Raw genomic sequence first — 144,179 nt, forward strand, 5'->3', positions numbered from 1 at the left:
ACTTAAAACAACAAACAAGGTTAATTGACCCAGAAGTTGGGTAACCAGAGAGGAGCCGAAAGGACTTCTTGATAAAGCCTGTTGTCGGAAGAAAGCAGAATATCATGACTGAGCGGTGACCGGCCGGCGGGGAAGCTGTGTTTGTCTGATTGTTATGGAAACACGTTTAAGTTGGTCATTAAACGGTCAGGGGACTGCGACTCACATTTTGAAAAATTGAGAAACAATGACAGGACAGGATTTTATTTTCATCCTGTGTGAGTGTGAGTGTGTGTATGAGCGCGTGCGCGCACTGCGTGGCAATGAAAAATGTACTTAATTCTGTAGTTTTCCGTGTGAAAAATATGAAAGCGGTTTTCAGCACTTCAGCCAAATCCTGGGAACCCAGACTCTGCACCCCTGGCGTGTCTTGCACCCCTGGCATGTCTTGCACGCCCCTTGGTCTGCGGGCTGGTCACACTGGACAGATGTAGCGAAAAATCATCCAGCCCCTGTCCAAGCCTCAGTCCTTACAAACGTTTTTATCTTCCAGGAGTGGCCGGAGGAGGGTGGGGGGGCGGCTGTTACTGAGTCCAAGCTCGCACTGCTCATCACCCAGCAGGCCAGTAAATCCAGGGATGAGCTGTGGGGATAAGGAATATCGACTTTATTCGGAAAGCCCACAGATCGAGAAGATGGTGACCTAGCGTCCCAAAGAACCATCTTCCCTGAGTTAGAATTCAGGCTTCTTTTATACTAAGACGGGGGTGGGGGGAATAAAGTCAGACACTCCCCGGTTCTGATCAGCCCCCCAAGGGGATGTGTTCATTTCCTCCTTCCTGCAGCCGTTCCCAGGTGGACCTGGTCAGGACGTTTCCTGTGAGCTAAACAAAGGTAATTTAGCTTAACGCTCATTACCTGGGAGGCGGGGTTCCCAGAGGTGAAGCATGATGTATAATTTAAGCTTATAGGCATCATTTCATAGCAAAAACAATAGAATACAGAGGTTAAAGCAAAGGAAACAGATCCAATATGGAGTCAGATTTGTTCTTCCCTGTAACACAAGGTCTAATTTTCCCTTCCCATATAAAGAATCAATCTCTCGCTCTCTCTCTCGGAGGACTAGAGTTCAGTTTTCTCAAGGCAAATGGCAGGATCCCTTAGAAGATACCTGGGTTTCAGAAGGGAGGGGAGATGGATACACATAGAGTTTCCACCCATCAGGGGTCCCACAAGATTCCATCTGGGTTGTGTGGCTTCCAGCAGTTCTGGTCCAATGTCCTGCAGCTTTCAAAGCCAGGGTCACTCCCCCATCACTCATTCCAGAAGCTGCAGACTTAGCTATAGATCAGTCTCTACTCTCAGAAGGACACCAGGGAGGAATTTTCCACTTAAATTTCCAGACACAACCCTGGATAAATCAATCAAACAAGCGTGTGCTGGAGGAAAGTTTATAAATACAGGAAAGGTCAACTGCAGGAAAGAGGTGCGGCAGGAAGTCCTCTGAGTCTCTGCAGGGGGCCTGGTGGGGGGCAGAAGGCGCTGAGGGATGGAGGCCCCCACTGCCCACTCCCCGCGTTGGCCAGACAGCTCCTCGCATGCCACGGAGGGCGCCAAGTGCGTTCACGGGTCTGTCTTCATCTCAGGCGACCTTTTGGGAAAAGAGCAGCCGTCCCCGGAACCTTCATTAGCTGTGACTCAGCCTTCACTTTCTCACGGACAGACTCACAGCGTCACGTGGGTTTTGTCGCCAGCTCAGTCTTCACAGGAAGGTGAGCCAAAAGGTAACAGGAGGACTCAACACCTGTATTTCACCTTCACGGACCATTCACCTCTCACCCTTACCTCCAAGCCACTCCCCACCCCCTCGGTTTCGTCCTGGAGATCCGGGGCCATCCCCAAGGACTAGGGACAAGGCTTCTGTCTAAGCCAAGCTGCTGAAACACGAGCAAAGTAGCAATGACCTTCAGCTCTCCTATAACCTGCCTTTGTCCACTTCCATCGGCACCGACACCTTCTTTCTTCTGCAGATTTGGACACGAGCCCATCGCCAGCTGACATGAGAATTTTGAGTCCTTACCTGCCAGCCTGCATTTCAGCCGCAAAGCCGGGTTAACACAGTCATTTGTATTTTTACCTTTTTCCATCCCTATTATTTCATTAAAAACTAGTGAAAATTAAAAATGAAAGTGCTGAAACTACTAATAACAAAATTGAGAATGAGATGGGAATCGCTGGGTTTTCAAAATGGCAAATAGTTCGCTGAGGTTTATTTACACGTCTTTATCTTTAGCAGCTTAGCTATGCGTTCAGTTGCTGAGATAAAATATTAAAGAATGTGTACAAACTAGTGGAAATGCACACTTTAGGACTGCATTGAGGGCCTGTGTATGTGGTCATTCATTTATAAGTGTTAGTCGCCAAGGAATCCTGCAGAATCCTTTTTCTGAAATTCACATGCACACCGGGCCCCCTTTGAGAGGACACATCCCAGGGTCTTGCCCTCTGTCCTGACACTGGGGCTTCTCTGTCTCTCTTTACCCTCTGGAGGGAATATTCCCAAATCAGAATGGATGGGATTCCCAAAATTTTCACCAAGCCGCAAGCCAGAGACCACCCACTCACTGTGGTCCAGATTTTACTGCCTGGAGGGCAGTCAAATGGCCAGAGATAGTGCCACCTGCTCTCGGGGGCTCGAATGCTAAGCCTCCATGCTCAGTGGGTGTTCAGGAGTGTTCAGAGCCAGTAAGTTCATGAGAGCCTTGCAAAGAGGTGATGCCCTCAAGAAGCAGCTGTGATCAGAATGAGCAAACAGACACAGGTCTTCTCACAGGTACACAACAGCAAGCTTTGAGCGAACGGCCCCTGCAATGCATCCTGGTTTAACTGTGAGCTGCCCCAGGACCACCAGCTCTCCGTCATGGGGTGAGGACCCCTACGCTGGCCTCCCTGCTGCTGGCCGTGAGGTCACAGGGTGTGTGCTGCAGCAGCTGGACTGGAGGAGAGGGTGGCCACCTTCTGGGTGGCATGCGATATCTGACTTTTTTCCAGAACTTGGTCTTGGCACACTGGGACTGCTCTGTGAAGTCCCCGCTCCACTGGACGGCCCCATGCTTCTGCCTGATGTACTGAATTGACTCCGGCAAGGCTGTGTAGTCCTCGACCTTCTCCAGCTCAATCAGGATGACCTTTATCCCGTCCTGGATGAGAGCATTGTAGACGGTGATCTGTTCTTCTGACATGTTCCTTAGCAGGTCAAAGCTCAGGGCTTCAGGAACTATGATGACAATCAGTCTTCTGCACAACTTAATGTTCTCATCAATGACACTGACCACAGCTGGAAACACAGAGAGAAGACTCAGAGCATCTCATGATTAAAACAGCCACAGACCAAGAACTGCTCAGAATAAGAATTTTATCACGCCTGACTGTATCTCCAAACTTAGCTAAAGGTCTGGTATATATTATATGATAAATTACATATCATATTATAAATTATATGATAAATACTTTTATTTTTTAAAATATTATTTGGTTTTTAAATATTAAAAATGTTTTTATTTTAAAAATGAAAGTTTTTATCTCTTTGAATACGTATGTGGCCCATTCATTTGAATATTACATATTCAAAGCAATAGATTCACATTATATGATAAACACTTTTATTTTTAAATAAATGGAATTTTAAAGGCTAGGACACATGTCGTTAGCTCAAATGTTGTACTAATCTTCATTAGTAACATATCCTAATGATTTCTTGGGAAAGAGAAGGGAGAATTCTTGAGATATCCAACTATGGATAAAACTTGGTCTTTTTTAGAAATAAAGATCAAGTTTTACATCCTCCTTATTCTTAGGATATAAGAAGAGACTGTCACCTCCCCAAGAGTATGTCCTTCTTCTATTTGGTTTATTTTAATATTGTCACTGCCTGGAACATTACCTGGCACACAGCAGGTGCTCAACAACCATTTGTTGACTAAGTGAATGAGTGAATGTTGACATGCTTCTGAAATGAGAGCTCGTCCACATGTTTCCAACAATCACTGGATCGAATGTTCATTTTCTCAGGGAGGATGATTTCATAGCTTAAAAAGATGTGGACTGAAGTAGGCTTGCAGTCTCCCCATGTGCACGAGCATTCTACAGATGCAAACTACTTAGAAATCTTTTTAAATGATCCAGAGCAGGCCACTAAGTAGGAATCCTGGCTTCCTAGTGATCAGAAAAGGATATTTATTTCAAATACCAGCTATTCCCCACATAGCTCTCTACAAAAGAGAAGGACGTTAAGAGGGAACTTTTTATCTATCGAGTGTCCAGTATGTACTAAGCTCCACACTGGTCCCTGCCCAGGTTTTACCTGATTCAATTCTCTCGACTAAGTCAGTGAAACATTCTTACCCCCATTTGACAGGTGAGACAACTGAGGTTCAAAGGTGTTAACTGCAATGTCCAAAACCACACTTGTAATAAGTGGGGAAGTAAATAAATAACTTCTGTTTTATTTAGGTAGGGGAGGATTGGAGGAGGCTGAGGTTTATAAAACCAGCTTTAAACATGAGCTTATTTACATATGCAAAGAGACAGAAAACACTCAGCAGATAGTCTCAAGGATGGGACAGGAAATGGCCAGTTGTCTCCTTTCAGTCTCTTGGCCACGGCTGTGTGTATGTCATTGACCAGCTGTTCATGCAAATGGGTCAACCACATCCTTACTCGAAGTGAAAGTCACATAATTTCAACCAGGAATCCCAGGCATCCTGTGTAGGAGTGAGCCTGATGAGACAAGAGAACTTGGTCCTGACCTCCTCGGCTCAGAGGTTGTGGGGTGGGAGGCGTGATTCTGTGGGGAAGGCGAACAGAGTCCCCACCATTTGTAAAATGAAGGAAGAGAGAGGATCCTTTCCATTTTGTTCATTTGTTGTTTTTAGACCTCACTGAAAACATACCTTGTCCAGGAAATTCATCCCTGCCAAATATAAACAACTTGTATCCACACTGCCTCTCCAGCACCTCGGGCAGAATCTTCAGCACCAGTGTGTCCACGTCATGGCTCTGGCTTTCTCTTTGAGGCTTGGGGTATAAGACGTATGCATCATACAGCTTCCCATCTGAAAAGGAAATGGGACAAGCTCGTGAAATTATCCCCATGAAATTATCTTACGTTAATAAAGTGAAACCTAAGTTGCTACCGTGATGTCCTTTTTGCTCGAGTTCAGTGACTTCAGAGTGCCCAGTTGGCTGACTTGGTGCCAAGCACTGCATCTCATTCTTTCAACACTAAATTTTCACTCCACTTTCTTCTTGGTTTTTGAGAAGTTGAATGTTATTCACATCATTAGTGTTTCAAATATTTCTGTTCCTCCTTTCTTCTCCTACTGGTATGCCCATGACACGTATGTTACCCGCTTTGTAGTTTTCTCATGCTCGTTGGATATTTTGCACTTCTTTTTTCAGTCTTTGTTCTCTCTGCTTTTCAGTTTGGGAGGTTTCTACTGACATATCCCCAAGCTCAGAGATCCTTTTCTTAGCCATGTCCAGTCTATTAATAAGCCTATCAGAAGCATTCTTCATTTTTGTTAGTTTTTTCTTTTTTTTTAATAATCACTAGCATTTCTTTTTGGTTATTTCTTAGGATTTTCATCCTCTGATTATATTGCCCATCTGTTCTTGCAAGCAAAATATTTGAAACACTAATGATGAAGAATGTCTCCAAATTAATGTCAGACACCAAACCACAGATCCAGGAAGCTCAAATAACACCAGTTAGGATAAATACCGAATAAAACCAACAAAGGAAACTACACCTAAGCATACTGTTTTCAAACTACAAAATAAAAGGTAAGGAAAAAAAATCCCGAGAGAAGCCAGAGGAAAAATAGACACTTCACCTACAGGAAAACAAAGATGTGAATAACATTCAACTCTCCCTTGCATGAGTTTTTGGCGTTTTCATCCTAACATGCATTGAAGACACTAGGAGAAAAGCCACATGAAACCTGCTTTTCTATTTACCGTGAGAACATTGTTGCAGACTAGGTTCATGACATCATACCCTTTAAAGAGGTCTCCCTATTAAAAAACTTTCCTCGGAGATTGCCCCAGAAAAAGCCACGTGCTTTCACGAGCGATTGAAAGGTTTGTATGAACAGCACCATGAACCTTGTCATGGCTTTGTCTTCACTTCTAAAGCCAGGGCATCTTTAAAAACTATCCAAGGTGGGTTTAACGACTCTCCCCTCAGCTTCTTTTACCAATCTACCCTTGGGTCACTGGACCTATTTTTTTGTTTTTAATTGTCTGTTCTATACGTACATTCCCCACAAATAAGGTGAGGCATATACAGATCTCTTCACTAGATTTGTCAACCAATCCTTGTATCTGTGTACACACATACACTCCTGGAAGAAGAATTTTTAAAGCACCTCCTGTGATTTAATAGACAATATACAGAACTCGTGGACTTTTGCCAGGCCTGTCCATAGCGCTTAATAAGACAGATGATTGGATTAAAGAAGTTGTGGTATATACATGCAATGGAATACTACTCAGCCATAAAAAGGAATGCTATGATGCCATTTGTAGCAACATGGATGGGCCTAGAGATGATCACACTAAGTGAAGTAAGTCAGGCAAAGACAAATATTACATATTATCACTTATATGTAGAATCTAAAAAAAAATGATTCAAATGAACTTATTTCCAAAACAGAAACAGACTCACAGACGTAGAAAACAAACTTATGGTTATCAATGTAGGAAGGAGGGAAGATAGAATTAGGAATTTGGGATTAGTAGATGCAAATTACTATATGTAAAATAGATAAACAACAAGGTCCTAATGAATAGCACAGGGAACCACATTCAGTACCTTATAATAACCTATAATGAAAAAGAATTTTATAAAAAAAAAAAAAAAAAATATATATATATATATATATAACTAAATCACTCGCTGTACACCAGAAGCTAGCACAACATTGTAAATCAACTAAACTTCAATAAGAAAAAAATTTTTAAAAAAAAACTGAATTATACACACCTTACTATTAATCTTATATGGGGCTGGACTAATCTGGTTAGAACTGACAGCTGATCATGAGGACACAATTCCTCTCTCTTCCTCATTTGTCTTTGCCATCCATTACTCCACATGTTCCCGTATAACCAGAAAATCTCCTCAAGGGACACAAAGCTGGAAACAGCATATGACCCATCTCAGAGTCTCATCACTCACTGCCCAAGTCACACTCAAACGGAAATCGGAGGCCAGTTCTCAGAGACTGAGTTGTAGCAAATTTAATCACAAAGGACGCATGTGCTTTTCTGACTTGGGGGAAAAAAAAAAAAGAAGACGGCTGGCTGGCTGTAGGTTCCCATCCCCAAGGCCTCAGCCCACTGGTTCCGAGAATTTGAGCAGCAGCCCTGTGTGAGCAGAGGGTGGGGCTCCCCAAGTCACTCATCCGCCTGGCTTCCCCTGCCCGGTCAGGCCCGATTCCTTTTTTCTCTTCCTGCTACACGTGACCTCACTAACAGGGAGCGTCACCAGGCAGTCAGCACCCACGATCCTGGGATCCCAGTGAGTCAGGGCCAGAGTTCCAGAAGCACCCCCAGGCCCAAGCAGTCCCCTGTCAGTCAACAGCCAGAGCAGCGCTGAGTCAGAAAAGACAGGCTGCCCTGACGTCTCTCTCAAGCAGATGATGGAGGAGCGCGGGCGGGGGGCGGGGGGTGCTTCCGCGGAACAGCCAGACAGGAACCCCGCAGCCCAGCCCACCGCCCGCAGCACCAGCAGAGCTTCCAGCTGCATCCCATATGCAAAGCTGACTTTTTCCACCAGGGAGTTTTGCCATCAAAAAAGAATTCATTGCTTTCCAGGCCTAAGAGCCCCCAATTCTGAATTCTGCAATTTAACTTAAACTCCAGGTTCAGACACCTATGCTTTATCAAACATGTGAACAAACACGTGGTTTTTATATGCAAAGCAGGCACGTTGTGTAAATAACGTTCTTCTGGGAAATAAGGATTCATAAGACGTGTGTGGACACCCACTTCCCTGAGTTCCTGTGAGCATCGCAAGTCTCTGGGCTTGAAAGGGAGACCTCTGTGCATCTCCGTGCAGGAGAGCTGCACAGACCTCTCTCAGGCGTGTCTTAATTTCTCCATCCAATTAGAGGACATTAAACAGATGTATTACTTTTTCAAGGCCTTGATAGATCACATCCACTCAGAGACAAAAAGAAAATAGCACGGAGTTCAAGGCAGAATGTCAGATTCGGGATCACACTGGGACACATCTTTAGTGACCAGAGCCGGCAGGACGTGGCTCGCAGACCAAGGTGAAGCCCCGGACACCCCGGCAGGGGCAGCTTGCTTGGACCTTCAGACAACAAGGGACCCTCAATGCTTTCCTGAATTTCGACTCAGCTACTCCTGCAGGACTGTATGAGGCAGACTCAGATCACTGTCCCTTCTCCTCTGCCCACCTTCCTTCCTCCCTTCTATAGCCAAGAAACAGAAGAGAATTTCCTGTCTAAGTTCACACAGGGAGTAAGTGGAGAACTCAGGTTCAAACTCAGCTGTCTCTCTCCAAACTTGAGAGTTGGAGGCTTAAACTTTGTCACGTGCCAAATCTGAGCCCTGAGGAGCTGTGAACACAGGCAGCCCCTCACCCTCTGGAATGTAACTTCTGTGCCCACATCCACTGTGTTTGATAAGAGCTCACAGATGGAGCACACTGGGCTCCAGGAGAGAGTCTCTTCTTTTGCAAACACCAGTGGATGTGAGAACTTTTCTAAAACGGTTGCAGTGGGAGCCAAAAGATGATCTGCTCCTGCCACTTGATCACTCCTAACCTGAAAGCCTTATGTAACTAAACAATGCTGATGGCTATGGGCAAATCACTTCTCTGAAGTCTGACAGGTTCCAGGGAGGTTGTTTCCTCTAAATGTGCGAACAGCAGGAAAGGCAAGCTAGTAAACACGATCAAGTATATTTACAACGGTTATACGGACAAGCGGACACCTTCACAAAGCATGTTTCAGTAATTACCCGCACTCACCTTCCACAGTCCCTGGAGAACGGAAGGCACTTCGATACCAAAGTACGATGTCGATCTTAAAAATGTTGTAGACACACACAGCAGACACTGCCGCGCCTGTCAGGGCGAGAAGTCCTCCTATCAGGTAAGCTCGGAAATCTGGAACTACAGGTGACAACCAAAAAAACCCGAAATAAATAATAAAATAATAATATTACTACAAGGAGTCAGTTACACACTTTACTTATACAGCCCATTACAAATGCCAAGTGAAACTGTATTTACATGTCAGTGAGGACACTACCGAAATAGTTCTTTACAGTTTAGGAATAGGTACTGTCGGGGAGGGTACAGCTCCGTGGTAGAGCGCGTGCTTAGCATGCACAAGGTCCTTGGTTCAATCCCCAGTCCCTCCATTAAAAAAAAAAAAAAGAAAGAAAGAAAAGACTAGATATGGGGAATAGTATAATCTGGTCTGCACCAAGGATTTTAGGAAGAACATGTGCTCTTGGGACCCTGGGGAGGGAAATTCTGCAGACCCCAAGCTCCTGATGCTGGATGCGGTGCGGTTCTGACTCCATGGAGACTGCTTTCAGAGCACACCTGGCCAGGCCCTCCTGAGTCAGCATCACACTCCCCAGGGGAGGAGCCTGAGCACGTTTGTTGGGAAAGTTCCCCCAAGTGGTTCTGCTGCCCATTTTGATGATCGTACTGTTCTAACCGCCTTCCCAGTTACTCAAAATTGAGCAGCAGGACTCCCATCATATATAGTCATCAGTTGCCTCCCCTGGAAGCCACCTCCACTGGCTCCAAAAGACTGGCCGGGAGCCAGACTCCCACCCCATCCTCTCTGGGCCAGCAGAGCCCGGGCCGGGCACCTGCCTGCAAGACAGTCTCAGGAAGGGCGTTAACACCCTGCTCTGCTTGGTGAGCACATTGCCGCGCAATTAAGGCAAAAGCAGTGGGCAGGAGATAACCAAGGAGCAGAACCAGTCCCACTGGATCTCCAAGCCCCAGAAAACATGCCCCTACACATCCAAGAAGAGGGACGGCACAGCCTTCCCCCTCACCACAGCCCAACGTGTCACCAAAGGAGGCTCGAGGAAGGAGAGAGTTAGAAAAGAGGAAGAGGGAGAGGGAAGAGAAATCCTCCCCATTCTTAGAACCCACCACACATCCACCGCTTCCTTCATCCACCCTCCCTTCCTCATCCTCTGGTCCCCACTGGAAAGTGTGTGGGACTTGGGGGGTGGGGCAGGGCGGAGGAAGCTTACCAAACAGACAATCACAACCCTCCCTGGGCCACAGCATGTTGCAGACATTTTGCAAAGAAATCCCCATGCACGCTTGCATGTCCTTAAATCCATGGCACAATAACGCACAATAACTAAAAACACATTCTGCGGCCCCCAAAATATCGATCCATTGGTTAAGTCCCAACACAGCCAAGTGGATCTGCTCTGCACGCTGGTGTCCAGTTGGTCCTGACCACTTGTTTGAACCTCTAGCTTCTATCTGATGGATTCTCCTCCTTGCCACCCCCCACTTCTCTTTGCCTTTTACCAGCTCTTGGAGCAATAGTGCCACCTCTCCCTTTGGGAGAATCTGTGTCTGGGGACCTTTACTGTACGCTTCAGGGACATTGGTATTATAACCAGTCATGATAAGAAGATCGTGCTCACAACATTTATGAGACACAAAAAGTCCCCAGTAAGTAGACAGGAGTGCTGGCCTGAGACTCTGGAGGTCATCGTCCACTGCATTCAGGAGTGTCGATACCCTCTGTTCTGTACATGAGCTAAAAGACGCTGAAATTTGCAACAGGAAATTAATGAGTAAGTTCAAAGGGAGTGTGGGCTTTGAGACTGAAATGCGTGGAAAACTATCATTGAGACACCAGGTGCCTTGTTGAAGGCTCTGCTGAAGGCTCTATTTAAGGCAGTAACTCGCCATTTAGGTCCATACCGCCAGCCTCAAACTGAGACGGTTGCTGCGAACAAGTGTTTAAAACAAACTCAGAGATGGGCAACACCCACTCCCTGCTTCACACAAATCGGACAAGATTCACATCTGGGAGCGTCTTTAACAAAAATCAGGAAGTCAAATGGAGAAGCGGTCACCTCACCTCTGGTCTCAATACACCAGCAAGAGGTTTGGATTTGAGAGGGTTTGTTCCTCGGAATTTAGGGAAAACAAAACAAAAGGCATTATGTCCAAAAATACACTGCATGTGAGGCATGAAGTAAGTGTTGATAGGAACAAAGATGAGTGTGGTAAATATAGTCTTCTTAACCGACCTAAAACAAAGGAGACAAATGACCCTTCCTTTCTTCTGTACCATCAGCAGGTGTTAAAAAGCTGGTAAAAGCATCCGTGGCTCTGAGCCTGGACTCTTCCTCAGAATCCTTCTGAACACAATGCTTCCACATGGTCAATATTGACCCAGCAACATACACTGGTCATCCTCATTCTAGGTTGAAGCAGATTTCAGTTATAAGCACTTTGGGTCTCAAGTGATTTCTAAGGCTTCCCACAGCCAGCCAGCCCTCTTTTCTCTGGGGTGAACCCTGAGGTAGTCTTCCCAGCAATTTTACTCCTAATGAGGTACCACAGAGGAATGCGTCTACCTGAGCACCAGGACTGACATCCAGAAACTTCCACAGCAGTGTGACTGGTTAACAGTCCCAAACTGCCAACAACTCCCATGACCACGTACTGATAGCAGAATGGATGCACGGCTACCTAGTTACTCAATGGAAGGGGCTCCAGCAAGGAAGATGAACACCCTGCAGCTACACACTACATCACAGACGTATCAACGAAACCAAACCTAAGAACAGAAGCAACACATGAAAGAAAACCCTACTATATAATTAATCTCTTTCTGTAAACTTCAAAATTAGTCCAGTAAGCAGTTGGAAATGCAGGGCTGCCACCTGGGAAGGGAGAATACTGTTGGAGATGCGGAATTTGTCGCACCTGCACAAGGATGACCTTTGAAGCCATGAGAATAAGGGAATAACCTATCGGAGAGGAGGATGCAGAGAGAGCAGCTCTGACGCTCGGGAATCACCCAGATGGGTCGCAGAGAGACAGGACGCACAGACTGATGGGGGAAGTGATCCCTACTGACTTTCAACAAGGAAAAGCCATTGAGAAGAGGAGAAATGGACAGTGATAGTGGACGAGCCAAGGATCCATCTACCCAAGGCACCCACGAGGGCTCCCCCAGTCCAGAGTTGGGAGAGGAGGTGCTGTGTGCTCACTCGCAGGAAAGGCAGCTGAGGACAGCATGACCTTGGCCTCCTGTCACTGAATCGAGGGAGAGAAAGAACACACTCAGGACCACAGGCTGCTGTGGACAGACACCTGCTGATCACCATTCGAAGAGAGAGATGGACACTCATGGGGGCAGGAACTTGGCACATTAGCTGGTTCCACACAGCAACCGCAGAACCAATGTTTTCTGTTAATTTCCAGAAAAGTATTTCTAGTAGGACTTTAGCTAGATGCATGCAAACATGGGTTTAACTGATCATTAAAGGATCCTGGCAAATTCAAGCCCTCCCTCTTGGGTGTAGCTAGCCAAAAAAGTAGAAAAGAAAAAGTTGATATTAATAGAATTTTTAAAAGCAGTCTCAGGAAACCACACACCATCCTCTTACAAGGCACTTCAGACACTTCCCCTGATCTGTTAAGAATTTAAATTTGTTCTCAAGATGATTTCATCCTTCCCTGTTTTCCCTGGTTCCATCACCTCCAATGGATGATCAACACACTCCACAGCGTTAAGTGCATAATCTGCGTACACACCTGCAGTCTGAAGCCTTCCTGCTCAAACAGCAGAATTCAGCCTCTATGGATCAGTTTACAAAGCGACATGATTAAAATGATTTTACAAAGTGACGTGATCAAAATGCACATTGGCATTTTATTTTTTTTTATCAAATGATTTATAACTAACAGCCTAAAAGCTGAAAATCACTAGCATATGGTTAGAAAAGTTAAGCAAGCAGGTTTGGTAAAGGAAAATTTCAGTGCGTAAAATCTCAGTGTATATGAACACGGCACTTTCTAACAAGGCACTGAGGTCACAGCCTGACTCCAAGAATGTCAGCAGACACGTGTCAGCTTTTCCCAAGATTTCATAGTGTGTTTCCCTATTTAATACCACGCTGCTGCCTCACGCCAAGCATTTAATGTCACTCTGCTTTCACAGGCGTGTCCTTGCCATCACTTGAACGTCCGAGTAGCAGGCACCGCACGGGACCACTACCTGGGGGCTTTAATATGAAGTAAGCGGCAGACACTCCGGCGTGGCAGGTGAAGGGGCGGCCGTAGTCTTCCATTTTCACTTCTAAGAACGTTATGTTCACTGTGTAAAAAATATGTTCTTGGAAAACAGTGTAGTCTCTATAAAAGAAAAAAGCCAGTCATTAACTCACATGGGAGTCCTATTTACCCGACATATTTTATATGCTTTTGTCTGGAGAATCACATTCTCTCCTGGGGGACGCTTGGAGCCATCCTTTTACCCTAAGAACACCGCCAGCCAGTGGCGCCAGGAGGTGCGTGGACTGGGTCGCTCCAAATTTGCCTTTTCTTCTGGACAGTGACACGGAAGTGCGGTCCTGTTAATTAGAGACCCCAGCCTCAGCCCCAGGGGGTCCTCCCCTGTCCCCCCTCCACTCATCCTGACTTATCCACACTGCAAGGCCCAGCGCAGGTTCTTCCACCCTCTGACTTCATGAGTCTTGTTTTCTACCACTCAACTTCAACCACCATAAGGTGGGTTTGCACCACTGGATCGGTTAGTGGCGACGCACCGTCTCCCCCAAGACTCCCATGTTGCTGCCTCGTTCTGCTACTTAAGCCTTGAAGGCCTGTGGCTCATGACATAACCAAACAGGAGCGAGACTGGTTTTCAGTAAGGAGCTGAGAAGATCAATCTGCGGCTTTGAAGCCATACTTTATGTTTTGCCTTCTCTCTTGAAGATGCAAGCAGGACTCGTAACATGACCATCTTCTTTGAGCCAGATGCTCGGCCGCACAGCACTGAGAAGGTCTTTGAAAGCTAAAACCAAAAGGAGTGACGAGGAGGCAGCGAGAGCCACCTCTGAAGAGCAGGACCAGCGCCCAAATCATTTAGCTGGAGAAATGCTTGCTAGCCTTTAAGGAAGCCAGAAAAACAAAACGCCTACTCAATTCCTTCCTGAATTCGTTTGGACTCGTTGTAGTAATGGTCGACCAAGGTGTCATTGACCCTCCAGCAGCGGGCGTTTGTGTTGTCCCGTGTGTCTGTGATATTGCAGTCCACGATGAGGGCGGAGCCTGCCGAATCACAGGGACAAACAGTCAGTGAAAACCCTACCCACGTGGCCTGCTTAACCAGGGCACCTTGCTTCTGAGCCCTGAATAGCCTTCAGTTGTCGAAAATACCCCCCTGAGGTCAATGTCCATCTACTTCATTCTCTCCTTGGACAGAGTGACCTTCCAGGATGTCTATGGTACGGGACATGCTGCCAAATGTCACCAACTTCAGGCCAGTGTTTCCCACGATATCAGGGGACACAAATGCTATTTCTTCTCTTAGTAAACTTAGCAAAGAACTTTACAGTTTGCAAAGCATTTCGCACACACGTTCACCTTCAGTCTGCCCATCCTCACAGCCCTCCTGCGAGGCACAAAGGGGGCAGTACTATTACCCCCATCTTCCAGATGAGAACATGGAGGTTCAGATGGATCGAGCGACTTTCCCAAGGTCACACACTGGAGGAAGAAACGAACTCTGATTTTCTAATTCCAAATCCAGCGATTTTTCTGCTTCACCCTTTGTGACCCCTACTCTCCCCTCTCTTTCCCTTAACCTGACCTCACACATGTTCACAAATTATATTTAATACATTTATATTTTCCCTTTCTTTTGCCCCAAAAGTCTAGTAAATTCCATCTATTTACTACATGTAAAAAAATTATTATACTTCTAAACAGTCTTTTAAGTTTCTTTAATCTAGGCGGTATTAAGTTTTTCCATTTTTGAGTGTGTGAAATATAACACACGCAGAATAAAAATGTATCAACTATAAATGTGAAGTTACTGAGTTATTAGCAAGCAGATGTCCACCTCATGGAGGACACGGCACAGGGCCGGAACCCCAAGGCTGCCCACGTGCCCCTTCCCAGTTTTGCACCTGTCACTTCCTGTTCACCCCTGAGCTCCAGCTTCTCCCAACCAGCGTTTCGTCCACGATGCTCACCCACGCTGTCGCGTGTACCCAACTCCATTCAGACAGCGAGACACACTAGGACTTTTTCATTTCTTCTGCTGTTGCTGTACATGCGTCGGCGTGGTTTCCAGTGTCCGCCTCGCCTGCCTGAGGCTGCCGCGGCCTCCCTTCTCTCCTGCTCATCTCCCGGGTCCCATGGGTACATAGCTCACATCCCCACACCCGCACCCATGGTGGGTTTATGGACCTATCTACCAGTAAAGTTGGTCGATCATAGATCACACATACTTTCAACCATAACAGCCGTGCCAAACTGCTTTCTAAGAGTTGTTCCCACTGACACTTCCACCAGCAGCGGAACTTTACAGACCCTGCCACGCCTGGGACTGTCAGTTTATTTCAACCACCTCGATGTGCCTGTCATGGCCTCATGTCGTGGATTTAACTCGCATTTCCCTAGATTGCACATAGTCGAGCACCTTTTAATCCTTCCTTTGGCCATGTTGACAGCCTCTGTTTGAACTGTCTGTCCACGTGGTTTGTCTGCCCTCCCACCAGGTGGCCTTCCCCTCACCACTTCGGAGGAGTTCTGCTTACATCCTGGATAGGAGACCTTCACTCACTTATTACAAGCATCTTCTTCCACTGTGTGGCTTGTCTTTTCAATCTTTTAACATCTTTTAACAAAAGGAAGCTCTTATTTTTAATGTCATCCCACTTACCAGTTTTTTCCTTCAAGACCAGTAACTTCTACGTTCTCAAATTTTTTTTAATCTGCCTTTACTCCAAATCATGAAGGTGTTTCTCTAGAAATTTACTGTTTTGACTTTCACATCTAGGTCTATCATTCATTGACATTATTATATAAATGGTTGTAAGAAAGGGATCAACTTCCCTTTTATTCTCTAATACATCCCATTGTCCAGGACCGTTTACTGCAAACAGTGCTGTCTCCCTACTCCTCTGCAGCATCAGCTTTGTCAAAATCAGCTGCTGGGCGCATGTGGGTCTATTCCAGGCCACCCATTCTGTTCCACAGTCTATCCTTGTACCATGACTGGAGTGTCCAAATCACTGTCACTTTTTAATAAATCTTGAAATCTGGTGTCACTCGGCCTCCCATCTAGTTTTTCTTCATTAAAAGTGTCTTGACTATTATTCAATCTTTGCATTTTCATACCAGTGTCATAATCAACATATCAAATTCTACAAAAGCCAAAATCTGTTGAGCTTTTGACTGTCTTCTCCCTCAAAACAAGGAAAAAGTGCTCAATAGTTCAGTCCTGAGTGTGTTGTTTCTATAATTTCTAAAACTAGACTTTAAATTCAGATGAAGGACCTTCCCTTCCATTCCTAATTTGAAAAGAGTTGTTCCTTTTCTATTTTCCTTTATTTTTTTGCACATATCTTTTTTTTTATATATTGAAGTATAGTCATTTGTAGTGTGTGAATTTCTGGTGTACAGCACAGTGTACAAATACCTATATTTGTTTTCATATTCTTTTTCATTAAAGGTTGTTACAAGATACTGAGTATAGTTCCCTGTGCTATACAGAAGACATTTGTTTTTTATCTATTTTTATACATAGTGGTTAACATTTGCAAACCTCAAACTCCCAAATTTATCCCTTCCCACCTTCTTCCCCCTGTAACCATAAGATTGTTTCCTATGTCCGCGAGTCTGTTTCTGTTTTGTAGGTGAGTTCATTAGTGTCCTCTTTTTTTCTCTTTTTAGATTCCACATATAAGTGATGTTATATGGTATTTTTCTTTCCTGGCTTACTTCACTCAAAATGATAATCTCCGGGTCCATGTATGTTGCTGCAAATGGCATTATTTTATTCTTTTTTATGGCTGAGTGGTATTCCATTGTATAAATATACCACAATTTCTTTATCCAGTCATTAGTTGATGCTCATTTAGGTTGTTTCCATGTCTTGGCTATTGTAAATAGCCCTGCTATGAGTATTGGGGTGCATGTCTCTTTTCAAATTAGAGTTTCCTCCAGATAACATGCCCAGGAGTGGGATTGCTGGATCATAGGGTAAGTCTATTTTTAGTTTTTTGAGGAATCTCCACACTGTTTTCCATAGTGGCTGCACCAAACTACATTCCTACCAACAGTGTAAGAGGGTTCCCTTTTCTCCATACCCTCTCCAGCATTTGTCATTTGTGGAGTTTTTACTCTTACCTTTGTTATTTCCTTCTATGGAGTTATTCAGTTGCTCTTTTTTAGAGACTTCAATGGTGAGTTTATGGATTTTAATGTTTTCTACACTTATTATTAATAATAATATTTAAAGACACTAGCTTGTTTAGAAAGTACTACAAAGGGTGACATGTTCTCACTGCCATTTTTTTTCTGTACCTAAGGCTTTGGCTTTACTCTAGACAAGAAAGTAAATAATTAGGAAGATGAATCTGTTTTTGCTTAACTTTTTTAATTAATGGATTTTATTACTGTTGGGTTTATCACTGTTTTGACTTTAGCTGTAAATTTCTAGACCAACTGAATTGTGATTATACCATCCGGTCTGTATAATTTCCTCTTTGGGGACTCTGAGAGGTTTTCACAGATGTTTAAAAGCATGATCTATTAAATATATTACTAGAATATTTTAGATCCTTATTTGACCAGCAAATTTGTCAAAGCCAGAGTATGCTAAAATCTCCCGCTGTAATTGAAACAATTGTATTGTCCTTGTATCTTTGTATATTTGACACATAGAAATTTTTATTTGGGGGAGGTATGTTTTTATTTGTATAAAATGATTCAATTTGTCATTTACCTTTTTTGCATCAGATGCTATATTAGTAGATTGAAAGATTAATATTGCAAATCTGATTTCTTTGTATTGCTTCTTGTGTGCAATGCTTAGGCATATCTCACTCATGCACAGATTTTGAATCTTCTAGAATATGTACTTTTCGATCCGTGTCTTTTAAGAAGAGCATGTAATTGGATTTTAATATTTGACTCAACCTGAACACCTGTCTTTTAATAAGGATTTTGTTTAATTCACTTTTTTTTTCTCTAGAAGGTACTCAACGTATTTTTATTTTACTAGTGATTGCCTTTAAATTTAAAAAAATAATTTGAGTCCCTTTTTATTTACTTGGATCACAAACTAAGGCAATGTTCATTGATCTCTTCTTAATGAAGAATATAACATGATAACTTCCCCTACTGTCTTCATACACTTCCTAGTAATACATGAGATGCTATAACCCAAGCCACTTGCTGGACCTTACTTCATAGTAGTTTGATGTTGTGTATCATCTCTCTCAGGAAATGTCTGTCTTTGCATAAACAGATTTACAAGTCATCATTTAGACCCAGAGTGATCACTGCTGGACCTTTTATATCACAACTTCCCCAGCTTTCAGCTCCGTGATTTTTTTATTTTGATGCCTCTTCTGATGAGCTCAGTTACACCCAAAACTGGAAACTGGATGTGTATGGGGTCTGTCTTCCTTTTTGAAACTCAAAAGATTCATGCACCTACACAGACATGCTGATTTCTGCCCTCAGTGATTTCAATGACTTCAGTAACTTTACTCACCAAGTCGCACTTCAATTGAATTGTTTTTTGGATAAATGATCTTAGGGATGCGTCCTCCGTTTTGCACTTTTTCTGCTAAGAAATCATACCCACACGAAATTGTATTAGAAACATTCCCAACTACTTCAGTGCAATACAAACATAAGGAAAACACAGCACAGAGCAGACCTTCAGTCAACGTTGGTCAAGAAAGAAACAAAACTCATGGTGTGACTAAATATCACTCCATCAATTTTTAAACCAGAAATAACTGAATTGCCAAGGAAAAAAATCTAAAAGCTGGGCTGCCAAGAGAGTTCCTCTTCCATTACAGATCTGACGTAAACTGGTAAGACTGTGTCATAAAGTCTCGTTGCCAGTCATCTTAAGCAGTGGCCGTAAGCAAAGCTCTGGCCTGGGTCCTACCAGAGAGGAGTACAGGTCCTAGTGGTCTGTCCTCAGCTCTACTCCATCCTCCAGCCCTGCTCGGCCCTCTTCTTCACAGCCTTTCCTCTCTTGTTGCTCTTCTGCACTTTCATTCCTCTCCCCAACTTTATAACGGTCTTCCTTGCACCAACTCCCACCCTTCTGTCTTTCTCCATGTCGTCCCTTCCCCGTTTGTTTACCAATATTCAGCAATCACCCTCTGCATCCCACATCCTTCCTCTCTAAAGGGGTGGGATGTGGAAAGTTCTAAGAGGGAAGCTCCGAAATTGCAAAAACACATGTCCTTTACGATGGCAACTATATTTGCACGTTCTACAAACTATGCAAATTCTGTTTGTCCCAAACAGAAGTCGTCACCAGCCAGTTAATCACACACATGGGAAGTCTAGAAGTCATTCTAAACAGCAGCTTATCTCCCACTCTCTTCAAATCACCATCACCAAACCCAACTAATTTTACCTCTGAACATTTCTCAGTCCAGGCCTCGTTCTTCACTCCAAAACCCTATTTTCTACACTCTGCTCTTTCCCTAAACACGCTCATTCACATCCGCCTCTTCAGTTACCAGCTAAAGGACCGTGACCTTGCAAGGTGTATCTCTAAGCTCCAGACACAGATAAGCCATGGCCTACTTGACATCTCATGTCACCAAGGACTCAACTTACCCACGACCAAACTCATGATCTCACTCCTAAACCCAGCTTCCCTCCAGAAGCATCTCATTTCCTTGAATAGTATCACCATCCAAAAGCCACCTTGGCCTTGACACATCCCTCACCCCGTGTTCAATCCAACAGTGAGGCCTGTGGATTTTACCTCCTATAATGCTTAAAAACCCAAGAGCACAAAAATAATAACACTTAATACAATTAATTTTCTTGATTAAGGGTGGCCCCAGGTGGGCCACACCATCGAGAAATTGCTATGCATCCCTCAGTATGATGAAGTCTGATGGAAATGAGTGACAAACATGAAGGTTCACGTCAAAGAAATAGTCAGCCTCCGGGCCCTTCCATTTAGGTGAGTAAATCAGAAAACAGCTCTCTGCTGAGAGGAGAGCAGAGGCCACGCAGAAAGAAGTCCTTGTTGAGTGTGTTTAGAAGAAAAAAATGTTTGTCTGGCCCAGAAAGCCTGGGTCCTGGCCCTGCTGCTGTCACTAACCAGCTTTGTAAGTGTCCCTAAGTCACTCCTCTCCTGGCCTCTATAAAATTAATGGCTTCAGCTAAATTATTTGTAAGGTTTCTTCTACTCCTAAGATTCTGCTGTCAAATCCCCAGGTCACATATGCAAGAAAATTCTGGGCTGAGAACTGAAACCCCGTAAGTATTAGACATCCTGGAACCAAGTCCAGAGACCTTGACCTCTGCTGCACCTGAGGAATGGAATGGTCCCTGACAGTCACACCAGCGAAGGCGGAGGGAGAGAAGGGTGATTGTGATGGCATCTGCCAGCTGACTGAGTGCGCGTACTTTGCTGGCACCCCAAGAGCTGTTCCTGTACATGATCTCATGTAATTTTCATGACTAAACCAAGAGGTTTTTTTTTTTTTAATTTTCTGTCTTTTCAGATAAGAAAAACTAACCTGCCCCTGCCCTGTCACCCTACTCTTCCTACCCTATGATTCTAATGATGTTGAGCGTAAGAGCCTGCTCACCTTCAGGAAAGTCAAGATCCAGACTCACTTCTGGCCAAAGCCGGCCAGCTCCCGCAAAGCCAAGAGGCAGTCAAGGTGACGACAGGAGCGCACTTACCAATATTCACCGTGATGCTGTTTAAAACCGTGTGCTGTTTCCCTGCGTGCGTGAGTCTGGCTTGACAGGCATATTTCCCTCCATCCTCTGCCGAGACATTCTTCACTAAAAGCCTTTTTTCCCGAGAAATAAACCTCTCTCCTTCAATCTCTTTACAGTCCTAAATACAAAAAAAAAAAAAAAAAATCTTTTCAATTCAAGAGTATTTTGAGTTATCAGTTACATTTCTACTTAGCACTTTTCTATGAACCATGGACAGACAAGAAACCTGTGTGATCTCTAGACCTTAGGTAATTTACAGTCTAACTGAAGAATATAAAATATGTACATATATATTTTATTTATAGCAGAAATTTGTTTGAAGAAATACTACAACATATAAAAACCATATAAAGTTTAATTTCCACTCATACAGTGGTAAATTTGATATAATGCATAATAAAAAACTTTTAAAATCCAGAATGCACAAAGTACTGTACAGTTAGATCACTAAGTCAAATCTAGATTTTATATATATATAAAGACTATTTTATGGGCTGCAGTGAGTGTTATAAATATGAAGTCCACTAGGAGCTGAGAGGGGAGAGGCTAGAAGGAAGACCTTATGGAGAAGAACTGGGATGATCAATAAAGGAGTTTGGTAGGAGGATGTGAACAGGCAGGAATGTCCTCCATCGACAGGAGTCCACATCTCCCAATGGACCACCACGTAGTGATACCAGGCTCCTTTGCAAGGCTGCGAGCACAGGTGAGTAAGGACCGCTTCCACTGTGTTATGCAGCCAATTACACCTTCTCCACCTGTCAGGGTTGACCTTACACAGGTCCAAACTAACCCTTCACCAACATTCTATTTGGAGGCCTGAGCAATAGTCAAAGTACGTGGCAGGGCTCCTGGGGAGCAGATGTCACAGCACTTCTTAAGTCACCCATGCTGCCACCGCATCAACAAAACCAACCTGGAGACGAGTCAGTCTCAGGAAGGCCCTCCTCACTTGTCATCCTCAGTAACCACCCAGAGGGCGAGACTCACCGCGCACCCGGCCTGTCGTAAGCTCTCGTTCTCGTGGTAACCTCTTCTTCCATCTCAGACCCACTTCTGAACTCTTTCTCAAACCTTTTCCTCCTTCTCCAGGAAGTACCACTTCACAGAACAACATCTTGGAGGACTGAGTCCATTGGTTTGGCGTTTTCTACTAACTTTGACCGTATTTCCTGTGACCTAACCATTTCACTCTTAAGTAAATGTCCCACTGAAACGCATGTGCGTGTGAATCAAAAGATATATACAAGAATGTTCCTGGCAGCTTTATTCCTAGTGGCCAAGCATTGGGAAACCTTAAAAAGCCTGATGACAATAACGCAACGCTACACAGCAATGGAATGAATGGCCAAGAGCGATCTGCAGCAGCATGGATTACCCTCACAAGTCTCCATCAGCCAGAAGCAAAATGCCACAGGGAAGCCAGACACAAGATCCTACATACAATACGAGGCAACTTCAGGAAGGTTCATAAACTGGCAAAAAACTAATCTATTATCAGTCAAGAGAGTGGTTCTTTTTGAAGATCAAGGAGACATGGTTTTTGGAAGATGGCAGAAGCGGGGCTTCTGAGGTGCTGGTGATGCTGAGTTCTTGACCTTGGTGGAAGGCTTAATTGGAAGGTGTGCTTCCTTTCTGGTAGTCTGTCAAGCTTGTCCACTTCTGACTCATGCATTTTCTTGATGGATGCTACACTTTAGTGAAAAATTTTTAATGTGTTTCAAACATTGGCAACTAGGATCTATAAATATATAAAATCTTCTCCAAGTCAGTAAGAAAATGGTAAGAAAAATGAAAAAAGAAATATGGTAAAAGAGAGGCGTTAAGCAGAGTTCTGAAGAGGATATAGAAATGGCCAATAATCATACGAAACAATTGATCAATCTCACTAATAATTAAGGAAAAGTAAACTAAAACAACAGTAAGGGAACTTTTTATACCCATCAAAATAATATAAAAAAAAGCTTTCAAGTCTTACAAGACAAAGTCCTACACAAGGTTTTAGGAAATCCAGGACACTGCTGGTGAGAGTAGGGCACACGGACCCACTGTGTAGCCCAGGGAACTGTATTCAGTACCTTGTAATAACTAACAGTGGAAAAGAATCTGGAAAGGAATGTATATATGTGTGTGTGTATATATGTAGATAGATAGATAGACAGACAGACATACATAACTGAATCTCTTTGCTGTGCACCTGAGACTAACACAACATTGCAAATCAACTATACGTCAATTCAAAAAGTGTTGCAGAGCAATTTGGCAACATCAATAAAGTGGAATATGTTTTTCATATGCGTATCCTACAAACGAGCAATGCTAAGGCTAGTCATCACATGCTCTAAGAAAAACTCACACACCGTCAAATGTGCATAAATGCATTTAAAAGGGACAAGGACATTTATTGCCACATTCCTTGTGAGAGAAGAAAAGAGAAACAAGCTAAATGAATGTGAAATGTGTAACAGAGAGGATCAACCAAGGCAGAAACTGATTTTTAAAAGGAGGGACAGAGCTAGCAAATCTCCTATGAGACCAACCAAGTGAGAGAGACTGTGTGTGTGTTTGTGTGTGTGTGTGTGTGTGTGAGAGAGAGAGACAGAGACAGAGAGAAACATGCTGTAACAGGAATTAAAAGATGAAGCTTACTGCAGAAGCAGACATTAAGAACAGAGAGATGATAAATGATTTCATGTCAGAGTATTTGAAAGGTTTAATGAAATGAACAATTTCCTAGGAAGCAAAATCTTACCAAAACTCTTTTGAGAATCAATAAGAAATTCATATAATCCTATCATCATTAAAGAAACAAAATCAGTAGATTAAAACCTTCCCACAGAGAAAACTTCAGACCCAGATGATTGTACAGGCAGGTGCCAACAAGCAGAGCTGGGGGAAAAGTAGTTCAAATGCTCAACAGCTAGCCTGTGCTCCTCCCAGCCAAGGGTTAAACTTTGTAGGATGTCATCTGCCCTTAAGGTCAGACAAAGAGAATGTTTGAAGCTGTAAACACACAAGGTACAGAAAGGTGAGTGCAGGATGCCCTGCTTGCACAAAAGAGGAAGGGCTGGGACACAGATTTTTATTTGCCTGTGTGGCTGGTGTGACACAAAGACAATGCAAAGACTGCCAGGAACTAATTACAGCAGTCACGGTCAGGGAAGGTGGGATGAGCCCAGGGGAACCTGCCTGAGGATGGGGGAGGTTTTCCAGGGCGTGACTTCTACCACTTTGTGATTCCTGAATCATGTGCACATAGTACCCATTCAAACAAACCAACTACTTAATCTTAATTTAAAAGAATAACTAAGGATGGTCTGAAAAGTAAGAATAATGGGAGGAAGGGTGGATACAAACAATAAACTATTACAAAACTCTAATAGCCATAAATTTAAAAATAAGTAATTAGGGTAAAATTGTCAACTAACAAATCTGTCTTAGGTATACAGATCTCTTTACCAGTTCTGCTTTAAAACATACAACTTAAACCTTAAAAAAGACAAGTGGGTTTTAAAGAAGAGGAAGGAAAATATCAATAGGAAATTTTTTTTTACCTTATACCACTTCACTGAATCCAAAACAAAACTGTTTGGGAAGTTCAGATGACATATAAGACTGTCATCTTTTCCAACATATAAGATCTGTTTGAAGTCATCTGATACATTCAGTTGACTGTGCCCAGAAACACACCAGTGTTTGTTAAACACAGTTAGGTTTACTTGTATTCTGTGACAGATGTTTGTATCACTGTAAAAAAAAAAAAAAGCAGATTCAAACCTCATAAACTCAAACAATCACAAAAACAAATGATTCTGTTCATCTCCAAATATTTCCAAATCCTCTTCCAGGTACTGTGCAAACTCTCTGCCTCAAACAAGACACCACGCATCTCACAAGTCATTAATTAGAAAAGGGGGGAAAAGTATTTGGATGGTGGAAACACAGGAACAAAGCTTAATCAAATGATCAAAATGAACGTCACCTAGGAGGGGCACAGGGACACCAGGCACCCCCTGAGGGTGCCGTCGTAAAACAATGCAAACCACTCACACAGTATTCCAGCCAAGAAGGCTCTGTCTGAACCCACTCACAAAGGAGTATGTGGCCAACGGAATGTGAGAGATACAGTATGGAATAACTGCCTGTACTCTTTAAAAATGTCAGTATCACCCCCCACACACACACACACACACACAGAAAGCAGACTAAGGAACTGTTCCAAATGAAGAGGGATTAAAAATACATGACAACCACAGGCAATGCATGACCTCAGGTTGGATCCTCTGCAGGAAAAAAAAGAAAAATATTTATAAAGTCCTCATTGAGCAGACGGAGGAAGCAGCATATGAATTGGGGATTAGATAAAAGTATCGTGTGATGGTTACATTTCCTGAATGGGACAACTATTCGGTGGTGATGCAAGAGAATATTCTTATTGACAGGAAATACACATTGCAGTATTAGAGGGGAAAGGGACATGGGGCGTACAACTCCGAAGATCTAGAAAAAAATGGTTTAGAAAAAAATATTGTGTGCAATGGATGTATATACAGTGGGGGACGATGACATAAATGTAGGAAAATGTAAATATTAGAGAATCTAGGTAAAAGGTGTGTAATAGAAAAGAACAAACCAGACTGTATTAGATCTGTTCCTTTCACTTCAGCCCATGCCCTGTTTTCTAGGCTTAGTCTTGCTAGCTCTGCACTCACATGAAGATAACAAAGTTGCAGAATAGAGAATAACATTTGTTTTGCTGGAGCTTTTGCAGGAGCACCGGGAGCTCGCCCAGGCGGACAGCTGCAGGAACAAAGAATTCCTACAGCAAGAAGTTTGCAACAACCAACCACACTCCCTCACGTTTTTGGGTTTGTTTTTGTTTGTTTGTTTGTTTGTTTGTTTGTTTGTATAAAAGGAGCCTGTATTCCGACTGGAGCAGGACGGTTCTCCAAGACAGTAGTCTTGCATCCTCTCGGTCTGCTGGCTTTCCGAATAGTCTCTATTCCTTGCCCCAGCACCTCGTCTCCTGATTTACTGGCGTGTCGTGCGGCGAGCAGAATGAGTTTGGACTCGGTAACAGGTGGATGGGAGCGCTTTATACTATTTTTGCAAATGTAACATGAATTTGAATTACTTAAAATTAAAAATACATCGTTTTTTACTAAATATACATCATATCTGTGTGTTAAAGCTTGATGAGAATTCATGTTTATTTTTTCCATGTCAGTGTCCTCTGTCTACCACCTACGAACGATGTTTTTGCTGCATTTCATAACTCCCAGATCCAAATATTTGAAATCCAGCCGGGACATCCAGCTGGATTTGTGTGACATGTGATCTCCAACTCTGGTTAATGAATGACCTACAGCAAAATGGGAGAGCAGACCCCCACAAGGCTCAGCAGTTGTCCCCACTGTGAGTGAGACTGCGGGAAGGGGGTCGTTGGCAATTGCACGTGTGTGCCGCTAAGTAGCCGTGCACCCCGAGTCCATCACGTGGAAGTGAGGAATCTGAATCAGAGAGGGATGTGGCCATCCTGAAACAGAGAGAAGGGCTGGCAAACGCCAAGGAACCACAGCAGGGAGGGAATGTGGCTACACTTCAGAAGTACCTGCTTCGCACATGATCTCAGGTCATTTTCGCTTCAACCGTATCGGGCTTCCACTTTACAAGTAAGAAAGCCAAGGCTCACGGAGGTCAAATAATTAAGGTCATGCGTGTTAGCAAGGGAGGGTGACAAAACTGGGGCTCTGAGGCAAAATTTGGTCCATAGATGTGTTCTCATTAAGCTACACACACAAAGCGTATTAAAAAGTTAACCACACACACATTCTGATTTCCAGGTTACCTTGAAAAGTTGGAAAATGGGCTTGAACTGAATAGGCTGCCGTCTCTGGTGAGGCACACAGTTTCCCGATCACCACAGACGGCGCCAGGAGCAATTATCCCCCCAGCAGACCTGTGGCCCTCGCTCACGTTACTTCCTAGACTAGGGCGTAGCACGGGGTCGGGAACACTGCTGGTGCTTGGTCACTGTTCAGTTCCTTAGCAGATTCCCTTCCAAAACAGGTGCTCGAAGGAGGCTTATACCCCTCTGGACGTGCTGCCTGTCAACAAAAACTGCTGGCATTCCAAGAAAGAAGGCAGCAATAGCATTGGGACTACTGTAAACAGGCTTTGGAAGCCGGTCTCGCCTTTGGCATCATTTCGGTGGAAAAAGATGCATGTCATGTTCCAGCAACTGGTTTACAAATCTATCCTCTTTAAAAGTCTGGTCCCTGAAAACATCTTGTAATGATACAAAACTATTATTCTTCTCATTGAGTTTTCTACATTTATTAAGAGTTTATCAAGAATTTTCCTAAAAGATTTAAATGTATGTTATCATATATTTTATATATTCTCTTTATATATTTATTATATTTTTAAATATTGTATGTGGGAGTCTAAAGATGCCTGACAGTATCCTGGTCCATGGCCCCTCAGGGGTCCAGGGACTGCCCTTTGATGACAACAAGGAACATTCCTTCCCCAGTATGTACCTGCCTTAGATGAACCAACTACCCAGATGATAATCAACAACCTTTCATTGCCCAGAAGTCTGACCACCAGAAACGGTCACAGCCCCCAGCCAGAGTCACGCAACCCTACCTTTCTCGACCCCCTCCCTTCCCTATTACCTCAACATCAGCCAACCAGAAACTTGTGCACAAGCTGATCACACACCCTGCGACCCCCCTGTGTCTGATGTCATGTCAGCACAAGCAGTAAAGGGTCACCCTCCTTACAAAAGTCCTCAACAACCAGCTCTCGGAGGGCAGACACCCCTAGTCTGTGGCCCGCTGGTGCCCACAGCAGCGTAGCTAATAAACGCCTCTCTTATTTCCATCCTTTGTCTTTGGTAAATGATTTTACTACCCTCGTGTCAGCCTGCTAAATCTTACAACATTACATGCTATATTATATTATATTATATTATATTATATTATATTATATTATATTATATCATATCATATCATATCATATCATATCGTTTATATAATATATATATATAAGATACTTCTCTTTTAAATGAGGAACTTACTTTATATCACATTCGTAGATCCCAGAGTCCTCCCCTTTCAAGGGGAGAAACAAAATCCAGTTTTGCTCCTGGTGAATCCTAGACCGTATGTTTTTGGATATTGGGATTTTGCTAGGAAATTTATACCACGTCACATTCACTTTCCCAGACATTGGCAAAGGGTATATGCAATTAAAAGCTGTAGGCTGGCCTACTGAAGCCATCTCATCCTGCACACTCACGTCCTTGCAAGCATCTAGGGAAGGAAAGGAAAAAAATAAACATGACAGCGAGCGCCGGTGTTACTTGTATTCATTTTAACAAGTGCCTCTTTAACTTTCTAGCCGGTTTGAAATTTCACGTGAGAGTTTCTCAGTGTGGGAGTTTCCTAAAGACAGTCTGTGAATGTGAAACTAGAAGTCCTTCACACGTGTCCTAAGAAAGCCTTTGCTGTCTCCCCCCTACAAGTCATCTTCCGAATTTGGAATGAGTCCCCTCTTACCCTTCCATCCTAAGGCCCTTAATTCCTCCATCTCCTCCTTCAGAGTAAAAGCTCCTCTTCTGAGCTCCGCTTGTCCTGTTTTCTTTCTGCCCTGCCACCCTGTTAATTCACTGTGTCCCCAGTAAAAGGTATAAGAATCTCATCTCGAAAAGGGTTGTTAAACAGTCCACTCACTTCACAGTTCATTTCTATAAAATCGCTTAGTTTTTCTTGGAAGCAATTGGTTCTGCTAGTGATGTGTTTGCTTTTACCCTGGGACATAAAGTGTCTCTGTCACATAAAACAGACTGTAGTGTCCCCCCTTGGGTACTTTAACTCGTCTTGCCTTGCATTTGCCTAACTTGCCCCCTGTCCAGAGTCACTTCAAAGCTCAAAGGTGGCGTTTCGGGCCGAGCATCAGACACTTGGGGCTGAAACCTGGCGTTCCGGCGTCCCGCGGGATCCCCCCTGGCCCACTGGGGAAAGTGTAATCGGCGAGGCTCGGGGCTCGCGCGATCCCCGAGGGGGTCCACACAGGGGACGCCCAGAGCCGCAGCGAGGCGTGCGGGGGGTGGGGAGGTGGCCTCTGAGACACCAAACTCACCTGCTCTGATAATGCGTGGAAGAGCGATGGACACGACGCAGAGCAGCAAGGACAGCATTCCCCTATGGTGCTGCGGGGAAGAAGGAGGGTGGTATGGGAAGGGGTGCAGCGGGACGGAGCGCGCCCTCCCCCGGGCACCAAGCCTGGCTTCCGCGACGTCCGAATCTGAGACCCCAGCCAGGCCACTGACCTTCCCTTCTCCAAAGGGAGCCCTCCAAGGTTGGCCCCACACTTACCCAGACGTACCCCCCCCAAAGCCTGCTCCCTCCCCTGCCCAGTTCTTGCTCAACCCCCACCCCCGGGATCCGGGTGCAGAGCATCAGCGGGAGCCCCCCCGCCCCGGGAGGCGAGGCGGGGCGTCGGGGGGTGCGGATCCCCTCCCCTCTGCTGCGCTGTCACCCGCTCTGGGGGCGCGGTGGCCTCCCTTTCTGCCATCTGGCGTCTGCGCCCAGTGGGAGGCCCGCCGCCCAGCCCGCAGCCCCCGGTCCCCGCGGTGGTGCCCGGTCCCCACCTGTGCGTCGCGCATAGCCTCCCCTGGGGGTGCGTGGCCTCAGGATCCGCTGGGCCCCGCCGTTTAGACGGAAACCCCAAACACCGGCTCACTCGGGAGAAGCCAGCTTAGGCCTACCTGGCAAAAGCCGGCAGGAAAAGAGGGAGGAAGACGGACCGGCAGGTGGACGCGGGCTCCACACCTTGGCCCAGAGACGGAGTCTGCTCCCCCAAGGTCGCCCAGCCGGTCGGGGGCCGCGCGGGAGTCCCGATCGCCGGCCCCCGACTCGCGCACATTTTTGCCACCGCCTCCCCTGCACACCTTTCCGGCGGTCGGTGCCCCACCCACCGAGCTCAAACGCGGGCTCCCAGCGCGGTGTGGACCTGCCGGACCGGACTGGAGCGCGCAGGCTCTCCTGTAGAGCCGAGAGGCTGAGCCCTGCCGCGGTATTTCCAGACCAGGCTAGTTCCTCAGCACCGTGGGCGGGGCTGACCTACCTTCCCAGGGGGAGCCCAGGAAGGAAGATGCCATCACACTCGGAAGTGGGTTTGAAGGCTGTTTGCCAGATTCTCTGGCAACTCAGAAGTCCTCCATCACCAGTAATAGCCGCCTAAATCTATTCCAAATTGTCCCTCCAAATGAATTATTCATTCCTTTCCAAACTCGGTTTGAGCAGTTATTGTATGCCCATATAGAACGCCCCCACAGGGGAAGCCCTTTCAAATGGCTTTTAAGGAATATCATTCATCTGCCTGTCATGTTGGTTAACTTCTGTAAAGCAGATATCCCATAGTGATCCTCAAATACCCGGAGCAGGAAGACTGCTCCGATCTGAAACTCCCAAATGAGATGGTATCAGGCAAGCCCTGACCATCTGGAGACACCCAGAGACATCCTTGAGGGCACTGAGACTTGGAAAAAAATATAAAATGTAATCTCCACTCAGCAGATTTCTGGCCAAGCTATTTCTGGTGGTCCTTGTGGAAGTGCAGACAGTGAGAAAGTAGCAACCACAGCAGCCAGGGGAGGGAAGTCCGCAAAGCTTTCTGTGATGGGCTGGGAGACGCTGGTTTGCAAGTTTCTGCACTCAGAAATTATCAAGGATTCCAAAGTGCTTTTGTCTGTGTGGGTTACGTCTGTCAATACATACTACATTCAAAATTAAAATGGAGACTATTTTAAATTTTTATTTTCTTATTTATTTTCAATAATGACAATAAACCTTCTACATGGTAATATAAATATCATATATTTTATGAAAAAATAAGTATACTTTCCCAAAAAACAGACTTACTGAGGCACAGAGATACCACAGTGTTCTCTCCCTGACAAGGAGGTCGAACCCCAGCAGCACCCTTGTCTAGAAAACAGCGATGATTAGATCCACTTTTCAGAGGCACCCTTTGTAAACGGCGGGGCGCCTGACAATAATAGATACTTGATGAGTCCTGAGTTTTTGGGGGGTTTTTTTAACCATCATCCTACCATTAACCCTTCCTTGCCACAGTCTTTAAAATTGCAGACATTTTTGCAGTGGGAATATTCTAAGAAGTTGATGCCATTAGTCACAAGCCATGGGTAATGGACCCTTTCAATTTTTTTTTTTTTTATATGAGCTGAAACAATTTCTCTACCGATTCATTCCCTCCTCCTGAGAGCAGGTGTGAAGCAATGTTCTGTGTGCGGTGGAGGCATTTGCTGAGTTCGGGTTGGTTGATTTTACCTTCAATTGGTTTGATCTTCGGACAAGGACGTGATGCACATTCAGAGGAGGGGCGGGGCAATGATTTTTATTAAAGATTTCATAGACGAATGTGTATTTCATGCAGTGCAGAGTCACGTGTTTGTTCTGGCTACACAGCTGATGATTTCCCACTAAACATAACCTGCAGATATTTCCCCAGTGAGAATGAAGCAGAAATGTGCCCCCAGGTCATGGTCGAATGCTCCACATCCCAGTGTCAGGCTGCAGAGGGGCTGGGGGTGGGGCCCTACCAAGATCTTTATACCTTTAAGGCTCTTAAATTCCCACGTTTTTCCTCTCGGGGAGGCTTGAGGATGCCCAGCCGCAGTCCTGTGGTTGCTTTTGTTGCTGGAATGAAATGGACCTGTGGAGGTGGGAGAAGCTGCAGGGGTGGCGGGAGGGTGAGTTTCCTGGGTCCTCAGACCCTCGCATCAGTTCATTCATTCACCCTATCCAGTCCCCGCTGTGCCAGGTGACATTCCGAGTGCTGGGAACAGCTGGAGAGAAGCTGAGAGACCCTCTTAGAGCTCACAGTCTGGTGTCTAGTGTGTGGAGGGGCTGAAGGGAACGAGAAACATAGGGGAAAAACCCTGAATAAGAACACTGAAAGAGATGATTTCTGGCTGGTGAGAACCATGAGGATGTGGTGAAGAGACAGAGACGGTGTTGGGAGAGGCTTCACTGCAGAAGTGATGACATGGCTGAGGCCTGAGGAGTGACCAGGAGCCCGCCAGACAGACACCTGGGAACAGAGTTCTCCCTGCAGCTGGCACAAAGTGTCTAGAGGGTGGAAATTTCTAAATAACAGAAATGAAGCCAGTGTGACCAGACTACAGCAAACACACAGGAGCGTCGGGTCAGTGAAGTCAGAGTAGCCGGGGCTGGACCGTGCAGGGGCCTGTGGGCGATAGAAAGAAGGTTGGGTTTGATTCGAGGTAAAATTGAAAGCTATTAGAAGATTTAATAGAGTCTTTTTTTTTTCTTTTTTTTTTTTTTTTGGTGGGAGGAGGGAGGTAATTAGGTTTATTTATTTAATTTTAGAGGAGGTACTGGGGATTGAACCCAGGACCTTGTGCATGCTTCATTTCAATCTATCTGAAATCAAATTCAGAGAATCAGGACATCACAGGGTTGGAATAGAATCTAAGGGTTCTCTAGCTCTTGGGTCCGTCCTTAGCACCCTCCTACCCAGGGGACACCGCGTGGTGTGACAATCAACACTTTAGTAATGTGGGCAAATATTTTCACAACATTAAAACAGTTAGGGTATTAAACTCCATGTATTATATGATCTCAATTATATCCACAGAAAGACAATAAAATATTCCTAATTGTCTTTAAGTTGTGAGGTTTTGGATGATTTTTTTCTTCCTTAGTTTTTTAAGAAATTTCTGTGTTCTCTCAAACCAGTATTGGTTCTATAATACGAAAAGAGTTTTGGGTTTTTTTTTTTAATTTAAGAACAATGTTCCTAATACGTTGTCAACTCACAGAGGGATTACTGTATCAATAGCCTCCCTCTGACCCTTCACTCCCTCCGAATCGTCTGTGTGACGGTGCCCGCCCCTCCGCCAACACTTTCTTTATGCCTCCGTGTTCTCCATTCAGAAACCTCCAAGCGCTCCCATAGACCAGCTCCAAACGGTAAAGCCCAAATATCTGAGTCAGGGGTCTAAGACCCTCTATCATGTGAGTTCATTCCTTGAACTACTTTCTCTCCACCAAACTCTCTTTGACGAGATTGTTTCTCTTTGACGAGATTGTTTCTCTTTGACTTTGTAGTTTTCTCAGGGTCTCATATAATGTGAGGCACAAGGTTAGCACTTTTAAAACAATCCAGAAGTAAACTTGAGAGCAAAAATATTCCCCTATGTTTTGGAATTGGAGGGAGGACTTGGGGTCCAGTTTTAGGAAACACAAGAATTCAGAAGCGATTAAGTCCAGCCTGGCAGGCAGGATTGTGGACTGTCATCTAAGACTGAAGTGTTTAAACACACGGCCAGTGTCCGCAGCTACTGAGGCAGATGAGAAGCAGGAGTGTCTTGGGCTGAGCAGGGTAAGGGAGGTAAGGTGAGGGAGGCAGGGAGAAGGAACAGGAGCCTGGCAGGATTCACCACGTGGGCAAAAGCAGAAACGGGTTCACACCAGGGCTGTTGATCATGCAATACCCTCTCACTGAAGGCGTCTGGGGAACCTCGTTCCAGGATGTGTTTAATGAAAGGAAACCCGGGGAGCACTGTGGACGGCTATCAGTGCAGCGCATCCTGGTCCCAGAATCACAAACTAAGGGATTCCTGGGGTCCCTTCCAGGTCAAAGACTCTGAGTAAAACAAGCTTCCTTGACTTTCACTCTGAGTAAATCAACCTCCCACCGGTGGAGCCCAGAGCAGGACAAGTCAGCAGGTTCCTGTGAGTCTGGACTCAGGTGTACAGGCTCAACCGGTCTGACAGCTGCAAATTTGAGTGGCTGCGATGCTAAGGTTTGGGCCCCAGATCTAAGGTAAACATACAGGATGCACTGAATGAGCCAAACCTTCCTTGGAAGAAATCTCAGCCTGTGTGTTAAGGTGAGGATGCTTTTGGTTTAAAAGATTAATAGTCATTTTAAATCTTCCCATCTATTTCCTGTAGCTCTTCCTTGCCCTAAAGCTAATAAACACACACACACATACACACACACACACACTCTCTTTGGTTGTAAAATTAATGTTAGTACACCAAAAAACAAAAACAAAAAACCAAAAATCCCTCCCACCTGTCTCACCATGTACATTTTTTCACATGTTGCCTTTTTTTCCCCCTATTTTTTGACTTCTTCATGATTCACTTGTGCATTTTATTTTAGTAAAAATAAAAAAAGGGACTTTCCACTTCCACACCGAGATCATTCTCTTTCCCACCTGCTACTTCCTCGGTTGCCCCCACATTAAACCAAATTCACCACTGTCGCCAATTCTTGCCTCAAAGGGGAAAGATTTTCTTCTGACAAATGAGCTTGTGGAAGTCTCTGATTTTTCTGTTGGCAATTTGTAGTTAGTCCTTCAGTTAATGTTTGGGAAACCCACTGTGTCAAAAACACCAAGTCAGACCCCGACTTGCTAAGGCTGGATTAAGTAGACGCTGTTATCATTTTCAGAAGTTCACACACCCTCCTGTCCCTCCACACCCAAAACCCCAGAATCTGAAAAAGCTTCATTCTGGATAAATGCATTTGTTGTTTTATGTGTACTGTTCAAGAGGTAAAATTAAGAAAATATATTTTGAGATTGTAACTCAGATACTGGACAGACTTTCCACGTATTAAAACCTTGAGATACAGGAAGTCCCATTTCACAGGGGAGAAAACAGCGGTTCAAAACAGCCACGTGCTGTGTGTGAGTTTCAAACCTGTGACAGGGCAGACACTTAAACTCAGGTCTCTTTCCACAGATGGCACCTCTATTGAGAAATACTTCCAGAGACCCTCCCCAAAAGAAGTCTATTCAGTGGGAAAAGTTAACCTGGTAAAGAGAGGAATAAAAATTCTCATGACAAAAAAAAAAAAAAAAAAAAAGACTTCACGGCTATTAGCACTGATTTTTCTTCTGTTTGCTAAAAACATTAACTGGCAAAATAACCAAAATATGGTGAAATCTCTCTGAATTCTTCCAGTGAGATAGTTTGTGTAGGTAAGTCTTCTGGATAGCTGACTCCTCAATTTTCCAAAGTTCTTGCATTTTTCATTTTTATTGAAAAATCCCTCAGGAATGCATTAAACAAAGCCCCTTTTTTCTTCCAGACTACTACACATCCTTTAAAGTCTGGGGCTGGCAGAGGGTCAGTGGGGACAGTCATGGGCCCTCAGTGACCTGGAAACGTCTGGGCTGCCGGGGTGAGGTGAGCAGGGCTCCTGGTCTCCACCCATCACCACTTAACCTGCCTGTCTTGTAGTCGGTCCTAATTTTTACGTTGCTTTTCTTCCTCCCTTGGTGTCAACTGCCACTTCTGCGCTCTATCCATTCCTTTTTTTTTTTTTTTTTTTTTTGCAGATTCCAATGTGACTTGAGAAAACCAAGTTACGACAGACAAAGCTATCATTTTCTGAAGTCCTCCTACTTGGCTGCGTGGACTCCAAGGCGACCTGCCACCTGCATCCTTCTCCGCAGGACGAGAGCCACCTGCTTGTTAGAACAGCTACGAGGTAGGAAGAAAGGGGCACTGACCAGCTCTGAGGGCACCCTGATCTGTGAGCATCAGGGCTGGCATTTCGGACACCAAATCTGTCGCTTTTGATCACCTCCTGGGTCAAAGGAGAAAATAAATACAACCTTTTGTAAAACGTAAAAGTCTATACAAATGTCGCCTTGATCAGTTTTTGGACCGGTAAAGGGTTAATAATAAGAAGATTCACATTTTAATCATTTTCAAAACAAGCAAACAGGGGGCGCACAGCTGAGGTTCCTGGGGGGAGTTAGCCCCTCACCGGTGGGCTGAGGAGCCCTGGCCCCCCTCCCCAGGCAGAAGGGGCCCTGACCCTCCATCCGCAGGTGAACCCAGGAGGGGGCTGGCTAAGAAGCGGACCTGAAGGAGAACACTCAGTACCAGGTTCTGACAATTTTATTGGAAAATGATTACAGTCCATGGACACGTGCTGCACATGAATCCGGTGTTTTACGATATAAAAATATTTGGTATCTGCTGCAGAATTATACAAACAAGTTAAAAAAAAAAACCCTTCATCATTACCCAGTACAAATAGAATTTATCAAAAACGTCATTGAGAAAAAAATGGCTCAATACCCTTCCTTTTACTGCAAATAAAACAGAGGCAGAAGAAGGAAGCTATCAATCTCACTAAGTCAGTTTTAACAACTGGAAATGAAACACTTTGGCGCATTTGCAAACTTAAACACTTAGGCTGACCAAAAAAAAAAAAAAAATTACCATCGGATACTGCAGTGAAATATAATTAACAGGGAAAGCCTGAAAGGAAGCACTTAAAAGAGGTTTTCCTGGGAAAACAATAAAGCAAAGGAAGTTCCCAGGGAACCAGGGGTGTAGTGCCTTCTCCCGGGATCCTCCCGCCCCACTTTCCTGGTGGGGCACCTCCTCCTCCTCTGCCAGCACATCCCTGCTCAGCCCTCCCTAAACTCCATGTGCAAGGCCACCGCTCATTCTTGGTTGTTTTGCCCCCTCCTGACTTTCTGGCCGATTTTGCCACTAATTCTGAGTTTCAGAATTCACTTTCTTGGCACAACACATGCCAATAGACTTTATAGGTGGGAAGCTAAAGGTGATCAGCAACATTGCACGTTTAAAGCATCACATAGGCCCTTCGGGGGGTGGGGACGTGACAGCCCTGCTCCTCCAACCCCGCAGACTTCTGGCTACAGTCTGAATTTGCTGCCAAATGAAGAGGAGGCACTTTCTCTTAAAACAGCGGCCCCCAAACAGCCCTATTCCTCAATGACGTCAGGTGGGATCCCGGAGAAACAGGTGGAAAGGGAACAGTCAAAATACTAAAATCTATTCTTGTCTGGTTCTGATTGCTTTGGGGGAAAATACCAAAGGAAAGTTTGTCTTCCCCCATAATACTAAAAATTAAAAATATTAAAAAACAGAAGACCTGTCCATGTTTGTACAACATGTAAAACTGTGTGTTGTGTCCTGCAGTAAGTGGCATTTAAACTTGCTGTTGGGGTTTTCCAGGGTTTCTCTATGATCCTGGAGGACTGTCATCAAGTTTTAAAAAATATTTTTCCATACAAAAGAAAAATTTGCTTTCATTTTAATTTCCTAAGAAATATTTACCTTATTGAAAGAATATAGGAAAGCAGAAAAGTCTTCCATAAAATCAAAACCTAATTTTTGTAAATTCCAAGATTCAAAAGTTTAGAATTTGGTTTCTTAAATAAAAGCATTTCTAGAATCAGCCACCATCCGCAACAACTATCATTTCTTCTCACCAAAGTGCTGGGGCAGGGGGAAAGGAGACTTGTGCTGACCTGACATCCAACATTCAGAACACTGCACTCAAAGCCAGCTAAGGAGAGACAAGACAGAGAAACTAAAAATGTGATTAAATTTAAAGTAGGTCACTTGCGCTCTTTATAAAATTAGGATGACTCTGAAAATTAAGTAAGATCACCTGTGGACATTTTAAAACAATAAAGCACTACACAAATCTATGTGACGGGTGCAAATTACTTCTGAAAGCGCCTGGGGAAAGGGACACACCCACGCCTCTCCTGCAGAGAGCAGGGCTCCGGGCTGGCAACGGAAGTGACAGCCAACAGAGCGTACTATCAGACTGAGAAAAAGAGAGCCAGGACCTTCGAGCAGTTTCCTGGGGAAAGGGAATTGGAGAAGCTTTTGTGTTTCAGTAAAATTCTGGTCAGCTGGAGGAGACGGCTTGGGGGGGGGGGGTAGGATTTCTGACCAGGGAGACAGGAGGGAGGAGGGGAGGCAGTGATGGAGGAACAGGTAGGGCAGGTCTGAGGGGGCACCACCCGGGGATTCACACGGCAGGACCCGGAGGGGGCTGGCTATGCTGGCGGGTTGGGGGTGTGGGGTGATGGGGAAATGCTGGTGGGAGAAGAACGTGGGCTTTAGCTCCTGAACCAGGAGGAGCCCGTGGAGCTGCTCCAGCAAAAGCAGGGTGAGAGGAAATCAGAGCAGCATCGTGGGAAGGCTGGTTGATCCGTGGGCTGTGTGTGTGACTGTGTACGGAGGAGGTAACTTGGAAGTTACCTTTCCGCAAAAGTGAAGCGTCAAGTAAAATGCAGACTAATGTGGAACCGATGTTCATCCCGAGGGGGCAGCATTAAACGTGGATCATTCTCTTCTATTCCTGCTCTTGAAATTCTCTCTTTAGCAGAAAGCTGAGGTTATTACCAAGCCTTAGAATCCCAGAGAATTCCTTTGTCCACAGAGATGAGTTTTAAAGGGTCTGTGAAATGTAATTCCATCTTTGGAAACTGACTGCCAGCTGCGGAGGGGTACAGGGGAACGCTCCAGGAATGCTTCCTCCTTCCTCTGGGAAGCGTGGGTCTCACCCTGCGGGCCGCAGTGTCCGGGAGAGCCACTCGAGGGCCGGTGCCCCCACCGTCCCCAGACTGGGCCCAGCCCCGCCCTCAGACAGCGGGTGACTTCCTAAAGCCATCTAGAGACGGTGGCCATCTCCTGCAGGTTCGTTCCTCTTGTGTGCTGCCCCCGTGCCTTTTCTCAGCAGTTCAGACATTCAGACAGGGCATCGGTTTCCTGTTTTAAAGGACTCCCAAGCCCTCTGCTCTGAATCGCCCTGGCCTGCTATTGGCACCACGTCCTGCTCCCTTAACAACCCGATTCCAGGTGACCTCCAGGATAAGGGACTGCACAGGTGTGCAGTATGACTGTACAAGTCGGCGAGGCCCAGCCCAGCCTGCAATGCCCGAAGACAGGAGTCACCAAGGGACTCTGGCCAAGCTTCTCCCCTACCCGAGAGGCACGTGGACCTCCCTTGGCCGTTTCTCCCTCGAGTCCTGCCCAGTGGCTGGTGACAGCAGCTGGTGCTTGGATGACGGCAGCTGCCGCTGGACTGGCATGTGGTACCTGACTTTTTTCCAGAACCTCGAGTTCGTAGACTGTGACCCTTCGCTAATGTCCCCTGACCAGCGTATGGCCCCGTGTTTCCGCTTAATGAACTGAATGGATTCTGGCATTTTCTCATAATCTTGGATTTCCTCCAGCTCCAGCAGGACAACTTTAATTCCTTCCTGAATGAGGGCATTGTACATGGCTATCTGCTCTTCGGATGAATTCCCCAGCCAGCTGAATCCCGATGTTTCTCGCACCAAAATGACTATCAGTCTTCTGCTCTTTTTTATGTTTTCATTGACAACCTGAACAATGCCTGAAAAACACAAAGCACACATGGGAAGTCAAGTTCCCATTTATCATCATTCTCTCCAGAACCAAGAGCCCTCAAGGTTCTTCCCACTCCATCCCCTATGTCTCTGAATGCTTTTTTTTTTTAACTTGCCTTACTTAAGATTGAAAGAGTTTCTCATTTTATAGCAGGGCTCAAAAATTGACCCGCAAAAGGTGAGTATTTCATTTAGGAGTCAGAATAATGTTAAGTAGAATTTGACAAACTTCCTTGTCGAACCTTTGGCTCCATACCACTCCTGTGTTACTGTCGGCTGTAAAGGAGCTACTGGATCTAACTAGCTGTTGAGTTTTCCAAAACAAAATAAAATTTAGCTAATTGTTGCCACAATAAAATATGAGAAGAGTAAACACTTTGCATTTAATACATGTGAAACTCATCCCATTACACCACTGAAGAGGTTCTTAAAATTTGTCAAATCTGTACACTCATGCCACGGTCTTCCAGAAGGAGGAAACCCAATTTTAGTAATTAAATTAGTTTTGCAAGGCTTTTAATTTTTTTCCATTGCATACATACTTTCCCCAGCGTAGTCATCCCTGCCACAGATGAACAGCTTGTATCCACACTGTTTTTCTAAGACCTCAGGCAAGACTTTAAACACAAAAATATCTGAGTTAGAGGTGGCTCCTTCCTCAGGGGTCTTTGGACATAGGATGTACGCGTCATATGTCTTTCCATCTGAAGCTGAAGGAAAAAATGCAATATATTTAGAACCAAAAGGAAAATAAATGAGATTTGGTAAAGTCAAAATCTCAAACATGCATTTCACAATGAATTCTTAACTTTTTGTACAATGGTACGAAGCAACAACTCCAAAAGCATAGCACCTTTTACAGAGTTCATCTCTACCAAGTCTCTATTATTGTTTTACTAAAAAGTTCTTGTTTGATTCAAGGGCCCCCTCTCCATATGGAGCTGTTCTTGTCTTCCTGATCTCATCTTCTTCCCCAGATACGTCAGCCCTGAGTTCTATCCATTCTGCCTTTTCTGTATTAGCGTTGAACTAGTTTCTTTTTCTTTGCAAGGTTTAAACAAAGGAGAGTGCACTTCCCTGATGCACAAAAACTGAGTCATTTCTTTCATTTGAAGACAGACCATGGGGTGACCTCTGTCCTACCCAGCACAGGTCCTCAAACAGGTCCTCAACCACAGCTTTTGAATGACTGGATTTATAAGCAGATGCTCTGAGTGTCTGTGTGTCCCAGCAGCGTGAACACCAAAGCAGTCACTTAGAAAATACTACTGTTCAGTCTGTTTGGTTATGAAACTGTAAGTATGTATAATTCTATTATTTTTGTATATGTTATATCTCATTTTAAAATTTAAGTAAAAACCCTCTTAGTTATCTTCTGTATCTCTTAGCTACCCACCCCCAACAAGAAAATATTGCACAGAATACAAAATTGTACCTTTTTTCGGGAGGAAAACATAGCAAGAATCTCTGTACCAAAGCACAATGTCAATCTTGAAGATTTTATAGATGAAAACAGAGCATGTAATTACCAGCGTCAACATGACACATATACCAATCGTGGGCTTCTGGAAATCAGGGACTAGAGCAGAAAAAGAGGTAGAAAAAAAAATATTAGAGCCCAAAGAATTTAAAATTTGAGCAGAGCAAATTAAACATGAGAAACCGTATTTGGGACTGGCCTGTAATCCCAAATCCCAGACAGTCATAACTCATTTGTTATCATCTCTTATGAATGGATACTAACGTGCAAAGCCGTTGAGAATGGATACCGTATAAAACTAAGGGGCACTACATTAAATTTCCACCTAAGGAGTATAAAACACGATAACATAGGAAAAATGCCAAAGACCATATGATAGAGCCACCCATAATAAAATGAGTGGAGTCAAGTTCACTCAAAAGCCAACAAAAGTTCTGTAAGAATAGGAGAGTCAAGTGGAAAAAGTTGAAGACTCGGGGAAAGGAAAGAAGGGCTTAGGGATGCCAGAAAGAACACCTTAGACTTCCGCATTCTCCCAGCTCCGCATGCTAATTATTCACCCAGTGACCGCAGAGGAGTCAGGTGGAGCTGTAGGTGCGGAGGCAGGTGGAGAAAAAAGAAAGAGAAAAGAGCCTTCTAAGTGTCAGGGACCAAGGAGGCATCCAGGAAAGAGAATCTAAGAGCTGTTATTTACTTCTCCAATTTAGTCACTGATCGACCTGTAATCCATCTGGGTATGAAGCAGAAATCAAGATATACCATTTTCCAAATCAATACCCGACTGGCCCAATGGATGGTTCCCATTTACAATCTTAATTACTGTAGCTCGTACAGGATCTGTAGGGTAAATCTTCCAGATTTGTTGTTTTTAATGCGAGACCACCTCAACTCTTGGCCCTTTACATTTCCATGTGACTTTCAGAATAAACATGCCCACAGCAACACACTCACACAGACACACACCCACACATGCACAAATACTGCTGAGATTTTGATTGGAATTGTTTTGAATCTATAGATTCATTTGAGGGGAACTAACGTCTTTATAATACTGAGCCTTTCAACCTATGAATATTGTATATCCCTCCATCTGTTACGCCTTCTCTCAATAACGTATTTTTAGTTTGTCTAACAGAGATGTTGAACAGCTTTTGCTAGAGTTACTCCTAAGTATTTGATAATTTTTTGATGCTACTGTAAATGTGATATTTTAAATTTAATTTCTATTTATTTGTTGTTGGTATTTACAGACTACACCAAAATACCATATATATACACACACATTAGTGATCTTGCTAAATTCATTTACTAATTCTAATAGTTTGTCCGTAGATTCTTTTAGATTTTCTTCCATGTACATACTCATAAATAACCTATTTTAATTCAACTACATAGTATCTTAAAATACTTCACAGATACTTTCAATATTGTGTTTGATTTTACAGTTCATGGAAACCAGTCACTTCTGATGTCCTCTCTGAAAAGTGGGTATTTAGGCTTCCCCGGTGCATCCATCATGTAATCATGTAACTAAAAAGTATTCATTAGGTAACTAGAAGGACCAGACTTCAGTCTGGAAACAGAATGATTAGCAATTATCTGCACCATCGCAGAATTTACAATCAAGTAAAGGAAACTAAGGGTGTCCTGTGACAGGGACAGACGGTGCTATGGAAGAACACAGTGGAGGCCCCAGCCATGTCCATCTGGGCAGAGAGCTGGGTTAAGGCTGGGCAGCAGGACAGAAGGACTTCTAGAAGAAATAGTTGAGCTGAGATGTGAAAAAGGAATGGAAGGTACGCAGGTTAAGCGGAATCTGAGAGTGTCCTGGGCAGAGGAAATAGCACAGTAGAGCTCAAGGTCCTGGAGTCTTATCTTGGTGAGACAAAATGGCATTTCAAGTAAACAGCTGCGTTGTCTACCTGGATGTATTAACTGGATATACGCTGTAGTCATGCCATCGGTATTCTTGGCTAAACAGGTAAATGGATGTAGATAAAATTTACTTTCCACTACTGAAATATTAAGCACTGCGATGACTGTGCTCCGTTTTTTGTTTAAAGGGTTCTCCACTCTGTTCAAAAGAGAGAAAACGAAATTATGTAACGCAAATCGCATCAGTTACAGATGAGGTACGTGTCCAAGCTTTATCTCCTTGTTGCATAAACTGTAGCAGAAGTCATCCCTAGCCCTGAGCACAGGTCTAATAATCAGGCTGTGAGCAACACTGATCCGATACCGCACGGCCCCAGGACCACTGTCCATACAAGACTGAGCATCAGAGAAATCAAATTAAAATTACAGCTTCCAAGAAGAAAAACGTGAACATATGTATTCTGGTCTCCACGGGGGCACAGAGAACATATGAAACAAGATCAGATCAGGGCAGATATCAAAGGGTTTGCAGGTGACATGGAGTCAGGAGTTCATCCTGAGATGGGGCGCAGGGAGCTGTCAGACACTTGAGCAGGGGAGTGCCTGATTCTTGGCCACAATTCATGAGTCTTCTCTAGACTATTTTAAAAATGGAAGGACGTGAAGGAGAATTCAGGACAACTGCTTCACTGGAATGCTGCAACGTTTTTAACTGAATTTAAGAGAAAGCTTTCCGAGTGGTCTGGAATTTGCACCCCGATGACATGTATTTTTACCTTCAATGTACAAGAGCTTATGAATCCTGCTCAGCTGAGCAAAACCCAAAATGGGCAACAAAGAGTTAAGGACCCATCAACTCCCAACTCATCTTTGCTTTAGATCAAATCACAATGGTGATATAAAGTATGACACGGAACTTAATACCAAATCGTCCCAATGGCATGACCGAGTCTTAGCATACTTACAGTCTAAAGTCTTCCACCAGCACTGGGTCGTTTTCGGGAACTGCTGACCCGTTCCACTTCCAGTAGACAAAGTCACTCAACCGGCCGGTGACATTGCAGACCAACTGGAGCTGGGATCCTGCAAAGCAACGTACTTTTCAGCACAACATGAATGGACTTTGATCTATCGATCTAGGTTAACAAATGACAGTTGAATAAAAAGTTTTAATTATAGGAAAGCACAAGGTAAAAGATAAATTGCCTTACATCCATCTCTGAGAGAGAATCACTATTAATAACTTTATGTGTCTCACTCCGTACCTTCTCTGTGCACATATGCAATTTTTAAATGGGGTGTTATTGTCTAATTATTGTGCATTGGGAATTTGGGCTCACGTGACTAGACTTCCAAAACAGGCTGTTTCATGACTGCCTAGTAATGCATAATACAAACATACCATGATGAACACCTTCCCCGTTGCTGAACAGAACTAGTTTCCAATTTTTCATTATTGTGATCAATATGTCAGTGACCATTCCTGCACATCAACAATGCACACATCCTGAAATATTACTCTGAATAAATATCTGGAAGAACTGAGTTAAAGAGATCTATGTCTTAAAAGCCAAACCCCGCTCTTCCAAGCAAGACTGTACCAGTCTACACTCTGCGCAGTGTCCATGAGAACCATTTATCCTGATGGGACCCCACTTACCCAAGTCCACCTCCATCGTCTCATTAACTGGACTCACAATCTCAGGTCTTGTGATCTTGTTTTTCACTGAAAGAAAAACACGCACAGGGCTTACCTCAGCCTCAAGTGATGACAACACTTGGCAAAAGATGCCACAATATACTGCATGGCCTCTCCTGCTGTCCCCTCCAGTGACCAAAGCCCGTACGGCAGGAGACAGAAGGCGAGAGATGAAGGTGGGAGGCTGACACAGAGCCACAGCAAAACCCTAAACACCTGGGCCCTTCTGAACCCACAGGGTTTGGTGCTGCAAAACACACACACACACACACACACACACACACACACACATCACCAGGCCCTGGACCTCCAGACAAGTGCCTCTCTTCAAGCAAATCAGAAAAAAACGAGTCGTCGTGGAAAGGGACACCCCTGGGTGGCGCTTCAGTCACCAGAAGGCCACCGGCATTACACCGGCTTGCATTTAGTAATTTTCACAATGACCCAAAAGTGAAAGTCACACTGTTATTGAAGAATGCCAAACAACTTGGCATAATTTATTAAAATGAGCAGAAAAATATATTAAGGAGCTCCTAGAAAATGAATCTGACTTTTATCTACAAGAACCCCTGGCTTCCAGGGTTGATCTGGAGCCGAGCCTGAGAAACTACCAACTTGAACATCCACGATGCTCGCCACTACAGTCCAAATAAGAAAACAGTTATTAGCTTTGTCAGGGCAGGATACTGCCACTTTTGTCCCCTGCTGTGTACCTAGAACACTGCCTGGGGCACAGCAGAAGCCCAGCGAATACTCCTGAATCCACCTTTAGAAGAAAACAAAATATAACCTCACCCCTGATGAAGTATATTAGTTCCACATAAGGGATCAGAGAACAATGGCGGAGAGGATTTAAAACCTATTTGATCTGTTTTTTAAAATTCTGTGCTGCCCCGTTTTCCCTAAAATTCTGTCTTCCGGTCTGGTTGTAGCAGGAACCAAATGGGCAGGAAAAACCTCCATAGATTTGTAGGGAAAGCCAATCAGAACTACACCATGAACACAGAGGGGCTGCCAAGAACTCAGGATGGTTGTGACCCAAGGATTGTTGAAAATTTTGAGTCTCCGATGCTTGTAGGACATATGCAAGGAACTGATTTTGATTCAATAAAATTAACCTTAGAAAAAAATTAATTAGTGTAGAACTGAGAAAATGCAGCTGTCTCTAAAGTGATTATATTCTGGGTTTACCTGGAATAGTCCCTGTTTATGCCTGTTGCCCCAGAATAAGCACTAACAGACAGAGACACCTTTAACTCCCAAGGTCCTAGTTAGAATAACTATTCTTATATGAGAAAATCCTGGAAGTGACAGAAAGGTTGAGCGTTCTGCCCGTCCTCATGTAATCTGCAGGAGTGCATTTTGTTTTCCTTTGTTGTAGAGTAGTTTTTAATATGCAACATGGTTAATAGAAGCCTCAGGAAAATTAACAAGAATAATCACCATGCACCGATGTATTTCTCATCCGTTTGGCACTAGGCATGTGACCACAAGCCAAGCACACTCGACTTCTCACCTCCCCAACAACCCTGGAAGGTTGTATCACCATCTTACAGAAAAGGAAACAGGCTTAGAGAGGTTGAGTCACTGGGCTAACAGAGAGCTAACAAGAATAGAACTTCTTCCAAAGTCCATTAGCATCCATCCACCACGCCAGTGACTGCCAGACACTGCAGCTCCCCAAGTGAGGGATCTCAGAACTGTCCTTCCTCATGTACCAGCCGAAGGAGCCCCCGAGCTCCCCGCCACACCAAGGAACAAGCCTCCTAGCTCAGCTGGAAAACGGAGCTCATCCCGTCTGTCTCACCAGCACTGAATCTGAGACAGGAACGAAAGACACGGACATGGTATGCAGCAATCAAAACTAAACCAGAGCCATGTGACCCCTGGCAAGTCACCAAGCTTCTCTCGGATTTAGTCCCTCCATGGACAGTGATGGTAATATTAGAATTCTGAGTCTCTGAGCCTCCTTGGATTTAAACTCCGAGGCCTGGAGCTATGACTCACCCAGGGTAATCAGTTCTATAACGCGGGTGACATGATACTGTTTTCCCAAGTGCACGTAGGAGGCACGGCAGGTGTAGTGTCCCTTATGCGCCGTCGTCACATTCGTCATGATGAGTTTATTAGTTACCCCAGCAAAGTTTACGCTGTCAAGAAGTAGAGGTTGGCAGTCCTAGACAGAAGAAGAAGAAACAAGGATTGAAAAGCAATCATTCATATTTATATTCATATATACATGAATAGAGAAGTTCCTTACATGCAAGTTTTAATATTCTGTTGTTTGCAAGGTCATCGTTATATTCCCAGGATATTACATTTTTATGCCTACCAGCCTTGCACTTTGAAGACAAGTGAAAACAAATTTATTTTGCAAGAAAAACACATTTGAGGAAAGATGCTAATAACACACTGTTTCTTAGTCACGCTGTACTTCCGTCGTTCACCGGCATTATTTCTTCTGTATTTTTTAACCTCTACAAGGTGATTCCCCATATAAGCTCCAACAAACCAGGTAAAACAAAAATACCAAAACATGATGTAGCGCTGGCCAATCACGTTTCAGGCAATTACAGAAACCACTAAGTTACCTCAGGACCACTTAACTTTTGTAATAAATCACAAAATCATACACAATAAATAGCTGTCTCTTAAAACCTCTAAATCTATGACCACCCTTATCTTTGAACGTCTTTCATGCCTACTGTACTTTTCTCAACTATATCTTATTAAACAAAAGTAACAGAAAGCAAGATTTTTAGTTAAGCTGCAAATTAAATGAATACCGTCTTTAAACTTTTTTTGAAAACATCCTATTAAGTTTCACCACTCAAAAGCAAACAGTATGCCAGATGAAAAAGTGCTTTGCAGGTTCACCCTATTGTCCGTGACAGGGAAGTATTTTTATTTGCTGGAGAAGTAAAACGCCGTATTTAATATAAAATTACCTTATACCACTGGACTTCGGGTAACGCATTGCTTTCATCTTTTAAAAAATCCAGGTAAGGACAGACAAGCTGTCCATCTCCAGGAACCAGCAGCTTCTGTGTGAACACAGCTTGTGCGCTGTAACACAGGGTAGGCTCGTGCTGGACAAACTTTGCAGCTATTTTAATTTTGAGGCAGTAAGTTGAATTTCTAAAATAAATCAAAAGAGGTTTATTAGAAGATTTTTCTGTCCTTAGCCATGGCAGGTCCACAGGACACAGGTTGGTAACAGATGAATCCCTCTCTTACCTTACTGCACAGTAGTAATGTCCTGAATCCTCCACCTTAGCAGGAACAAACCAAAGTTTATCTTTGTGCTGATGGACCCTGGAGTCTCTCTCCGTAGACACCACTGTCTTGCTGTCATTTTTATACCAAATTATAGTGCCTTTGTTTTCACTTGGGATAAGAGGACACGAACGGACATCAACTTCATGTGCAGATGAAACTAAAATTACTTGTTCTTCACGTTCCTCACATTTGTCTTTAAAAGGGAGAAAGGGAAAGTCATTTCTCTCAGTGTTTCTTCATGTACTGTCTAAACAGAAGAGCATCAGTGATGAAGCATGTCAATTCGTGTTACACATGAGAGTGTTAACAGCCTTATGATTAAGAGAATTATCTTGGGAGTCTGAAAGATTCAGATTCAAATCCAGTGCATCACTCACTACCTGTGTGCCTTCAGCAGGTCATTTAACCTCCTTTCTATCCAGCTAAAAATTGGGGATAAGGTAACAGGAGAGATATTCAGCTCAGATATTCTGCTTCAGTTAAAAGACAGAATAACCAGAAGTTACCCTCCCAAGTGAACAACTAAAAAATGGACGAAGTATATAAAACAACAATGTTCAAGGCATTGAACATCAGGGAACAGAGGACAGAAATGCCAGAAAGACGGGAAACAAAGAGGGTGCAGGGGCAATGGTTTTTCCCAAATTACTGTCTAGAGAGAGACTCTAGGCCATGACACTGCAGGGAGGAGACAATGGCAAAGCCCCTTGTCCTCTCTCTCGAGCTGAGGAGATGGAGCTACAGGTCCAGGTAAACCAGGAGACTGCAGGGCAAAGTACCAAAGAGGTCAGAGCTGCACACAGACAGGGAGCGAGCTTTGGAAGTCTACAGGGAGTCCCCCTCACGTTTTCAGCTGGGAATCAATTAGCATAAGCGTGTAAGAAAACTGTCGAAGGCCAGAGCAAGAATTGCCAAAAGGACTGGCATGAACAACACCTGAAGCACACACACCCACACTCTGGGAATAGCGGCTGCTCTCAACAGCCGGAACGGACAGCCTCATCCATCAGGGGCATCAGGTGGAGAACCCAGAAGAGATGTGACTCAGTAGACAGAGCAAATTAGGCCTAGAATAAACCTTGTTCTGATCCTGCCTAGCAAAGCTTAAAAGCATGACCCGAAAGGATCAACCAGCCTTGTGGAAGAACAAAGCTCAAGAATATTTTTAGTAATAAAAAATTAATAAATAAATCCAACACCCAACGTGGTAAAATCTACAATAGCTAGCATCCAATCAAAAATTACTAGGCGTGTGAAAAGGCTGCATAATATAACTAATAATAAGGAGGGAAAAAGTCAGTCCTATCAAAACTGACCCATAAGTGACACAGACGATAGAAGGGATGGAAAATTAAAGTAGTTATTACTATCATGCTCCATGTATTCAAGGTTCCATACCAAGCATGTTGAGTAGAAAAATGAAAGAGATTGAAAAAAAACAAAATCAAACTTCTCGAGATGAAAACTAACTACAGTGTTGACTTAAAAAAACACATGGGACGTGATTAATGGCCGATTTGACACCGCAAAAGAGAAGCTTAGTGAATTTCAAGATACAGCATTAGAAACTCTTCAAAACGAAACACAGAGAGAAAAATGATGGGACAAAAGAAACAGGGCGGTAGTTAGCTGCAGGACAAGTTCAGCACATGTGATACGAAATCTCTTTATCTCTTGACACATCTGCATGGGACACGTGGTATATTCTCGCATCCTGAACCGCGTTCTTCACTTGGGTTCAGGGCATTTGTCTGGTTCGCCTCCTACAGTTCAGGCCAGTCTTTCACTGGTTCTCGGATGAGTGGGACCCTGACCACCAGTCCTCAGAGGCTGCCAGGTTCAGCCCTTGGAGTTCTTTTCTCTTCTAACCATACTCGCTCCCCAGGTGGTCTCGTCTAGTCTCATGGTTCTAATACCAGCTTGCTGAGGTCAATTTTATGCCTCCAACCTTTGGGCTCCAGACCACTTAGTCAGCATCCTTATTTGGGCAGCTGAACTTCACATGCCCAGTCTGAATACCTGCCCTTCCCCCAACCCATTTACGGCAAGCCCACCTTGCATCTGCTCAAGCCAAACCCTTAGTCATCTTTGATTCTTCTCTTTCCCTCACACCCACATCCAGTCCATCTGCAAGCCCTCTAGTCTCTGTCCTCCAGATATATCCAACCCTTGACTGCTCACTTCCCCTTGTCACCCTCAGATATGCTACCATTTCAGTTTGCCTGGATTACTGTCATGGCCTTCTAAGTGGCCACCCTATTTCTGCCTTTGCCTCCCTCTGATCCGTTCACCATAAAAGAACCAGAATGAGCCTGTAAAATATACGTTAGAGCAGCTCTCTGGTTTTAAACAAAGAACCCCAGTCTTCCCATCTCAGAGTACAAGCTGAGATCCTTAGAAAGGTCCACACAGTCAACCCTCCTCCAACCCCCATTACCCAGACGACCTCATCCCTCTTCATATCCCTCACCTTTCACTCTGCTGCAACCACACTGGTACTTCATTTCCTGTTCGTGCCGATCCTCTTGGCCTCAGGGCCTTGGCACATGCTGCCCGGAATGCTTCCTCACCCCTAACCTGATATCTACATAGCTCCACCCTCTCTTCCCCACTCCTTCAGGTTCAACTCAAAAGTCAAAACTCAGTGAGGCCTTTTCTGGCCACCGTATTAAAAAATTTAACCTCTGCCCACCCCCATCCCAAAACTTTATACGTTCCTTTCCTGCTTTTTGTTCTTTTCCCCTCATTTGCCCTTGTTCTGTCTACACGTACCACCATATGACATAAAACATATTTACTTATCCAATATACAGTCTCTCTCCCCTGCTGGGAGGTGAACCCCATGCAGGCAGATACTTCTGCCTGGATGACTCACTGCTGTGCCTGGCACATGGTAGGGGCTAAATGCATTTGTAGGAAGAGAGGGAGAGGGGAGGAGAGACAATGAATAACTAGAGAAGATAAAGAACTGTCTCCTGATGCCTTTCAGCTGTGGATTCATAAAGACAATGTAACGCCTCTCCCAAATGAAAGCCAAGATTTCGCGTACTGTACTTGTCAATCGGTTACAAAGTGGGGAGACGCCTGGACTAGACACCGGAGACCTGGATTTTAGGTCTTGCTCTGAAACAGGCTGCAGGACCTCGGGCTCTCAACCTCACTGGGCCTCAGTTTCCCAAGTGAAAATGACAGAAGGAGAAGTCAAGTTGTTGACAGGACACCCAGCATCACAGCTCCGTGACCAGGAGGCTGTGTCCCCGGAGTCCACAGAAACAGGGAACACAATGACTCGGTTAGGGAAGGTCCTTCATAACAGATTTTCTTAGCAGACAAGCACACAGGGAAATGCTGACTTACCAGCCTCCAGAGAAGAAATCAGTAGAGCTATGAAGCAAACAAGCCTGAGTAATACTTTCATATTCTCCTGGAGAAACAGAGGAACGAAAGAAAAATTTTAAATGTTACTATTCCCCCCAAAAATCTCTAAAACTACATATGCTGACTCCCCACCTGGCCCCACCCTCATCTGCCCTTGTTCTGTCTACACCTAAAAGCATATGACATAATACAGTTAATTATCTAATACATTGTCTCTGATGGGTCAGCCCCCTACATCATTCATGTGACCATGCTTCTGAATGGAAACGGGGAAAAGGAAGGTGGAGATTTTTGACAGAATTAGGGACAAAGTCACACAGCTTAAGATTAACAAAACGTCCATCCAAATGAAGTTCGTGTTCAGTTTACTGAAGTTTTCCCTTTTGAATGTTCCTGTTCGGTGCTCCTGAGTGGGGTAAGTGTACTGCACACGTCGGTGCAGTCAATTCCAGCCTCGCACTTCCAGGGAACTCGTGCACAAGTCTGTTCAAAGACCTATGAATTCCTCACACTCCACGGGCCCCAAACCAAACTCATTCTCCCCACCAGGCCTGCTCCCCAACTCAGTAACAGGGACACCATTGCCAGACACACACCCACCCACCCACCCATCCGGTGAGAGGCCTGGGCTCCGTGGCCCTTATGCCGCCACCCCCAGAGCTGCAGTCCTCAGTCCTAACCAGTCTGTCTCCTGAGACCATCAAACCAGCCCAGTTCACTCACACTCACTGCTGAACAGTCACCAGCTCCTGCCTGGAAAAATTAGGCCAACTGGCTCCCCTCCTGTCTCTCTGCCTGTGGACTTACTGGTTCCATTCAGTCCAAAGGGCTTACAAATTCATACTCACCAAATGATGGGTTCAAGACCCCTGCACTGGCACCCAAAGAAGCCCACACCCTCAGCAAAAGCATCCAGGTCCTCTGTGCTGAGGCTCTGACTTCTCCCCCTAGACTGAGTCCCCTGCCCCTGTCTCCCTCTCCCCAAACCCAGTGCACTCATCAGCCCTCCCCTGGACCTGATCTCCCACCTCAGAGCCCTCCCCTTTGCTATTCCCTCCACCCTGAACCTGGCGGGGAGAGTACCTCCCAACTCATCAGGTCGCATCGGGGGTCATCCTCCCACCAGTGCAGGGAGCCCCTCAGAGCCTTGCCAGGCTAGGCCCTCCTCCTCTGGGCTCCCAGAGCAACCTGGTCAGTGCCGGCCATGGCCCCTAGCACAGGTCACTACCATCACCCCAGGGCAGGAAGCCTCATGGGGGCAGGAACCACGGCCTGCTTATCACCACACCTACAGCACCCAGCGCTGCACTTGGAACTCGGAAGCCCGTGGTAAGTGCTCATGGTATGAGCAAAAAGATGAACTAAAGAAATTCTAACCCTCTCTCCCACCTCAGGGGCCATGGCCAGAGCAGACCGTGTAATTCCATGCTTTGGAAAAAATCTGCCCTTTTAGTTTTACAGGAGATGAAACTTGCCTATATTCTTATCTGTGGCCATAAGTTAACTGCAAACATGGAACTATTTTAACTAAGGCATCACAAATTCAGACTTGAATGCAATGTGATCACTTGAATATTAGCTGGAAAATGTTCTATTTAAGAAGTGGTATTAAAAGGTATAAAAAAAAGCTACAAAGTGTTTTTTAAATACAGGCCGACCTTGTTTCATTGCGCTTCACTTTCCTGCATCTCACAGATCCTGTGTTTCTTACAAATTAAAGGCTGGTGGCAACGCTGCCTCCGGCAAGTCTGTCGGCACCGTTTTTCCAAAAGCATTTGCTCACTTCCCGTCTCTGTGTCACATTTTGGTACTTCTCAACAATATTTCAGACTTTTTCATCACTGTCATATCTGTTATGTTGATCTGGGATCGGTGATCTTTGATGTTACTATTGTGATTTGTTTTGGGGTGCCACAAACGGGGTCCACATAAGACAGCAAACTTAATCAATAAATGTGTGTTTTCTGACTGCTCCACCCAATGGCCACCTGGCCGTACCCCCATCTCTCTCCTTGGGCCGCCCTGAGACACAAAATTAGGCCAATTAATAACCCTGCAGTGGCCTCTAAGGGAGCAAGTGAAAGGAGGCATCCGTCGATGCAGCAAACCTCATCGTTGTCTCATTTTAAGAAATAGCCACAGACACCCAAGCCTTCAGAAACCACACCCTGACCAGCCAGCAGTTGTCAGCATCAAGGCAGCACCCTCCACCAGCAAAAAGATTACAACTCGCTTTAGGCTCAGGTGATGGGTAGCATTTTTTAGCAATGAAGTATCTTTCAGTTAAGGTATGTACTTTTTTTAAGACCTAACGCGACTGTACATTTAATAGACTGTGGTATAGTGTAAACGTAACTTTTATACGAACTGGGAAAACAAAACATCCGTGTGACTCCTCGTTTTACCGCGGTACAAGTTTAACCACAGTGGTCTGGAACCAAAGCCACCACCCCTCCGAGGTCTGCCCGCAAACGCAGGTAAGAAAAGACATGCTAAGCCTGAGTGACCCCCCGGACTGCAGTCCCCTCAGGTCACCTCCAGAAGGAGGACAATGATCCCTGCACCTGATTCAACCTTTGACACCGGCCTCAGAGCAGTGAGACCACATTCCTTAAAAATCCTGTAATCCTGTCATTTTACTCATGTCAATGGCCTCCCCTCACGCTCCGTCTAGATGAATAGCATTATTACAGTATTTACCTTTAAACTCTATTCGGATCGTTACACAAGACAGAGGGCGTCGATGTCTTGCAGGCTGGCTTATCACCTCTCTCTGTCACCACAAGGACGTGTTCTAAGTCTCTGTGGCAAAGAGAAAATAAAGGGTTAAAACGTTCCCCAACTACCTGTTCCAGGTCAATCCATTACTCAGATTAATTAAAGCAAAATAAAGCCAGTTTGGTTGGAAATCAACCAAACCCTGTCAGCGGTTAGTTCATTGAGTCACAAGCTCTGGCTTGTTCGATGACTGGGTGGGGAGACGACAGGGAAGGTGCCGGGCAGAATTCCAAATTAATTGTGGACAAAAGACGTTTCACGATTGCAAGTCCAAGGCCAGTGTGATCTTGGACACGACTCCACCTGGGCCTCTGTGCCCTCATGTGTACAGGTGGCGATGAGCTGGGTGACCTCAGACCCCTTCCTCAGACACGGGAGCCCGGCCCCAGGGGTCCAGGTTTTACTTCACCTGCCCCGGAACTGCTCCAGGAAAAAGCAGGGGACTTTCTGAATCTCTGTCCATCCCCAGGACCCTAGGGCAAGGTGCGGGGAGGGTCAGCTCCAGACCCAGGGATGGGGGTTAAGGATCACATGATCTAGGGAGTGCGGCCAATGGAGAGGAAATAGGTAAAGACGCACCACCCAAGATCAAACTAATCACGTTCCTGACAAAAATTAACAAGCATCCCTTTATGCCCAAGAAACAACACAGACATTCCAAGGATGAGGCCAAACCCGGCCGGCCTTCACACGGCCTGTCGTTGAAAGGCTGGCCAAGTCAGGACGGCCCTTAACAATCTGTGTTCTACTGTAGGCCAGGCAGAGTGCTGGTGCCAGGGGAAAAAAATCACTGTAACAACTTAAAATAGAGAGAGTAAAATATATAAAATGAGAACTGGCTCTTCGGGACAATCACAGTTCAGGCCATCAGCTACGTGTGACCACGAGACACACCCCAGGTGCCCATCGATGGCACATGATGGGGAAAAGCTCAGCATCCTTGTCGCAGTTCCCCCTTTGGACAAAATGGGGTTGATGTTAACAGGACTTGCGGTTGAAGGCAAATGAGTTGTCACGTGGGAAGGGCTTAGAACATGGTCTGGCAAGTGGTCACACTCCGAAGTGAGCGACTGATTATAAATCACCCCACGTTCTGATGACAGATGTTAAGTTTTGGTAAAATGTTCCCAGAGACCCATTCATTTTTTTGTTCATTCGCTGCCGAATTCTACAACTGTACACGGAAGTTCTACTCCATCCCTGCGTCTGCACTTGGTCCTGGGAACAAAACTAGGAATAACGACCCAGGTCTGGCTCGAGTTGCTCAGCAGCCAGCGGGGAGAGGGGGCACGTCCACAGAGTCACACCGAGATGCAGGACCGTCCACGGGGAGAGCGATGCCCCAGACGTGAGGGAAGACAGGGCCTAACACGGACTGGAGGAGGGCTCCTGAACGAGTGTTACCTGAGCCACAGGGTGGAGACAGCATGGGGGAGACCAGCACCCTCGTGTTCCGGAGCAAAGTCAAAGAGGTGCTGAGAAGCAAAGCTGGAGAGACGGAAAGGGCCCGGAACACAAAGAGCCTTGCTGCGGAGCTGGGACTGCAGTGTGTCGGTGACAGAATAGTCACTCAGAGGTTTTAAGTCACAGGGTGGTGTACGATCAGATTTTCTTTTTTTATGGAAATTTTGGCACCCCTGTGGAATATGTACAGGAGATGAGCAGGGGAGGCGGGGAGAGCAGGCAGTCGGGGAGGCTGTCCAGGTGAGCGGGGATGCAGGCAGTGACAGACAGACAGACAGACAGAGGGGGGCATATCTGAGACCCACTCAAAGGCAAGTGAGAGAAGGCGCGACTGAGTGGTCCTGGGACCCACCAGGCCTGGTTCACTCAGGCAGGACCAGCGAGGGGCAGGGCAGGCGAGGAGGGCAGCTTCTAACACCCACAGAGCGGAGGAGATGCCCAGGGGTCACTCACTGAGTCACTGGCCTGTGTCTCCCGGGACTACAACGTGACAGAAATGGAGAGTCTGAGAGTGAGGTGCAAGTTAAGTGACGTGGACACAGAGCCTGGGGTGACATGGACTTGAGGCTGCGTCACCTGGTCACAGCCATGGCCCAGGGGGAGGCAACCCTGGGAGAAGGGTTCAGCGGGGTCTCTCAAGGGGCTCCCAGACCCCTTCCAAAATCAGATAAAACCATGCATCTGTCCCCCAAAAAACATACCGACGGAAACAAAATACTCTGCGTGCAGCGGGAGATAGTCCAGAGCTACGTGAAACAGGCTGCAAGGCGTTGGCGGCAGATGAGGAAAGGCCGGCGGGGCCCTGGGGCGAAGCAGCCCGGTCACCACGGAGGAGGCCTTTACCTGCCGGAGGTGGTCCTGCTTCTCAGGAGGGAGTCACCATCTCTAAGGGGCGCATCTACCTGGGGCAGAAGGAGCACACGTGGGCGTGAGCTTGAACGAAGAAGGTTAGTTAAACCAGCGAGCGCCGCACAGATCTCAAGGCACCCCCCCAAAAACCAGAACAAGCTCTCAAAGATGAGTCTCGGGTTTAGAGAGCATGTGTTCCACAGTCCCTTGAGAAAACAGTTTCAGAAAATCGCGTCAGGGGTGAGGCGCACAGAGGCTGACAACCCCCAGCTCATTTTGGTGAAACACACGCAGCTGGCGCTTGTCTGGACACAGGGATGCAGGAATGAGCTAACCCACCACAGGGAGCCCGGCTTCACGCATCTCAGGAATAACACGCAGAGAAACACAGGGGCCAGGAGAAACAGCCAGGCACCCTCTCCAGGTCCTCCCCCTTCCTGACACCAAGCACATTAACACATCTGCATCCCAAATTATGTAATCTGAGCCAACTCCAAAAATGCGGAGCTGGGATCACCCTGCTGTTACGTCCTGTAGACATTTCAACATTCAGTCCTGGTTTTGCAATTTACTTTTAGTATTTTGGAGTCTAATTTTTTTTTTCAGGTCTGAATCATGTTCTTAGGCCTCTGAAAAGCTTGTAAGGACTAAGTATAAGGTCTTTGAATGCCCAACGGATCAAATAGCCTGACTAATTCAACGCCAAACGTTCTGCTTGGACTAAACGTACCACCCCTGTTACTCACTTCGGACTTATGAGAAAGCACAGGGCATCCTATCAAAGTGGCAGAGCTCATCAGTGTGAGTCATAACAGGGCACGAGACCAAGGAGCAGCTCCCCGGGTCTTCCGTCTGCAGTCCCAGCGCAGGGCCCTCCCTGCCTGCAGCTGTGCGGCCCAGAAATGGCTGCAGCCGACGGGGACCCGATGCACATGTCAGGGAGAAATTAACAGAGTGAAATTGGGGGACAGGAGCAGGCACATGCGGTGAATTTACTTGGAAGGCCCAAGAAACCTTCTGCAGGGAAGCTGACTCCCCACGTCCGTTCCCCTAACCACTTCACTTTCCCTCTTCCTCTTTGCCCCAGAAGCTTCGGAAAAGAATTTTCACATCCACTGCTGAACGGCCTGCCCTCTGCCCACCAGCCTCACGGCCCCACCACAGGCTCCTGGTTTGTCTCTGCGAAGGGCCCCCCAGTCCCCATCTTTCTGGACGGCTCTAGAGCAAGTGGTCCCACCCTCCCACTTCCCCTTCCTGACTCCCTGGGATGAGGGCCCCGCCCCCTCTCCTCCATCACCCCCTGGCCATTTCCTTCTCAGGCTCCCCTCCTGGCACACCTGTAAGCCTTTGGCCCTGCTGCCTCCATGGTGCCTCTACGGTCCTTCCTAAGACCGTCGACCAATTTGACCTTCCTGGTGGGCCAGCTTCTCCTGTGACTTCTGACCAGCTCTGGGCAGATTCTGATTGGAAGCCGCTCCCAGGGGCCCCGCATACCCCACCCTAACTTCCTCCTCAGCCAAGAGAGCCACATCACATGGGTTCTTCCCGGCACTGCACACAGGGGCCTCAGACGTCTGCACCAGGACCCAGGGCTCTGGCCACACTGGACAGCTCCCCTGGCCGCTGGACTTCCCCACCTGGCCAGGCGGGAAAGGTCCAGGGCAGACTCACTCATCCCCCACACTCCTGTGATGTGGTAAGCGCCCAAGAAGTACTCGTGGTCGAAAGAGAGGGAGGAGGAGGAGGAGAAGAAAGAGGGAGGGAGGGAGGGAGAAAGAGGGAGGGATCCACCCACCCACCCTCTTGGCATCAGACCAAAAAGGGACCAAAACCAATCTTGCCAAGAATCTAGCGGGAGGGATGGGATGCAGAGACCGCGTGTGAGTCAGAGAACATAAACTCGAGTCTGGCGGCGGCCGGCAATCACACAGGAGGAGGTGGACCACTACCTAAGGCGTGAGACACGGGACTCACACCGGAGGGCTGGGGGCTCTGAGGGACAGAGCAGCCAGAGCAAGGCTGGAGGCTGAGAGCTTTGAGGCCAGAAAGAATACTCGGCAAACATCACCTCCCTATCCAGTGGCAACTTAGCCAAGTCCAAGGTGATTTTTGAAATCAGCTTGTAGTAAAATTCAAAATAGCCTTTTAGAAAGTATTGACAACAAAAAGCCACAGATTTATTCCCCCATGTTGTTTCTCAGATGAATTTTCCACATAAAATAAGACGATTAGCTCCCCCGGTAAATTAACAAGCCCTGACACCGCCCCCCTTCCCGCCCTGGTGCATGATGCCTGTGATACGTATGAAATTTCCCCGACCTGCTGACATCCTCCCCGTGGCGGCTTCCAGCTGGGGTGCAGGGACACAGTGGTGCACTGAGGCTCCCGTGCACGACCCGGGGCCGTCATCAAGGGGGCCTGGGGCGACCCCAGTCCTCGGCTAACCTCCCCCCACCCCCAGCCGCCTGGTCTGGTCCATTCACTCCAGCACACCACGGGGTGAAAGCAGGAAGCATGGCTTTCTGTGACGCTCACGTGAAAGGGGGAGCCCCTGGGAACCTCCCGAGTACAGTTCCCATTGGTTTTTGGTGATGACGACATATTTGGAAGCCAGGATGTCTCAACATGACTATGTGGTACGTGGAACATACATACAAAACTATTGGTTTACTAAAGATAAAGTGACAATGCAAGTGAGAAACTTCAGTGAGAGCTAAATTATAAGGACAGAGATTAAGTATAAGAATTTACAACGAGCCTAAGGGGCCCCCACTAACGCCCCCCTTCCGGGAAGGACTGACTTCGTCCAGAGCACCTTCCTGTCACTGTGAGAGATCCCACACTCAGTGCAGACACAGGAAAAGAGACATCGGGGGGAGGAAGGGGCTGTCACAAGAACCCAAGGGGTATCAAGGCCCAATGCCCCGCAAAGGGGGCGGGAGCACAGGCTCCTACTTTGGGGCCACAAAGCATCTCTAAAGGCCTTCTTAGTCTTGAGAGATTTCCAGCAGCCTTGAGGAATTCCCTTCTTGTTTGTGAGGAATTCCCTCACATGTGACTTGCCTTCCAGGACAGAGCCAGGCCCGGGACCGCGGGGGCACCCAGCAGATGCACCCCAGGCATTGCGAAGCCACACGAGCTGAGTGGGCCCCGTTCTGGGGAGACTGGGAGCAGAGGCTGGAGCTGGGGGCAGCATCCAGGCGGCGTGGTCCCACACGGGGTTTTCAGGGTGCAGTGCCCCAGGGTGCTCAGGCAGCTTCCATCTCCATGAACCTCCAAGCCTGCCCCCAGCTCCATCCCGTCCTGTGGGGGCCCTGAGCGTGCACACAGGCAGACATTCCCCCATATGGCCCCGGCCACTCTGCAGACCAGGGAGGCCCACAGGCAGTGGACAACCCTGCATAGGTCCTGGAATCCGAGTCCAGGCTATTTGGGAAGGGAATTTCAGGGCTCCCGGGTCCCGGGACCATCCCCTTGGCCCAACAGACTCCGGACCACTGCTCGCTGAGAAGCAGAGCGGAACCCTCCAAAGCACACGGCCGGGGTGGGACCTCTCTTGCCCGGGTCTAAGGGAAGTTTCTGCGGAAACCCAAGGAGAGAGGGATGACGGCATTGGGGGCCCCTCCCTCTTCCAGGGCCCGAAGTAGCAGACCCCACCTCTTAGCTGTAGAAGGAAATCCTAACGGTACTTTCCATGTTTCCACCTCATGCCAACTCACTGCCCACACTGAGTGCCTCGTAAAGAAGCGGGCGGCATTGTTTAAAACAACTTCCCATCCCAAACGTTAACCCACGTGGTCTACGTGCGCCTCTGACGTAATCCAGACACATTCAGAGAATCAGGCTTCAACACGATTGCCTCTAACCAAGAATGACAGTGAGTGACTCCCTGAGAAAAGCAAGGATGACAAAGTAGGTCCTTCAGCCCCTGAAATGTCACAGCCCACACGTTCTGTCGAAAATCAGTAGAAACATGTATGGGAAACGGGCTACGGTGTTACAGCGAAGCCCATAATTACAATCCTCACCTGTTACAGGGATTCAACCAGCTATGAAACACTCTCTAATATTGCTGAGACCAAAATGTCATTTTAAAGATAAGGCAAAAAAAGGAACTTACTTATAAAGTCGGAGAACCACATGATGGTGGAAAATACTTGAAAATTCTGTTTGGTACAAGACCTTGTTTCCTAAACGAAATCCACAACCCCCCCCCCCCCCAGAGAAGCTGCAGACAGTCAGGGAATCAGAGTCTATCCTCCCGGGGTCATGATTTTATCTGAGGATTTTCTAGGGGGGGTGGGGTGTGATTGTCATATTAGAGGAGACATGGCTGTATCGTGAAGAGGAAAGGAGAGTCTCAGAGATAAAGCAAGAGGCATCGAGAACTAGCCCCCCCGGTGATGCCTTGGAGAGCTGGTTGAGCATTTCCTGGAATCCTTTGGAGATAAAATCTGAGAGGCACCATCCTCCATAAACCTGCAGTCATCTCTGTTCAGTCCCAATCATGAGAAAGAGAAGCATCGAGAACCCACAAACTACAGACACACAGGGCAGCCCACACTAAGGACGGAGGAGACCCCAGACGGCTCCTCATGCGCCACAGGGAAGGACAACACAGAAGGGACCTTCTGGGGGTCCCCACGGTGCGCTCCCAATGTGACAGGACTGTTTCCCCTCCGTAGAGATGAACAAATAACATGCAGGACACCCCAAGCCCTGACTTGAGGTCAGCATGACTGTCACCAACTCTCCCCTCAAGACAAAGCTTTACGCGACTCTGAGCAAACAGAACCATCCCACACAGAGGCCACGGGAACCCCCATCCTCTCAGAAGGTCCAAGAAACACTGAAACATCGATGATCTTCCTATCAGCAGACGGAGAGCAAAGCCTAGCTCACTGAACTCTCTGACTTATTTATCCTAACAAACGGGGCAGGGAAAGTTTTTTCATCATAAGAACATCACCTACAGGACATGCAGATAAAGTAAAAATAGCCACGGAGGTTTCCTGTGTTGCTAGGAAATCTCAGTTTCCACAAGGCACAAAGCCACCAAACTGGTGGGTCACGTGGGCGTTCGGGGCAGAGGGGGAAACGAGGCTCAGAGGGTTGTGATTCTGGCCAAAAGCGGGCTGCAGACGGGAACGGGCTTGACCGCTGGGCTGGAGTTCGACGAGGTCTCCATCTCTCTTCTGGACAAGAGACACCAGGCCCGGCAGTAGGAGGGGCTCTGGTCTCTGTCCCTGGGGTGCTTTCCAGCACATAGACTCGCCCCCTCCAGTGTCTCACCCCTGCAGGACAGCCCCATCCCAGACACTTGCCAAAGGCTCTGATACTGAGTCCGGCCACGCAGGACTTGCAGAAAGTCCACTGTGAGCAAGAGTAAGTCCCTTGGTCACGTGAGAACAGTCCTGTTTCTCAGAGTGGGGTCTGCAGGTGAATCTCAGAGGACCAGACAGCCTCTGCAAGCATCTTCCAGTGTTTTCACTCCTGCGGGCTTTTTCATTGAGCTAAAACATGCACACGGTCAGGGGGAGGGCGCAGCTCAGCGGTGGAACGCGTGCTTAGCACGCACGAGGTCCTGGGTTCAATCCTAGCAACTCCATTAAAAAAAAGAGAAATTTAAAAAATTCTTTTAAAACCACATGCATCCGGTCAAATACACAACAAATCTTAAGTGTACAATTCCACAACCTATGACAACTGTATACACCAGGACACCCCCACCGGGATAGAAACCATTTCCATCCCCCCCTAAATCTCCCAGGCCCCTCTGAGCAGTCAGCCCCTGCTGCACTCGCCCCCAGGGTTCTGATTTTATCACCTCCTCCGTGACCCTCTGACAGCTGACGCGCGTGCATCCAGACGGCCAGCTCACACCTGCTCTTATCAGCACCGTGTCATTTCAGGGCACACACCCGCATCAGCGCTCTCACCACTCACTACCAAGTGATGCAGAGAAAGCAGTGGTTCTCGACGGGGCCAGCATTTCCCCGAAGGAGCACTTTGGAAGCTGTGGGTGGCCATTCACTAGCGGTGCATTTAGTGGCGGAGTCACAGACGGGAATCAGCCCCACCCGGTGAAGACTGGTCCCTCATCCTGATTGACCTCCAGGCCCCCGCAGACGTTCACACTGATGGAAGCATCATTTATCACTATGGGAGCCTAGCGCCCCACTCCACCCTACACTTAGGTAAAATACATTTTGTTGGAACAATTTTCATAGACACTGAATTCTCCAGGGGTGCAACCCCTATGAAAACAGAGGGAGGACTGGCCTTCGACCATCATTTAGATCCCGACCAGGAGTCAGTTCTCATCCAGTGGAGTATAGATGTCCGCCGGGACGCTCCTGCTCCAGACTGCACAGGCAGCCGCCCCACAAGACCCAGTGCTCAGTCTGCATAAAGCGCCAGTGACCTCATCCGGTCCTGGTTTGGCTCACACCAAAATACATCATTTTAACCCAAATTACTTTACTTATTCTTTATATCTACTATCATATCGGTTATTTAGAAATTACATTGCAGGTAGGTTTGATTATATCATTTTGGAATTGTAAAGGGGGTGTTTAAAAATATTTGCGTTAAAAGGGGTCACTGGGTTCTGAATGGGGTAAGAAGCGCTGGTCTAAAGTGACAGCATCTAACTCTTAATTTCACTCGTGGGCGGGAGCCGTCAGCTGCATTTTCAGGGGTCCATGAGGTCCATGGAAGCCACATGTGCAGAGCCCGGGACGCTGTCACTTTTGATGCTCCCCGTACCACAAGCTCTGTGAGTCCCGCTGAAATGCAGTCACCAAACTGCCCTTTAATGGTGGTCACTTTAAGAGATGCCTAAAAGCTGCTCTTTGAATCTCTCAAATGGGAAGCTTCAGGAGAGACTTCCCACTTCTATCAGGGATGTTTTCACTTCTCCTGAGCACTTCTTCATCTTGAAGACACAGGCAGCTGTGCCCTGGCAGATCCCTCCCACTGCCTGCAGGAGGGGATACTGGTGTTGCCGGCCTTGACCAGTTAGAACCACCCTGGGGGCTTTAGGAACACCACTGCCCGGACACAGCCCGAGATGCTCATTAGTTTGCTCTGCTGTCTGGTCCAGCCGAGCTTGCAGTGAGCTCTCCTCCACCCCTGCAGCCCCAGTGGGCTGCAAGGTACACACTACTGTATACAAAATAGATAAACAACAAGGACCTAATGTACAGCACAGGGAACTGTAGTCAACATCCTGTAATAACCTATACCAGAAAAGAATCTGAGAAAGAATAGATAGGTAGGTAGATAAATAGATAGACAGACGGACAGACAGATGGATATGCATAACTGAATCACTTTGCTGTACACCTGAATCACTGTAAATCAACTATTTTTCAATTTTTTTTTAAAAAGTACCTAGTTCTTTAAGGTTTACGTTTTATACATTTCTGGACTCCACTTTGTCTCCACCCTTGTCTTTCTTTCATCCTAATGTCAATTTACGGCATCTTACAAATCCTTTCCGAAACAGGTAGAAATGAAAAATTTGTCTCCGTTCCTCGGCCACACGCATGAAAAGAGGGGGCAGCCTAGAATCCCGAGGTAGGCAGGTGACCAGCGACCTTGAGGAACCTAGCCCCTTAATGAGATCCCGCTGGTGCGAGGGTCCTCTGCAAGCTCCCACCAGCTGAGTACAGCTGAAGCAGCGCCACCTGGGGCCACTGCAGGCAAGGGGGCGGGGACAAAGCTGCTGACAGTGCCAATGTGTCAGCCCGCCTGGCAACTTTGAAGGGAGGAAAATGCAAACTGTGTCTGCTGACAGCAGCCGACAGGGAGCGTCGCGGGCCTGGCGCGTCCCAGAGCCCCTGGTGAGGTGACTTTTCTGCTTCCAAGTTGCAAGGCCACAGCAAATCCACCATGTAGCATAATTAATAGTAACCTGCCCCCTATGCTATGGTAGATTCACTCCAACTGTCCAGCTTGGCCACTTTAATCAGTGAGGCTGCTTCCATGTGGACACACCTCCCACGGCTGCATCCCAGTCACGGGTTCTCCATCTGCCCTGGTCCAAGGGCCCGGCTGAGCCGCAGGGTACACTCAGCACCTCTGCTGTTCTCTAGGGAGACAAAGAGCTGCCTCAGTGCCCATCACCTTCTCGTGTTCTCGACGGGAGATGCTAAGTAGTGTCCTGCCTGTGGGCAGCCAGTGTCCCCACATCCTGTCCTCAGGGTGAATATCCAAGAACCCCATTAGGCAGAGAGACCCCTGATGCTCTGTGACTTCCATTCGAGGACAGAGATTTGCATCTGTCTTGTCCACTGCTCTACCCTCAGGACTTGGAACAGTGCTCAGCACACAGCAGACATTCAGCACACATCTGTTCAGTAAGTATGTGGATCTAATATTAAATAACGTTCCACCTACGATGAAGGAATTACTCACAATGCTACGTGTTTCAGAGCCGTAATGAAAGTCTTGGTGACACGCTGTGCCACAGAGGGCCCTGCAGAGCTTATTAAAAATGGGGAGGGTTTTGTCCTGCCTCTGCCAAGGTCATGTGAGAATTCAGGTCAAATATCTTTCCTAGAATTGCATGGAGGCCACCTGAGGATGGTCAGGTGCAGTGACCGCTCCACATACAACAGAATGGCAGCCAGCCAAATAAGACAAAATACATCAGGGCTCCCACACCCCTTCTCCATCCAATCCCATCCCAAAGGCCCCATGTTTTTTTTTCAAGTGCAAAACGTAAGGTAGAATATGAATACAGAAGATGAAATACTAAATAGGATGTAAAATAAATAAGAAACTAAAAGAAGGCAAGAGAGAAAAAGATGCATGACAGATTAGCTGGAGAAACGGCAGCCTCCTCCGCCAGCACCAGCCCTGGTTCTCTGTTCACAGTCAGAGCCCCGTTTTCACATTCACCTTCCTGAAGCTTGGCACTCAGCCACGGGCACACTCCAGTGGTGCGTGGCTCTCCGCTCACCTTTTCTCCAAGGTACCAGTGGCCCAGACACATCCCTTACCTCAGTTCCTAAGCCAAGACCGCGGGAAGGTGCCCATCTGACAAATAGCCCCTCCCTCCAGGATTCACTTCCAACAGCTGCCCAGGGCAGGAATCCGCACACCCAGCGCACACAGCGCAGAGGAGAAAGCCCCGGGGGGCGGGATGGTTGGCAGCCATCACATCATAAAATAGAAGCCACCGGGTTTGGAGTTCAGAGGTCTCTCCTTCTGGTACCTGCCCTCCAACAAGTTAGTCACTCTGTCTAAGCCTCTGCTTCGTCCCCTGTAACAGGAGGGTGGCAATTGCATCTCACTCTCAAGACGGTGGGGAGGATAAAAGAGCACTGAGTGTAAAGGGGATTATAAACTGTAAAATGAGAGACATGCCTGTTGTAAATGTGTGACTTCCTGGTGTCCGTAGCTACACCACCCAGTATCATCCTTTATCTGCAAGGGCCACACGTCACCCGCCCCACTGCGTTTAGGGCATTCATACCTTATCTTCTCTGGAGACAACGCTTTGGAGCCGAAACCCCTAAAAAGAGATACTCGCAAACCAGTTGAACTTGGCCGGATTAAAATGCCTGGAAGCAGTTTACAAACACGCACACACACCCACACACACCCTAGAACAACCCTCCGGAACCATCGCCAAGCTCCCCGAAGACAGATGTGAACAACTTTTACTCCTGCTTGACACGGGAATAAAAACAAAGCCCCCAAACCCAGAGATTTAACCGCCATAACTCTCTTATGCAACAAGCTGACACAAGGGTAACTGAGAAAGGAGGCTTTCCTCGCGCTGCCGCCAAGGTGCCAAAGCCACAGTCTCCCCCAACCCCCCGGCACCCGGCCCGGCGCCCCAGAGTCCTCCTACCTGGGCGCCCCGGGGACGGCGTGCAGGGTGGCCCGCCGGCGGGGCGCGCCCTGGGAGCCGGGCGGGCGTCACATCCCCGCGCTCAGGCCCGGGCCGCGGGCTCCCGGCCGGCTCCGCCCTCGCGCCCGGGAAGTGCGGGCGCCGCTCTGGCTCCAGCCTGGCTCTGCTCGGGATCGGGGTCCGCGGGGGCGGGGAGAGAGCGGGGAGAGGGCGGGGAGAGGGCGGGGCCCGGGCGGGGGGGCGGGGACAGGCCGAGGACCGCCCCTACCCCGCCCCACCCGGGAGCCGCCAGACTGGCAGCCCCTTTCCAGCGCCGCCCCGCCCCGGGCAACCCCGCGGGCGCGCCCCCCGGACTGAGATGGGGCGACTCACCGAAACCCCGCCACCCGGCTACTCTCCACCCACTGCGGGGTCTCCGGCACCACTTCCAACGGAGCAGGCGACCCGCAGGACTCCTCGCCCGGAGGCGACACTCACGCTTCTGTCCCCGAGCCTGACAGTCCGCCAGCCTCCGGAGTTCTGTGACCTTGGACGAGTCCCGAACCTCCGTGTACCTCCGTTTCCTCTTCTGGGAAAAGAGATCATAACAACACCGCCCCCCGCCCCCCGCCCCCGCCCCACAGAGGGGTTGGGACGATTAAGCGAGCTAATACTGTACACCAGGGCCAGGCGCAGGGTTGACATCACAGAGTCACCTGCTACTTTTACTGTCATTGTCTTTCTCCTCAATGGAAAGGTTACAGGTGGGACAGTCTTGGTACCAGACTTCTTGGCCAGACCTCAGATGCTTTTACGCTTAAAACCCACTCACTCACTTTGAACTCGGAGGAATGCTATGAATGGTCACACCTCGGTCGGGGGAGGGGAGGATGCTGGGGTCCCCGCTGCGCTGGCTTGGGCTCCAAGGGGCTCTTCCCTTTCCCTCCGTGCCTCCAGCAGGTGACCAGCCCCCAGCTTGTTTTGAAGACTTCTCGGGCCGTGCTCCCAGGAGACACGGAGTAAATGATGATGGCTTCCTTCCTAATAAAACACACCGCCCCTTCCCGTATCCCTTCCAGACTGGGCGGGCGCTCGTTTCCCTAACCCATGGCTTGATACCCCAGTCAGAAACTCAAGAATTGAGCTAACCTGGGCCTCAGCCACCCCAGATGGTTCTGAAATGGAAGGATGCCTAAAGGGTGGAGTAGCAACACTCCTCAGCCCTAATGCTGACTGGGGACCTCCCATGATGACCGTTTCTCATTTTTTATTTTATCTGGTTCCAGAGACTTATGGCTCCTCTTTCTCAGGGAAACAAGCTCAAATCTGTGCCCAGTGACATAGTACAATGAGAACTCATCACATCTTCTGTCTCTTGGTATATTCCTGTTCAGGTGGTGGTTCCAGAAACCTGGCCCACACATTAGAATCCAGGGGAGATCTGGATCGCCCCTACCCAGATCAGTCCCATCAAAATCTCTGGGGCTGAGGCCCGAACGTCAGTGTTTTTCAAGCTCCTGGGTGATTCCAAGATGCAGCCAAGATTGCAAACAAGTGTTCATTCAAGCTCCCACAGTGATGCCCGTTTTCTGAATCTGCCACCAGAAGCCACTGCAACACGTGTGCCCCCGTGGCAGCTGATGAAACTGACACTGGTGGGCTCGGCTCGGCACTGCAGAACTAGCTCAGAAGCAATAAACCATCTTTCTGTTTATACAATGAAGGTTTTTTTTTTTTAACCATTTACAAGGAGAAAGTAAACTGATTTGTGTAATAATACAGAATTAAAATTACACTTTCCTTTTATTTTTCTCTACATTCTGATGCTTCCCACCCACCCCTACCCCAGCTGTTCTGCTAGACACCAGGGCCCCTAGATCCAGGTGGGACTCTCAAACACCCCTATTACGGAGGTGGGATCTGAAGACCTCCCCTTCTTACTTGTAACCACTGCTCTACTGGGATCCTGAATTCACCTCCCCATCACTCAGCCCTGCTGACCGCCTCCCCTGGCGGTTCCTCCCTTTGCTTCCTTCCCAGAGTAACTGGTGTGTCCACCTGCCTGGCTCCGCTCTGGGTCGGAGGCTTCACGAGGTGGAGACTCACGCCTACATCACCCTCTGCTCCGGTCTCAGCACCACACAGATGCTTTGGATGGGGCCAAGGGCTTGCATTAAGACTCTGCTCTATGAAAATGATGACAGAGGTGTTGGACTAAAACATATGAGACATAGAAGTAACATCTAGAGCCCCAGGACCCTTTCTGGAGCATGTGTCCCTCCACCCTCCCACCTCTGAAACTCATATCACTTGGCAGACTTGACTGCCTGCCGCCCCCCGGACCACCTTCCTTAAGAGAGACCATATCCCCTGAAGATGTTCAGTCTATCCCTCACCTGTCAAGCTGCTCAGAGCACGCGAGCCTCCCTGGAGGAACATCTAACAATGCACCTGAGACAGCATCCCACTGACCAGTACAGCATGCTCCGATGATCAGAAACACACAACAGCCCCCATGGCCTAGGAGGCATGACATTTTTGAAGGACTGGCCATTATAAACATTCACACTAAGCTTGAAAGCTTTAAAGAGGAAGCATTTGTGGGCTTGTTTCCTCGAATGCCCCAAAGCCAGAGTGTTGACAAACTCTGAGCCTCAAGTTGATATCATAACCATCAAATTCAGATACATGCACCCCAGAGTTCACAGCAGCACTAATTTACAAGAGCCAAGACATGGAAACAACCTAAATGTCCATCGACAGATGACTGGATAAAGTTGTGGTATATTTACACAGTGGAATACTGCACAGCCGTGAAAGGGAGTGAAATAATGCCATTTGCAGCAATATGGATGGACCTAGAGATGATCACACTAAGTGAAGTGAGTCAGAGAAAGAAAAACACCACATGATATCATTCATATGTGGAATCTATTTTAAAAAGACACAAATAAACGTATTTACAAAACAGAAACAGACTCACAGACGTAGAAAACAAACTTACGGTTACCAGTAGGGAAAGAGAAGGGGAAGGGATAAATTGGGAGTTCGAGATTTGCAGATACACACGACTATATATAAAACAGATAAACAACAAGCTTCTACTGTAGAGCACAGGGAACTGTATTCAGTATCTTGTAGTAACCTATGATGAGAAAGAATATGAAAACAAATGTACGTTTGTATATGTATGACTGAAACATTATGCTGGACACCAGAAATTGACACATACACTACAATAAAAAATTAAAAATTAAAAAATAAATAAATCATCGAGTTCAGAAGGATGTACCATCATATAAAGAAGGCAAATGTATGTTTCCCACCCAGAGGAGCAGGGTTAGCCAGCAGGGGAGCAGGGGAGCAGAAGGGAGATGGTTGGTGTTTGCTGACTCTGGAAGGTCTCTGAGAGGTGGCTCAGTGCCCCCATCCTCCACCACCGCCTCTCCTCCCGAAAGGGGAGACTGAGGGGACCCTGAAAGAAAGGGGCATGCTGGGCTTCCCCAGTGTAGCCCTGGACACCACCCACGTCATAGTGAAGTCTGGGGTCCAACATGGCCCGTACCAAGGGGCAGCCCAACCAAAGAACTGCCCGGCCCTGAGGCCAGGCTACCTTACAAAATCCAGAGCACCCTTGAGCGTTCAGAACCCCAGACCCTCAACGGCTGAGATGAGCCGTGGCAGTGCAAGCGGGACCACAGCTGAGGGCTGTAAGTCCAGAGGATAACTTAGGGACAGAACCCCTCCCCAGACGCTGGGACAAGCCTTAAGCAGTACCTGCCCTCCACCTCCACCAGCCCCAGAGAACTCCAGTTACCGTCTAGAGAGAAAAAGCCGTCTGGAGAGGGAAGAATTCTGCACAGATCATGCTGTTACCCCAGAGACTGAGTCTTAATCCATCGGAGACTAAACAACTCTGCATTATAACTCTGCACTGGCAAGACTTTGTTCTGGCATCAGATGGAAATGAGGGTTCATGAACTAAACTGACTTCAGCGATGGAAAAATTTTAATTACATTTTCGCACACAGGGCCTCTGTGATTGTGGCCACGCCTATATTTTGTTATTTCTAGGACTGCCAGTAACTGCTCACAGAACCACAGCGTTCCCTGAGATAGACTTCAAAACCACTGCCCTACATGGACTTCCTTCTACGACCTAGTTTTTTTGCTCTTTTCATACATTTTCCGTCGACTGGCCCCCAAATAACCACTTTTTAAATCTGAGTCTCTTACAATCTTCCTTTCTCTAAGCAGTTGCGTGTGGGCTTCTGTGATCATCTTTCTACTCAAGCTCCTCTGATTTTTGCAAGGTCTTTACCAGTCAGACAGCCACGTGTGAACCAGAGCTGACAGCCCGGGAGAAAGTATAAAGCACCAAAATGCTTCCATGGACAACAGACTATTTCCTAACCTCCTTTGTGAGGACGGAGAAAAGACAGACATGGCTGGCAGCCTGGCCAACTCTTAGTTCTAACGCAGCTTCCATCTGGCTCAGTGGAGGCACATGACCGCAGAGATTCCTGGACCTGGTCTTTCCCATGTCAACACAGAAAGATCGCAGCAAGTTCTGGAGGCCGATCCACTTTGTAACTTCCAGGGACTGCTACGCCTCACAGAACCGGGCTGGCGGCCCCTCTTTCTGGCACCAGCTGTCTTCGATTTGGCGAATGCTTCAACACACAAAACTGAAAGCACCGATAACCCAATCATCCACCACCATCCAAAAGGCAGCCGTCACCAACTTCCCGACGTCATCCAAGAAACCTTTGTGCTGAGTCATATGCAAGACAGGCAGCAAAAGTCCTGCTTTCCTTAAGCATAGTTTTAAATCTACCATTGTCTCCTCGCAATCCTGCACGGCCCCACCATCTTCAGTTCTCTGAAAGTTTCTGTAGTTCATCCCTAAATTTCGTCACTTTCCCTTTTCCCCAAGCACCTTCCAGCATCCAGATTTCCTGTTTTAGACTCTCAACTCTTTGATCTTTTCTGAATATAACTGCCAGTTTGTTTTCTCTGAGCGGTTTCCTTTTCATATAATCACTGTCGTACATTAAAGACGACTGCAAATGCTTCCCTCCTCCTCTGTTTGAAGGGTGAAGTTGATTCCCCTCCCCTTGAATTGGGTCTCCCCTTGAGTCAGTGACTCACTCAGCCAGTTCCAACCGATAAGGATGAGACAGAATTGACCTTCTGGGACTTCCGAAGCAAGATCATCCAAAACCTTTCAGCTTCTCCCAGGGTGCCTCGGAACACTCACTCCTGGTGCCCAAAGCTGCCAAGGAAGAAGTATTACTCTCTTGAGACTGCCACACGGCTAGAAACCCAGCGCCACATAAAGGCCACATGGATGCACCCCAGGCCACAGCCCCAGCTGACTGCCAGAACCTACCCCAGCCACGGCAGCCAGCACCGTCCTGGATGTCAAGCCAATCAACCCCAGTCAGCCATATCTGGCCACGTCCACAGGACAGGCCTCGAAGGAGAAGCACTCAACTGAGTCCCATCAACCAACAGAATCTTGAGAGATAAGAAAACACCGTTGTTTTAAGTCACTGAGTTTGTGGCACAGTAATAAACAAGCAAAGCGATGACCATACTCAGGAATACGCCCTGATTCTCCATGGTCTGTCCTGGACCGTACAGAGTCAGCCTAGCCTGCAAGGTGTCTCAGATTTTAAATGCCATCTATTCTCTCCTCTCTAGCATCACTCTGTACCCTGCCCAGTTACAGGCTTCTTTGAGTTTATGATTATGACTATCTCACCAGCAAACAAAGGAAAAATGAGAATTATGAGATGGTCAAATAGATTTAGCTTTAAATATACTACTTTTAGTAAACGAAATAGTTACAACCTTGTGCTTTGCAGCCAATACTAACGGCAGGGATGACCTCATTTCTAGTGCTGTTAATCAATGATTTTCCAAGAAAAAGTGCTTACTTCCATGAGAAGTAAGCAAAGGTACTTGGAAGAGTAAGACTAGGCCATGGCTTCTGACAAAGAGATGCAGAAGGAAAATCTGGGCAGACTCAGGAGTGCCTAGGTGTTGAATCATTTCCCTAACATCCAAAAATTGTGCCAACACTCACCTATTCCTTTCCTCATCTTTCCTCAGAACAATTATTTTGGCAACAAGTCAACAGCAGGTGAACTGCTATCCACCAATAATCACTGTTGTCTGGGACTGCCCTGAGCGGGCAGGAGAGCGCGGTCCACGGGCTGGGGGAAGAGGCCGTGGACCACTGATTCCTTCTTTGCCTCTCTCATCCTTATAAGCAAGTCACTGAATTAAGAGCTTTGATGGCGGATGCTGAGCTGTTCCAGCTCCGGGAGGGTCAGACCTGCTGGTGAGCTCAGCTCATCGTCTAGAATGTAGCTGGTACTGTCCTCAGAGGAGGCCAATGCCACTGGGCCTTGAGTCCTCCTGAGAGTGACCATAGTGAAGCCCCAGTAACGGCATGAAAGAGTCAGAACCCAGGCTGGACCAGACTTTGGGCAGGAGACGCGGCAGGTGCCCTGGGTGTGACTTCTGTATGGGCTCTCAGGACACGGCTCCAAAGACTCCCTCTCATTCTAGATCCATACTATCCCACACATGTAGCCTCTAGAAACATGAAGCTATTTAAATTATTTAAAATTCAATAAAATGAAAAAGTCTGTTCCCAGGCTGCACCAGCCACGTTTCAGGAGCTCAACGGCCACACATCAGTGGTGGCCGCCATATTGAATTCACAGCCATACAACGTGCCCATCAGTGTAGAATGTCCTGGATGTCGCTGCTCTAAAGCCTCGGCAGCTCAGGACCTCTGGATCAGGGCTCCTTCTCTGGCAAGCTGGTTTTCATCCAAAATATCATCTCCATCTAATTTGGAAAATTTCTAGTCATTAATTTCAAAGATTTCATCTGTCACCCCCGCCTCCTTCCTTTTGGTGACTTCAATTGCATGTGTCCTTGGCTGCTTTTTTGGTCTTGCTTTTATGAGTTGTTAGGCGGGGTCTGTTGAAGCATGATCCTTCTTGGTCCTCTACCAAATGCTTGCAAATTAGGTTTTCCAGCCTGGCTGGTAGGAATAGAAGTTATTCCTGGCCTCGCACACCATCCAATATTTCACCTAATCCTTTCAGGGTGGTGCTTTTTCTGGCCTCAGGTGGTTTACACACACACACACACACACACACACACACACACACACACACACACACACACACACACAGATCGGAACTCTGTCAATTTCTTACAGGCGACGCTCTGCAGATCTGAAGTTATGGCTGGTGCAGCTCTCTCCTCTGGCATCCTTCCTGTGAACTGTAGGCGACCTAGTCTCCCCTGGCTCCCAGCGCCATCTTATCAATTCAGGAAGTTCGCTGAACTCTGCCTGCATCCTCTCTCCCTGGGGAGTTGGATGGACACTCCCACTCCATGGCATGAAAATTCTCTCAAGTCAGTGGGCAGGAACAATTGTAAGGTCCATCTGATGTTTGCTGCTTCTCAGGGCTCACGTCCTTCACTGGCTGATGTCCAGTATTTTAAACACCCTGGTTTCATGCATTTTATATGGTGCTTTGTGTCGTTGTCTCTGGTAAGAAAGTAAATCCGGGCCGTATCACTCAGTCTTGGCTGGCAGCAGAATTCTGCTACACGGATTCTGCTACACGGATTCTGCAGTTTATAAATATGAGAGTTGGCCATGAACACGCCTAAAATTCTTTACACATACACGCACACATGCACACACACACGCACACACACCAGTTTTTCTTTTAATTTGGTTGTAAATGTTTCCAAAATATTTGTAAAACATAATCCAGAATTAATAAATGTTAGTAGCCAAGATCAAGACTTTGGGGAAGGAAGTAAATCGTGGATGCTGTCAGACAGAGGACAGCCTGGCAACCGTCAGGTCCCAGAGGCACAGAGACCAGTCATGAGGCACCAGCCTGAACAGAAAAACTCTCCAGGCTGTGCCACTGAGAGTGGGAAGGAAAGAACAGTTGTGAAGGAAGGAAGAGGGTAGGAAGGGACGAGAAGACGGAGGGAGAGAGAGGAGGGGACATGAATCCACTCTCTCCAGGGTTGCCAAACCCAAGAATGTTGAAGGAAGAATCATTAGCATCACGGTCGGTTACGTCAGGAGGGAAACGTTGAGAGGGAATTGTAAGAATGTTAAAAAAGACTGTTAAAAAGAAAAAGATATCCAACATTAGTGGTTCTCAAAGGTCCCTGAGACCCTTTGACCCACAAGGTCAAATCTACTTTGTTAATCCTTCAGAGATGGTCTATGCCTTTTCCACATGCAGCCTCTCACAAGTGTACAGTGGAGTTTTCTACTGTATTTAAAGGTTGACTGCAGATGCAGATGTGAGAGTTCTGCTGTCTTCTGTCGAGCCAAATATTAATGAGATTTCCAGAACGATGTAGTGAACAAGGTAAGACAATGCCAGAAAAAAATTTAAAATCTAATCATTTTTATAAAAGAGATGTTGCTTATGTTAACAGGAAATGAAGTTATTATTGTTGTTAAATGATCAATAAAAATGCATTTTAAATTTGTTCTCATTTCTAAAACAGTTAATATCAATAGCCCATGTAAACAAATCTCTTTAGAGTTTTCTGTAATTTTTAAGATTGAAAGGGGTCCTTAAATCAAAAGTTTGAGCGCTTCTGTTCCACATAAAGTGTTGGCAGCCCTGTGGGGGCCGCCATGTAGTTCAGGGTGGTATCTTCCCAGAAGCAAGGACCCAGCGCAAATCAAGAGATGAGAAGGGAGGATCACCCCAACACCCCGGCTCTACCTGTCACCCAGACTGGAAAATGGTATTTCACTGAACAGCAGCCCCTCGAAGCCTCACCCAGGAGGAACCGTGCCCTCACTCTCAGCTGCTCTTTTAGGCTACGCAAGTCCCACCCTGAGCTTCTCAAAGGCTATGCAAAGTAGCCAGCGCCCTCCCCAGCTTCCTGCGGCCCTGCATTCCTAACTGTTCCTCTGACAGGATCCTGGTGACAGGCCACAGATGCAGGAAGGAAATGTACACGTGCCAAGCACCTGTTACATGTCTGCAATGCGTGAGATGCTCTAATAGGGCATCACATTTATTTCTCACCACGTTGTGAACAATATCACCACCCCCTTGTTTTATAGACAGAAACAGACACTCCAGCAAGCTTATAACCAAACTGGAACTCAGCTGATGGCCTCTCCCATCCACACTGCTGTTTTTTACTGCTCCACCATGTGTCACTGTTGTGGCAGTGTTGTTTGCAAAGTAAAAATAAAAATAAAAGATTTTTAAAAATAACACCCTACAATACATAGGAGCTGGAAGATCTGCTTTCCAGAACAAAAGGGGTGTAGCCTGGTGGTTCTGAGTGTAGACAGTGGAGTCTGCCTGCAGCCGGTTGGATCCGAGTTCCACCACCTACGAGCTGTGTCAGGCTGAGTTTTGACAGTAATGCTTTCAACAGCCCCCACTTTACTGGGTTGTTATGAGGACTGAATAAGTTAATATGTGAAAAGCATTTAAACGTCGTCTGACTCATGCATAGTCAACGGTAGGGAAGATCATTACCTGCCACACACTAGTTACACAGGGGGAACTCACTGAGGCTCTTTGAATCTGTGGAATGGGTATAAGAACACTTGCCCGGTTACACCACAGAGTTACTGAGCAATTTACAGATAATGTATGTGCCTGAGAGTATTTTAAACTGGATATTACACAAATAAGCAAATATTACTGAAGCTTTATGAGACATAAACTTCTAATGGGAAGTCACTTTGGAATTGGGACTTTTCTGGTAAAGAGTGGGTCAATAGTTCTGGCTAAAAGAATACATACACTAGTCGCCCCAGCTGATAAGTTCCTCATTCCGAAAACACCAACCAAAACCGCATTTAAAAAGCAGGGATTTTTCTGCACAAACAAGTCTAAACATCTCAGGCGGGAAGTGCACAAAGAACGTGGTCTCCATGTGCTCGGCTGGTGAAGTTAGTCAGTACCACAGAGGACTCTCAGGCACTGAAATCTGAACAGCACTCAAAGATGGTAAAGGGCTTCCAGAAAACAAAACGTTGGTTTGCGACCAGAAGTTTCCCAACACACCTTACGCAAACTCAGAAATGTAATCATTGCCGTGCTAAACTGGTTCTGTCCCTCTTCGTTTTTCATTGTTAAAAAGTTTTACACAAACTTGAATCACTTCCTGCCTTCATAACTGCAATATCTCTTTCCCGCTCTTCCCACACTACTAAACTCCAAATCACCCCTGCCAAAGAAATTCCCCTCCTCGTTGCCAAATAGGCATCGCAAGCCATGAATGTCACTTGCACACGTGCGCGCACACACACGTGTGCATGTACACACATGCAAACACGTTCCTACCCTACCAGTGCTTCACAGCGTGAGTCACCATCTAGTTATTGTATATATTCCCTCGCGATCTTGTTTATTACCTACTATTTCCACTAGAATGTGTGCACCATGAGGGTAGGGTTTCGATCTGTTTTATTCACTGTTACGTTACCATTGTCTAGGAGGAAGCCTTACACGTGGTAAATACATTTTAACTCAGGTAATGAATAAATGAACCAGTCATTTAACTCCACCCATTGAAAGCCCTTGGATGTGATCTCAGGATTTTTCATCTCCTCCGTTTCATAATACTTTCTCTTCCTTTCCCAGCTCTTTTCCATGCCATCTTTGTTTCACCTCGCCATGCGCTACCCATAAACATGCACGTCTTGAGTTTCAGCTGGACAACTTCCCTGTACTGGATCCTTCTAAAAGCAGGCGGGGAGCTGACTCAGCCAATGGGACTTCGAGGGATGGAGACCTGGGCACAGTGTTTCTCACCCTTGACAAAGTGGAGGAACCAGCAGAGCAGAGAAAGCTCAAGTTCGAATCACCCGTCCACCATCTCCAGGTCTGCTGCTGTCACGGGCTCAGAGGAGGAATGTGTGTGGGAGCTGAGACCAGCTACTCCCAGTCACAGCTTGCCTCCTGGGCTGGGGGAAAAGCTGACACTGTTGATACTACGCACTGAAACACAGCTCCTTCAGACCCAGCCACTGGTCCCAGACGTGGGAAGGGAACCTCGTGAATCAGACCGAGGGGTGCCTGGATCAGAGGGCCCCACAGCTGGCTGTGCATCTGTTCCTACCGCCTGAGCAGAATCTCTACAGGTGGTGCCTGGGAATCTGCATGTTTAAAGAGCTCTCAGCTGCTCCTCAGACCAACACATGGTGACCAGCAAGCCAAGAAGGCCACTAATGGCCCTTCCAATCCATGACTATGAGACCATGAGACCTCCAGACAGGTGAGACATGCCCCAGGGGAGTTTTAAGTATGGCTGGAGGTGCTTTGGTTTGCCTGTGTGTGGGAGGGTGCCTTGTTTGGGGCTCCTGGGGGTCCTGCAATACTCAAGACAGCATCGCACAGCAGATTGCCCCCCACACTACAACACTTCAGAGACCCCATCAGACCTGAGTGCATGTGAAATCTGAGCCCGGAGCACGACTCCATTTTTCAAAACAACAGAAAGTATTTTTTGTAGTGTTTTTATATATACATTTTTTAATTTTCCAGAAATGCAGCCACCATAAAAAAAATTGAAGGGACGAAGAACTCTATTTTTTCTGAAACTTTAAGGAAGGTTTTTTGCCACGGGATAAAGCACATCACTGAAGGCTACGCCACTCATGATATCTGACTTCACTGCATGTGCCTGCGGCTTCTGATGGCCCCTTCTGTCTCCCAGCTCATCTGTTTCCACGGATGTCCATGTTGAACCATGTGTGGAATAACTTTCATTTCCCCTTTGCATCATACTTAGTGTAATGTAGTTACATGCTTAATATAACATGTAGGTAGGTGAGGTTATCAATGAATCTCATTATAGGATAGTAAAGGGAATGTTATAATATATGTATTAAGAAAAAGACCATTAAGTCTATTGAAGCTGAGAACCCTGTCCTAAACCTCCTGACTCATCCCTCGGAGCAAAGCGACTAGTTGGAGAGGAAGACGCTGTTTTCTTTGGCTCGTCCCTGCGTCTGCTTGTTCGTCCTTGACCTGATCCCATCCCTCCTCCAGGGTTTGTGATGTCCTCAGTTATCAGCCTTCCAGCAGAAGCATTTCAAATTCCGAATCTTGTAGCATTCCAAGTATCACAAGAAAGGTCTTTTTCCACAGACCAGCCCCAGGGAGACCCTCTCAGCTTTGCTCACCTTTCCTTTTGAAGCACAGATGATGTGAGCTTTCCCTTTAGAACTTGTTTTTATTAACATGAGCTCTCCTTTGACATTGTGTAGCCAACACTGCAAGAAGGGCTTGGCCCACCATACTGGCTGACACTCCTGGGCAATAAATACCCCAGTGGGGCTGGATGCTCTCACATCTGGGGCTCCTCCCTTTTAAATGTCTCCCTTATCCCCAACCTTCACCTCACTGTGTGCCGCCATGTACACTCTGGCCTCTCAGCGTGACTTAACTCCAAGCGCATCCTCGTGACTGGTCTCAACGCAAGTCAGAAACTCTTCACTTCCTCGGGAAGCCCAGACCAAGAAACAGTAATGAGGTTACAAAGACCTATGACCAAGGGGGAAAGAAGGCATTGTTTGTGCCAGACTAGATCCCTGGCCTGTGAGTTTACACCAAGGACTTCACGGGGGGAGTTATGTCCTGTCCTTCATTTAACAAATATTTACCCAGTGAAATGTGTGCCTGGAGCTGAGCACTCACTCAACACACACTCACACAACATACACGACCAGCAAAACACACACACAAAATATGCACATGCCACAAACACAACACACACAGAACAGTTATAACACAGAATATTTACAGACAAAGCATGCACTCATACAACACACACAACACACTCAGTCACACAACACACAATATACACACACAACACACACAAAAAGCACACATCATACAACACACACACACACACACACACACACATTAAAGTCTCCTTGCTGAAATGTTTTCACCCGCCAGCCCCCAGGACAGAGACGCAGGCTGATGGAGCCAACCGAGCAGGTGAAAGGTGAGCACGTGGAGGTGGGGAAGGGAAGCCTTGAGAACCCGGGGAGGGTCTCTGATGGAGCCCTCTCGGGACGACACCGTTTGTCCATCTGTGTCCCCGCAGGAGCCACCATGGGCTCTGAGGAGGGATTTACGACCAGGAGAATAGCTGACAGCCGAAATCCGCCCACATGACCAGGAGCTAGCCATCTGCACTCATTACGTCATCTCTCTAAGATGCTCCAGACTCCGTCCCTGCGAGGCCCAGGGGCCGTCTGGTGCCAGGTGCACCTGCGTCTCTCAGCACCTGGCACTTCAGTGACGGTTACAATCGCATCACGCGATGGTGTCGTCAAGGTTTCCCTTCCAGAAGTTAGTCTGATGCAGTTAAGTTTAAACGATAACCTGTCAGTGGCACGAAACTTATTGTCCAATTCTCCGCGGATCAAAGGAAGTGCAATCTGGTTTCCATGGTGAGGATCCCAGCGTCACATAACAGCACCAAGCGTTTCGAGAGGGAAAACCCTGCGTGGGCAAAGGCACTCCTCCGAAGTGCGGTACGGAGATTATGTGTTAACTAGACGTGCGTGAATTATTGAAAAAAAGGTCCAGTCTAACTTCAGCACGAAGTTATGACGGCTTTAACTTTTACCCTCCAGTAAATACACTCTTTGCTCCTAGGTGAGCTGTAAACTTATTTTGAGCAATTTTTAAAGAATATACATATATTTCTTTCCTTGATTCTTTCCAAACACATTCTTTATCATGATTGTGATGGAAAACACCTAAGAGATAGTTTTGGCACTTCTTCAAAGACTCGATATAAATGACAGTAACTCTTAAAACTCAAGTGCTCAGACAGAGTCAGTAATTTCTGCCCAGCAGCGCCCCGCACACAAGCGCTCTTTCCGACAAACCCCATATTACACACCCCCACGGGGCCATGCAGACTTGGACAAACATTTAAACAAGCAACAGGCTGCCTCAAGTCCTTTCTGGAACAAGGTGAAGCTCACCTAAATAAATAAACAAGCAGGGAACCTGCCGGAAGAAAGGATGGAGACGCAAAGACAGCTCTGTGAGTGCAGAACTGACTGAAGTAAAATGTTGGCAGCTGTCTAAAGACCTGGGAAGTCGGAGGTAACTAACAATAATGTATGCAAACACTTTCTTTTGTGATGTCTACAGGAGAGCTAGCCACAGACATGTGTGCTGGCCGTGCCGCAAACCTGCATGCTGGGGACTCCAAACCTGTGTGCTGGGGACGCCACAAACACATGTGCCTGGGGACGCTGCAAACCTGCGCGCTGGGGACGCCACAGGCAGCGTTAAATCATAGACAGGAGAGGCCCAAGGTGCCTCCAGCTCTCCCCTTTCCAGTTGGGCTTTTCAGTTTCAGTTCCCCACTTGTCACCTGGAGGTGACAGAGCCCACCTGGCCAGAATGGTGAACACACAGGGGAAGTGCTTATAGTGGTATTTGGCAGGTTCTTTGTGTTGTTTTGGGGTCCCAAAGACAGGTGGGGAAGGTGCTATGATTTGAAGTGTAGAGTAAGGTTGCCTCCCCAATCCCACACTGGACCTGTGGTTTGATGAGAAAAGGTACAGCTATGGGACAATACTGCCCAATATTTAAAGCTAAGACCTTTCAGTATTTTACTTCCTGACTTTGTCACATATCTAAGATTCATATGGAGAGGAGCGTTACCTTTAAAATTGTTTTTTTCCTTCCTCCTTTAACATTAGATTCTTTGAAACTAGGTCAAACACACACTGCGGTGGAATGATGCATTAACGGGAGAGTAGTGAGAAGCAGAACTGAGAAACTATAGATATGCAAATCTTATCTAGAAAAATGTTAGCCTTGTCATAAAGAAAACCCTAGGACCAATCACAGAAAGCCTGCTAAGATGATTTCACCTGTTACTTCCAACGTGGGAAAAAGTGAACCCAAGAGTTTTCAGGACAATAACCATCTGTCCTGTGTGGAGAGGGGTGCGGGGAAGAGCACGGATCCTCTAATGTGGCCGACGCAATGCAAAGCATTCAATAAAGGCTTTTTAAACTGAATCACTAATTATGAGAGAAATGTAAATCAACACTACAGTGAGTTATCACCTCACACTGATCAGAAAGGCTAATGTTAAAAAATCCACAAACGATAAATGCTGAAGAAACGGAGAGGTTGTGGAGAAAAGAGAGCCCTCCAGCACTGCTGGTGAGAATGTAATTTGGTGCAGCCACTATGGAAAACAGTATGGAGATTCCTCAAAAAACTAAAAATAGGTTTACCATGTGATCCAGCAATCCCACTCCTGGGCATATATCTGGAGAAAACTCTAATTTGAAAAGATACATGCACCCCAATGTTCACAGCAGCACTATTTACAACAGCCAAGACATGGAAGCAACCTAAATGTCCTTCAACAGATGACTGGATAAAGATAATGTGGTATATATATACACAATGGAATACTATTCAGTCATAAAAAAGAATGAAACAATGCCATTTGCAGCAACGTGGATAGACCTAGAGATTACCATACTAAATAAAATAAGTCAAAGATAGACAAAAACTATGATATCACTTAAATGTGGCTTCTATAAAAAAATGACATAAATGTGGAATCTATAAAAACATGACACAAATGAACTTATTTACAAAACAGAAAGAGGCTTACAGACATAGAACATGAACTTATGGTTACCCAAGGAGAAAGGGTGGGGAGAAGGATAAATTAGGAGTTTGGGATTAACAGATTCAAACTACTATATATAAAATAGATAAACAAGGTCCTACTGTACAGCACAGGGAGCTACATTCAATACCTTGTAATGGCCTGTAATGAAAAAGAATATGAAAAGGAATGTACGTGTGTATAACTGAATCATTGTGCTGTACACTAGAAATTAACACAACATTGTAAATCAACTATAGTTCAATAAAAATACTTTTTAAAATTGAGGTATAATTGACATATGAGATCAGTTTCGGGTGCACAACATAACGATCAGATATTTGTATATATTTCAAAGCAATCACAGCAAATCTAGTGAACATCTATTACCACTCACAGTTCCAAATTTCTCTTCCTACGATAAGAACTTGTAAGATCGAATCTCTTAGCAATTTTCAGATACACAACACAGTATTCTTAACTGCGGTCATCGTGCTGTTTGTTACATTCCCCAGGACTTACTTATTTTATAACTGGAACCTTGTACTTTTTGACCCTCTTCACCCAGTTCATCCCTCCCACCCTCTGCCTCTGGTAACCACCAATCTGTTCCATCTACGAGATTATTTAAAATCAGACTTAGACAAAGTGATCCGATTAGAGGGAAATTGCTCTCTCTCCCCTCCCCTTTTAGGCTAAATCACTCACAGCACTTTCCCATAAATAAAATTCTCAAAATACCCTGAAGAGCAGTCAGATGCAATGAAATGAATTCAGAAACATCCCTGGCAGGAGTGTGTTGGCCCTTTTGTGCTCCAACCTGGCTGACCTTTCCATTTTATTTTTGTATTTTGAAAAAGAAGGGGAAAAAAGCAGTCACCATATTTACTTGAGTCAACGTGGCCAAAAAATAAAGTAAATACCGTGCAAACCGTCAAACCTCTAAATGGCCACACGATCTTTTTTCTATTCAGGGTTTCACTCTTACTACTTGAGACAACGAGGTTATGTGTGTGGGAAGAGGGGAGGCTCTCAAATGTCTCCCTCAGGAGGACTGGAAGGAAGAAAAGAAGCGTGAGAAGGGAGACAAAAGGAGACACGAATAAGGTAACAACCAGGAAAAGTCTGAACCGCCCTAAGGCTACAACACACCCACCTCCTGGCTGTGAAACTGACCTAGGTCACCCACGTGGGCTTTCTTCCCCACCTTGTCAAAAGAGAGGCTTAGCTCAAACCACACTTTCCTTCTAAAGCATCCGGATTAGCTGGATAAGTAGTGTTGGGCAAGCTCCTACTTGACCTTTGCTTCATTCTTGGCCCTCAGAACCCACCATGCAGGGCTCCCCACTCCTCCGGATGAAGCCCAGACCCCCTCACTCTCAGTTCCAGGCCCAACCAGCCTCCCTCGACTCCACCTTTCTCAGCAAAAGCCCCTCCTCTCCTGGATGTTTCTTGGCTGCATCTTCTTGCCAGTTTCCCCAATCTTTCCTTATACTCAGAATGTCATCCTTCCTCCTCCAGTGAAGTCCTCCTCCTCCCAGGCCCATCCTCAATACTGTACCCTCCTTCCAGAGGGTGTTCTAGGATTTTGCCACCCCTCCAGCCAGGGTACGGGGCCATCTCCACCTCCTCTGAGCCCTTGGCTTCACCTCCCTGTCTCTGGTGCCCCTGGCACCCCGGACTCTGTCTTGCCGAGTTCTTCTTTCCCTGACACTCACTCAAATGCTTAAAGGCGCCTTCCCTAACCGACCATGGCTTGAGCAGAGCAGCTGTTTAAATCTCTGCCAAATGAATGAAAGAGGCTGCATTTACACTACTTACACCCACCATCCCTCAGAAAATTCAAACCACACTGACAGGACAGAGAGCCCGTGATCTTCGTCCAGGGACAAGGTTTTCTGGGAAACAGCCCTAAATTCCCCTAGCAGAAGGATTTGGCAGTCACTCAGGACAGCCTGGTTCTAGCCAGCTTTTTGTTTACTTGGGCAATTTACAGAAATGATGGCTGTCTGCTTTGTGGGTCAGTGGTTCTCAAGCCACATTATACCAGCTGCACCCAGAGAGGTTTCTAAAATGCCTCTACCCAGGCTGCATCCCAGATCAATGATACCAGGGCCTCTGGGATGGGGCCAGGCACCAGCAGCTCTTAAGGCTCCCCAGGTGATTCTAATATACAGCCGGGATGGACAGACACTGGTCCAGACCACAGAGGGTGATCAAATTTAACAGACGTTTGTTCTGTTTGTGTGTAGCTGGGTGGGTCCCCCTAAAGCAGCCATACAGTCTTCTACACTGACCAGGCAGACAGGGGCCAGGCAGAGCAGGAGAGTCCAGATTCATGGGCTTATTCACCCACAGCAGGTTTCCCTAGGACAATAAATCATGCTCCGGACATCAATTCCAGACTAAAGGAAGTGCCTGTCTCCAACCACCCCCGCACCACTCCCCCTGCATTTTTCACTTTCCTATGAACCTAGTCACATTACCTTACAAAATTTCTTAAACATTTCAACCGGGAAAAAGAATTTTAGAATTCTGATCTCGCAGTTAAATAAATCTCAGAATCTGAGGTTGATGAGAACTATTTGAGCACGGTGAGGGATGGCAGGTGTGACTTCCCACATTATTACAAAAGCGAAAATATGAGTCAGCTCAGTAACCCACTGTGTTCATCTAGAGAAATGCTTAAAACCTTAAGGGAAATTTATTCAAAAGAGGTTGTCATGGCAAGTATCACATGAGATTTTTTTCAATCAATAGTTCGAAGTGTACCCACCACGGCACCACTGACTGTAATCACGTATTTTCTCTCCAGGAAAGAAATCCTGTGAATCTTTGCATATCGTTTTACAGATTATTCTTTTTATTTGTTGGTTTTCCAGCTTAACTGAAATATAATTACATACAATGTTGCGTAAGTTTGAGGTACTCAGTGCATTGATCTGATACGGTTTTATACTGCCAAAGGGTGATCACCACGGCGTTAGCTAACACCTTCATCCCATCACGTAATTACCACTTTTTTGTGGTGAGAACATTTAAGAGCTACTCTCTTATCAACTTTCAAGTGTATAAAATACAATATATTAGCTACAATCCCCATGCTGCACATTAGACCCCCTGACCTGTTCATCTTGTAACTGGAAGTTTGTACGCTTTGACCAACATCTCCCCATCTCCCCCACCTGCTTCCCCAAGCCCTGGTAACCACCATTCTAGTCTCTGTTTCTCTGAGTCGGGCTTTTTTGGGATTCCACATATAAGTGATATCATACAGTATTTGTCTTTCTCAGTCTGCTTATCTCAGCCTAATGCCCTCAAGTTTTAGTCATGTTGTTGCAAAACACAGGACTTCCCTCTTTCTCATGGCTGAATAATATTCACTGCATGGCCAGCATACACCACATCTTCTGTATCCATTCACCTGTTGACAAACACTTTAGGTTGTTTCGTCTCTTGGCTATTGTAAAGAACGCGGCAATGAACACGAGAGTGTAGATACCTCTTTGAGATACTGATTCCACTCCCTTTGGATATATACCCAGAAGCGGGACTGCTGGATCAGACGGGTACTTCTACCTCTAATTTTTTGAAGAGCCTCCATCCTGTTCTCCACAGTGGCTGCACCAGTTTACATCCCCACCAACAGTGCACCAGGGTTCCCTGTTCTCCACGCCCTCGCAGCCCTCGTTCTCTGTTCCCTTTCTGAGGTACAGACTGTTCTTAACAGATGGATAGTATGATCTGTGAAGCCAGGTTTCTCCCACCTATTTCAGGCAGAGTCCGTTTAATCCTTCCAGAGATATACCTGCTGAGTCCCTACTATGCTTGAATCTTTATGTTATTATATATATTTTATTTGCATTAATTTTAGCTCAAATAATATCTATTCTCCATTTCACAGGCTAGAAAATAACCCTGGCACAGAATGCCTTTCTTACAAAAACAGAGCACGGGCAGTGTCTGTAAAGCACCCAGACGTTGCCGGGAGGAGATGGATGGTGGCCAAGCCTGGTTCATTCAGGAAATGGAGCGCCAGCTCCGTTGTCACCTGCAGAGGAGGATGGCTGCAAATCAGCCTGGAGCAGAGAGCAGAGGGCCAGCAAGTGAAACTGCAGGTCATCAAAGGCCTGAGAAAGTTGTCCCAGGATTTCCAGTCATGTGCTCTCTCACTAGGTCTAGGAGTAGAATGAGGGAAGCCACATCCATCTTTGGGGTTGGAATGTGTTGGTTTTGCAGCCATGTTGGAATATGTTGTCGGCATAAATGGCTGAGCGGACACAGTCGAAGAAGAAGGGACTCCTTGTCAAGAGGTTCAGCATGTTTAGAAAAAAGGCAGGAGGATAATGTATAAGTGGGTCCGCTTCCAATAATTTCCCCTCAAGTGATTAAAAAGAGGCAAACCTCCACTCGCCAAGTTCTAGAGCAACGTCGTCATTCACTCGTTCATTGATTCTGGGCATGTCTGAAGCCTTCAGGCATCAAACTTGCTCAAGTCCTCACTGAAATGTTAATCTCTAAAGCTAAACATATGGTTGTCATGGCCAGATTGAACACAGATATAGGAAAACCAAGAGCCTCAAAAATCGATGAATCCTAAAACATTGATTTCCATTATGATCAGCACAGACGCCAATCCAAGTATTATAAATATGTTTCTGGGCTTCTGTAAGTATTCCTCCGGTTGCCTCCTTTACCTCTTTATTGTCATCACTTGACAGCCCCGACTCCCACCCCAGGGTGTGTTGGTTTGGGCCACTCTGTCTGGTCTGAGCACCTGGAACGCACTGGTGGAGTCCCTTCTCCTCGGGAGCAAACCCCACCCTCCTCTCCCTGAACCAGGAGGCCAGGCTCCCTGAGCTGTTAACTGATCTCACAGCCGTCCCATTCCCAGCCAGGTGTTCCTGCCTCCATGGAAACCTGCATCCCTGAACACGTCTTCTGGGCCGACAGTTCCTGAGGCCTTCGTCCCAGACAAACACACACACACACACTAACCCCCACCCTGCTCTGGCCACAAATGACCAGTTGTGCCCTAGAGACGGTCCTGAGAGATTGACCAACAATACTTGGCCTCAGTCCCCTGTTTCTTCACAAGATGGAAGCTCCTCTGGGCTCAGAGCACCCAAGGTTGTGCTCCTGTCCACATCCCTTTGCAGGGCGCTGCCAGTGCTGGGCTCCGAGGCCAAGCAGCCCATAAAAATGGGCCAGAGGGGCCAGAGTGAAAGAGGATGGGGGCAGAGCAAGATCTCTCCTCAGCCCCTCCCCACCACAGTGATAAGGCTGAGGACTTCTGCTCTATTTGGAAGCACAGAGAGCCGTGGCCTTGGGGTCAGGGGCCAGTCCCAGCTCTCGCCTTTGCCCACCCCGTGGCCTAGAGGAAACCTCTTGACTTAACCTCTAAAGTTAGAATGAACACCCTCCAAAGAAGGATGCAAGGGGAGCCTGAGCCCCGCGCTGGCTCCCAGCACCGAGCAGGCCCCGGCGGGGTCTGCAAGGCCCCCGATCTCATCTGGAGCCAGAAGGGTCTGGGCCTGTCCGCTGCCCCCTTCCTGCCTTCCTTTTGATTCTGTCTCGAAACTGGGCTGTAAGCCACTGTTCACTTTCTCCATCTCTGTCTTCCCTCCCACCTCCTCCCCTTCTCGTCACTGGCAGGACCTGGCACGGGGCTCAGGCCAGACTTGGGCACTCAACGACCACTTTTCAAAATGGTCAGTCGACTTAGTCATGCATGAGATAATGTGCAAGAACGCCCTTTGTACACTGAGTTTCATTTCCAGGAGAGGTAGAGTGCAGTTTTGTGGAATGTCCTCATGGCTGTGTTTAGGCAAAGCTCTTGTCACTTGTCACACACACGGGAATTCAGGGCTGGGCAGGAAACTGCAGCATCCTGAGTGCCAGCCCTGTGCCAAAGGTCACCCTGGCCCCTATTGATCTGTCACAGCAAATACAATGATGTCCCCCGGTGCTTGGGCGTAGAAACTGGGTGTCCCTAATATCATGCAGGTGAGCAGGTGAGCAGGTGAGCATCTGCGGTCTGCAAGGTAAGATTACACGCGCTCTGGTGCCATCTCCTCACCCTGTGACTGGGGAACTCGGAATAAACCCAGACTCCTTACCGGGGCCCCACCTCTGTCTCCGCCAGTGATGACCCTGCCTCCGTCTCCAAGCTCCCCTCCCTCTCACTCACTTGGCAAAGACCGTCTTCTGCCCCCAAACAGGGCTCAAATGCCACTGTCCCCCCTGCCTCTGACCTCCCCCTCTTCACCAGGGAGCCCCCTCATCAGGTGATAGAGACCCAGCCCCTGAGCCATGTCTCAGCAGCCGTCTGTGTCTTTCATGGTACTTACCCTTACGAGCACACCTCCAGCTGTCCCAGGCTGCTTTCATGACCCTCGGGGGCAGCAACCAGACTGCCCTCCCTGACTTTGGCAGCCCATGGCTGGACACCCCCAATGCCTCCAAAACCTATCGTTATAATCACAGCTGGTTCTAAAACAATCTCGAGGCCACCACATACCTATGAGAATGGCCAAGGATGTGGAGCAACAGGAACCCGCATTTGCTGCTGGTGGCCGCACGAAAAGGGGCAACTGCTTTGGAAGACAGTCTGACGGTTTCTTACAAAACTGAACATACACTTACTGTACGATCCAGTAATCACACTCCTTGGTATTTACACAAAGGAGTCGAAAACTTATATCCAGACAAAAATCTGCAGGTGGATGTTTATAGAAGCTTTATGAATAATTACCAAAACTTGGAAGCAACCAAGACACCATCCAGTAGGTGAATGGATAAACCAGCTGTGGTACATCTGAACAATGGAGTATCATTCAATGCCGAAAAGAAATCAGCTATGAAGCCATGAAAAGACATGGGGAAACCTTAAATGCATATTACTAAATGAAAGAAGCCAGTCTAAGGCTGTGTAATGTATCATTCCAAAGTCTAAAAAAACAAAATCTCATTATGATGTGAAAAATTCAAAAACACACTGAGCTAACCTCTTCCCCTATAAGATAACCAAAGTTAAAAAAAAAAACAAAAAAAACAGTTTGCTAGTATACCGCGTTGCACATGGAGAAACATTCTCTCAAACATTCCTGGCAGAGGTTATAACTAGCATAACCTGGTGGGAGGTGGCCGAGCAGTTCTGAAATATACACCACATCACAAATGCACACAGCCTTTGACCCAGGAGTTTCACTTCTAGGAATTCGGCCAACAAACACACTTGAGAGCACTTCTGCAAAATGACACAGCCAAGGCTGTTTGTTGTTCATTGCAACATTGGTTCTAACAGCAAAAGACTGCAAACAACTTAAAAGTCACCAAAAGGCGAAAAGTCGGCTTGTGAGATGTGGATTTGGAACAAGGTGTGAAAGAGTGCGCTTGATTGCTGTGTGTGATGGCTGATTTCATGTCTCAACCAGACCGGGCCACGGGACGCCCAGATCGCTGGTTAAACGTTGCTTCTGGGTGTGTCTGTGAGGAGGTTTCTGGAAGAGGTGGGCACCTGAACTGGTGGACTGAGTAAGGCAATGGCCCTCACTCGTGTGGGTGGGCTCCCTCCAATCCTTTGTGGGCTTAAATAGAGCAAAAAGACGGAAGGAGGCTGAACTCAATCTGCCTGATCGCATGAGCTGGGACATCGATCTTCTCCTGGCCTTGGCGGTCCTGGTTCTTAGATCTTCGAGCTGGACAGCAGGCTACAGCATTGCTTACCGGCTCTCAAGCCATCTAACCACCTGCCTTCCTGGGTCTACGGCTCGTAGACGGCAGATCCTGGAACTTCTCACCTCCACGATGACATGAACCCACTCACACCTTATAATGACTCTCTTCCTAGATAGACAGATACGGACAGACAGCTGGACACATACATAACCAAGAGGAAATTGACATATGCATATGTCTCCTATCGGTTCTGCGTTGCTGGAGAACCCCGATGAATGCAGTGTGAAAGAGACGGAAGGAACAATTAACAACGGTCATCCACCGGTGAGAAAGAGGGAAAGACTTCACTGAATCACCATTTAAAAGCCCTTTAAAGTGTGAGTTAGCTATTCAAAAGCCCACAACCTATGTGTTCTTTAAAAAAAAATAGTTACATTCTAAAATCTTACTGAAAAGTTTAACAGAAAAATAAGTCAAGTACTATGTATTAAATTGTATTCTTATTTCAATTATATTCTTATCCCCTTTTTGTAAGAGGAGCAACTAAGCAAGGAGAAGCTGGGTAAGCTGCCTAGAAGAAAAGGAAGCTGGCCCCCACTCCCAAGCTACAGCTCGCCGCGCTCCCTCCCAGCCTCCCTGGAGACAGTCTTAGGGCATCCTTGGTGCAGAGGAGGGCTCCATGGAAAGGAAGCATAAGGAAAGTGTCCCCGCCTGTTTTAAACACTCATCACGTCTAGGTTGAGATAATAAACTGAATGATCCTGCCGGGGAGTATCTGGCCTGAAAATCCACCTGGGTCCCATTTTGCCTTGGCCCACAAAGAATCAGAGACTGAGGCTGAGGGCCCCCCTCACCCCTGATGGAGGAGATGACCCAGCTGAGGTTCCCGGCTTGACACGTCCAAGTGCAGCAGAGCTGGACTCTCAGCACCTTGGAGCAGCACCCACGTGGCACGTGGACTAGGGGCTAATCCCCTTGGTGTGGACTGATGGCTGTCTCAGCACTGGCCGGCTCCTTCAGTCACTCACTGAACTTCTCCCAGCCTCCAACTGTTTGGTCCTAGAGCTGGAGTAATGATACCAGTCTTGCGAGGTTGTGAGAAAGATAAGACATTCAATAGATGTGAAGAAGCCAGAACGGCGCACAACCCTTCATGGGGACTCATGGCAGTGGCTACACACCCAGGTAAACAGCACAGCCATCATCAGCCTTCCAAACACCACCATCAATGTCCCTAAGGTTCACCAACCCATGGACTCTAGAGTCAAATGGAGTCATGAATCCCAGCGATGCACTAAGCACTTCGGGCAAATCACTTCCCTGGGCTTCCGCTTCTTAATCTGCAAAGTAAGATAATAAGACTGCCTCACGCATGGGGCACTTAGAACCAGGTCCCACACGTAGCAAGTGCTGTATCCGTTACTGGCCACCATCATTCCTTATTCAATACCAGGTTCAAACCATTGCGTGCACTTGGTGCTGATCTTATCAGCCAACCTCTGAGCCGAGGGTCAGAGTGGAACTCTGTGCCCCCTGTAAAGCTTTTCATTCTCATGCCAAGTCCCTGGGACTTGCATCCACAGAAGCTGCCTTCTGCACTTTCCTGGTTCTGCCCTCCTTTTGTATTCATTTGCTTTACATCCATCGAGAACTTTAAAGGTTTACTTGCTAGAGACAGAAACCAACCTACATTAAACAAATAAAACAATCAATGTGCCCCAGAAAAGCTCCAGTTTTAACCCCTCTGTGATTCCTTTTGGGGAAGTTCAGTTCCCTGCAGAGTTAGGTTAATATGTTCCTAGCTCCCTTCCACTGACTCATTCAAGAAATATTTATTGAGTGCCCCACAGGGTGTCAGACCTCAAACCAGGCTCCGGAGAGAGAAACACAGAAAACCAGCCCCTGCCTTTGCGAAGCTCTCACTGGGGATCAGTGCAAAGCGAGTGGCCAGTGACAACGCAATTTGAGAATGACATATTACCCTACATGCAAATGAGATCAATAAGCAACAAAATGCACCCCATTTTTAACCTAAAGTGCATCCCTGTGCTGGAACACAGCCCTCGCTGCTTACCCTAAGAGCCAAGTCTGTTCATGTGTGACTAAAGCATTGTGCTGTACCACAGAAGCTGACACAGCATTGTAAACTGACTATATACTTCAGTAAAAATATATATATCCAAAAATCCAACAACAAGCAACCAACCAAACAAAGAAACAAAAACCCCAAGAAATACGTAGTCACACACACACAGCTTTCCAAGCTGAGAATCGGGAAGACACTGCTGACACTTCCGCAGGCCACCCTCCAAAAACCGGATGCTTTATAAGGTGAAAATATAAACCAATTTCATTTTAACAACAATCGTAATAGTACCATCTGCCTTTTTTACCTTTTTTTCTACTTAAAGAACTGGCCGCTAGCTCTTCTCTTTCTGCTCCCAGGACGATCCTGTGGTGGGGGGAGTGGGAAGTCAATCCTTATCTCTAAATTTTATAGATAAAAAAGAGATAAGCTCATAAGGACTGAGATTTGCCCGAGATGTTTCCAAAGGTAAGAAGTCAGAGCAAAGCCATCTGATTTCCTCGCACTCTCAGCAGAGTCGCTGAAGGACAGCAAATGAGGTCAAAGACCTCAGAAATTAGGTTGGCAATAGTTACTGGAACTGAGGATTGATTTGATAATGAGTAACCAAAAAAAAAAAAAAAAATCAAGAAGCTAAACCCAAAGGGGCAGAAGAGGAAGCCAGAAACTTTCACAGAGAGTGTCCTTAAAGCAAATTGAGACAACAAAATACTCTTTGCCAGTTATCAGATTAATACACTTTTTTTTTTTCAAATGACTTAAAAAAAAAAAACACCCCAATGCTGGTGGAAGTGTGGGAAGCCGGCGTTCATTCATACTGTTCATTTGGGCCAGGGGGTGTGTACATGAATAGATTAATTTAGTAACAGAATCAAGAGCTTCAAATCTGCTCACGCCTCTGGGAATTTCTTCCAAGGAAATAATCAGGAAGAGATGCATAGGTTTGCCTACAAGGATGTTAGTTTTGGTAACGTTCATAAGGAAAAAGGAAAAAATCAAATCTCTAACATGATTTAACAAGTCACCTCTGTGATGTGATTAAAAAGCTTTTGGAGAGGGGGAGGGTAGAGCTCAGGGGCAGAGCGCATGCTTGTCCTACACAAGGTCCTGGGTTCAATCCCCGGCACCATCATTAAAAAAATAATAATAAAACAAAATTAGATTTATTTTTAAAGAAGAATATACAAAAAGCTTTTGTAGAAAGACATTCTTGAGCATGGCAAGTCGGCTCACAAGGTATCACTGAAAGGGAAAAGCAGGTCATAAAACAGCGCGTACCAACACACATGTGCTCAGAGAATTGATACCCACCAAAGTAGGGTCGGGACTCATCTCACTGTTAAAGGCTGTAGTTTAGAAATGAACTTGAGCCACTCCGGGACCCTGCCTGTGGAGTTTCTCTCCCAAGCAAGTGGACAGTGCCCAAAAGGGCTTGTGAGTGAAATGACTGAAAACTGGATGCTGGGCAGAGACAGGCCATAAGCATCTGTTCAAATTCATCGCCACTCCTAGGAAGATCAAATGCATCTCAAGAAATGTCCCTACTGCTTCCAGACAGTCTCCTCCCTCTCCCAGCGGGTCCCCACAGATCCGCGCGCTCACAGTGAACACAAACCTCCCCTCGGCCTCCAGCCGCCTGGGGGCGGACCCCGAGAGTCGCCCCGGCAGCCGGGCCCTAGCTGCCGGTTTCAGAACTTCCTCCCCGCATCCAGCTCTTCGCACCCTCACAGCCGCGAGGCAAACGCGCAGAGGGAGTTTTAAGCTGAACTGAATTGCTTGGTAAACCTCACTGGGCCCTCATTTTTGCTTTCCTTTTTCCTTTCTTGACTGTCTCGGATTCTGTACTGTTTTCTTATTCTCTCACACAACAACACTATTGATAAGATGTATGGAGGACTAGGGTGTCCACTAAGAAGCACAGGGCAGACTCACATAGAAAACAAACTTACGGTTACCGGACAGGAGATGGGTGGGAAGGGATAAATTGGGAGTTCGAGATTTGCAGAGACTGACCACTATGTATAAAAGAAACAGCAAGGTCCTACTGTACAACACAGGGAACTATATTCAATACCTGTAGTAACCTATAATGAAAAAGAATATGAAAAGAGACATATGTATATATATGTATGACTGAAGCATGATGCTGTACACCGGAAGTTGACACCACATTGTAAACTGACTACACTTCAATTAAAAAAAATGAAAAAAAAAGAAAGAAAGAAACACAGGGCGATGTTGAATTATCCCCTTGAAAGCCCTCCAGTCTCCCTTACAGCTACAGGTGTAACACTTGCAAAGCCTCTGAAAAAACATGCTCAAGCTTTTAAGATTACATCCTGAGCTCTTACGGCAGGACGCATGTACAAGTCTTGTCAATACAATATATTATTGTTTTAAATGCAACCGACGGAGTCTGTTTATAGTCATGCAATGCCTTCAGCCAAGCATGGGACCAGATTACGCATGTCCAAAACTGCAGATGCATAAAGGGGAAGCATAAACCTTAATCCTGACATCTGCTACAGCTGATGGACTTTACATACAATATCCTTCACTTTAACCCCACCCTTAGCAAAAATCATGTAACCATCAATGGCTTCCAGGCAGTATCTATTTATAAAATATACCTACCACGTGTTCCCTAGTTAATTCTCCATAGACTGAAACACACATAGCCACGTGATTGTGTGTGTGTGTGTGTGTGGTAGCTTGTGACTTTCTTCAAGTAGGGGAGCAGCATGACCAGATTTGCTTTTTTTAATTCTGTTCTCCAGCAATTTATTTTTTAAATGTGTTTATTTACTTGGTGGGGGGAGGAATCAGGTTACTTATTTATGTATTTTAATGGAGGGACTGGGGATTGAACCCAGGACCCTGTGCATGCTAAGCATGTGCTCTACCCCGAGCTAGACACCCCCGAACAGTGATCTTTTAACAGGACTCGCAGAATATATCTTAGGGTTAAATATGCCTACAGAGCCACAAAACTGCAAGAAATCCTTCAAATCTCATTTCACCAAACAGCAGAACATCATCTGTCCTGTCAGAGTCCGTGGGTCCCTTCTAAATACTTCATCAGTGTATAATTAATCAAAGGGGAAAGGAGTCAAAAAAAGACAGAAACAAAAACCCAAAGTGCAAATAAATCATCTTACCGTCTCCTCTCCTCATGGCTGGAGCTTTGGGGAGGGCAGGTCCCCGGGAGCTGGTAACTCAGGGTCAGCCTGCTGGGTTTTTTCCCCAAGTGAAGCCAGTCACTGAGTGGATGGTGGTTCTTAAAAACAAAAGTGCATTTCAACGCCTGCCCTGGATGGAGATGCTAATGGCTTTTTTCTTTTTCTGAAGAGCTCGGGGTCTGGCCCGCGCAGCACAGCACGAGAGTGACGCATCACATCTTGTCAGATGCCCCAGCGGCACCGAGGCTGAGAGGAGAAAGTGGGCTCCTGGTGACGCCCGTGAGGGCTTTAATCCTCAGCAGTGACACATGCGGGGACTATGAACGGGAAACTCAGAGCCGGCAGGCAGCCAGCTGCAATGAGAAAACGTGCCAAGCCCTTTCACAATCCCACACTCTTCACTGAACATTCACTTCTAACATTTCACAGGCTGGGTCTCTCTCCTCCAATGACTGTGCTCGAAACCTGGGCAAGGCTGGCCCACGTGCGCGTCCAGCCTGTCACAGTTCCCGGCAGCAAGGTCCGGCCAGTCAAGGCCAGGCCTGGGGTCTCCTACCCGCTCCCTCTTCTGCCCACCCCACCCCCGTCCCCCCAAGCCTCTGGAAATGACATCCACAGACAGGAGCTCCCAGCGATGCTGCAGGACCCTTAATTCAGGGCATTTCATGTTTCAGCTGCAGGACCTCTTCCCGATGGGCCTACCGTCCCTGCCACATGCCTGGTGGACCCTGCGAGGCTCTGTTCTCAGCATCCTGGAGGTGAGGAGGCCCACTGGTCCCCTCTGGGCTCAAAGATGCAGCAGGGCAGCGGGCATTCAGGGGGAGGGGGCCGTACCCAGAGCCTCCTGCTTGTGGCGGCCTGATCCATCCACCAAAGATGGTGCCACCGAACCCTTCTTAGTTCCCTCCTGGCCCCTCCCACATTCAGATTCATGTTCTCAACACAACACAGGTTTAGCCCAGCACAGGACTCCTCAAAAACCTGCAGCACGAGGACAGAAATGGCCAAAACTACTGTGGCATCGAAGGCCCTCCCGCAGCTGCCTCTGAGTACCTTTCCACCTGGTCCCCTCTGCCCTTTAGAAGAACCCTCCGTGCCAACCCAGATGGGCCACCGCTGAGCCCAGAAGACCATATCCAACCGGTGCTTGCACGTGCTCTGCAGACAGCCTCCTGCCACGAGCTCCCCTTATCCTCTTAAATGTGATGCCGTCACATGCACAACACTCCCCTCCTCTCTGTCCCCTCCCACACTTCCGGTCTTCACCACGTCCGCCTGAGCATACCCCCTCCTGCATCCTGGGGTGATGCTCCCTGCTCTGAACCCTCATCTTCTCTCGGTAATAATAGAGTGGGCACTTCTGGTGTGTCAGGCCCTTTCCTAGGAAATTTAAATTATTTAAACCCATTTTACAGATGAGGCAATTGAGGCAGGAAAAAGGCAAGTACTTTCCCCCAGATCCCTTAGCCAAGCAGGGTGGAGCCGGGTGGACCCAATGTGGCATTGCTCTGGAGTCTTTCCAGGGACCCATGCTGTTTACTTGGGAACAGGAATTATGCACGCAGGGAGCGAGCAATTTCCTCGCACACCTCGTTATCCTTTCCAGAGAGTGTCCCAGATTGCCTTCCCATTTCAGACAATTACCAAATCGCCGTGATTAACTGACAGATTAATGAGCTTTAATTGAGAGACCAAATGTTCCACTTGAGCCATGGACAGGGATTTCAACATTAGGAATAAGCAGAATGGTTTTGAGGTTAAGGCGACACCATTCCCGTAGAGGCTTCACTGACATTTTTAATATACCTATAACAGGAGTGTTCAGGCCGAGACCATCTGGTGGGTCAGCAGATTGCTAACGACACAACCTCACTGAAGCAGCTGGGGGAACTTTCCACCACTCCTCCAATGTGGAGCAGCCATGAGGCTCGGGGGGACCAACTCCACCCTCAGATCCAGGGGCAGCCTCACTGGTCTGAGCCAACCAGGGTCACCCCACCCCTCCTTCCAAAGAGATTGAGGACGGGGGCACCCCCGGGCAGCACACAGCATCCTCTGGACTCGCAGAAAGCACAGAGGTGGGCCAGTCAGAGAAAGGCTCAGGGCTTCTACCTGCACTGGCCTCAGGATGGCTGCCACAGGTACTCCTTTTAAGACAAGGAGGCAAACAAGCTTGAGGATGAACCCCACACACAAGGGAGGGGTTTCCAGAGAAAGTGCTAGAAACTGATCCAACCCATATCATCTCTGGATGGTTCAGGCACGAGAGCCAAAGTATCCTTTTTGGTGTTTTTAAGCCATGTCAGTCGAGCTGGGTTTTCTGTTACCTGGGACCAAAAGTGTCCTGAAAAACACAGGCTCCCGCAGCAGAGATCGGGGCGGGGGGGGGGGGGGCGGGTAGCCAGAGGGAGGCACATCTTGGGGAGGAGTCTGCCCTCCTTTTCCTCTGCCCAGGCCGCTCCTCCTGCCCCTTTCCCCACCCCACCCCGACCCTCTTCCCCTCCTCCCTTCTCTCACTTCAGTCTCCATCCCTGATTCTCTCCCTTCTCCTGCTCTTCCTCTTGTCATTCACCCTCATTTGATCTTTCCTGGAAAACCAGCAGAGAGCTCTGAGTGGAGAAGAGGCGGGAAAGGAGACCGGAGAGGCCGCTGTGGGGGGCTGCAGCTCTCAGGCCGAAGCCCTCCCCTGAGCCTTCCTCCTGCTCTTAGACACACACCAGCGCCTCCGGGCTGCCCACCAGGTGCTAGTCACATTGCTCGGTGAATGACATGTCGCTGAAGAGATGCTTCTGGCCTCCCACGGGGTGCAAGACTCTCTCTGCGCTCTTTGGAAAAACCAAAAAAGAGTCAGGAAGACCCAGCTTTTGGCCCCAAGAAGGTTACTGCCCAGTAGATGGGGAAGCTGTGCACAAGACCCTAATGGGCTCAACTCACCATCGGTGTTTGCCTCCCAAAACAGGAGTTTGTGACTCCATTGTTTTCTAATCAGTTTAGCTTAATTATTATCATTACTGAGCATCTAGGGGAGAGGAAAGATTTCATTTCCAGGATTTTTCTCTCTTTTCCACTCTAGACGACTTCTTCCTTCCTGCTGCCTGCTTGCAGCAAGGAGAAACACAGACACAGACACACACACACACACACACACACTCTCCTGGCTGCGTTTTGCAAGTTGCTTAGTCCCCCACAGAGTTCAGGAAAAACAAACAGTCAAAGCAGGCAGTGGAATCTCAATACCAGAAGTTAATGGAAAATCTCCAAACTCCAGGGTGCCTGAGGAAGGCTGGAGCACAGAACTCACTGAGCCAAGCCCAGGGCTTTTACTGTCAACACTCTCAGAAGTTGCAATTATGACACGATTTTATCAGCGACATGGGCTTTGCAGAATTACAGAATGTCTGTATTTACACTTCAGAAGTCAGAAATAGCTCAAATATTTTCCCCGGGAATATTTTTATGGAAAAGTTTAGAATGGATCCGCACTGAAGAATATCTTTAATGTGGTTGTAACCTGTGTGTTCCCTGTGTTTCCTTAGTCCACATGGAGTCCGGGGGTTCCCTACACATCACAGCTGATGAGAAGGGAGAATGGGAAGAAGCATGTAAAATACGTGTGTGCACGTGTGTGCCTGTGTGCAAGCGTGTCCAGTCCTGGAATCTGAGCTTGCCTCTCCTTAAGGGTGGTAAACCTCTGTTTTCCTAGGTCCAGCAATTTTGCAATTAATTTTGTAATTAAACAGACACCCCTGGGTCCCAGGAGACCTGGGTGAAAAAGCCTGCTGGCTTTTAGTATGTGGCTTTGGGGAAATCATTTCCCCTCTCTGGAATGCAGCTTCTACATCTGGAAAAAAAAAATACAGTATAGTCTAAATCCTTGCAACACAACGTGTGGCTGTGGGCCAAAGGCATCACCAGGGAACATGCTAGAATTGCAGAATCTCAGGCCCAGAACGACTGAATCAGAATCAGCATTTTAACAAGATTCCCCGCACGACTCCGTGCACTTTGAAGTTTGCGGAGCCCTGGTCTAAATGATCTCCAGCGGCACGTCCTGTTAGTTTCACTCTTGTCCCTTTCGGCTGGAGAGTTAACACGCCGCGCCCAGTGGCTGCCTTATGACCTTGTGGTTGTGCCCTGGGAGAATCCGGCCCGATCCTTGCAGGCTGATTTCACTCCTGTTCCGGGCAATGACACATAAACAAATCAGATCATCTCCATGATTCGCCCAGAACTCGAAGTCACACTGTGTCTTCCAACTTCCTTCCAAGCCTCTCAGGAGAATGCCATCCCTTCATGCTTCATACCTCCAGGCTGCTCCCACAGCCATCACTGGGCTTGAGGCGTTTTGCAAACACGAATTAGTGAACAGGAAAGACTCTGGATGAATTCTTGCAGTGACAGTCTTTTGGCGCTTAACGAAGCCACGATTGCTAAGAAAAAGCATGAACTGACTAAGAATGAACCAAGTCTGGTGAAGCTCACTTAATCATCTGCTGGATGGGGTTGGAGGTGGGGAGATTAGGCAGAATCCTGAGAAGTTAATGAGTCAGGAGCTCACGAAAGCATTTTAAACCTCTTTCTTGTGAGAAAGTTGAAGAATGAAGTTCGTAAAGATGGGTATGTTCATAGACACCCATCCTCCGTGACAAATGGGTTAATCTGAAGAGCAGTCAGCAGTGGAAAACCTCGGGCACCCCACTTGGTCCCTCCCAGGAAAGTGGCAGCCAGGCTGGGGGTGGACAAGGTCGCGGTCACTCTCCAGGTGTAGCAAGTCAAGAGCAGAGGAGGTGGGGTGGTTGGAAGGGATACACTTTCCCACCAAAAAAAGCAAATTCAAGATTAGAAAGCAAAACTGAAATCTGAAGCCAAAATAATTACCAACTGAGCCTTACAAAAAGAACCAGAGAGTGTGAAGGTGGATCCTGGTAACATTCCCCGGGGGCCATGCATGCAGGGAGGACGGGGCCACGAAGCCAAACGAGAGGCTGGGAAGGCAGCTGGGAGCTGCAGGGAGACTTCCTACAGCAATGAGGGCACAGCTGACCCCAGGATGGGGGCCTGGAGTCAGAATGGACTGTGAATCCACTGAGTGAGCTAATCAGGACCCCAGCAGGTCCCGCTGTGATGGAACCACAGGCCAAGTCTAACAATACGACATTTAACAGAGACAAAGCTAAAACCCGACGCTGACTTCCCAAAACTAATTGGGTAAGCACAGAACAAGGCACACGAAAAGCAAAGCCCACTGGTGGAAGACAAAACCAGACAGAAGCCAGGTTCTTGACTGACTGAGGTGTGCTCTGTGGACCCTAAGTGTCATCAGAGACTGCACGTATAAGCCTGATCTCCACTGCCAGGGAGGGCAGTCACTCCTGAGAGGGTCCTCCCGCACAGGGTTTTCCATAAGTTCCCCCATCATGATGCTCAGAGAAAATGCTGGCAAGGACTGCTCGTGGCCAGAGAAGGCCAGCCAGGCCGGCCTGCCCGCCCATAGGCCGAGGGGATTGGTATCTGCACACCCGGAAGCCATCAGGGGCCAAGGGACCCCGCCCCGAAGATGGAACCAGGACCCTGGGTTAGACAGTTCCGGAGGACTGCTTAAGAAAGATCTTTGTAGCAACAGAGCTGCCAGCAACGGAACACGCCCCATCCACAGAGGGTGTGTTTGCCGCATCCCGGAAGTGCTCCGACCAAGGCCACCTGGGTGGGCGTGTGCATCCACCAGGACTCCCTCCCCCGTCTCTGCTTGTTCCTCTGAGTCAGGGCTCAGCTTGTGGGTTGTCTTGTGTTGTTTTTGTCTTGCTCTCATGGCACATCCGTGTGCTAAGAAGGGCACTTTCTCATTGCTATTCATGTGTTGAAATAGGGGGCTAGGGCCAGCAGGGACAGATCCAAGACCGGAGTTCAGATCTACAAATTTCAGCGCCCTTCCTGGTTTATGCTACCCCAGGGCCTAGCCGTGGGTTTCTGTGAACTTTGGGTGCAGGTTTTAGTTCTTCCAGTGAATGAGGAAGTCATTGTTTTTAATAAGGTAAGATGATATATTTATTAAGTGTCAGGTTCTAAATATGAGTCATGCCCCAATAAATGTGCCCAACTCACTGTGTCGCTAAACTTTAGGTGAAAACATTGTCTTCAGCGGTTCTCTGACCGAGTTAACTATGTCAATAAATTTGTAGGACGGTTCAAAAGTTTCTGATTAGTATAGATTTTTAAAAATATTTTCTTATAAAAAATATAACCATAACACAGAAGATAGGGAAAAAGAGAAGATTTAAACATTCTTCCTGATCTTGGCATTTTGGAATATTTCCATCTACTCTTTTTTTTCTATGCACACACATCTTTGTAATCTCTTTCGATTTGACATTACATCACAAGTGGATTTTTTAAGCTATTACGTGACTTTTGTAGGTACCATGCAGTATGTATCACCTCCTATTCTGACCCATGATGCCTTCTTCACACTTAACTCCTTCTGTGGTTTTTATTTGACATTTAAAAAGAAAAAAAAGGTTTTATCCACACACTACATTTTAAAAGTCTAGATGGATACCACCTCCACGACACTCACAGTGGCTGTTTGGGGAGGAAGGACTTGTTCATAATATAGGCTTGATTTCATCTTTCTGTTCTTCCAAAAATACTATAGACATTTTATCAGAAGTATATGCATTCTTTTGAATAGAAACTTGTAAAAATATCTATAGAATATGACACAGAAGACTCAGAGACTACAAACTGAACACTCGTGTGTTCCTGCCCCTTTTGTAGCTGATACACAAAGGGCCCCCAAGCACCACCACGTCCAGGCCAAGGACATCAACAGGTCATGTTGATTCGCGTAACTTGAACAGCCGTTATCATCAAATGCGTGGGGAGAGGTGTGTGTGTGTGTGGTTGCGTGTGTGTGTGTATGAGGGAACAGTCTGCTACCACTCTGCTAAATAAAATACTTATCCTAGGAAATATGCTTCCGCGTGTCTCCACTGCTGGGCCTTATAGCTGTCTCTTTGGAAATCAATCAAGTATAAAGATTGTGTCACCTCTATCCTTTTTAGTACAAATGCAGCATCTTCTCACACACAGACACAGTGACCTACATTCACAGGGCCAAGTCACATATTCTTACCTCTGATGAACAAACGCAGTCATTTCCGAGATTCAGTATCCAGTAACACGGAACCTCCTCGAATGTTGGTGGTGACCAGTTAATAAATAGCTTTTTTCTGGGTAACCGAAATTGATCAGTCACCCCATCACAGAGCATACATTATCTTGCGCAAGGGTTTAAACGTGTGTTTGTTTTATCCAGTTGTCATTTTGTTTTGTTGCACCAGAGTTTTACAGGGTTTTGCTAGCTTTCTCGAAAAGATGAGCCAGATTGGTGGCATTTTCTTTTCTGTCTCTTAAAATGACGGTTCTTTTATTTTATTTTTTAATTTAACATTTCACTCACTACCCCTCCTTCACCACCTGCAACCATCACCCACCCTAGGAAGTCTGAGCCACAGGAATCTAAATCCAGACAAATGTTCTACAATGAGTTACTTGAATTGCCAACAAGTCCATCACACCAAATATTATTTTCTCATCAACCTCTTAGTGAATGAAAGGTGGGAACCAGTTCATATTCTGCCTCTCACTTCAAAATGCTCTCACTCTAGGCAGCATTTGTATGGAGCTTTGGTTTATGTATAGAGTTGTCTCCCTTTCTGGGCTGACTTTCCTTTTCTAAGTGCATCTTAGCAAGGGGGAGGGTAGAGCTCGGTGGGAAAGCATGTGCCTAGCAGGCAGGATATCCGGGGCTCAATCCCCCGTCCTCTCATTAAAAAAGTAAATAAATAACCTAATTACCTCCCCCTCCAAAAAATAAAAGAATATGTCCAAGCGCATCTCAGCAAAATTTCACTTGATCCTGAATGAATAGCCTATTGACAAGAGACGTTACTCTTTTACTACAAAAGAAAAAAGCATCGTCTTGGGGCTGGGGCATGGAAAACCACCTTGGAAACCCCCTCTCTCCACCCTTTCAGTCTCAGGCATTAGCTGGGACTTCAGCCTCCTCTGGCTTCCCTCTCGTCCACCCTGATGTGCAGAAAAACCCCTCCTCTAATGAGCAAAGGCCCCACTGCTAAGGGGGTTACTAGCACTGCAAACGGGCTTCCTGGTGCTCTGTCCTCTGAGTATGTAGCGAGCAAAGTACAATTCTCAGTGTTATTTTTAGCACAGACCAAAATGTTATGTATCTCACTCATGAGGAAATGAATTAGGAAAACCAAAAAAAAAATTTTTTTTTGGTTTAAAGTACCCTGAGAAACATGGGTTTATAACCAACTGGGAAATGGAGATCAAGATAAGGCTGCTAAGAATGTCTGCTTCTGGGGAGGGTGTCCCAGATAAAAGATATGCCCAGTCTTGCCATAATCACTGGACAAGTATGAATCCATTTAAGAAGCTGTATTTTTAAAAGCATCAGAGAGCTGTGAAAGCAGTAAGGAGTTGGAACATTGTTTTCAGAGAAGAGAGAATAATTAGAATGGGGACTAACGATTGCCAGCTATTTTGTCTAAAGACATTCCTGAATTGTGGCTGCAAGCTGTGACATGAGCTTGGCTCAGACAGAGGACCCTGCTGGGAAGATAGAAACCAGCTAAGTTTTTAGGGGTCGGTGTGGCACAGCTCTGATAGATTAGAAACTTGAGGGAACTCAAAACACGTAACAGGCTGCAAAATAAGACATTAGGGTAGGTAGCTGGGGAAGAAGGCTGAAAGCTTTTCAAATGCAGTGAAATCTCCTAAAGCCTTGAAGTAATTACAAGTCAAAGCCTCCTAGAAGGACAGGGTCAGCCTCAGACACGTGACCTGTTTTCCCCTCAAGACATTTGTGAGATTTTTTTCGTCCTGAGGGACTGAACACTGGAGAGCAGGGCTGTGACTCTCCAGGGAGCACACCTGGATCTTCCACAATTTTTCAGGACTTGGAAGACAGAGACTCGTAAGACTATCTATGAAGAGCCCAGGAAGACCTCACCAGTGGCACGGGGCAGACCAGCATCCAGCGTGCATCTAAAACTGTGAGTCTGACCAAATAGAGCTTCTCAACACCGCATTTCACCTGCTCTCAGAAGAAGAGAGAATGCTCTTGATAAATGATAACATTATCTGAGCCTCTTATGCACACTTTCTGGCAAAATCTAAAACTAAGAAAACATGGCCAACGCCTTATCAACTAAGTTTATTCCAATCCTTTGTTGTCATTTCAGCAATCTTCACAGCATCTTCACCAGGAGTAAGTTCCATCTCAAGAAACCACTTTCTTTGCTCATCCATAAAAAGCAACTTCATGCATTCGAGTTTCATCCTGAGATGCAGCGACTTCATCCCAGCTTTGGGCTCCACTTTTAATTCTAGTTCTCTTGCTATTCTCACCACGTCTGCGGTGACATCCTCCACGAGGCCGTAAACCCTTCAGAGTCATCCATGAGGGCTGGAATCGACTTCTTCCGAACTCTTGTGAATGCTGATCTGTTGACCTCTTCCCATGAATCATAAATATTCTGAATGGTGCCTAGAATGGCGAATCCGTTCCAGAAACTTTTCAGTTGACTTTGCGCAGCTACCTCGGGGAAAGCACTGTGGCAGCTCGAGCCGTATGAAACGCAGTTCTTCAATAAGAAGACTTGAAAGTCAAAATTGCTCCTTGATCTGTGGGCCAGAGAATGGGTGTTGTGTTAGCCCGCATGAAAACAATAACAACTCTTTGTACAACTCCATCAGAGCCTCAGGGACCAGATACATTGTCAATAAGCGGTAATATTTTGAAAGAAATCTTTTTTTTTTTGGATCAGTAGGTCTCAACAGTGGACTTAAAACATTTAGCAAACCATGTGGGAAACGGATGTGAGGTCATCCAGGCTTTGTTTTTCCATTTACAGAATGCAGGCAGAGAAGCACTAGCATCATTCTTAAGGGCCCGAGGATTTTCGGAATGGTTAATGAGCGTTGGCTTCAATTTAAAGTCATCGGCTACAGAGCCTCCTAGCAAGAGGGTCAGCCTTTGAAGCTTTGAAGCCAGGCGTTGACTTCTCTTCCCCAGCTAAGAAAGCCCCAGGTGGCTTCCTCTTCCCATCGAAGGCTGTTTAACTCGCACTGAAAACCTGCTGTTTAGCAGCACGTTCCTTCGTGATCTGAGCTACGTCTGCTGGAGAACTCGCTGCAGCTTCTCCATCAGCACCTGCTGCTTCACCTGCACTTTTACGTGATGGAGACGGCTTCTCTCCTGAATCTGCATGAACCAACCTCTGCTGGCCTCACAGTTCTCCTGTGCAGCTTCCTCACCTCCCTCCGCCTTCGTAGAATTAAGGAGAGTCAGGGCCTTGCTCTGGATTAGGCTTTGGCTTAAGGGAAGGTCGTGGCTGGCTTGATCTTCTCTCCGGACCACCGCAACTTTCTCCGGATCAGTATTAAGGCCGTGTCGCTTTCTTATCATTTGTGTGTTCGCTGGAGTAACACTTCTCATTTACTTCAATAACTTTTCCTTTACATTCACAACCTGGCTGGCCTTTTGGTGTAAGTAGCCTAGCTTTCGGACATGGTCTTCCTTGTAAAGCTTAATCATTCTTAGCTTTTGATTTTAAGTGAGAGATGTCTAAATAGGTTTGGAAAGAATATGTTAATTCTTTAAGTTCAATGGAATCCTGGTGAAAATCTCTGTAGGGTATTTGTAGGAGTTGACAGGTGATTCTAAACACTTAGAGGCCGCTGCAGGGTTATTAACTGGCCTAATTTCAATATTGTTGTGTCTCAGGGAATGGGGGTGGGGGGCCTGAGTAGAGGCAGAGAGATGGGGGACCAGTCAGTGGGTGGAGCAGTCAGAACACACACAACATTATCAATTAAGTTCATTGTCTAAATCGGGCGTGGTTAGTGGCGCCCGAAAACAATTACAATAGTAACATCAAAGATCCCTGATCACAGATCACCAGAACAAACCTAATAATAAGGAAAACATTTGAAATGTTGTGAGAATTACCAAAATGTGACCCAGAGACACGAAGTGAGCAAATGCTGCTGGGAAAATGGTGCCAATAGACTTGCTCAATGCAGGACTGACACAAAACTTCAATTTGTAAAAAAACATAGTATCTGAAAAGCACAATAAAATAAGGTCTGCCTGTGCTGTAAATATGTCCATTCTTTCCAAACTTATTTATAAATACAGTGTAATCCCAGTCAAAATCTCGGTAGGGTTTTTGAACGAGTTGACAGGTGATTCTAAAATTTATATCAAAATACAAAGTGTAAGAGGTAGCCATGATGATCTTAAAGAGGAATAAATCTGGAGGGCTTACCCTCCCAGCTATCAAGTCTTGTTTTCACGCTGTGATGATCAGGGCAGTACTGTGTCAGCACAAGTCTAAACAAGCTGACCAGTGATAACACCAAATAAAAAAATTTAAATTTAAATTAAAAAAAAAAAAAAAGAAAGCTGACCAGTGCAACAGAGAGAAGAGCCCAGAAAGAGACTCCTTAACACACAGTTACTAAATTATGCCAAACATGACACTGAAGCCAAGTGGGGAAAAGGGCTTTCTTTTCTGTAAATGAATCACGTCAACCATCAAATGGAAAAATTAAAATCTGACCGCGAACCACCTGGTACTGTAGGCAAACACCAACTGTAGATGGACCACTGACCTAAATGTGAAAGATAAAATGACAAAGGCTTTTAAGGAAAACATAGAACAAAATCTCCATGGCTTTGGAGAAGGCAAAGATTTATTAAACAGAACAGAAAATATTCTAACCATAAAAGAAGCAATATTGACAAATCAAGATCTTCTCATTCAAAGACACTATTAAGAAAGTGAAAAGTCAGCCCACAGGGCTGAAGAAGACATTTACAATAGATGTATCTGACAGGGGGTTCTTACCCAGAACTTATCCAGGAGAATCAAAAACTTCCACAAGTCCGTAAGAAACATACAAATGACTCAATAGAAATATGAACAAAGGTTGAACAGATACTTCACAAAAGAGAATATTTAAATGACCAATAAATAGTTTTTAAAATGTTCAACTTCATTAGCCATCAGGGAAATGCAACTAAAACCACAAGGAGATACTAGGACTCACCTAACAGAGTGGCAGAAAAGAGAGAAAATACGAAACATTGTGAAGACCTTGAGCAAATGGAGCACCGAGACGACACAATGAGCAAAGGCATTTTGAGAACCTGTATGACACTGTCTCCTACTGCCCACACCCAGGAACATATGCGCACCCTCCAACCAGGAATTTTATCTCGCATTTATGACCAACATCAAGACAGGATATTCATAGCAGCTCTGTATGCAAAAGCCAAAAACCAGAAACTACCCAAGTTTCCCTCAGCAGTATGCCAGAAAAATAAATCAGTGCATTCATAAAACTTGATTTTGTGAAAACTCATTGAGTTGTCCGTGATTACGTTCACTTTAATAGTCTGTGTTTAATTTAACTGGGCTTCATTTAAATGGATTTTTCAGATCAGGTTCTTACGAGGCCTTTCTCAATTGAGCCTCATGTTACAGCAGCCAAATCTCAGTTTTTCCAACAAGGAAAAGGCCCCAGAGCTAAGCAGCAAGGCCAAAACCAAGTATTCACTTATATGCATTGATATTATTAATATTATATTAATTTAAGGGATTAATATTTGTCTAAAGTATATATTCATATTTCCATCTTCACAAAACACTAGCCTATATTGTTGTTTTTAAATAACTGGCAACTATAGTTTTAGGTACTTGAGGAAAGGGCTTAAGTGAGTCATCAGCTGTGCTCAGAGCTGATCTGTTCTGGTATTTCCAACAGACACTGACCCAGAGCAGCCTGGGATGGAGGAGCCCAGATCTCCCCGTGTCGAGATTCGTTCAGGGGTTACTCGTGACCACTCAGAACTTCCACCTCTTTTATAAAAAAGGAACTAGTCAGATTACACACAAGAAACGATACCACTCCAGCCAGGTTTATCCCCAGCACTTCGGGAAACAAAGCCTCTCTTTGGGGAAAGAAAGAGGATTCTATTCTGGGCACTGTCGGTCGGTACAAGGCCAGCTGACAGGTAGGAAACTTGAACCCATTTGCAGTTTCTTTCCAAACACCCACTCAAAGAAAGTGTTCTCAAAAGTGTAGAAATGAGTCAGCGCATGAGGCTTCCTCCCCTGATGCAGCAGCAGAACTTCTTGGAGTCCAGAGCAGGACGAGATGTCCTCAGAAACAGTCAGCGATTGTCACTCGGTGCCGTTCCGGGCCAGCCCTGCAGTAGCTCACTGTCCCAGGGGAGGGGCCCCCACTAGGCCTCAGGACGCCTCCGGCATCATTCCTGGCCTCTCACAAAACCAGCCGAGGTCCACACCCTGGCCTCGCTAGAGTTCCTGGAAGGAAGTCACTCGTCACATGCAAAGCCCGCTTTCATCACACGGTTAGTTGTTAGAAAACACTGACAAACTCGAACAATCTCTGAAGGTGCCCAGGCAGCCTTCCAGCCTGGGCTGTCAGCTCTCATGTGCACTGACCAGGTAAGTCTCTTCAGCATCTCCCAGCACCGAATCTCTGTGAAGGCGGCCTCGTTGATGGGACGCTCGCTTGATGCATTTAAAGACGAAAAAGCACGCCCTGCATGAGTCTGCAAGGAAGGCTGGGACTCCCTCCCAGCAGCTCTATTTGTCAGAGCCGTTTGAACAGGAAAAGGCAGGGAAACCAACACCTCTGTTGTCGCCTGCCCCTAGCTGAGTGTGTGGAATAATCACGACACCATTTCCAAGAAGCTGCTTTTGCTTTACTTTGATCCCAAAGTTTTTATATGAAGTCAATAAATGATGTCTGGAAACAAAAAGAACAGACTTTGATTGCAAAGCATCCCGAGATGCACTGTGCATCCTTGGCTTCAGGACACATAGGACAATCATTTTTGAGAAGATATGATTAACATTTTCCTCTCTTGTGGGCAAAAACGGACCCCAGAAAAAGACATTTTCCAGAAGTCGTATTTAAGTGAAAGGAAGGACTACATTTAAAATGTCATGATGGTCACAGGGGTAAAAAAAAAAAAAAATGTGACAATGAATGTATGTATGTTCATGTATAACTGAAAAATTGTGCTGTACACTGGAATTTGACACAACATTGTAAAATGACTATAACTCAATAATAAATAAATAAATAAATAAATAAATAAATAAATAAATAAATAAATAAAAATAAAATGCCATGAAGGGCAATGCACTGGATGGGAAAATGGAGACAAAGATCATTATACAGCCGAAAAGAAATGGGAGAAAATTTAACGAAGAAAAAGAAGGAGAAGGGAAAGAGGAAAGGATGGAAGAGGCTGGAGGGGTACTGGGGTGTCTGGTCCACATCCACTGATGCTAAAAGCCCAGAGGCGGGACCTAGCAGCCTCCAGTGATTCTAAGAAACACTCACTGATGCTTCTGGGACCCACATCTCGGCTTCTTTAAAGGTGGGACTGCATTTTCTCTGTTTGAAAGACTCCCAGGGTCGCAGGCAAATGGACCCATAGTAATGATGAGTGTTTGACAGGGCAGTCGTGTTACAGCCACTGAGATACCAAGAGAGGAGCCCCCAGGCTGCCCCAGCCAGTGAGCCCAAATTCACGAGCACCCGAGGCATTAGGACCCCAGGGCAGCACACCCAGCATGCCCACCCGTGAGAACTGAGTTGCCATCCGTGTCTGATAAGCCCTGGGCTTCTAATCAGGGGCGGCAAGATCTCTGACTGTCTTCCTAGACAGGAAGCTGGGTTACTCACTGGCAGCGGAGGTGCTTCCCAAACCCCTGGCCCGAGAATGGGGACAGAGCTGTTACTTCCTGTCTCTGGGTGCAACTGGTCTAACTCCATCCTCATTCTTAGGCTGTTATCCCTGCTTGACCGTCTGTAGGGAAATGGCTGAAATCATAGAGGAGCCAGACTGAGGATGCTCTGGTGGGTTGCAGGTTAGATTTTATCTCCAAGTCTTGGCAGAGTGCCAGATCGGATGTGGTCCCAACTCCTCCAACCTCAGCCAGTTTCAGCTCATTCAGCACATTTCTACAGGATTTTTTTTTAAACCACTGCATTTCGAAATGGGTACTCTCATACAGTCTAATTTTTGCAAAAGCTTTACTAAGATATAATTCACACATCATAACATTCTTCCTTTTAAAAGTGTACATTGCAGCAACATGGATGGACCTTGAGACTGTCATTCTAAATAAAATAAGCCAGAAAGAGAAAATAAAATACCATGTGGCATCACTTATATGTGGAATCTAAAAAAAGAGAAAAAGACACAAATGAATTTATTTACAAAACAGAGGCTCACAGACATAGAAGACAAACTTATGGTTACCGGGGAGAAGGGGAGAGGGATAAATTTGGAATTTGGGATTATATACTACTGTATATAAAATAGATAAACAACAAGGTCCTACTGTATAGCACAGGGAACTATATTCAATACCCTGTAATGGCCTGTAATGAAAAGGAATATATATGTAACTGAATCACTATGCTGTACACCAGAAACTAACACAACATTGTAAATCAACTATGCTTCAATTAAAAAAAAAGAAAGTGTACAGTTCAGTGGGTTTTCGTATAGTCACAGAACTGGGCATCCACCAACACTATCTAATTTCAGAATGTCTCATCACCCCAAAAAAGAACCTCATGTGCACTAACCATCACTCTCCATTCCTCTTTCCTCCAGCCCGTCAGCACCTGGCTACCACTAAACTACTTTCTGTTTCTATGGATTTGCTAATTGTAGACATTCCATATAAACTCCATGCATTATATAGCCTTTTGTGACTGACTTCTTTTACTGAGCATAATGATTTCAAAGTTCATCAGTGCCGTAATATGTGTCAGTAGCACTTCATTCCTTTGTGGATGTGAGGTGGTAGCTCATTATATTTTTATTTACATTCCCTAATGACTAATAATGTTGAGCATCTTTTCATGTACTTATTGGCCATTTGTGCACCTTCTTTGGAGAAATGGCTGTTCAAATCCTGTGCCCATTGTTTAACTGGATTATATTTTATGTTTACTTTTGAGTTCTTAAATATATGATGGGTACAAGTTTCTTATCAGAGATATAACTATATTTTCTTCTAGGAGATTTATTTATTATGTCCCAGCACCATTTGTTGAGAAGGTTTATTCCCCTGTTGAATTGTCTTGGCACTCTTGTAGAAATCAACTGACCATGTATTTCAGTGGTTATTTCTGTACTCAATTCTATTTCATTGATTTTTATGTTTAGACTTTACATTAGCACCACACTGTCTTGAATACAGTAGCTTTGTATTAACTTTTGAAATTGGGAAGTGTAAGTCATTAAAATTTGTGTTTTTGCTCCAAGATTGTGTTGGGTATTCTGGATGTCTTGAATTTCCATATGGATTTTATGATCAATGTCTCAATTTCTGCAATAAATGCAACTTGGATTTTCATAGGGACTATGATGAATTTGTAGATCGATTGCCATGTTAAAAATATTAGGTCTTCTGATCCATGAATATGGAATGCCTTTCAATTTACTTAGGTCTTCATACATTTCTTTTAACAATGTTTTACATTTTAGTGTACAGATCTTGCTCTTCTTTTAAATGTTAGCATTTCATTCTCTTTGATGCTATTGTCAATGGAATTGTTTCTTAATTTCATATTTACATTTTTCATTGCTAATGTATAAAAGTACAATTAATTTTGTATAATGATCTTGTCTCTTGAAACCTTGCTGAAGTTGCTTATTAATTCTAATAGTTTTTTTGTGAATTCTTTAAATAATTTTATGTACAAAATCGTGTAATCCGTTAATACATAGTTTTACTTTTTCTTTCCAGTATGGATGCCTTTTATTTCTTTTTCTGATCTAATTGCTCTGGCTAGCACCTCCAGTACAATGTTGAATACAAGTGGTAAGAACAGACATCCTTCTCGTATTGCTGACCTTAGGGAGGAAACTATCTTTTGCCATCAAGTATAAGGTTACTTGTGCACATTATCATGTTAAAGACATTCCCTTCTACTTGTAGTCTGTTGCTTTTCCTTTTATCATGAAAGGATGTTGGATTTTGTCACATGCTTTGTCTTCAACTGCTGAGATGATTGTGTGGTTTTATCCTTCATTCTACTAACATGTTATGTTATATTGATTGATTTTTTGGATATTAAAACAATCTTGCATTCTTTGGATAAATCCTACTTGATCACGGGGCATAATCCTTTTATATGTTGTTCTATTTAGTTTTTCGATATTTTGCTGAGGATTTGGGAGTCTATATTTATAAGGGATATTAGTCTTTATTTTACTTTTCTTATCATATCTCTGCCAGGTTTTGGTATCAGGGTAATATTGGCTTCATAGAATGAGCTGTCAAGCATTCCTTACTTTTCTAATTTTTGGAAAATTTTTTTAAAGATTGCTATTAATTCTTTTTTTTTAATATTTGCTAGAAGTGAATATTTGCTAGACGTGGAACACCAGTAAGACTATCGGGGCCTGGGCTTTTCTTCACAGGATTTTTTTTTTCACTAATGCAATTTCTTTACTTGCTCTAGGCCTATTCACATTGTCTATTACTTTTTGAGTCAGTTATGGTAATGTCTTTCTAGGAATTTACCCATTTCATCAAATGGCAATTGTATACCATTGTTGGCATATAATTGTTCATGGTATTTTCTTTAATACTTTTTATGTCTGTGAGGTCACCAGTAAAGTTCCCTTTTTATTTCAGTAATTTAAGTCTTTTCTCTCTCATCTTTTGGTCAACTGAACTAAAGATTTGCCTGTTTTGTTTAGCTTTGCAGGACACTAACTTTTGCTTTTGTTGATTTTTTTTCTATTTTATTTTCTGTTTTCCACTTCATCTATTTCCATGAGAATCTTTATTATGTACCTCCTTCTGCTTGCTTTAGAGCTAGTTTTCTCTTCTTTTTTTTTAGTCTCTTATTCATTAGGGGTCTTTTAAAATATACTCATTTACTGTGCTGTATTTTTAAAAATTATTCAAGGAGTTAAAATTTCTTAAGTTACCTTTGAGAAATCAATTTTCAATAAATAAAAAAATAAAATAAAATATAGTCATTTACATCTCTAACTTTCCCTCCACATATGGCTTTCCTTGCATCCCGTAAGTTTGGTATATTGTGTTTTCATTTTCTTTTAAGGTATCTTCTAACTTCTCCTTTAATTTCTTCTTCGATTCATTTGTTATTTAGGAGTGTGTTGTTTAACTTCCACACATTTATGAGTTTCCTAAATTTCTTTCTTTTATTGATTTTTAATTTTAACGTACTTTGTTAATTTTAACATACTTTGTATAATTTCAGTCCTTTTAAATGAATTGAGAATTGTTTTATAACCTAACATATGATCTATCCTGGAGAATGTTCTATGTGCTGTTGAGAAGAATGTGTATTTTGGTATTTTGGGGTAGAGTATTTTGTATATGTTTATTAGGTCTAACCAGCAATGTAAAATTCCCAATGTCTCACAACTAATCAAAAACTATCAAAGAAGTGGGAGAAGATAGCCCCAAATAAAGAGAAAACTCAATCAGTTAAACTGATCCAGAAATAACAACAGATTACAGAAATGATTAACAAGGACATTTTAAAGTCATTATGACTGTATTGCATGTGTTCAATATGCAAAAGATCAAACATCTTGAGTAGAGACATGAAAGATTTTTTAAGGATCCAAATCATACATAATAAGATTAAAAACTACTATTTCTGAGATTATTTTAATGGATGGGATTAATGACACATTCAACACTGCAAAAGAAAAAATTAGTAAACTATAAGATATAGCAGTAGAAACTGTCCAAAATGAAACAGGGAGGAAAAGATGGATTAAAACTGATGAACTGTCAAACCGCTTAAAGCATTGAAATACACATGTAATTGTAGTCCGCAAAATGGGAAGGCAGGAAGCGGAAGGGAGGTGGGGGGAGGTGATAGAAAAAATATTTGAAGAAACTGTGGCCAAAAATTTCCCAAATATGATGGGAACAATAAACCCACAGATGCAAACTTCAAGCACAAGAAACATGAAAAAGACCACACCAAGGCACATCATAAGAAAACTGTTTAAAATCTGTAATAAAGAGGAAACGTTAAACGCTGCCAGAGAACAGTGGAACAAAGGTAAGGATGTCAACAGATTTCTTATCAGAAATGATTCCAGGTAGAAGGCTGTGGATCTGTATTTGTAAAGCACTAAAAGAAATTACTGTCAACCTAAAATTCTTTATTCGTCAAAAATATCTTTCAAAAATGAAGGGGCAATGAAGTGATCTTCAGACATACAGAAGCTGAAAGATTTCATTACCGGCTGACCTACTGACCATGAAATGTTAAAGGAAGTGCTCCAGACAAAAGAAAAATTATACCAAATAAAACCCTGAAACTACTCAAAGGAATGAAAAGGAGCAGAAATGGCAACTCCATGGGCATACTGATACAATTTTTTTAATTATTTAAATCTCTTTAAAAGACCATTGTTTGAAGCCAAAATACCAACAATGTGTTGTGAGGCTTTATAACATGTGAGGAAAAAAACGTGTGACACAAGAGTCAAGCGAGGAGAAATGAAAGTGCTGTTAAGGCCCTTATACTACACAGGAAGTAGGATAAATCACTTTTAGTCACTTGAAATTACATTTGACCCTCACCTCTGCATTTTTGCAACATTTAAGCTTGCATCTCCCTTTGTAGTGGTGCTTTTTAACATCCGTTAAAATTTTGTGCATCACGGCACCCCCTCTACCAGCCCACAGTCTCCTAAGGAGAGGGTCCCTGTACCAAGACCCTCTCAGGGTCAACCAAGTCCAGAACAAAGCCGCTGTCATGACCTGCTCATCCCACGGATTTGTTGAATGAATACATACTTTCTTGTGCAAACTGATGAACAGAGAGGATTTTGTAAAGACGCTTCTGTCTGAATCAGATGAGGTCAAAGAGCTGAAGCTATGCCCATTGGGAGGGTGGTTAGAGGTCACATAGCCAAACGCATGCTGCTGCCAGCGTGTTGTACCTGCAAGTCGTGGGGAGGCTGGGGACTTAAGCAAGGTCACGTGCCTGGCCAAGGACATCACAAGGTAACCCAGGCTGACCACCGACTTTGCCAAGGTCCAAATCAAAAAAGAAGTTAAAAAAAAATGTATGAAGGACATATATATCATGTACATATATTCATATAAACACATATATATAATAGCAAATGGCATTTTCTGATTATATGAAATGCAGAAATGTTTAAAAAAGAAGGAAATAAAAATCAACAATTCCACCATCTGGAGCAGGTCGTGTTTGAAAAGACAACAGTCCCTTCCCTTATTGCTCTGAGTGCCACTGCGAAAAACTTCCTCACCTTTTCCCCTGGCAGAATGTCAATGGAAAACTGGGCATCCCTGGTGAGACATTGCAGTGGATTAAACAAGGCTGCAAATTCTTCGTCACTCGCCCCTTTGAGAGGGTGGGCTGTGATCCTGCCCCTTGAATCTGGCCTGACTGTTCACTCCTAGGAGGCAGAGCCAGCTCTGGGCCAGAGCCTCGCAAACACCCAGCAGCTTCCACGGCTGCACTTCTGAGAGTTCTGCCATCAGAGCCCCACTTTCCAGCTGTCCTCACTAAGACGCCAGCCGTGGGGGGGGGGGGGCCTATGGAGCCTCGCCAGCCCAAGTTAAGCCGCTGCATGACTGTAGCCCCAGCTGGCCTCACATGGCCCCTGAGAACTGCCCGCCTGATCCCAGCCAACCCACAGAGCCATAAGAGAAGATAACATGGTTGTGGTTTTACTGGATTTCAGGGCTTGGCAGGGTGAGGTGGGCAGGATCACAAAGCAATAGATAACAAAACTAGCAAAAATCTTAAAACATGAACTTCTTTGAGAAGGACCAAAATTCAGTCCAGAAACTAAATCCCAAGCGAAGTTGCAAAGCTGGAGACCATGTGCTGATCATCACTGCGGAAATGAAAAGAACACAGGGTGTCAGGCGGCACAGGGTTGAGGGCTAACTGAGCTACTTAGGGGATGTTTAACCTCGAATAAGTCCCTGCACCTGTTTGCTCCTCCGTCCTCTCATTGTAAAATAGGGGCACTGCGGGTGTCAGTTTCCAGGGGTTGTGAGAAAGGGCAGATGAAATCTTGTGAAGGAAGATGCTTTTTGCTGGCCAGTAGGCTTGTTTTTTGCCTCTTCTCTTTTCTTTGAGCTTAGAGATTTGTTGATCATGAACAGGGATCTCCTTTCTTAAAAGAGAACACTATTGTCTCCTACCTTGCAAAGACAAGAGGATGCCAGACCCAGGTTATTTAAGAGGAAACATTTTATCCCTCTGGTTCTCACGTGCTCAGTATTTTAAGCCATTTCCCTGAGGTTCCATGCAAGAGGCGGGACCTCCGTGGGGCCTCACTTATATGAGCATTAATCCTATTCAAGAAGACTGCACCTCGTGACCTAATCGTCTCCCTAATTCCCCACCCACTAATATCATCGTCTCTGGGAGTTAGGATGTGGCATACGAATGGGTGGCGGGCGCGGCTGGGGAACCACAGCAAGGAATAAACGCAGAACCTCTATGCTTTGGCCCCAGACCTATTGCACCAGGAATGGGGCCCTCGGAACTTGCGTCTTACTAACTTTTCCAAGTGGTTGACTTTCATGCACTCTTAAGACAGAGAACCATCAGACCTTGCCTGGATCAAACAGGAACATTCAGAAAAAACAATGAGAGGAAAAAGGGATCGTGATATTCCAGACTCAAGGACAAAGGAAATTTTACACCTACAGCCCCCGGAGTTGTTTCCAAACAGACCGATCAGCTCGTTTGTCTCAAGCTCAGGATTGGCCGGGAAGGCAGCTCTGTAGACCCCGTGCTGTGAAAACTTTGCCTCCCAGCGGCTCCTTGGCATTGTTTCTGGGCACATCGGGGGCCTGGATGACAAGCCCTGTCCTGGCATGTAAAGCCCTGGGGTGAGTGTGTGTGTGTCTGTGTGTGTGTGTCTGTGTCTGTGTGTGTGTCTGTGTGTGTGTGTGTGTGTGTGTGTCTGGGGTTCCCCCCTGCTGAGGAGGGAGGGAGGCAGGAGGAATCCATGTCGGAGGAGGCAGGGTCGGGATGGAAGTGTTGCTGGAGGGTCAGACAGACCAGGATTCCAACCCATGTCTTCATCTCACTCTTCACAACAGACGCATTTTATACAGATCAGGGATGGAAATGAAAAGAAGAAGAAACTATAGAAGACATTTTTATAATCTTCGACAGAAGAACTTCCCAGCATGACATAAAACTCAGAGGCTGTAAAGGAAAACAGTTTAAAATATCAGCTACAGGAAACTGAAATCCTTTTGTAGGAAAAAAGACACTGTGGGGTGAGGGGAAGTTTAACAAATGAAAACTTAGGGAAAGTGTCTGCAACATATACTACCAACAAAGGGTTAATGTTCATACTAAATTAACAACTCCCACGAATCCAAGCGAACACTGGGCCAAGGATATGAATAAACAGTCCACAGGAGAAGAAGAAAAAGAGCCAAGAAACATGAAAAATATGTTCAAGATTATGAATAACGAAAAAAAACAAAAAGAGCCTAAGAGGACAATACCATGTTTTGGCAGAAACTAAAAGGTCTCTGACATCCAAGGAAGTGAGGGATAAGGAACCAGGCCCAGCTAATGAGAGTGTGAACTGTCAACATCTTTTTTTGGAGGATAAAGTGTCAATATCAAGCAAAATTTAAAACCTGTACCCCGTTTGTCCCAAGAATTTTATTTCTGGGAGTTTATCCCAAACTGGTCATTTCACGAATAAACGACTCCATGTGTACCATACAAGGCTGTTTTTTTCAAAGAGCATTTGCAATTTTGAAGAATGTGGATGGAATGACTCTAGGGGCACATCGCAGAGGACAGACGACCTAGATGCTTCCATGGAAGATGACCCTTGACCAGCCGTTGGTTTGTGGGGGAACACATGCACCAAGGAGTCCACCAGGGTGAATCACAGGACTCTGTAAGGCCAGCATTTCTCTCTCTTCCTCAGTAGCCCTGATGTGAGATTGTAAAGCCTGATGCGGCTGCAACGGGGAAACAATGTTCCAAAAGAAAAAACCCAACACACAGAGGAAGGCACATCAGATGGGAACAAACACCAAAGGTAACAGAGTAACAACTAGTGGAGCTAGAACCCCTGGATCGAGCCCAACCTGAAGCCGTCCTTTCTATGAACTTCAGTTACACAGGCCAATACATTTCTTTATGATGCCAGTTTGAGTCACTTCCTGATGCCTGCAGCTCAAGGCCTCCTGATCTAGCCAACAGCAGGGAACTGGTTAAACTATGACACAGCCACGTAACAAAATGCTGTGCACAGCTTAAAAAGGGTAGGTCACTGTAGCACCAGTGCTGTGCACAGACCTCCATGAGGTGTTGTGAATCAGGAAAATGCTGGTATCCCCCCATTTAGTTAAAAAAGTAAATTGCGCTGTAGACAGAGATATAAACTAGAATCAGAGGGGAAGAGGAAGCTTTCATTTCTGCCTTTACACAGTCTGATTTGTTTAAGGTTTTAGCAATAAATATGTGTTACTTTTAATATATACATATAAGCATAAACATATATTTTAGTTTTGGAACTCTGAGTGCTCTCGGTAACATTTTTAAAATTACGATATTAAAAACATATTTAAACAGGTACTTAAAGAACAGATATGATGGCATCATTTCCAAATATCTCAGTTTTTTACGTAAGATCAATTTGCCTAAACCTTACGTCCCTTTAGCCTTTCATCTCTTCCTCCAGTTCCTTGTCTGTCTTGAAATAGAATGTGCGTCTTGATTGCTAAAAGTAATAAAAATAAGTAAAAACCACCAGGCCTGGCACACAATGGCTAGTCAGTGGTTGTTTGTGTTGTAATTCAACTTTCTTAGCATGAAGGGAGCACTTCCTGAAATTTATTTTTGCTTAGAGGTCAAAGAACCTTCCTGTGACATCACATGCTGCAAATGCCCTGGAAGCAGCAACCACTCCCTTGAGTCCAGCCCAGAGGCCAGGCTGGGCCTCCTGACCCTGGGAATGATGCGGCCACGGATGCAGCCCCGGGGAAACCAGGAAGGCCCTTTCAGGGAAACTTGGTCTCGTTACTCAGCCAGCTGATGGGAGCCTTGGAGAAATCATCTCGCCGCCCGACACTTTCTTCAGATGATTAGTGAAGACAAATCTCTTGGAATTGTCCTTGAACTGGACATCACCTCCCATGTTCAATGTGGAAAAATACCAGCCAAGAGTTTCCAATGAGTGGAGCCTTGGGCAGAGTCCCCGGGATGCTCTGGGCCAGGATCTCTTCTCCGGCTGGGACTGCAGTCTCCGCGGACATCAGCAGCTCGCAGTTCTGCAGGGGTGACTGTTACACACACACATACACACACAGGCACACATGCACACTTTGATTTCTTGAAGCATATTTGATGTGCAATATTATATGTTACTGGTGTTCAACATAGTGATTCACAATTTTTAAAGGTTATACTTTATTTATAGTTACTATAGAATATTGACTATGTTTCCTGTGCTGTACAATACATCATTGTAGCTTATTTGATACCTAATAGTTTGGACCTCTTAGTCCCCTACCCCAATATTGCCCCTCCTCTGCTCCCTGGCCCCACTGGTAACCACTAGTCTGTTCTCTGTATCTGTGAGTCTACTTCTGTTTTGTTATATTCACTAGTTGGTTGTATTTTTTAGATTCCACATATAAGTGATGTCATACAGTATTTGTCTTTCTCTGTCTGACTTATTTTACTGAGCATAATGTCCTCCAAGTCCATCCAGGTTGCTGCAAATGGCAAAATTTCGTTCTTTTTTATGGCTGAGTAGTATTCCAGCATGTGTTTGTGTGTATACACACACATATATATACCACAACTTCTTTATCCATTCATCTGTTGATGGACACTTAAGTTGCTTCCATATCTTGGTAGTTGTAAATAATGCTGCTGTGAACATTGGGGTATATTTCTCTTTTCAAATACACTTTCATGTTTTTAAGAGTCTTCAATAAAGTTTGAAATTATTGTCAATTTTGGTTGGCAGTTTTTGGCCTTTAATTCTTCTAGATTAAATGCAAATAAGACTAGGCTTTGAAGCTGCCCCTCCCCAGGTATATGCGTATCTGGGTACATATGAGCAGTTTGAGAAATATTCCTCTGCGTGTTGTGCGTGACTTAGGACAGATCTCAAACTCCTTAGAGATTTTCAGTGGAGCAGGCAATTTTCTTGGTGTTATTTGAAAATTTCATCAAGTACCAAAGAAACAGGAATTTGTGGCGCTCCTATCTTCTGCACAGAGCCCACACACACTTGCGGGCTGACCAGGGGACTTTGCCCTGGGGCCTGACGCCAATGACTTGCCTTTGTTGGGCCCCAGTTTCCTCTCTGCAAATGGAGATAATCACACCTACTCCACAGGATGGTGTGAAGGCGGAGATGAAATGTTTTGTTAAGGAAAGGCGCACTGTGAATATCAGACACCCGGAGGGGAGGGGGTTCCCACCTTGGCACCCAGCTGGGCCCATCAGAAACCCTGACCCGAAGCCAACTTTCCAAGGAACTGCACAACCGCCCTTCACTCTTATCTCCCCTGGAACCCACACCCTCCCCTGCCGGCAGGCTGCCTGATCAGCCTTCCCACACCCCAGGCCCAGCCAGCTTCTCCCTTTGCTTGATGCCAGAATCCCCTGGAATGCGTGTCCAGGCCCTCCACACCCTTACCCTGTCTTTAAAGTCCAATCTCCAGTCTCATCTTTCCAAGAAGCCCTCACACCACCCTCCAGAGCTGCCCCTCCCCGTCCCCACTATGCCCACCGTCCTCCCTCTAAGACAGTAGGCGGCTTCCCCAGGGCGCCCCCTAACAGAGCTGGCAGGGGCGGGGTTGAACCAGAAGCCAGTGTATCCACCAGGTTGATTTTCAAAACACTCCTCTTAAAAGCCTTGACTTTCACGTCTGACCCTTGAGCTAGAAGAGGGCTTTTGTCTTTACATTTGCTTTTATTTGTTAGAATTCGAGAAACATACCCTTAAGTATTAAGAGCACAAAGCTTAAAAGCCTGGGGCATAGAGTTCATGCCATAAACCAAAGAGCAACTGCTCAGTGATGCACCCGTTTGAAACAGCACACAGTACGAGAAGTTTTGAGGGACTGTGCCTGGGTTTGGGGCTGCAGGGGATGTGAGGGTAGGAGGGACCCAAAGCCAGGAGGCATCTGTGTCTGGATTCCCAGGCCAACCTCATGTTGAAATCTCGCCTCCAACATGGCGCCTGTAAGTGGGCGGCAAGGGGCTGTGGTGAAGGGGAGGGGTGCCAGGGAGGATGGCCGGAGGGTTCCAGTGGCCCCAGTGAGTTCCAGATGTGCCCCAGAAAGTTCCCGGGCTACCTCCACAAAACACAGGCATCATGAGACCAGGGGCAGAGCAGCAACCCGGTGCCCAGTGAGCAGGTCAACAGACATCGCAAGGCAGCTCCGATCCCCGAGAAAAGGGGAGAAGGGCAGGAGGAGAGTCTTCAACTAGTTTAAATCCTTGAATAAATGTAGGTAAGACCGAAAGGACCTGAGTTACCTTGAACTGGAAAGACTGAATTTTTCCACCATCAACAGAAGTAGGGGTTCACGAACCAAGCTAAGGTCGCTTATACAGAAAGGTCCGTTTTGGTGTAATTGTGACTAAATGTCACACCTGCTGTCAGCTACCTATACCCCTTGGACAACCATCCAAACCTGTTTGCCCAGAATGGTCCTCCAGGTAACTCTGAAAGTCCCTTGACCCAAGAACTTCCTAAGTCCCAGGCAAACCAGGACAGGTGGTGACCCTAGCTGGTACTAATGCCGCATCTTCCTAGGATGACCCAGCTTGATTTAAAGCGAACGAGGGCAGGGGCTGGGGTGGTATTCAAACTGTGTTCATTCAGCCAGCAAAGGTGAACAGAGCTAAAAGTCTGATGGAGGAGAACTACTCTTAAATGAATAATTAAAATACAGTGTGAGAAGGGGAAATGTAAGTTAATGCAACGAGATAGAACAGAATGGCTAAAATCTGAAAGACTGACAAAGACAATGTTGACCAAGACACGGAGCCTCCGGAACCCTCATCCACAGCTGACGGGAATGGAAAATGGTGCAGCCACTTTGGGGGAAATGCTGTTCCTTTCCTATAAAACTAAATACACACCTACCCTTTGACCCAGCAATTCCAATCCTAAATATTTTCTCAAGAGACATAAAGACATACCTCCACATAAGACCTGTACTTCATAGCAGCCTTAGTCATCACAGCCAAAAATTGGGAAAAGCTCAGATGCAAGAAAACTGGTAAACCAATCATGGCACATTTGTACATTGGAAAAAGGAATGGCTTGTGCACACACTTGGATAAATCCCCAAAACCTCAAGCGGAGTGAGAAGAACGAGACACAAGAGCACAGACTCTGAGCGCCATTTATATGAAACTCCAGGAAAGACAGAGCTGATCTATTACAATTGCAATCACAGTGAAGGTTTCCTAGACCAGGGTGAGGGGGTTTGGCCAGGCAGGGGCACAGGGGGACTTTTTGAGATGCAGGAAATATCCTGTATCTTGACTGCAGGGGTGGTTACGTGGGTTGATAAATTTGTCAGATCCTATCAAACTGCACCCTTATAATGAGTGCATTTTCTCATTTGTAAATTATACCTAAAGAAGTTGATTTTTAAAAATCAGAACAGACTCACAGACATAGATGACAAACTTACGGTTACCAAAGGGGAATGGTTGGGGAGGGACAAATTAGGAGTTTGGGATTCACAGATACACACTACTGTATTTAAAATAGATAAACAACAAGGTCTTACTGTACAGCACAGGGAACTATATTCAATATCTTGTACTGAGCTGTAATGGAAAAGAATCTGAAAATTTTTATATGTAGATATATGTATAACTGAATTGCTTTGCTGTACACCTGAAATTAACATTGTAAACTGACTACACTTCAATAAAAAAAAACAAGAATTTTAAAATAAAAAAGAAATCCAACTAAAAGTACCCTCTCAGTGACGGGCAAGAAGCAAACAGCTCTGCAGGGCACTGAACCATATGGCTCTTTGCTCCGGAGTGTGTTTAGATAAAACCTGGCAGACTGGGGTGTATGTAACCAGATTCTCCCAGCGCTGAGATTCCTGGAAGTGAGTTCAGAGTCCCGACAGTTGCAAGGCTGTTTCTCCGTCATGATAAGCCAGCCTTCCTCTCAGGGATGTTAAGAACTGATACAGAACTCTGGGACATGGAGGATTTTAGTGGTGTATTTACAATGGAACTGAGTTCTTTTCTCCAAGAGGTCAGCAGTGGCAGATGCACACGGTTCCCAGTCACAGTCCTGAGAGTTCTGGGGTTAGCACGTTGCTTTCGTTTGGGGAACGAACGTGCAACCTGTGCCTGTGGTAAGTGATTCCTGAAGAAGGGGTGGGATTGGGAGCAGGAGCCCCTGAGTGCGGCTGGCATCCTGAGCCCCAGAGCCCAGGGCTGGTGGAGCGTGTCAGCTGGGGTGGGATGTGCGGTGACTCAGTCCACCCAGGCTTCTCAGAAAGACATGTTTCTTTCCCCCTTGACTCAACATCTTCCTCCCTGCACGCTCCTGGCCTCGCTGTCCTCAGACGCCCTCCTCCACGGCCGGCGGGGAGGCCCCCACTCCCTGAGAGCCTGTCTGCAGCTTGTCAGGGCCCCGCCCTGGACAGATTCCTGCCAGGAGCGAGGGCAGCCGCCCCTCTCTGGGGGCCTAACTCTGCCCCTGGGGTGTTTCTATGTCCTTCCATCTTTCCCTGGGGCCAAATAAGATGGAGCCAGGGGCAACCAGACTCCCAAGGGCAGATGTCTCTGCTGTGGATGTCTGGACAGCAGCAGGGCTGCGGATGGGGCTGGGAAACAAGAAAAGAGGAAACTTCCAGCTTACTGAGCTAGCAATTTCATCTGTTGAAAAATAATCACTGGGCTTCCACTGTCAGGAAGAGGAGAGGAAATAGCACTTCTTAGGAATTCAAGGCTGATTTACTTATCACAAAATTCTTATTCAAAAGTGATTAGTGGCTTCCTGGACAGAACCGCCCATGTGGAGCCAGAAAGTCTCTGGGCAGCGGGAGTGATGAAGCCAGGAGGCTGCAAGTGCCTTGACCTGGGACCCAGGCCGGAGCTGCCGCTTCCTGGGGACCTTAGGCCAGTTATGTAGCCTTTCTGTGCCTCAGTTTCCTCGTCTATAAAAGAGGAAGATGCATAATGATGGATTCTGAGGCTCGGGGCTCCTGTGGGGGCTGTTGGCTCATGCATCTGTGAGTACCTGCTGTATGCGGTCCCAGTTCAAGGTGATGGTGCCACAGCAGTGAACAAAACAGATGCAGATTCCAGACCTTGTGAAGGAAGATGAAGGAAAAAATAGAGAGAAGGGTGGTCAGTGGGGTGGGACCAACAGGTGCCCGGGGTCCAAAACTGAAGGTGGTAGGCACACCTCGGGCACCTGCAGGGCCCTGAGAGCCAGTGCCTCCCCAAGGGTGCTCCCCGGGAGGCCCAGGGCCAGGTGGGGAGCAGGTGGAAGGGTGGGTCCAGGCAGGTGTCATGCCAGGAAAGCTCTTAATAAATACTACTTGCTCTTAGGAGCAACAGGAAGAAGAAGCAAAAAACCCTAAAATGAAAATATAAGTTCCCAAAAGTTTCAGCAGAAAGGGGCCCCTAGTCTTGGAGCAAATAGCAGGACACACCTAGAAGCGTTGGTTCCCGGCTCCAGCTGCATCTGGGAAAGATCAGCAGGAGAGGGGCAGATGTAGATCAAAACAAATCAAAACAAAAGCCAGAGAGAGAAAGAAAAATACCATGTGATATCACTCATACACTGAATCAAAAAAAAAAAAAAAGAAAAGAAAAAAAGAGGACACTAATGAACTCATCTACAAAACAGGAACAGACTCAGACATAGTAAACAATCTTATGGTTACTGGGGAAAAGGGGTGGGAAGGGATCAATTTGGGAGTTTTAGATTTGTAAATGTCAGCCACTATATATAGAAATAGATTTTTGAAAAACAGATTTCTTCTGTACAGCACAGGGAACTATATTCAATAACTTGTAACAACCTTTAATGAAAAAGAATATGAAAATGAATATATGTATGTATATGCATGACTAGGGCATTGTGCTGTGCACCAGAAATGGACACTTTGTAACTAACTGTACTTCAAATTTTTTTTAAAAAATTAATAATTAAAAATAAAATTTCAATGCTAGAGCAGGAGCAGCCCAGAGATTTTGATGCCATCCCAGAGATTTTGATGCCATCGATCTTGCGTGGGGTCCCGGCATCAGAATTTCAAAGCTCCTCCAGGGGCCTCTGAGGCACAGTCAGGGTTGAGAACTGCTCCTGGAAGATGGGAGGAGGCTTGACTCACAACATCCATCACCTAGGGAGAGCACAGCATGTGCCGATCACTGTGCCAAAGCCTTTAGGAGAATTCTCTCATTTCCCTGCCGAACCTGAGTCCATAAATACTATCATCCTCATTTCACAGATGAGGAAAGGGAAACTTCAAGATTTTTTTTTTTTAATTTTTATTTTTTTAATTGAAGTACAGTCAGTTACAATGTGTCTATTTCTGGTGTACAGCATAATGTCCCAGTTATGCATATGCATACATACACTGGTTTTCATATTGTCTTTCATTAAAGGTTATTATAAGATATTGAATATAGTTCCCTGTGCTATACAGAAGAAATTTTTATATCTATTTTTTTATATAGTGGCTAACATTGCAAATCTCAAACTCCCAAATTTGTCCCTTCCCACCCGCTCCCCTCTGCCGTAACCATAAGATTGTTTACTATGTCTGCAAGTCTAGGAAACTTCAAGATTTTATGTAAATTTCTCAAAGTCTTGCAGTTCACCACCACCTTATGCTGCCTTTCTTCCACAGCCCAGGCAATAACTAATGTTTTTAATGGATTTACTAAGTTATCAGGGTTAGATGTGGGCACTGGGGTCTGCTTAAGAACACAAGGCATGGTGTAATTTATTTTATGAAGATTAAAGTGCAGAATAGTTACAAATTTCCAAAGCTGGGTGTTCAGAGCAGTGAGCTTTGATTCCTGGAAAATCCACTTCACAGCACATTCCTGAGTGATGCCCAGTAAGTGAGATGAGTCTGCACCCTAAGAATGAGTCAGGGACGAGCAAGAAGCAGGGGGCTTGCTAACTCTGACTCTGACGCACCAGAAATTAAACTCGGCAGCCTTAAAAACAGTGGTTGTCTCCCTGAACCACAAGGTGAAGTTTAAGAGGAAACCTAAGTTTCCGGAGGGAAATTAGCCAAGTCACAAAGGAACCACCAAATCAGGGAGGCCACACAGGAAAGAAAATGCCGGAAAGATAGAAATTTCTGGCCACGGTGTCCTGATGTGGGACCATGATAATTTAAACTGAACCTTGGCAGCTGCCCCAGAGCGAGCTCATGAGAAGCAATGGGGCATAGAGCAGCCAGCAGTTCTGGGATGAGGAGATGCCCTGGAGAAGCTGAAGTGGGGGGCCACATGTGGTCAGCATGGCAGGAAACCACATCTATTCTTCACTCTCTTCTCCTGCCAAACTGTTACTGCAAAATTCCACTCTGCCACTTACTAGCTGTGTGACCTTAGGCAAGTTACTTAACCTCTCTGAGCCTCAATAAGTGTTAGTTAATAATATTGTTTATTGTTATTAAAAGTGGTGAGTCTTTATAGGATTATGTAATTCACAGTCCATTTATCATATAGCACCAGGGTAGGCAAACTTTTCCTGTAAAATATCAGATAGTAAATATTTTAGGCATCATGGGCCAAGAAGCAAACATATATTTGGCCTGGGTGGTGGGCACACTTTTGGCCCAGATACATCAGCTGAAGACAGACTCAAGGGGAAGAGCAGCCTCCTGGAGGGAGGGGCCTGGCGGGCCAGACCCGCAGGGTCGGGGAACTGACAGGGACTCGGCCCCCACAGTCAATTTCTCTTTGCCAGTGACACCCAGACCTGCTCCTCCTGGAGAGGGCAGCTGACTCCCCTTGGCAACTGATTGGAAGTGAGTTTCCCGCTCCAGACTGGGAGCTAGAAACACAGAGCTCAGCAGGTGCTGGAGCAGAGTAGGGTGCAGGCGTGGAGGGGACACCCCAGCTTGGGCTCACCGTGTTTGCCTGGTGCCCCCTGGCCACACAGAAACAGGGGAGAGGTGGTACTCGGCCTGTGGACCGCAGCTGGCTGATTTTGGATGTAGCAGGAGAAACCCAGTGAGAGTCCAGGGCTGGGGACGGGGGTGGGAAGGGGGTACGGTGGGCTGGGGCGGGGTGCCCAGTGGGCACCTCCACCAGCCTTCTCTGGTGCATAACCTACCAATGGGCTATGAAAACACTCAGTGGGTCACTACCAGAATTTTTTAAAAAATGAAACAGAATGGAATCAATCCAGGTTTGCAACTGTGTCCACAGATACATGAACCTATGCTCTGGGTACCACGTCAGATGTCTCTCTCACTGTGCACCGGGCTCCAGGCACGCTTTTTGGCTTCTGCAAATCTCAGAAGAGATTTTTTTTTCATCTATTCAAGTACTCCTGGAGCACTTTCTATGAAGGTTTAGGGATAAATTCTTGGAGGAAAACGGTCAGGTCATCACCTTCTGTTTATCCCAAAACCTGTCACCTTAGGTGGGAGATGAAGGGAGAAGGGAGTCTGCTGGCCTGCAGCCAATGTGTGTTCCCAGGAAGACCCTGGGGAGGGTGGGTCTTTGCAACCACATCCCTTCCTCCAGTGTGTCACACACCCACTCAGCCAGGACATCTTACAGGGCCTCCATTCCGGTGGTTCTCAGACTGGGCCCCGAGGAACCCTAGGGTTCCTTAATGTGCCTGGGGTAGGGGGCTGGGGGTGGAGAGGTTCTCGCCTCCCCTCCCTGAGGAAATCAGAATAGCTTTCCATCTTCTTTTCTATATGTTGAGACGACCAAAGGGCTCCAATTCTAAGACATCAAGCAACAAAAAGGCATGAAACTGATTTTGTCCAACTCATGTTGTACCTGGGAAAACCTGAAGGAACCAGGAAAAGGTAACAACAGAGAAGAAAGACCGTCCCTCAGACCTCTGCCCCCACCCCATTCAGAGGTCCTTTTGTCCCACTGGGATGCAGCCCCGGAGGGTCCCAGCCTGCTCTGGGAGTGACTCCCAGTGGCCATGCCACAGTCCAACCAGACAACGTTATCACACTGAGCTCAAACTCAAGGGAAAGCCAGAAGGCACACATAGTTTCAAGCATTCATTGAGCGGTGTCACTGTTTGTCCCCCACTGTTATTTATCACAGCTCAGGCACAGGGTGTTGGACAAGTCACTTCACTTCTCTGGACTTTGGTTCTTAAGCTCTCTCTCCGTTCATAGCGCTGCTGTGAACACTAGGGTGCATGTACTTTTTTTGAGTTAGAGTTCCCTCCAGATACATGCCCAGGAGTGGGTCATAGAGTAAGTCAGTCTATTTTTAGTTTCTTGAGGAATCTCCACACTGTTTTCCATAACAGCTGCTCCAACTGTGTGGACTTTTGACCACTTGGATTTTGTTCTCAAATAATCTGTTTGTGGTTAGTAGAAAGTCCTGAGTCCAAAGCCATCCCTGGGTGTGCGTGAGGAGGTGTGGCTGAACCAGGTCGTGTGACATCTGTCAGCCCAGGGCAGGCAAAGGGCAGCCCAAGAAAGCAGTGTCCTCAAAGATGGGGCTTGAATAGGGCCAGTTCGGGTGTGCAGGTGCTGGGGGACATTGTAACAGCCGCAGCAGCCAGCTTCTAAGATGACCCTCCCATCCTTTGCCAAATTTTACTGGAACACGACTCTGTCCACTTGTCTACATATTGTCTATGGCTGCTTTGGGGCTGTAACAGTGGAATCACGTAATCGTGATACAGATGGTGTAGCCTGGAATAATTCACTATCTGGTCCTCTACAGAAAAGGCTCGCCGCCCTCTGCTCTGAAAGAGGAGGAGGAAGGTAAGGAACACCCCCAGCGCATCCTGTGTACCAAGTCCTGTTCTGCCTGCCGAACGCGGAGCAGCCCCTTCAATCCTCACCCCTAACCTGGACATCATCTGATGAAATTGTATCAGTGCCATAGATAAGGAAGAGAGACAGAGAAAGAAAGGTTTAGGAAACTTCTCCGAAGTCACCGATGTAACAAGGGTTGGGTCTCAGCCTGGGGTCAGGGACCACACTCTTCATTGGCCACCCTCCCCATGGCAATCAGCTTCTTGCTCCCCAAGCTGCCCTCAGATCCCAAGTTCAGCCCCCCAGTTACCTCTATAAGTCACTGAGAAGGGACACACCTACTGTAATTAACAAATCGATGTTCTGGAATTCATCCACTTCCTGACGTTGGTGAGAATGAGCCTGCCCCTGGGAGCCTGAACGACTCTGGACACCAACAAAAGGGAGTTTGCAGCCTCCACAGGAGCCTCCCCAAAGACTCCAGTAGCTTCATGCACACACAGGCAACAGCCCCAAGTGAAGTCCTCCCTGAGCCGCCAGCCAGGGCCTCCAGGGTGCGCCAGCCGCCAGCCGGGCCCTGCAGGGTGTGCTGAGCAGCTCATCCTGGGGCTCTTGAAACCACAATCCTGGGGAAACCAAGCTGTACCTCAGTGGGCACAGCCCTTCCCATAATCAACCCCATGTTATCAGCTTGGCTCAAATAGGTGTTAACAAGAACCTCCAGCCTGTTAACTTCCACCCAGGGAAGAAATGACTACTTAGTTAAGCTACCTGACTTTGGAAGAGCATGGATATTTCCATTTTGCAAGTAGGTTTTGAAGAATGAAAGCCAACAGTAGCTCTCAAAACACTGGTTGTTACCAAAGGCCAGCAAGAGGAGAGCTTCTGAAAATAAGGCCATTTGATGGGAGATCCCAGAAGACTTCATGCCTCTTGATCAAAGAAGCTGCTGGCTTCCTTCAGCTGTTGGCCTGAATCCCAGTGTTTTGCTTGACTTGAAAGGATTTAAATGGTCCCACCACCCACACAGACAGGAAGATTTGTTGCATCTATTGGATCTACTGGAAGTGATTAAGTTGCTTGATCTGCCCTTGAAATTCATCCCCTAAATCACCTACAGGGCTGAGTCAACAGTCTTGTGATCTGAGGACCCGGGGGAATTCTCTCTCTCCTGACCGGGCCATGTTGTCTAAAATGCTACCAACCCATCACTGGAGACACCTGTTTAGAGGTAAATGCTCTCTGCTGTGGCAGCTGGTAGAGCCTCAGCACACCTCAAGAGGGAACTCACAGTAAAATGAGAAGAAACAGCAAGAGCTGGAGATCTCGGCTCCCCCAGACTATTTAAACATCAATTTAACAGGAACAGTAAGAACTGTATGCCGTTCCTGCCGGTTGTTACAAGGATGGACTGAGTTCAGTATAAACTATGTAAAAATATGAGCTCACTGCTCTCATGCCCACAGCCAGACTATAGGAGAGAAGAGAAGGAAGGACCAAGAATAAGGGGGGCTCACCAGCTGGACCAGGGTTCCAAGAGGAAGGGGATGCTCAGAGACCAGGTGAGAGAGCCAGGAGCAGGTCCCTGCACATAGCTGTGAGACACTGTGCTGACTGTTTTCGTGGAGGGCAACCCACAGCTTCAGGGTGTTCCCAATGATCGCTGAGCACACATTGCCCCAGCTTCCAGATCCTTGACAAAACCCCCCTCTTGGGTTTGGGTCACCTCTGGGGACAACGTGTTCCATGAGTTTACTCCCTGCTCTGCGGGTTCCTGTATCCTTTTAAAATCTTCCATGCATCATGGGGTGTGGCCTGCTCCTCTTGCTCCAGAAACAGGTAGGCAAAGTCCATTGGCACTCCAAAAACATCTTTTTTAATAGTTTTACAGATCTGTATTCGCCAGGCTGTATCTGCCCTCAGGCACCCTCTCTGATCTTGCAGCACAAAAAAAAACACTACTGGTCTGCAAAGTAACTGAGGTTACTGCCAGCAAGGCTCGGGTCTGGGTACCACACATCGCGTCTGCTGGGAGGGGCACTGTGCCTGGCAGGGGGCTTCAGGCCAAGCAGGCTGTGGGGGACTCAAGGGGAATGAAAACTCCCCAGAAGTCTGGGAAATCAACCAGCAAATCGAGACATCATTGGATCCCAAACATTCCCAGAACCTTAGGCTCATAGAGGCCTGGAGTTGGAAACCAACGATGTCACCTAATAAAAACAATGATTTAAGAAGCATCGTTCCCTGATAGACATGCACCATGTAGCGCATCACCTGATTTAATCCCCAAAGCAACCTTACGAAACAGGCACTATTCTCCTAGTATGGAGACTGTAAGGAAGATTTACACTGTCACACAGGCAGCAGGAGGCTGAGCTGGGATTTGAACCCAGGCTAGCGTGGTACTTAAATAGTCCCCACCATCCTGCATCATCTGTCTCCCTGGTCTGGTGCATGCAGGGAAAGTCCAGGAAAGACATGGGACAGCTGGTGGTGAAGGACAATTTTGAGGCTAAAAATCACTGCCCAATTTTTTTAAATATAAAATGAATTGAGGCAGAAGGAAGAGCAGAGAAAACAGATCTCAGAGCAAAGGGCGTTGTGGAGAAGTGAAGAAAATCTCACCTCGGTTTCTCTAACATGCCTTCTCACAAACACTCTGGTCAACCGCTCTCGGTAAATGTTTGGTATAGAAACTGCTACCAAGAATAATTTTTGAGTTAATGTTTGAATTGAGATCAATAATCTGCACTCAGGTTCTTCCAGGGTCTGGGGGGCCCCTGGTCAGGTATGAATGTGCTGTTTAGCTGCCTCTTTGTTGCTAAGAACCTAAAAAGTTGGCCCGGAAATGACCTGCCTGCCCAACCCGGACTGCCCTGGGCAGGCAAGGCTCACAGACCCCCAGGCAGCATCCACTCAGAGCCTGCTCCCAGGCCCCCCTCAGCCAAGTGGAACCCAGTCCTAAACTTGCAGACTGAGGATTCCCCGGGGCTTGGCAGCACCCAGAGGCATCACAGCCACAGGCATTAAACAGCTGGTCCCAAACGCTGGATACATTCCATTCATATATTCAATGTGAGAAAGCAAACACCAGAAACTGGGAAGAAATTAGGATGTTATCCCCTTCTTGGCCAGGATGTGCATTCTGAAAAGCACTTACTGAGTGAATTCCACTTCCCGGGCTTAGTGGCTCATTGACCTTGAATTTCTCTAGAAGAAAACTGTCTCCTTAGCAACGTGATGAATATGGAGAGCTGGGCAACCTGCATCATGGCTGGTGGAAATGTAAATATGGAGGACCCTTGAGGGATTTTATTTAAAAGGCACATCTCTTGGACTCAGCATGTTCATTCCTGGGCATTTGCCGTAAGGAAATAATTAGATAGGTGTCAGAAGACACAAGAATACTTGTTGTGGTGGTGTTTATAATAATAAAAAGCTAGAAGCAACTTAATGCCTTATGCTACAGACTGGTTAAATAATTTTTAGTATAGTGACATGGAGGAATATCATTCACACCATTGAAAGTTATCTTGTAGGTATGTATTTACTGACATGGAAAGATTATTTCAGATCCTGCCTGAAACGTCGGTATTTCAGTAGGTGCCACCTCTTCATGGATGACTCCCAGACATTTCCTTCATGTATTTAAATACCCATTTCTTTGTCTTTGTCCCTCGTCAAACATCAAGTGGCACTCTGTTCTGGTATGTTCTGGTATGTTCCGGTATGTTCTGGTATGTTCTGATATGTTGAGTAAATCTGACTTAAATTACCTCGTGATTGCATATGCTTCTTCTGCCCATTCTTGACTTGCCTGAGTGGAAATCCCAGGTTTGATAAACTACCTGGTCTGGAAGTCATCTCCCCCACCCTCGGCTTCTGGTCCTACTTGAGACCTGCCCCAGATCTCACCAGGTGACTTCAAAATACAGTCAGTAAAAGAGTAGGCTGTTAGCAAGTCTAGACAGGAAACCTGGGGGCCAACACCAGCTTTCAAGATAAATGGTCCCTTCTACCTGGTCTCAAAGGAAGGGAGTGCACAGAGAAATCTCCAGCTTCGCAGATGACTCTGAATTCTTCCCGATCATCAAATGGCAAGCAGATAAACTTCAAGAAGAGCCAGCAGAGTAATGAGGAGTAGGCAGGAAATGATAGCTGTCCTCCTCTGGGAGCATTTCATGATTATACTTCTCCCTAAAATGACTTCCGGAAAAGTCACCTATGCTATTTTTATAAGATACACATGCCCAACCGATCCATTATAACCACGAGAAGAAAAGCGATCATTCAGTGTCACCATGTCTTGGCAACATCCAGCCATCATCCCGCTGAGTCAAAGGACAACAGAGCCACTCTGTCAAGAGGCACTGTCACCCTGTGTTTACACAGAACTGAGTTTCAGCCGTATTTGTCAGTTTGGGTTACCACACCTTTAAAAAGAGTCCCAGAATGAGACTCAAGGGCATTCTCAGAAGCACAAATGATTGATTGTGGAGACGTGTGCATGGTGTGGCAAATAAACACCCCAGACGGAGGACCAGGGTGCAGTCCCAGTGAAGACGCAGACTGTGGGTGTGGTCAGGGCAGATTTTTCCCTTCTCAGCCTCTGTTCCGTCCAGAGTCAAGAGGATCTGATTAGGTAAGTTCATGAAGGGGCAGGACCTGCAAGCACTCAACACTCAAGATGGCTGGAACTTAGCAAGGGCTCAGGGGGAGCCGTGCTTTCCTTTCAGTGGGAGGCATGCCCTGGGAAGGTAGTCGCAGCCGTCACAGAGCGTCTTCAACCAGGAAAGGTCAAGGCATTGGGATATTAAATCAGGGCAGTGTGCAGACTGAGGCCGCCACCCCAGGGCCCGTGAGAAATCAGCCAGCATCCCTCCTCCCCCACCTCCGGAGCCGGCACTTGGTGGAGATCACCCAAAGGACCCTAGGCCAGTGCAGGGCAAGATGGAACAGTGGCGAAGACCAGAAGAAAGGGACAGCCCCCTGGCCAGAGGCAGCCCACCCAGAGCCCTGCAGGGCCTCCCTTCCCTCCTGTCAGCCCCAGGCAGCCCAGAGGACCGAGTCCTGGGGAAAGGAACAGGGTGTGAGATGACAGATTCGGCCATCTACACAAGCACACAATATACACACACAACACACACATATACACACACACATACAAACATGCATACACACATACATGCACACACAACACACAAACACAGAACACATATACATACACACATACACACAACACATACACAACATACAAATAACACATACAACACACAACGCATATACAACACATACAAACATGCATACACACAACACACATACACACAAACATGCACACACAACACACACACATACATACAAACAACACACTCACAACACATACACACACTCATACTCACAACAGTGGGTAGAAAGAAGAAATAGGTCGTGAGATTAAAAGTTTTAAGAACAAGACGAGGTCTTAGATGTCAGAACCAGACTGGTCCAATAACCCAGCGTCACTGGGAAGTCGTAGGAATGGACGGCAAAGCCATCGGGGGACCCCCACCCGGTGGGGAAGGAGCAGTCAGGGTGCTGCTGGTGGTGGCACTGAAAAAACAAATGAGACCATGTTATGCCTTGGCCCCCAGAGGTGAGAGCCTCGCTAAACTAGTTACACAATTAGTGAAAGAAGTTGTCTTTTTTGCAACAATACATACATGACTGAGGTCACCGCGAGCTGTGAGGAGGGTATCTGAGGGCCAGGAGGCTGGCAGCCTTATCTGCACCCCAGCCTCCTGGACCTCTCTGTGGCATGGGACCCAGTGCTTCCTGCTGGCATCCCCCTCTGGCTGTGACATGAACTCTGCGAGTCATCTCCCAGCTGGGGCTCCTCTGACTCCTGGCCTCTCCCTGTGGGCATCCCCCCCACCCGAGTTTTTGTTCTACTTTCTGCATGCTTTCTCCCAGAAAATGCACCCATACCCATTGCCCAGGGAAGCCTCCTCACAACGTGCAGTTTCTGCCGCCTGCCTGCTCATGTTTACAGACTGACTCTCAAGGCTTACATCCGCGTCTACCGCTCAGTGCTGAGAACAGAACGTGAACGTGTTTCACCTCCTTGGGGCAAGTTCTCCAGGTGTCAAAAGTCCACACATTGGTGGGGAGGGTGTAGCTCAGTGGTAGAGCCCGTGCTTAGCATGCACAAGGTCCTGGGTTCAGTCCCCAGTACCTCCATTAAAATAAATAAATAAACCTAATTACCTCCACCCCCAAAAACCAAACAAACAAAAAATTCCACACCTGGATCACAGAAGGAAAGAGATGTACAAATTCCCCATCGACTTCTGCATGTGTGTAGATTAGAACTAAGTCCAAAAAGCTGAATTTTAACCCTCTGGGCATAAATTTAAAGACGGTACATGTCCTTCTAAGAAGATGAAGACTGCAGTGAGTACAGGAAATAGAAATAGAGGTCATGTTCCAGTTATCTCCTGCTGAGTAACGAAAACTTAAAATACCGAGTATGTTGCTTTATCTTAGTTTTGCAGGTTAGGAGAATGAGCCCCTGGGTGACTCTTCTGTTCCATGTGGTGTCAGCAGAGGTGACCTGGTGGTACCAGCTGGAAGATGGGCTGGTCTGGTGGGTCTCTACCACGTTGGGCACCTTGGCAGAGACATTGGAAGGCTGGACTGAGCCTCTCCATCTTACCGGGACTGCTCACCTGGGGCCCCTCTATCTCACCAGGACCACTCACCTGGGGCCTCCCAGCATGGCAGCCTCAGGGTAGTTAGACGGCTCATAGGCAGCCCAGGGCTCCAAGCCCAAGTGCCCCATTCAAACAGCCCAGCTGCATGTGGCAGGGATCCCCACAAGCAAACCTTGGGGCTCCTAGAAAGTCACTTCTGCCTCATTCTATTGGTCAAGCCAGTCACTGAGGTCATACCAGGTTTAGGAGAGATGATTTAAATGCCTCCTCTTGATGGGAGAATAGCAAAGAATTTTCGACCATCTTTATTTGACCACAGACCCTATTGAAACCCCTTTCATGATTTTTTGCTGGGGTTAAATCTTCACGGGCCAGTTAGCTTGCTCTGCGGATTCCGCACCGTCACCCCCACTACCACCAGGAAGGGGGTGCCCCTTCTGCAGGTGCAAAAGCAGCACCAGAGAGTCAGCGTCACTTCCGGGCCTGGAGGGATGGGTGACTGTCAGGAAAACACCGCAGCAGCCCTGACCTGAACACCTACTTCAATCCACCACATTCTTGATAATTACGTGCTTTAGTGTATAGTGAAAAGGACAGCTGGTGGTGACGGTAAGACAGCGAGCTTTGCAGGCACAACCCACCTCGGTTCAAAGCCTGCTCTGTCATTTACCAGCAGTGAAAATTCGGGCCAGAGGCTAACACTTTCTGATCTGCATCTTTAAAATGCATAGAACACCTGGAGCAGGAGTCTCAGGGTTCCTCCCTCCTGATCTGTGTCCGTTCCTTCAAGCAAAAAATTGTGGTAGACCCTCTATACCCCTCTCTGGAGGTCCTGGTGGACAGGAGCCCCTCTGGCCCCAGGAGGTGATGTCCGTAAATTCCCTGGTTCTGTCTTCATTCCTGCCTCGCTCTCTGGGCTCCCTCACTCCTGCTTCCTGGAATCACCTCCCCCCAAAACTACCTGCATCCAAGGCTTTGTCTCAGAATCTACTTTCAGGGGAACCAAGACTAAGGGGCTTCTCACCTTATGGGGTGATTCAAAGCATAAACTGAAGTTCAGAACACGAAGAATGTCTGGCAAAGAGCCTGGAATAAAGTGTCCCAATCCCAGCTCATCCTCTAGATCGTGGTCCAGACCACTCACCCTCCCCCAGCCCGTCCTTTCCAATTGCCCACCGGTTTCTCTAACGGGATGCCTGCCCCTCTGCCCTTGTTGAAATCTCACTCACTTTGAACATCCTTCTCCGACCCCCCCGATTATATCCCCTCAGCTCCCTCTTCCTTACACGCCCCACAGCGTCACATTTTATCTGACTCACTGTGTGACCTTCATCTTCTTCAGGAGGGAGGCTTAAGCTCCTGCAGGGCAAGGAATGTATTACGGAAGGAAAAGTTCACCTCTGTTGAATGAATGAATAAATGGACGAATGAACTAAATGTTCTTTCTTCTATGATGCAGGAACCATCCTCACTGACCTTGAAGGCTTTCACCAACCAACACACACAGCACCCGGAGGTCATTTCGCCCCTTCTGTTCCCACAGCCTGCGGTCCTGAAGAGCATCCACCATGCTCCTCTGCAGTACAGGGTAGTTTTGCTTGATTCCTTCTTTCTTTCCTTCTTTCCTTCCTTCCTTTTTCTTTCTTTCTTTTCTTCCTCTCTCTCTTTCTTTCTTTCCTACTTTCCTTCCTTCTTCCCTCCTTCCTTCCATGAGAGCCCCAGCATAAATGCCTAGACCTCATGTTCACACTCACTGGAACCTCAGGCCTGTCTCGTCGGTCCAGCCTGGGACTTGCCTGGATGGGCTCCCTGGATTCTGGCACTGCATGTAGATGCTAACATCTACCCCAGATCCACACCTTCCCAAATCAGGGACAACTAGCTGCCCCTCCAAAATAACAGTCCCACTGGGGAAAGGAATTGCCCCAGTGCAAGGGAGGCTGGGCACAGGATCCAGGTCTGGGGACACCTGCAGAGGGCTGGGAGCAGAGGGACGAGAAGGCACACGCTGCTTTGCCACTCCAGCCTCCTTCCAGTCCAGCCCCCAGAGACACTGTGTCAGCTTCTTAGGACCCTGGGCTGCAGTCAGTGAAAGAAGAAAGCCTGCTGGCAGGGCTGAACTACCACACAGTAGTAAACTGAGTGCATAAGGCCAGGGCTCAGCGTTCCCAGCCTCCCTCGGGGCCAGAGAAACCCATGGGGCCGTTTGATCAATGAGACACAGCACAAGTCTGCAGGGAGCTCCGGAGAGGGCTTCCAGATAAAGGTAAAAGGTAAAAAGACAGGACTGAGATCTCCCTTCCCTTCTTCCTTCCTTGAATGTAGGCATTATGTCTGGCACTCCAGCAGTCATCTTGTGACCATGAGGAAAGATCAAAAACTCAAGAGTCACTGATCCTGACATTGAGCTGCCAAATCTCTATACTTCTCATAATGTGGAAGAAAGTAAACACCAATTTTTGTTTAAACCACTAGCTATTGGTTTTTCTGTTACTTGCAGCCAAATGCATCCCTACCTGAGACAATGTAGAGCTAAAGAAGACTTTTAGTTGCTGTTCACATGGCCCCATGCACCAGTGGCACGCAGGGCTGGCGTGACTGGCAGGAACAGGCACAAACTATGAAAATGTCGTCCTCTCTCTTGTTCCAGAAGCTCCTAGAGGGCAAGGAAATGCTGTCTCACCCATGGGTGTGTCTCCCCCCAAACCCTCACTGGACACAGAATCTCACACATGGTGGGTGTTTAATAGATCTTTCTTTCAATAAATTGCTTCTAAGCAGGGAGAAATAGAGAATCTGCTCTGGGCTACTGGAGAAAATTTGTAAGTTAAGAAATATTGGAGTCAATGTTGACAGTGAGTATGGGGAGGTCAAGGGGCTCATGGTCCCCCGATACACCCCCATTCACCCCCTCTCTGCCACCAGAGGCTCTGTGTGCAGGGGATGGGGGGACAGAGACAGGGAGGCTGAGGGCAACCTCCTGATAAATGTTCTCCCCTGAAGGGTTGTAATTCCAAGTGCATTAGAGGAAATTGTTATTTAAAGAGAGGAGAAAGAATGAACAAAAACAAAAAGCACTGCCCATGAGATACCTCACCAGGCTCCCTTATCTTCAGGAGGTGTCTGAAATCAACCCAGGCTTTGACTCTGAAGATAAGTCTCCTGAATTTCCTCAGGATGGGCACTGCGGAGCCCAGGCTGACTCAGAAAGACACGGCCCATTCAGCTGTTTACCAAGAACTGTGCACTCAGCACTTCACAGAACTCCCAAAGGACATCCTACTAAAAATATTTTTATTAGCGTCTGAAATCATTTACTCACAGGATTCTATTAGTCAGAGGCCAGCAAGTACCCCCAGGCCCGACAGCAATGGCCTCTCAGACCTTAAAACAGGAAGCTCTGAGTCCACAGAACAGAAAACACCCAGAACCGTGCCAGGGGCTCGGAAAGTCACCTTCCCCGCTCACACAGAGCTCCCGGCGTCCCCGCTGTGTCACTGGAAGATACGTGACATCTACAACTAAAGTAGGGATCTGAGGATTCTTTCCACAGTGAAACAAAGGAGCTCGGGCTGAAGGTGCAGCTGACCGAGGCTGGAAGCTTTAGCTTTTCCCGAAAGAGCAGCTCTGACCTGAGTGCAGGAGGGCATGACTCCTGGAATAGGGTTTTCTCTTGTGATCAGAGACAAACCTCCTTGTTAGCCCTCAGAACGTGCCACCCCCTGCCCCATACCAATACCAAGCATCCAGCATAGTTTGTTCAGTCAATATTTGATGTCCTGGACGTTAGGAAATCTGTAGACCTCTGCTTTCCAAGGAGTATTTATGAGAATGGATCTGTTTGAGGCATCCAGCTACACACAGGGATAGACAGACGGGCCCCGGGGGGAGAGCGGATTCCTGGACACTCCAGGAGGAGGCAGTGAGCTTCCTGGATGGACGTGGAGGTGGAGGATGAGGACTTCACGTGCCCGGAACTCCGGCGCTGTCCACTCATTCACTCACCAGGTATCTGGTAGGTGCTTAACGTATGCTCTCAGTTAATGCCTGCTAAGCATGAGTCAGCAGGACAAAGCCAAGGTGAACGAGGTAAATTCCCTACCCCAGAGGAGCTTAGACTCCATTGGAGAACACAGACAAGGACACAGGCAACTCCGGTGCCCTCAGAACGAGCCGCGGGGCCCAGGATGTGGTATCTGGAGCTGGACCGTGGCTCAAATCCTGCCTCTGCCCCTATGACCTTTGGAACGGAGGCAAGTTCCATAAGCTGGCCAAGCCTCAGTTTCCCCAGATGTAAAGGAGGGGGATTCGTAGCAGTTTTGGGGACAGTGAAAGAAAAATTCCTGAGAAAGGGCCGGGCCTGTTGTCTCAATTAATAACAACTGTTGCACATGACAGCAGCCTGGTGCTTGGGGCACATGGGGAGGCATGTGGCCAGGTTCAGGGGTCAGAAAAGGCTTCCCGGGGAGATCTGAACAGGATGGGATGGGGTTTCCAGACCCAGGAAGCAGCACAGTCCAAGGCCCTGACCCAAGAGAGAACAGGGACCTGAGCAGAAAGGTGGGTGGTTCAGCCTAGCTGGCACGAGGCAGAGGGTGGGGAGATGGATGATGGTGACGAGGCCAGAGGGCTAAACATCCATCCGTCCACTCAATAAATACTTGCTAGGAATCTGCTGTGTGGTGTGTCTGGCTCTCTCCTCGAAGCTGCATACACAGCAGCAAACAAAACTGACACAACACTGTAAACTGACTGTACTTAAATAAAAATATATTAAAAATAATAATAAAATTATATTAAATTTAAAAAGTAGACACAAACCGCTGCCCTCAGGGAGCTTACATTCCAGGGAAAGGAGACAGAAGGAAACAAAACGAACGTGATACGAGAGCAGGTTGGAAAAGGTCACTCCTCTTGGACCCTAGCATGTGGGCAAATGGCCATCCTGCAAAAGCATGAAGCAGAGGGTGACCCGGTCAGGCTGCCCAGTGGGAGGTGAGCTGGTGGGGAGGGCAGCCCGGGGTCAGGGGATCACGTCCTCGCTAGGAAACGGTCAAGCTGGCGAAATACAAACTTGGGTGAAACCACGGCCTAAGGAAGCCGTGAGGCTGCGGCACGTGTGACAGTGGTAGAGGAGGGTACCGCACAGGTGTGACATCGCATAGGGGACCATGGGGACAATGTATTGAGGGGGGCCCAGACTGAGAGCACACGTGGGATTGTTTAGTTTGACAGAGAAGGTGAGCAGGGGGCTTCTGGCAAGACCTTGCTTACTGATTTAATAGCTCTCACTGTGAACCACCCAAATGGGCCAAAATCTAAAGGAGTTTGCTAAGATGATGAGTGAGTGAGTGAATGAATGAATGAATGAATGCATGCCAGGTCTGGAAAGCAAAGGAAAGTTAAATGAAGGAAGGCGTTCAGGGCCTTTTTATTTTCTGTTTCTTGTTCTAGAAAAAAAAAAAACAAAAACAAAAACAAAAACTTCATCTAGGGAAAAAAAAGGCACTAGAAACAAAGAGCTTAAACCAGCGCCCAGCCAGACCCTCCTTCAAATCACCTGCGGGGCCTTGGCAGCTCCCTGCGCCCAGACCACCGGCTGCAGAAGCTTGAGATGCGGCCCGAGGGCACCGTCTGCCCCCATCCTCCAGGCGACCCGTGCGCAGCCAAGGCTGGAGCCGCCCGCTTACCTGGCACACACCTGCTCCAAGGGCTTCAGAATCACAGTCACGTGCGAGAAATGCCGCCCGGGTCCTGACGGCGGCGCAAACGCTGAGGGGAAGCAGAGCACTGGGGAGGGCGTGGTCAGGGGCGGTCCTCACGGCCCCGGAGGCACAGGCAGGGCCCGGGATTGGCTGAGGGTGATTCAGCCGCCGAGGTGGGGCCGGGAGAGAGACCTTCCATTGGGCGAGGTGTCGAGGCCTAGAAAGCTCCGCCCAGGTGGCCGTGGTCCTCCGAGCTCTGGCCCAGGAGCCCCCGCGCCTGCTGACAGCACATTGGGGCCCTCTGTCACCAGACAGAGGGCCCAAAACACACAACTCGGGAGAAAAGACTCTGTAAGAAGTTCCCAACGTTCTAGGTGGGGAAGAAAAGCACCAAAAAATGGCCCGGGGCCTGGGAGACCTTGTTCCCACTAGAGATGACGACATTGCTCAGGAAAATAGGAAAATAGGGCTCAAGCGCTGAGCTAAGATGGCGGGGAGGGGGCGCACGGCTTCCCGGACACGGTCACCGCGGTGCCGTCACTCACCCCTGTGGGAGTCATCGGCCCAACAGAGTTTACCTTCCCAGGCCGCGGATGCTAGACAAACCTCCGTGGGGCTCAAACTTGGAGCAAGCCTCGGGACCACCTGGACGGCTTGTTAAGCCAGGGGCCCTGGGCCCACCCTGCCTCCGTCAGCAGCTGTTATTTCCGGTTAGTCTGCCGGGACGCTGATGCTACTGGTCTGGGGTCCACGCTCGGAGACCCAGATGCCTGTGCCGGCATCCACCTTCCCTCCCTCCCCCAGGTACCCCTGAGGCTCTGCTGTGGTCCCTGCTGACACTCAGTGCTGGTTCTGGGAGCCACATTGGCCTGGGAATCTGTTTTTTTTTAATTCGGAGCAAGAAGGATCAGGGCTATGATGATTTTATGCTAACACCTGGGGCTTTTAAAAGGGGACGTGTGAGAGGCCAACAGCCAGTTAAGTTTCTGGTGTACATCACAATGTTTCAGTCACCCATATACACACATATATTCCTTTTCATATTCTTTTTCATTATAGGTTACTATAAGATACTGAATATAGTTCCCTGTGCTGTACAGTATGAACTTGTTTATCTATTTTATATGTAGTAGTTAGTATCTGCAAATCCCAAACTCTCATTTTATCCCTTCCCACCCCTCTTCCTCCCTGGTAACCATATGTTTGTTTTCTATGTCTGTGAGTCTCTTTCTATTTTGTAAATAAATTCATTTGTGTCTTTTCTTTTTTCAGATTCCACATATAAGTGATATCATATGGTATTTGTCTTTCTCTGTCTGACTTACTTCATTTAGTATGATGATCTCCAGGTCCATATGTGTTGCAGCAAGTGGCATTACTTTATTCTTTTTATGGCTGAGTAGTATTCCATTGTGTGTGTGTGTGTGTGTGTGTGTGTGTGTGTGTGTGTGTGTGTGTGTGTGTGTGTGTGTGTAACACAACTTCTTTATCCAGTCCTCTGCTGTTGGACATTTAGGTTGCTTCCATGTCTTGGCTATTGTACATAGTGCTGCTATGAACATTGGGGAGTCTTTTCAAATTATAGTTTCCTCCGGATATATACCCAGAAGTGGGGTTCCTGGATCATATGGTAAGTCTATTTTCAATTTTTTAAGGAATTTCCATACTGTTTTCCATAGTGGCTGCACGAAACTACATTCCCACCAGCAGTGTAGGAGGGTTCCCTTTTCTCCACACCCTACTTCTGCTGCCCCCCTGTTCCTTCCAAAGAAACTGCAGTAAAGGCCCGTGTTTGCCCCCTCCCTCTGCCTCTGCCCCACCCTGGTACTTCTCCAGCATTTATCATTTGTGGACTTTTTAATGATGGCCATTCTGACTGGTGTGAGGTGACACCTCATTGTGGTTTCGACTGGCATTTCTCTGATAATTAGCAATACTGAGCATCTTTTCATGTGCCTGTTGGCCATCTGTGTATCTTCATTGGAGAAATGTGTTTAGGTCTTCTGCCCATTTTTTGATTGGGTTGTTTCTTTGTAATTGAGTTGTATGAGCTGTTTATATATTCTGGAAGTTAAGCCCTTGTCAGTGACATCATTTGCCAATACTTTCTCCCAGTCCATAGGTTGTCTTTCCATTTTGTTTATGGTTTCCTTTACTGTGCAAAAGCTTTTGAGTTTAATTAGGTCCCATTTGTTCATTTTTGCTTATATTTCTATTGTCTTGGTGGACTGCCCTAGGAGAACATTGCTACAATTTATGTCAGAGAACGTTTTGCCTGTGTTCTCTTCTAGGAGATATATGGTGTCATGTCTTATGGTTAAGTCTTTAAGCCATTTTGAGTCTTTTTGTATATGGTGTGAGGGAGTGTTCTAACTTCATTGATTTACAGGTGGCTGTCCAGCTTTCCCAACATCACATGCTGAAGAGATTGTCTTTTCTCCATTGTCTATTCTTGCCTCCTTTGTTGAAGATTAATTGACCGTAGGTGTATGGGTTTATTTCTGGGCTCTCTGTTCTGTTCCATCCAGCCATATGTCTGTTTTTGTCAGTGCCACACTGATTACTGTAACTCTGTAGTATTGTCTGAAGTCAGAGAGGGTTATGCCTCCAGCTTCATTCCTTTTCCTTCAGTATCGCTTTGGCCAGTTCTGGGTCTTCTGTGATTCCATATGAATTTTAGGATTATTTGTTCTACTTCTGTGAAAAATGCCCTGGGTGATTTGGTAGGGATCACATCAAGTCTGTGGATTGCTCTGGGCGGTACAGCCATTGTAACAATATTGATTCTTCCAGTCCGAGAGCACGGGATGTCTTTCCATTTCTTTGTGTCAGCTTTAATTTCCTTAATCCATGCTTTATAGTTCTCCGTGTCTAAGTCTTCCACCTCTTTGGTCAGGTTTATTCCTAAGGGTTCTTTTGTTTTGTTTGGGGGGGGGGGGTTTGATGCAGTTCTGATGCTTTGACATTCAGGCCTTGCTGGCCTTGAAGGGGCTTCCTCTCCCAGGCTAGCCAGTTCAGGGAGCCCACTTTTCAAATGCAAACGAACCAATCTGAAGTCCACACCCAGACCACCTC

At 46.4% G+C, this 144,179-nt stretch overlaps 2 protein-coding genes across 19 annotated transcripts; both read right to left on the minus strand.

Moving 5' to 3' along the window:
• Positions 1-227: 227 nt before the first annotated feature.
• Positions 228-30,138, minus strand: IL1RL2 (interleukin 1 receptor like 2). 6 transcript variants are annotated; one of them, XM_010959086.3, is made up of 11 exons: positions 30,015-30,138; positions 29,177-29,246; positions 28,113-28,347; positions 24,583-24,775; positions 20,987-21,146; positions 18,810-18,884; positions 14,221-14,350; positions 13,296-13,432; positions 9,041-9,184; positions 4,932-5,093; positions 228-3,316 (listed from the first exon to the last, which is right to left on the minus strand). In XM_010959086.3, exons 2-11 carry the CDS (start codon positions 29,232-29,234, stop codon positions 2,898-2,900), a joined length of 1,713 nt encoding a protein of 570 aa, XP_010957388.1. In that variant the 5' UTR covers positions 29,235-29,246; positions 30,015-30,138; the 3' UTR covers positions 228-2,897. The 6 variants fall into 6 exon arrangements, with proteins under 6 accessions (XP_010957388.1, XP_045375621.1, XP_010957389.1 ...); XM_045519665.2 differs by having other exon boundaries at positions 29,988-30,071; XM_010959087.3 differs by lacking the exon at positions 30,015-30,138 and adding an exon at positions 29,805-30,006.
• A 5,852-nt stretch (positions 30,139-35,990) lies between these two features.
• IL1R1 (interleukin 1 receptor type 1) lies at positions 35,991-94,906 on the minus strand. Of its 13 annotated transcripts, XM_074354708.1 has the most exons (14): positions 94,572-94,906; positions 66,438-66,528; positions 55,948-56,148; positions 53,705-53,806; positions 50,984-51,050; positions 47,585-47,819; positions 47,296-47,485; positions 46,355-46,523; positions 44,309-44,374; positions 43,614-43,731; positions 42,696-42,847; positions 40,729-40,872; positions 39,836-40,003; positions 35,991-39,280 (listed from the first exon to the last, which is right to left on the minus strand). In XM_074354708.1, exons 5-14 carry the CDS (start codon positions 51,042-51,044, stop codon positions 38,862-38,864), a joined length of 1,722 nt encoding a protein of 573 aa, XP_074210809.1. In that variant the 5' UTR covers positions 51,045-51,050; positions 53,705-53,806; positions 55,948-56,148; positions 66,438-66,528; positions 94,572-94,906; the 3' UTR covers positions 35,991-38,861. The 13 variants fall into 13 exon arrangements, with proteins under 13 accessions (XP_074210809.1, XP_074210813.1, XP_045375616.1 ...); XM_074354712.1 differs by lacking the exon at positions 66,438-66,528 and having other exon boundaries at positions 56,090-56,144; XM_045519660.2 differs by lacking the exon at positions 66,438-66,528 and having other exon boundaries at positions 55,948-56,144.
• Positions 94,907-144,179: the final 49,273 nt, after the last annotated feature.

Source organism: Camelus bactrianus, chromosome 28 (assembly GCF_048773025.1).
Source record: "Camelus bactrianus isolate YW-2024 breed Bactrian camel chromosome 28, ASM4877302v1, whole genome shotgun sequence".
NCBI lineage: Eukaryota > Metazoa > Chordata > Mammalia > Artiodactyla > Camelidae > Camelus > Camelus bactrianus.

Coding starts and splice junctions, on each gene's coding strand:
- IL1RL2 (XM_045519663.2), bottom strand. Junction 28,348..29,176: donor TCCACGCATTATCAGAGCAG/GTGAGTTTGGTG, acceptor TTCCTTCCCTAG/ATGCTTGCAAGGACGTGAGT. Junction 3,317..4,931: donor GGATGAATTTCCTGGACAAG/GTATGTTTTCAG, acceptor CTGTGTTTCCAG/CTGTGGTCAGTGTCATTGAT.
- IL1R1 (XM_010959085.3), bottom strand. CDS start 51,044: ATGAAAGTATTACTCAGGCTTGTTTGCTTCATAGCTCTACTGATTTCT. Junction 43,732..44,308: donor GACGATGGAGGTGGACTTGG/GTAAGTGGGGTC, acceptor GTTGCTTTGCAG/GATCCCAGCTCCAGTTGGTC. Junction 39,281..39,835: donor GGATGACTACGCTGGGGAAA/GTATGTATGCAA, acceptor TGTGTTTTTCAG/GCATTGTTCAGGTTGTCAAT.